This window comes from Stenella coeruleoalba, assembly GCF_951394435.1.
Source record: "Stenella coeruleoalba genome assembly, chromosome: 13".
Lineage (NCBI taxonomy): Eukaryota > Metazoa > Chordata > Mammalia > Artiodactyla > Delphinidae > Stenella > Stenella coeruleoalba.
In genome coordinates this window covers 76,623,777-76,767,955 of record NC_137159.1, presented here as the reverse complement: position 1 = coordinate 76,767,955, position 144,179 = coordinate 76,623,777, and the positions used below count along the sequence as shown (strand labels likewise).

Here is a 144,179-nt window from a genome sequence, read left to right as displayed (position 1 = left end):
GCTAAGTATAGAGAAAAGAAAAGAATGCCTCAAACCCTGTGACCACAGTCTCTAGTGTCTTCCTCCATGTCAATCATGCACTAAGCTTCACAGCTGTGCTATGGGCTATGATCCAATAGATCGACTCTTGGGGCTCAAGAAAAAGGGAACATGGAACAGAGGGAATAAGAAAGGAAGAGCATGAGTAATCGCCTGCAGATGTGCACACAATTCCACATCAAAGAGACTGTTTTGGTAGAGACAGACATGTACAAGTTCAGGTGCAGCAGGGCTCTTGCGGTATTTCTTACTGTGGGTAAGAAATTGGAGAAATTGTCCTTATAATCTCTTGTGTTTGGAGATTCTGCCAGTCTGCGTTTCTCTGAACAGATGCAAACCACTGATCAGCAATGATTCCACCAAGCCCTGTGCAGGAGAGGGGCAGTGCCCCCTCAAATTACACAGACCACCTCTGGGATGGTCATTCAGACAAAAAATATACTGGAATACAACAAAGTTTCAAACCACTTGTTTCACTGGACTTAGCCAGAGAATTGAGGCAAACTGGAAATTAAGACTTTAACACCTTCCTACAGGGAAAGGCCATCAGCATAATGGCGATAGGATTTTGTACGCTGTTTACTTCACAGAGCTGTTGTGAGGATCAATTTTCAAAATATATGTGGGAAGTTCTTGAACGTGGGAAGAAGCTAAGGAAAATTATGTTTATTATTCATTGTGATGGTGTAGATAAAATCTGGCAAGAACTTGTTTGCTAAACCAATATTTCTTTGCTTCCCACAGCTATGTACTTATATTTAAAGAAGGAATCTAACTAAGAAGAGTAAGAACAAGAAAAAAATTAATTTTTAAATAGGCAACATTTACCTTAAAGCTCAGCCCCTACACTGGACAATTTATCAAAAATACCTGCTGTGATTGAAGGTAGAGGAGAAAGTGTTTGTGCTCCATCCTCAAATTTTAAGCTGCATTGACGTCGATGGGTATGAGTGTGTGTGTGTGTGTGTGTGTGTGTGTGTCTGTCTGTCTGTCTGTCTATGTATCTGTGTGTGTGTGTCTGTGTGTGTGTGTGTGTGTGTCTGTCTGTCTATGTATCTGTGTGTGTGTGTGTGTGTGTGTGTGTGTGTGTGTGTGTGTGGAGAGGGTCACGGAGGAGTTGGTTATAATGAAGTTGGATGGCCTCCCATTTTAACTCAACAGGAAGAAATGGGTATGGCTGAGTAGAATTAGGGAAGGAGGACAAGCTGCCATGTTGAGCTCTGGAAGACCCAAACATTTATAAACTCAAGTTCCAGAGGATTAGATCTGAACTTCTGACCTAGGGTGGACAAACCCCTTTTCCTAATGTTAGTGCTGTTTTTGAGATAGAACTGAGTTTGCACATGATTTGAGCTAGGAAACACACACACACACACACACACACACACACACACACACAAAACGTGTCTGTATTATTTTCTTGGATTCTGTTTTGTCCTGGCTTGACCAGATGCTCTGTAATGATTTCAGAAAACAAACTTATCACATTCCAAATGCTACCAAGTACTGTAATACTTCTGCTTGGATGTGTGTTGTGAGTGAGGGCAGCGGCATTGGGGAAATAAAGACAAATTCAGATAGAGCTAGATGATTGTTAGTAACATGCTTTTACCCTTCTAGAGGAAGGGTAAAATTAGGTGAATTAATGGAAAATTGAGACTGATTTCAGCAGCTAACAGACGGTTTCCTGCATGTTGGTTGGACACTTCAAAATATGTATGTCAAACCTTGATATTCTGCCCAATCCCCAATCCCATCCCTGCTCTAGTTAATGCATGGCCCGTTCCAATGAATGGAATGAAGATCCACCACGGTGTTTGTCAGTTCAGGTAATTAAGAGATAACTAATTACAACGGTAGGGTCTGAGGAGCTTGGGGAATGAGCAAGGTCACATAACACCTTATATTATAGGAGAAACCATACATGACCTTGGAACTATTCCTTTTACTCTATCCCTAATGTCAAGACCTCACTTTATCTTGGGTGGGAAAAACAATGATGGTTATACCTTAGACTCTCTTTCTTTATTCTCTTTTCCTACTCAAGATCCTTATATATACTACCAGAATAATCTTCCTGAAGCTTAGCTCTGTTTCACACATCACACTGGTCTAAAAAAATAATCGATTCCTTAGTGTTCAGAAAAAATCCAAACTCTTGTGCCTTGAATTAAAGACCCTTTCTCTCTCTGTCCCCTGTCCCCTACCCCATGTCTGGGTCCAGTCTTTCTTCACCACTTTGCTTCTTCCTATTTTAATCTGTGGCCCTTTCTTTTAAGCAATCTAAGGTGATTGTTCTTCAACTAGCCCTATCGATAGCTTTCTCTCTCTCACAAAGTTCTTTCAGCCTTGAATGCTCTTCTTTTCTCCTTGAGACCACAACCAACCCATCTTTCAAGACCCTGCTCACCTTTGGGTCTTCCAGAGCTTCCATGATTTTCTCAGTTTGTAAGCTGGAAATGATTTTCCCTCACTGAACTGCTACCACACTCTTTCCCTGTAATGTAGCTGTGCATTATTTTCCCTACTAGACTGTAAGCTCCTTGAAGACTAGTACCATGTCCAACTTATCTTTGTATTATCAAATTCTGTTTTCTATATAGTAGGAACTTCATAAATATTTGCTGAGTGAATATAAGAGAGACCATCTTGGTGAAGTCTATGACCATGGATAACTTTAAGGTTAGAGATCGGGTAAGTGCCTGAAAGAACCATTTGTGCTATGGATTAGTCTAAAGTTGCGTTGTCCAGGATGGTACCCACTACCCATATATTGCTACTTAATTTTAAATTAAGATTAAATAAGATTTAAAAAATTAGTTCCTCAGTGTCACTAGCACATTTGAAGTGCTCAGTAACCACATGGGCTACTAGCATATGGACATTTTCATCTCACAGAGAGTTCCGTTAGACAATACTGGTCTACTGCATGGTAATTCCATGTATCCAAATCTTAGTTTTTGAGCTAACAGCCTCGCTTTTATCTGTCTCAATCTCTACGTTTGCTTTTCCTGACCAGACTGGTCTGTGATTCTGGTATGTCATTTGCTCTGTTCAGGTATTTAAACTGCCACTCCTAGATAAGAAAAGTCTCCCACTCATTGTTTGTATCTACTAATTTTGTCAGGTTATTTAGTTAGTTTATTCTTTGTTTATAAGCACTTTTATTGAAGTATAATTTCCATGCCTTTGAACTTATCCAGTTTTAATGTAGAATTCAATGGTTTTTAGTACATTTACAGAGTTGTGCAACATTTACCACAATCTAATTTTAGAACATTCCATCACCCTAGAAAGATCCATTGTGCCCTCATGTAGTCACTCCTCATTCATAAGCCAGTCCCAGAGAACCACTAACCTATTATCTATATTTACAGATTGTCTTGTCTTGTCATTTCATATAAATGATGGTGTGTAATATGTAGTCTCTGGTGTCTGTCTTCTTTAAATCAACATATGGTTTATGAGATTCATCCATGTTTGTATCATGTATTAATACTTCATTTCTCTTTCTTGCTAAATAATATTTCATTGTATGGATATACCACATTTGTCTTTCCATTTATCTCTTGATGCATATTTCGGTTCTTTCCACTTTTGGTCATTGTGAATAACGCTACAATGACTATTTGAATAGCATGTCTAGACATATTTTTAATTTTCTTGGATATATATTTAAGTGGAAATTTTGGGTCATATGGTAAACCTATGATTACCATTTTAAGAAACTGTTTTTCAAAGAGGCTGCACAGTTTTACATTTCCACCAGCAGTATATGGTGTTTTAATTTCCTGACATTCTCCCATTTTATTACCAACACTTATTATTGTCTGTCTTTTTATTATAGTTGCCTAGTAAAATGACATCTTATTATCTAAATTTGTATTTCTCTAATAACTAGTGATGTTGAGAATCTCTTATGTGTTAAGTGACCATTTATATACCTTCTTTGGTAATATGTCTATTCAAATATTTTGCCTTATTAAAACTTAGGTCATTTGTCTTTTTATTTATTTATTTTTTATTGAAGTAGAGTTGATTTACAATGTTGTGCCCATCTCTGCTGTACAACAAAGTGACTCAGTTTTACACATATACATTCTTTGGTCATTTGTCTTTTTAGTATGGAGTTGTGAGAGTTCTTTACATGCAAGTCCCTTATCAGGTATATCATTTGCAAATATTTTCTCCCAGTCTTTGGTCTGTATTTTCACTTTCTTGATGGTATGTTTTGAATTTCAAAAGCTTCGAATTTTTATGTGGTTCAATTTATACCAAATTTATTTTTGCTCTTGGGATAGAAAATTATGTGGGTAGAACGTCAAAATATAAAAATTGACCTCTTTCCCCATTTTAAATGCATTTCACTTATTCAAATTAAATTGTTCAATAAAAGTCAAACTTACTGGCTTTGTTGGACATATCAGTTTCATTAATATTTAAGAAACAACTTGGGTACAGTATGTCTACAGGGTAAGGTTCACCCAACACCCCCCCCCAATACATATATATATATATATCCGTCCTGAAAGTAATTTCCATGTACCCCTCTCTCTGCACACTATCACTTCCTTTATAAATCTCAAGTCAGGCAATATCACCACATGTCCCTCTGTCCTCAGATTTACTCTTTTCTCTGGTTATTCACTCCATGTTTGAAATGGGAAGGAATTTGTCTCATCTTTTTTGTTTCTATCTAAAACACTTTTATATTTTGCATTATTTACAAAGTGGCCTCAACTTCCCTGTGGGTTATAACACCTGTGATTACTCTATACCAACATTTTCTCAGACGTTACAGTGGGTGAAATAGTTTTAGTTTAAAAGATCACTTTGGTCAAAAATTATGAATATGTTATTGTCTAGCTATGAGACATATTTTATTGAATGAAAACTTTCTTCATTCAATTCAGCTAATTGTTAAGTAGATATTCCCCATCTCACAGATAAAGAACTTAAAGCATGTAAATATTAAGTAACTTATTAGCTCTTCAACCATGGCAAGAGGTTGTGGTGACTCCAAAATCTACATTCTTCAGTACCAATTGTTCTTAAATCGATTTGGAGAAAAAAAATGTTTATCTCATAATAGGTTTATTTTTTTAGTTAACATCCCAGTTTTTCCTGAAAATCTGGGAATTCAAATCACGATTCCAAGGGTACTGTGATCTTATCTGAAAAATATGAAAAGTATTTTCCATAGCAATTAAAAGTGATATACAAAGGTGATTATCATTATTTAGCAATTGTACAATTTTATAAAGTAAGTGGCACAATCTTGAAATGCTAGTCTCATTGTGGAATTCTTTATCATTTGTGATTTTGTTGTAATGAGAGTGAAAAAATAGATGCTGACAGTGTTAATAGACTTATTTTTAGAATCCCTAATAGATTAACACTGATGCCCTCATCAATCTGAGTGTCCTGGCATTTATGGTTCTCACTGATAGGTGGTATTTATAACTGTCTTAACAAGAAATTCCAGCCAAGTCGGCTTTCACGTCATAAGTACAGGAAATTATTCATGTTGAATATGATGTAAGTGGAGCATAATTTAAAATATATAAATTGAATATATCTTCATTGCTCATCATTTCATTCTTAATATTAAATAAAACAACTATGACACAGATATTGAACTATGGATAAGGAATATCTGCCCTTAAAACACCATTTATAGGACAAGGTAAGGATTTATCCTTTTAATCCAAAGAACTTTCCCCAAAGAGGGCCCTTCAATTAGTTTCTTTTTACTGAGTATAGTGTGTCTTCCTTTACTATCTCTTTCAGTGGCCATCAGCACTAGTGAGTTATGGGTAAGTACTTTCTCAATTCAAATAACGGTCTAGAACTTTAACAGTGATCTACGGACCCACGCAGGGAAACTTGCCTCTCTCCTTTAACAAGGCAAAGTAGGAGAAATCATGTGTACCAAATCCTCAGGCTACACCTGCTGGAATTTTCCAAGTTCTTGTGGCTCTGATATTGACAAATCAGCTCTAGCTGGAACATAGTGCCTTCTTTTCAATATTTTGATGTTGCCCTTTGAAAGCTGGTTCCAAACACATTTATCTCAAAGTTTTCTTTTAAAATCACAGCTATCAAAAAAATCTACAAATTTCCTCAACAGGGTTGACCATCAAAGTTTTTGGAAACTAGAATAATTAAACAAAAATGAATTTTAAAAAATTTTCTTGGCTTTAGAGTCAACTTCTCTTAATAAGTCTTGTGTATTTACTCGAAGTCCCCAGGCTGATTACATTTTTCGCTGTATAAAGGGTGGTATTTCATATTTGTTCAACTAGTTACCATGAATAGGTAGTTAATTTAATGGAATAAATTTTTTTGGTCTAATGAACATATAACTCTATACTTTAGAATGTGGTGATATTATGACAAATACAATTGTCTTCCTAAGACACAATCTTGATTATAATTCCCCCCATTTCCACATCCATTTAGTCATTAGTGAAATTCCCCAAATATTTTCAGCTCTCCCTTATTCTAGGTAGAGAGGTAGAGTTGTTTTTCTTGGCCCCATGTGGTTGGATAGGGCCCTATAACTATTTCTGGCCAACGAGATGAAAGCAGGAGTAATGTGTGCCCTTTCTGGGCTGAAATTTTACTTGCCAGTGCAAGAACCTCAAGAGCTCCCCATGTCCCCTAGCATGATGACCAGCAATGTTTGAGATGGTGACTGATTCTTAGACCAAGACCTTGGGTGGCTTCAATGAGCAGAAGCTTCCCTGTCAAACCTTGGGGGACATGTAGCGTGAGCATGAAATAAACCTTTGTTGTTATAAGTTACTAAAATTTGGGGCTGCTTTGTTACAGAAGCATAACCAAGCCTATTCTGACTGGTACATTTCTCTACTCCCCACAACTTACTGAAACACATTCACTGGGTACAGGATAAAGAATGCACTCTATGGCATTCAAGACTCTTAAATATGGGTTCATTCTACTTTTTCTTTTCTTAGGAAGATTCATACACTTTGATTTCCAGTAAAACTGGACTCTATGACCTGCCTTTTAATCTCTAAGACTGAGTCTTTTGTGAGGGCCTCATTGCTTTTCTATTGTATGTGAACTTTCTCTTTTTGAATTCCCAGAAGTATATCTTGTTTTCATTGTCTGTGGCACCTCTTTACTCTGTTCTTTATTTTGCTTATTTAAGAGCTTGTCTTTATAGATAATTAAAGAGAATTCTCTTTATAGATAATGAATAATAATGAGTTTAATGTCAGGCCTGTGACTCATATCTATATTTCTTATAGAAATGAGCTCAGTTTTTAGAGTATAGGAGGTAGTCAATGAACATTAATTGTATTGGATTATTTTCTGCTTAAAAGTATAACAATAAAAATAGTTATTTCTATTTTTAATACTTTTTGATTTTGTCTTTCCTCAATCAAAAGTAATTCATAATGAAATGATTATAAACTGATAGAAAGAAGTAGAGAACATCTATGAATTGGTTCTTCACCTAGATTTTTTTTTTCTGATTCATCTTGATCTATCGATCTGTCTATCTATCCATCCATCTTGTTATCTCATTCACCTATCTGCTACTTTAGGAAGGTATTATATTTACAGGGGTAAACATGTATATTGGGACTTATAAGCAATGGTCCCCTGCTGCATCTTGATCCGTCCCCAAATGTACTTCTCAGAAATAAATACTTTAAAGTATTTCTATTTTGAGTTCTCTTGAAGTTTCTGTCATATTTTAAAATAATATGTGTATGTAGTCATTAATTATTATATTAACTTTAGACATTAACTATTAACTGCCTGACTGGGATTTTATTCATTGCAGTCTTCTGAGACCCCTCATTCCTATATATTTATATCAATATTTTTAGTTTTTCTATTGGTTGCTATTATATTTTAATATTTTAAAAATTCTGTTTCTTGTTTCGTCACTTGTTGATGGTATCTCTCGACTGCTTACTTGGTGAAATGAAGATGTTGTCTCTTCACCTTTAAACTATTCAACCTTTAGATTCTTACCTATAATGTTAATTAAGTCTTTTGTGCTTTGTCCAGAGGGTCATTCTAAAAGTTTAAAATCAATAAAGTGCATTTATTTTATTGACAAAGTAAAAGTGTTCACTGCAGAGTCTGAGTAACGTGACTTAACTTCTTTCTTATACAAGAGTTTGTAATCTTCCCCCTGTTGTTTCCAAAGGCCTTTAAAATAAAAGTCTAGTATTGTCTGCCTTTATGACAATGTTATGTTTTCTAACATCTCAATAATACTCTCTAATCTAGGAACTCCCCTCTTTGCAAGAGATTTACTTCTGATATTATTCTATGCTAGACTGTACTGATTCCTTTTTAGATCTGTCTTATCTCTTACTGCTCTCCTAAGTTAGATCCTGAACCTCTTTCTTAAATCTCATTGTTTCTCTTTCTTCGTTTATCTCCTCATTTTACTGGAGCATTATGTTTAAGTGACTTCCTGATAAAGAATTTGTGAGAAGCAAATTTTCTTAATCTTTTCATATCTAAAAATGTCTTTTTTTCTAAGCTTACTATTGATTTATACATTGTCCGGATTCAGTTCTAGGTTGACTCTCAGTTTCCTTTAAGGACTCAAAAGGAATTGCTGTTGCTGGAGATAATTCAGAAGCCAGTACAATGATTCTTTTTCTTATGTAAGCTATTTGTTTTTCTTTCCGTGAACACCCTCCCACACCAAGAACAACACACAAAGTTTCAGAATCTTCTCTTTATTCTTAATGTTCTTAATTCTACAAGCATATCTGAGTATAAATTTTGTTTTTAAAATTTTGCTTAGTACTTGGTGGCCCCCTTTAATTTGTTTCCTTCATTTCTGCATGTTCTAATTTATTAATATTTGTAAATTTCCTCTCATGCATTTTCTCTGTTCTTTATTTCTCGAATACTGGTGTTCTTAATTCAAACTTTGTTGTCTTTGACTTTTTTTTTTTCTAATCATTTGTTCTTCATTTGAGATTTCTTGGCTTTATACGTATATGCTTCTATGGAATATATTTTACTTGGCAAACACTTTATTTTTTAAATTAAAAAATGTTCTTCTTCTTTCATTGATTTTTTTATTACAGCAATTTGTCATTACTTTCTTATTTTATAGATACAGTGGCTTATGAAATTTATGTGCAGTGCTGCTGTACCATGCCACCCAGATCCCTCTCCAATATGGAAGCACTCATCCCTTCCCCCACTCCCTGCACTCAGACTGTTGTTTGCTGAATGTGAGTGGGGGAAGGGTAGGGTAGGGTTGGGGTGTATAAAGAGCTGGCCTCTTGCTTCAAGTCTATAAATATCTAAGCACCCTGGGGATTGCCTGAGTTGTCTGTTGCAACTGAATCATATGTCAACCTCTTCTTCTGCCCAATCCTGTTTTCCACACCCCGTTATTGCTTTCATTTGGGAGCATGAAAATCTCTCTCTGAGTCTGTTTCCCATGGAGCCAGGCCTAAGACGTTGTGTGAGGATACTAATTTGAAGTATTCTTTAAAAAAAAATTCTTCTGTGTTCTGAATTATATTTGTTTCCCTCAGAGTTATTTATCTGTTAATCACATGTATGTGTGTGTGTGGTGTATTTACAGTCTGAAGCACTATTATACATACCATACTTCTCCCTAGATGGTTTTGTTCATTATTTTTACCAAAAAAAAATATCTTCTTTTTTTGCTTTGCGGTGAACATCTGCCTGTTTTTTATTCTCTGCTTAAAGGGTTTGGAAAGGTGGGATCAACTTCTGAGAACTTCAATTCACCACTCTTTTCAGCCCCTTTTCCTCCCTTGCTCTCTGTTTCCATGCCCACACCTCTCACAGTTCTCCCCGCAGGGCATCTGGTCTTTTTTTTTTTTTGAAGAACTCTGTCTTTATTTTACTTTATTTATTTATTTTTTAACATCTTTATTGAAGTATAATTGCGTTACAATGGTGTGTTAGTTTCTGCTTTATAACAAAGTGGGGCAACTGGTCTTTGCTAACGAAGTCTCTGCAGGTCTCCAAGCCATGGCTTGTGTTGCTCCATTTTGACAGTCAGTATGCTTACCATGCTTTCTGTGTTCCAGAAATGTATTAAAATATCTCCTTTGTCAATGCTCCCTCCATTCTTTCAGTTGTAGCGTTGTTATATCTTTTTGCTTCTTTACATCCTGTTAGTGTAACCCTAAGAGGAAGAGTATGCTCTGTGTTCTCTCTTCAACCTAGAGTCTTCTGACTTAGATGTGACTTTTAGTAGAATAATTATGCTGCTGGCTGTCCTTCAGGGAGTTCAATTTCAACATAGTGTTCAGTGATGTTCATTCTCGTCTCCCCATTACCCAAGGTTTCCCCCCAAGACTGAACCTGCATCATTAATGGAGATCTATTTCTCTGGTTTCTTTTCACCCTTACAACCATCCATGATAAATATGACTATACTCATGTTACAGATGAGGCAAAGGAGATTCAGAGATTGATGAGTTTTTCCCTTAATTTATCAGTCCATCAATAGTAGAGGAAGAATTTGACCTTAAATCCTAATTTGGCCTCTCTTAAAAAAATTCTCTCCTCTTTTTCCCCCTTTTTTGCCTAAGGGCCATGCCTGGATGGCTGTTTTTTCCTTGATGTTGTTGTTCTCCCCTTTTTCTTGTTTCTGAGTCTCAGCTATTACAATTCAATGTTGGTTTATTCGTAGGTGGTGACATACAACTCCAATGTCCAGTCCAATTTCCTTCCTGCTACACTGATGATTGATCTAAATTTTTCCTTTGAGTTTTAGCAAAGGAGCCACCATCAGAGTGCTGTTTTACTTTATTCTCACTTTCAAAGATCCCTACGAACTATTAAAACTAAGTTTTACTTCATTTTCACCTTATAAAATTCCAGACATGTAAAATATATGAAGCTAAACAAGGGGAGAGAGTACCAAGAAGGTTTTGTAGATCAGTCACCCTAATAACCCCAAAGTGAAAGAAGTAACAAGATGCATGGGAGCTTAGCACTAGGCCAGAGTGAGTCCCTATTGTACTGAAACTCAATAGAGGCTTTCATTTCAGTATCCTAAGTAAGCAATTACTGAAAGAAGTCATGCATTCATTAGTGATATTCCTTCCTTCCTTCATTCAAGCCTTCTACAAGTATTTATTGAATGACAACCAAGTGCTCAATAGTATTCTGGGCATAGGGGGTGTGGCAGTAAACCCCAAGGACAAGGTACATACCTTTAAAGTAATACATATCTTTAATGTAATTTAGGTAGTGATAAGAGAAATGAAGAAAATAAAACAAGGGAATGGACTGTTAATTACAGGAGGAGGGGAATGTGGTGGGCAGATTCTCTCATGACCCTTCAATGATCTGCCTCAAGACCTTACATTCCAGGTATTCGAAGCTTTTGTAATATTCTCTTCTTGAATGTGGGCTGTTTTAGTAACTTGCTTTGCATCAGAGAAATTAACAAAGGTGATGGGATATCACTTCCACAATTAGGTTAAAAAACTGTGACCTCTGCTTGCTAGCAGTTCCTCTCTGTTGCTTTGAAGAGGTAAGCTGCTACATTAGTGAGGGCCATATGACGAGGAACAAAAGGCAGCCTCTGAACAAATAAGAACTGAGGCCCTCAGTCCAACAACCCTCACAACATGAATTCTGCCAACAACCTGAATGAGATTGGAAGCAGATCCTTTCCTGGAACTTTCGGATGAGACCCTGGCCCTGACCAGCAATCTGATTGCAGAGAAACTCTGAAGCACTGGTTCCAGCTAAACATGCCCAGATTCCTGACCCACAGAAACTGTAAGGTAATAAATGTGTGTTGTTTTAACCACCAAATCTGTGGTAATATTGTAATATAGCAGTGACATTATTGTTATTTATATGCTTAAAACTTATAGCGGTCTCTTTTAAGTTGATTACAAGAGTGTTTGCCTTATTTGGCACTCATTTGTACTGGAATATAATCTGGTTTGCAGCCTCTTTGTGATAATCATTGATTTTTACCTTCTGAATTGGCATTGGATCATTTGGATCCCCTTTTAAAAAATCGTTATCTAATTCATTTGTGCAAAATTATGCCGGTTGCTAAGAGAACCAGCTTTAATGAGGCCTTTTTCAGTTTCCACATATGTTAGCTGTAATACCTTGTCATATACCATCTTTTCTTTATAGCATTTAAGACTTATTGGGGATCTTGCTCTGTAGAAAATTCCATGATTATAGAAATAGTAAAAGTGCTCATGTATCAAAAATCATACAGGGTCTATTCTATTAGAGCCCTATGGGAGCTCATGTGAGGGGCTGTGTGTGCAGCCTGTGGCTGACAGCTACTGGTTGGATTATACTTACTGCCATCTAAACATTTTTGGTACTATTTCCTACAATGAGTTCAACATAACTTGCTGCCTGATAGCTTCCAGGCTCAGCTCCTAGCAGAAAATCTTCAGTGGAAACAGCTGGGCCTGCATCTGCTCTACCACTTAAGCAGAGATCCCTCTGCAGAGCTGGCCTGCAGAAGAATAGGAAAAAGCCTTCCAGGAGGATGAGAAGGGTGGTGAACAAGAGCAATAGAACCATATACACCATGGGAATGAGGAAAGAGAGAGGCCAGCGAAGGGCCAGTTCAGCCAAATGCTCTCCCTTTTATTACTAGCTCAAGTCTTCTCTCCTTGGGGCCCATCAGAAACTTATCTCCTGACATCCCTTGTGCCTCCACTTTGGTCACAGCTGTGTTGCTGACCTGGGTAAAGCATCTGACCCCAGAGAGCAGCTATAGAAGGACATACAAGGCTTGTAGTCTCTTAATGGAATGACATATGATCCATACTGTCCTGGTCCCCAGGTCTCCAACCAGTATTTGCCAAGCTTACATTTTCGGTTAACAAAAACCTATCAATCAAGATGCTGTCTTTATTATCATCCCTCCTCTAGTCACTGGGAAGCAAGGATAGAGTTTCAAAGCAAGTTGCTTCCCAGTCTTCACGCAGCAAGAAAACTCCAGAATTGGCTGCTGCCTTTGGAAACTTTGTTGGTGTCATAGGATGGAACACAGAAGATACCCTCTTACCAGTGCAAAGGGCATGATGTTCTTGCCATATTGGATATTCAGCAAATGGCAAGTATATGTTTGCACGGTGTGTCTGTGGAAGTGTGTGTGTATGAGTGTGATGAGGCTCTGAAATAGTCCTACGGGCTGCCACTCCTAGAGTGTCAAAGACCACCTTATGACAACGTGTGACCTTCATGAGGGTTTAATTTTAAGTAGAGGCAGCTTCAGAAGATAGATCATTTCTCTTCCCTTAGATTCTCCTATGTGAAGTGCACAAGCTCATCTTTGTAGGTAGAAGATTAGATGATAGATAGATAGAGAGATAGATAGATTAGATAGATAGATAGACATATCACAATGTTCCAGCAATAATGTTTTTATCTCTATAGTTTCTGAAAATATATGCTTTCCCCAAATCTTAAAAGCCTCAGTTTTAAAAATAATAGGCATCAGATGAGTGGAACTAGTAATGATTTAGAAGTTAAAATACCCGTGTGTGTGTGTGTGTGTGTGTGTGTGTGTGTGTGTGTGAGACAGACAGATAGACTCTTGACTCCATCGGTGACCAGTGGTGTGACCTTGACCTGGTCACAATTGCTCCAAACTTTAATCTTTTATCTGTTCAATAATAACATTACACCAGCCCTATGATACTATACAAATTTTCCTCATTTGCTTCATCTGTAAAATGAGAACAATAATACCTTCTCAAAGGGATTCGTAAGAATTAGAAGAGATGCTCCATGTGAGATGCTCCATGCGAGGCAATTCATAAGAATTAAAAGAGATGCACACATTAGAACAATGCCTGGCGTGTAAGAAGGACTCAGTAAATACTAGCTATTAGTATAACCTCACAGTATTATAATACTTAAAGTCTTTAATACTTAAAATCATCTTAAGTCATCTTAAAGATGAAGTATCAGTGAGTCATATGCTGTAAGTTGTTATATGATGCAAGCATGGTGGTAATTGTGCATATTTATTGTTTTTGGTGATAAACAATTTAATATCTTCCTGGTTAACTATTTTTGGGGAAAAAAGATTCCTTACTTATATCATGTACAAACATAAATTCATGTTGGATCAAATATTAAAATATAAAAAATGAAAACATGAAAGAACTGGAAGAAAATACAAATATATGTGTTTTATTGGACATTGAGATCATCTTCAGAAACATGACCAAGACAAAAACTATAAAATAAAAATCCATTCAATTATACTACATGAAAATTGAAAACAAACAAAAAATACCCTGTCTATGAGAGAGGATACCATAATAAAGTGCAAGACTACAGTTGACCCTTTAACAACAGGGGTTTGAACTGTGTGGGTCCACTTATACGTGGGTTCTTTCAATAAATATAGTACCTGTATTTTCATTTTACAGATCTTTAAGGGTGGAGAAAATTTGCATGCGATTAGAGATCACAATATGTGTATAAAGGAACTAGAGTTTGAGTCTTGATTCTATTCAGACTGTTTCAGCGTCCTGCCCTTGGGTGAGTCATTTATCAATTCCTTTGTTTTTGAGGCAGAGATAGCAGTACATAGATTGTTGACTACATGGGGGTTTGGTGCCCCTAACCCTCTTGTTGTTCAAGGGCCAACTGTAGTTTCAAACAGGGAAATTTTTCTGAAAGTATAGAATGGATGAAGGGATAATGTCCAGAGTGTATAAAATCTAATTACAGATCAATTAAGGAAAAATGAAAACTCAAATAGAAACTGAGCAAAGGATACAACATATATTTTATATTAGTAGAAATACAAAGGTCAATAATCAGAGTTTTAATCAGAATATGGGAAAACAGGCATTGTGCATACTGACAGTATGAATGTACGTGATTATATCTTTCTAGAGGACAATTTGGCAGTATATATTAGAATTAAACATTTCCATCCTCTTTGATTAAAAAAATCCACTTTTAGGAAATTTTTCTTACCAAATTATTTGTACAAGTTAGCAAAGATATAGTGTAGTCATAATGGTCATTGTAGTATTGGATTTTAGTGACAGAATTACAATCATTCTACACACTTCATAGCTGCACTATAGTATTGGTTACACAGGTCAGCCCTATTCAATGTGTGAGGAGACAAAGGGTATAAAGAGGTCCTTGAAAAGGTTGTTTCCTTCTCTGTTCTAGTTGCAATAATGTGGCCTCTGTTGCCCTAGTCCTGATGGGGATATATGAGCCTTGGTCTTCATTTGGGATGTTGGGACCCTCTGAGCCCAATCTGACTCTCTGAGCAATAGTTCTCAGGGCTGGGCTTCTCATTACAATCATGTGGGTAAATATGCTGATTCCTAGGTTCTACCACTAGGTATTCTTACTTAATTGGTTTGGGCTCAGGCACTGATTATTTTTTAAATGTCTCTAGCTAGTGGAATGATTCATTTCACTACACAGCTTAGGCCAAGCCTTGAGGCAGGAGGCATCTACTGGATGAGAAGTATTATTATTCCTTCCATCCTTATTTCCATGTATAAAGCAGCCATGGTCATCTTCACCCTGCCCAAATCCTTTCACCTCCTCAAGGGGGTGCATATACCTTCCAGTACAAGAAGCTGAAATCATAAGGCTGATCCAGCAGTGAATCCGCATGTGTGTGAACAGAAGTATGTAAACTTCACTTGGACAGAATATTTCAGAAGGAAACCAGGGCATTCATTAAGAGGTTTCTGAGGAGGCAACATCATCACAGAGGAAAGAAGGTGATTTATTTTGTAGAGTTGCTTTGTCATTTTTCTTATCAGCATAAAAAGCAGTTAGAACAAATTGACAAATTGGTAGGGGCAAAAGATAAAGAAAACCAGAACAGAAATACCAGGAGGATTTGGTCCTTGGTAAAAATATACAGTATACAGTACAAACATACATAGTACAGATATATATATATATATACACACACACACAAATACAAAATAACACATCCTCTAGGGAGGAAGTGACAACACTATTTTTTTCTAATCATTTCTCAATGGTTCTGTTGGTGAGAGATCTGGAAAACAGAATTCTAGTCCTTATGCAGCTAACATGCAGTGTGACCATAAGAGTTACTGTTTTTGAACCTTTTTTTTTTTCACGTTTAAATTGGGGATAAAGTGAACAAGTATTTTCCAAAATCTCTTTCTATTTAAAAAAGCAATATTCAGGGCTTCCCTGGTGGCGCAATGGTTGAGAGTCCGCCTGCCGATGCAGGGGACACGGGTTCGTGCCCCGGTCCGGGAAGATCTCACATGCTGCGGAGCGGCCGGGCCCGTGAGCCATGGCTGCTGAGCCTGCGCATCCAGAGCCTGTGCTCCGCAACGGGAGAGGCCCCAACAGTGAGAGGCCCGCGTACCACAAAAAAAAATAATAATAAAAAATAGGGAGTTCACATATTAAATACCTATACATGTAGTTTAAATGGACACCAGGTATAAACATTTTAGTGTGACAGATAAGTTAGTTTCTTGCTTGCTAATTCATCTAAGTAAGGTTGGATTGATACACTTAGGAATGTATCTCTAAATTGTTTCTATGTTTTGTTTAAATATTCGTCATAGTAGACAAACCAGAGCTAGGTTAGTGGGAACAGAAGTGGTTTTTAAAGCAGTTTCAGGGCTTCCCTGGTGGCGCAGTGGTTGAGAGTCCGCCTGCCGATGCAGGGGACACGGGTTCGTGCCCCGGTCCGGGAGGATCCCACTTGCCGCGGAGCGGCTGGGCCCGTGAGCCATGGCCGCTGAGCCTGCGCGTCCGGAGCCTGTGCTCCGCAACGGGAGAGGCCACAACAGTGAGAGGCCCGCGTACCGAAAAAAAAAAAAAAAAAGCAATATTCATACAGCCTGGGATAGCACTGCAAAATTGGAACTTAATTTGCATGTGAATTTAGGGCCCTAAGCGTTGTTGAGGACTATTACCTGCATTCTTTGAAAATGGCACCTTCACACCTTCCAGAGGGGAAAGACAGAGAAGCAGGACATCAAGTGGGACCTGAGGCTGCCACCAGGTGTTCAGGGTGACCTGAGTTCAAACGTATCCACCTAAGTGTGGAGGGTTCCTATGGTCAATCTGTAGGGGACCTGCTTGGGGGAGGGGCTTAGACTTGGGGTCATCCTGGATGAGAATCAATGGGTTCTAAAGACCTAAATGAAGCCTCCATCACATCAACTAGCTGGGAAGCACATGAACACAATGAACATAGACTAGTAGGAGTAGAGGCACTGCCAAACCTGGTCCAATTAGAGTGGCACTAATTCCCCAGAGTCAGAGCTAAAATGATCTTGATCATGACTGGAACACCAGGCAGTGTTATTACGTACTAAACCTCTGATTTCAGATTCATTTAATTTCATAGGCAGCAAAGCAGAAATATAAAATAGCTTCACTCTGGAAAAACTACAGAACACATCTTTTGTTTTCCATAAATCTCTAAAGTATTGTCGTGAAACCTGACCCTTCTTGGCTTCCGGAGGCAGCTTGACTTTATCTTTCAGAAACTGGAAATACTAGGACAAAAGGTCCATTGGATCTAAGAGCTCATTTAGAAAGTCTTACCATACTATCTAAAAATACCTAAAAGTTAGTCATTTCAAAATAACCTGGCTGACAAGTTGGGTATGGAAAAAATGCAAAGGGCTTCAGTGTTCCTCTCCCACTTTCCAGCGTTTCACACTTGCTTCCTGGGTGGCATCGCTAGAATCGTTTACATCAGTATGGCATTGTGGTTGATAAGACAGACTCTGAGAACAGATTGCCTGTTTGAATTCCAATCTGCCATTTTCTAGCTATATAACCAGGGGCAAGTTACGTCACCACTCTGAGCCTCTGTTTTCCCTTACTTAAACCCGGGGGCAGGGGGGGGGGGCGTGTAATTGTACCTATTTCATAGAATGTGTTGAGGATTAAATAAAAGGCCCTTTGAATAGTGCCTAACACATAGCTCTCAGTAAAGGTTAACTCTTGAAAGAGTAAAAACTTGTCTAAGATGAAAAGAGTGAAGATTAACTCAGGCTATTAACGGGGCTGGGAATTCAGACCCAGAAAAAGCCAAAGTTAACAGAAAACTCTGTTTCTCCCCAGGTCCTACGGTAGCTATAAAATCCCACACAACCCGCTCTTTGAGTAGTTATGGCTTTCTTATCTGTGATTCCCCCAGACCTGCTTTGCTATTCCCATATATTACGGGGGATATTCAGTTGTGAAATCACTTTGGTCTCATGAGCGAATTCCTAATTAATCCCTGCTTTTCCTAATGTAGAAAAAGAAAAAGCGGTTGAGCCAGAAATGATCGCTGCTTCTTTTCAATTTTTCTCCAAGTCCTTCATCAGGAACCCAAACATTACAAAAGATGTTTCCCTCCTTCCTCTTTTCAAGTAGCATTGCCTGGTTCCTCTGAGCTGCCCTCCTTCACTGCACTGAATCAGTAAATCTGATCCAGCAGAGACAGATTTGTGCCTAGTGGTCTTTGCTTGATAAGACTTTGGTTCTATTGTTATTGTAGCGGAAATAGTAATAGTAGGTGTAAGATGGTCAGAGGCCCAGAGATGCCATTGTATATATTCCAGAGACATTTTATTGATTTATTGTTTACTTAAGTCTAAGACAGATTTTGTGTGTGTGGTAGGGAGGAGCTGGGATGGAGAATTGGGAATTTTTATTAATGGACATGGCTTACTTGTTACTTTGTAAAACGTATGCACTGACAAAGAAGAAATCAGCCATTTGTGGTTGGATAACAGGTGAAGAAGTTCACTGGAGAGAACAAACTCCCTGCAGGGAGAATGAGAACCACTGAAAAGGTGGATTTTTTTTTTTTTTTTTTTTTTAAGGGAAGGGGCGTAGAGGTGAAAAATGGCTTCATATCAAGCGAAAGGTAGAGTTTCCGCCCTGGGCTCAGTCTTGGGGAATAGAGATGGAGTCAGAGCCATGATCTTTGCCATGAGTGTCTCATGGGGTCCTGGGGAGGGGTCCATGCCACAGAAAGCCTCCATGACTGTGAGAAAATGTCAACCACCTGACCTTTGAATGGAGATGTTGGCAGCTTTCCCCCAAAAGTAATATTGACAGTCTGCCTAGAAAAATCAATGTTCCCATCTTGATGTGGAACATTTCGTTTCAATAGAGAGAGAAAAAAAGGAGGAGTGGGAATGAAGAGGTGGTATACAATTTGTGAGTCCTACCACTTTTGGAAGAAACACACTATACTACATTCTATAGATGTAAATGTCATAGCATTTGGGAAGAGAGAAAGCAATAGGGTAAGAAGCCAGGAAAGGCTTTGGGAAGAGACAAATCCTAAAATGATCCTTGAAAGATGGGTAGATTGGGGAAGGCATTCTAAACTGGGGAAGAGTATAAAGAAGAATGGCATGAGACTGGCTTATAACAGCACCGTTTCTCTAATCAGTGATTAACTCTCTTTGAAAAAGATGGGAAAACAACTTAAGTGAAGTTTTGGCCAATTCTTTAAAAAGTCCAGGTCTACCTTCATTTTTGAATCTAAAACAGATTTCCAGTAGGAATTTTCTGTGATGGAAATATTTTACATCTCTACTGTCCAATATGGTAACTACATGGCTAGTGAACCCTTGACGTATGGTTAGCGTGCTAAGGAACTAAATGGTAAATTTAATTAATTCAAATTTAAGTTTATACAGGTACATATGGCTGGTGGTTACTGTATTGGACAGCACAGAAAGGATTGGTCGACTTCTAAATTCTTTGACAGAATGATGCTTTTGCATACTAACGACGTTCTTCTCACTGAAAGCAGAGTCCAGGAATAGGTCATCTTTGTAAATCATGCTTACCCTTTTCACTAGGAACTAAAGACAACGCAAGCTACCAAGTTCAGAACTTCTTTGGGTTGAACATTTCTAAGGTCTAGCTTCTGCTATACCTGAAGGTAATTCTTGGGTAAAACAGAGAAGTAAACAAAAAACCGAAACCAATCAACCGAACAAAACACACTTAGGCACAGTGATTGAGTTGCTCCCATGGTATCAGTTGATACTGGTAATCATTTGGGCACTTATTTCTGTTTTTGAGTCTGAATTCATTTTAGCAACTGTATGATTTATGACATGCTAGGTTTTCAGGCTATCCAATATTCAGTCATTGAAATGATTATTAAAAGGAGTATTCAAGATATGTTTTTGAAGAATCTTAATCCTCTCATAAGCTTGACTAAGTTCTTATGTTCTGTTTTGTTTTAAACTGGAACACATTTGATTTTTCCACATTTGTTGAGTTGCCTAGTTTTGGGGGTATCAACTGAATCAGATCTTGTGTTTGGGGGGCCATTCGAAGGACCAGCCTGGCATGGTAGTGTAAGAGCCCTTATGATTTGATATTGTAAACAGTCAAGATTGGCCTGATTTGGAAACCCATCCTCCTCTGCCCACTCTTCTCTAAGTTACAGGCTGCAATTATGCAATCTTGTTCCCTCCTCTGTGTTAGACTGTATTTTAATTTCAACCCAGAACACCAAGAAAAGTACGAGCAGAAGGACCCACGTTTTAGCTTTCCACCAGGCCTAGTTTTTCAAGCTAGGTTGCAATAAATATATTGGACTGAAGATAATTCTTCTCCATACCTGGAGAATAACTTGCTTCTGATTTTTTTCTGAAAAGCTCTTATTCTGAATGGTATGTTATGCCAAAATGAGCCATGATTGACTATAATCTGTATTCCCTGGGAATTAAATAAGGCAGAGTCTTAGCTGGCAGAATAAGGCACTTGGCCGAAGATACTCTTAAGGACTCTACAGTATTGATAACTATAGAAAACCAGAAGATTTTTCAGTTGCTAAGTATATTAATAAAAGCCAGGAATTATCTTTGCTGTTAGCAAAAACAGAGTTTTATAAAAATTTCTGTTTTGTGCTCTTAATAAAAGGAGATCATCTACAGCAAAGGTTTTTGTCTGGTTGTTTTATTGTTAAAGCTGTTTAGTCTTATACAGAAAGTAAAGAGATATATTAGAAATGACTTCCCCTTGAGAAATCTTTAATCTGTTTGGGGATGACAGCTTATAGTGATGTTTCCTAGTTCTGCTTTCACATTCCGTTCTGTGACTTTTCATAAAATTTTATTTTAATGAGTGTTCTTTTTCCTTGAGTTAGATTTCCCGGAGCTGTATACCTATTTTTTATTTGTTATTTTTCAAAAAGCAAGTTCTGTTTTTTAAAATAAACTTTAAAAATTTAAAATTTATTAATTTTACCTTATTTTAATTTTTTAAAATTTCTGTTTCCCTTATGACTTCCCTTATTTTTTAAATTTATGGTGGTGGTGGTAGGAATTATGGCTTCTTAAATTTAACATGTAGCCTCTTTCTGCCTTCTTTTCTTTCCTCCTCCTCTTCCTCTCTCCCTCCCTCCCTCCTTTATTCCTCTCATTCTTTCACTCTTTCTAATAATATGTTTACCTGGCGTATAGCTTAAGTTCTAGCCCACAAATTTAGAAGAATAGTATTCTTCTCTTTATTTTTTCTAAATTGTTTACTATTGTATATTGAATGTCCCCTTTGACCTAATAATAATTTATAATAATTTATAGGAATATTTAACTATTTCTCAGCACTTGGATTTTTTATTGAAAATTTGTTTGATGGCATTGTTAAAATGTGGTCTCTACAATGTCTGTCTTTAGGAGTATTGAGGTCTCTTCCTAGTTAGTATTCAATCAATTTTTATAAATATTCCATAGACATTTGAAAAGGTTGTGTATTTTTGTAAAGTACAGCATTCAATAGGTACCTATTGATTAAACCTTATTATGTACTTCAAATTATTGATGACCATGACGCTCACTGTGAGTTGGTAGATAAATTCTTCCTCGATATATGTTTTAGTTAACGTTTTCTTAAAATTCTAGAAAGCTACTTTATATATCTCAATACTATGCTATTTCTCACACAGACATTTATGATTCATATCACTGTTGTAAATGGAGCCAGTAGTTTGTACTAGTTTACTCTCTTTGCTCTATTGCTTTATATCGTAAATTCTATTGAAACTTATTTACCACTACTGTTTTCCTTATCCTTGCTTTTGCACATCTATACTTGAATTTTAGCTTTCTTTCATGAATTTTGTATGGTTTATAAGCAATGTGATTTTAATTAAATGTGACATATTTGATTTTTAAATAGCATTTACACTACTTAAATTAGCATAATTACTGCCATGTTTGGTCTTGTTTCAGTCATTTTGCCCTTGCTTTCTGATTTTGAGGTTTTAAGTCTAGTTCTTATTTTTCTTGATAATTTGATCATTTTGTTTGTTTTTAGTTATTTCAGTAATTTGAATGGTAGAATAATATTTCAAACTCAAAAAGATCCCCCAAAAATCTGGAAATTAATGAAGTTTGTAACCAGGAAAATGAATGTTATTTTTACTTTTAATTCTAATTCCCTTTTCTTTGATTCCAGGATTTTATAATTTTGGATCCAAATTATTGTTCATGAAGTAAAAATACATATGATATAAATATATAAATATACGATAAGCACACACACACAGGCAGTCCTCTCTTTGCATGGTAGTGTGGGACTGTAAAAATGTCTATGTAAGCTGAAACTCTGCAAAATGATCTTAATAATCAATGAGAAAAATTATGATTCTTCCATGACCTTTAAAAATTTTGCCAAACATAAATAACTCTCTTATAGTTGGTTATAAATGTATAGGGAAATGAATAAAAGCTAGATTAATATTTATTTATTACTTGGTAATTTTTTAAAATAACAGTTTTCTTGAGATATAATTCACACACTATAGCATTCACTCCTTTAAAATGTATAATTTAGTACTTTTTAATCTCTTCAGAGAGTTGTGCAATCATCACCACTATTTAATTTCAGGACATTTCATCACTGCAAAAAGAACCCCACACCCACTAGCAGTTGCTCCTTCTTCCTTCCTTCTCTCAACAAATGGCAACCACTGCTGTACTTTCTGTCTGTATAGACTTGCCTACTCTGAACATTTCTTATAAATGGAATCATGCAATATGTGGTCTTTTGTGACTGGCTTCTTTCACATAGCATGTTTTCAAGGGTCATCCATGTTATAGCATGCATCAGTACTTAATTCCTTTTTATTGCTATTGTATAGAGGTACTACATTTATCAGTTGATGGGCATTTGGGTTGGTTCTATTTTTTTGGCTATTAGGAGTAATGCTGCAATAATTAGTGTACAAGTTTTTTTGTGGACCTATGTTTTCAATTCTCTTGGGTATATATATATAGGATTGAAATTGCTGGGTCACATGGTAACTCCATATTTAACATTTTGAGGAACTTTCTTCCAAACTGTGTGCACCGTTGTGCAATCCTACTGGGACTGAATGAGAGTCCCGATTTCTCCACATCCTCACCAACGCTTGTTGTTAAGGACAGCAATTATGTGCTTACTAATTTTCTGCCTGCTGGATCTGTCTTTTCTTGATAGAGGGGTGTTGAAGTCTCCAGCTATAATAGCAGATTCATGTATTTCTCTTTGTAGTCCTACAGTTTTTGCCTCATAACTTTGATGCTCTGTTTTCTGGTGCATATTCATTAAGGATCGTTATGTCTTCTTGGAGAATTGACCCTTTTATCAGTATGTAATGCCTCTCTTTTTCCTTGGTAACTTTCCTTGCCCTAAATTCTTCTCTGTCCAAAATCATATAGCTACTCTAACATTGTTTTGATTAGTGTTAACATGGCATATCTTTCTCCATTCATTTACTTTTAGTCTATATGTTTCTTCATATTTAAAGTAGGTTTCTTGTAGAAAACATAGAGTTGGGTCTTTTTGATCCACTGTCTTTTAATTGGTGCATTTATACTCTTGCTGTTCAAAATGATTATTGATATATAGTTAGATTAATATCGACCACATTTGTTACTGTCTTCTTTTGTTGCCTTTGTTCTGTTTCCCACTCACTTTCTGCCTTTTGTGGTTTCAATGATTCCATTTTCTCTTCTTTCTTAGCATATTCGCTATACTTATTATTTTACTTTTTTTACTGATTACCCTAGAGTTTGAAATATACAAGTAATACAGGTTCACTTTAAAATAACACTGTATTACTTCATGGTAGAGCAAGTATCTTATAGTAAAATAATCTTAATTCCTCCCTCTTGTCCCTTTTATAATTGCTGTCATTCATTTCACTCATACATTATATATGTGTATATATATATATATATATATATATATACACACACGTATATATATATATATATACACACACGTATATATAACTCATAACTGAGTGCATTGTTGCTATTATTTTGAACAAACTATTATTTGTTAGACAAGTCAAGAATACAGAAAGATAGACATTTTAATTTTACTTTCACTTATTCCTTCTCAGGTGCTCTTCCTTGTTAAATGTAGATCTTAGTTTCTGACCTATATATTTTTTCCTTCAATTGAAATAACTTTGAAATAACTTCTTTAAATATTTCTTGCAAGGCAGGTGCCCTGACAACAAATCTCCTCAATTTTTTTTTTTTTTTTGTCTTAGAAAATCTCTATTTTTTCTCTGGCTTTTTTCAGGGTTTTTTTTTTTCTTTGTCATTTAGTTTCTGTAGTTTGAAAATGATATACCTAGGTATAGTTTTTTTTGTGTGTTTGTTTTTGCATTTATCCTGCTTGGTGTTCTCTGAGGTTTGGTATCTGATATTAATTTGGGGGAATTCTCAGTGATCATTGCTTTAAACATTTCTTCTGTTCCTTTCTCTCTTTCTTCTAGTATTCCATTAAGCACATGTCACACCTTTTGTAGTTGTCCCACCATTCTTAGCTATTCTGTCCTGCTTTTTTTCCCCAGTCTTTTTTCTCTTTGTTTTCAGTCTTGGAAGTTTCTTTTGAGAGATCCTCAAGCTCAGAGATTCTTTCTTTAGCCATGTCCAATTTACTATTAAGTCCATTAAAGGCATTCTTCACTTATGTTACAGTATTTTTGATCTCTAGAACTTCTGTTTGGTTCTTTCTGAGAATTTCCATCTCTCTGCTCACATTGCTCATATGTTTTGCAGTTTACTTTATCCATTAGAGCCCTTAGTGTATCAGTCACAGTCTGAGACTGGTTCTGATGCTTACTTCAAGCTATGATTTCTTGCCTTTTTATATATCCTGCAATTTTTTCTTGAGAGACAGACATGATGTATTGGATAAAAGGAATTACTGTAAATAGGCCTTTAGATATGCTAGTAAGATGTTGAGGGAGGGGAAGTATTCTATATTCCTAGATTAGGCTTCAGTTTTTCAGTGAGGTTACTACACCTCTAGACTGTGGACTTTACATGTACTTCTTGGTTCTCCCCCCTCATTCCTCCTTGAGTGGGACGGGATGGCTAGAGTGGGCTGGGGTGGGATATTTCTCTTCTCCAAGTGAATGCCAAAGCTAGCTAGAGTTAACTATTTCCCTTCTCCCAGGGCAATTAAACTCTGATAAAACTCCAGCAGATTTGGCTCTGGTTAATTAGTTTCTCCAGAGGGCACACTTTATTAGGATGAACGGAATGCTGTGGGATATTTCAAAATGGTTCTTTTCCTCTCCTCCTATGGGAAATGTGAGGGGATTTTCCCTGGCAATCACTTTGAGAACCTGCTAGAGCTCTAGAAGATAGAACTCACAAAGTTGTTGGAACTCCCCATTATTGGGTCCCTCTGGAGTTTTTATCTCTCAGGCTTGTCCACACTGAGCCCCCATCAATTCATCGATTATAGTTCAGGTTTCCCTATCCTGTCAGTGGTTTTGTGGAGGTTTTTTCTCGTGGGTTTCTGAGACAGTACGTTGTGATTCTCTGTATTTGCTTGTCTATCTCTCTAAGTTTGGGAGCAGCAGTTTGCTCTATGACCTCACTTCCCTTAGAGATTTAGAAGAGTTGTTGATTTTTGTTTGTTAAGCTTTTACTTGTTAGGATGGAGTGGAAACTTCCAAACTTCTTATGTGCTAGACCAGAAACTGGAAGTCTGCATCATATTTTTGAAATGACATAATTCAAAATATTCTACATTTCACAAAAAAAGAAACTCATCCTTCTCCAGGTTAATTTTGTTCAGATGAAAGGTTATTAATAGAAATATATATTAGATTGCATTTTTTCAGGATAGATTGAAGGACCTGGAGACTCGTCAATGCATACAGTGATCATAACATGTTCTTTCCTACAGGACAAACATTGGTCAGATCCTTATGAAATAGTTACGTATGGTATGCTCTGAAAGAAAATTTTCCTTTCCTTTATTCTGATATCATGGGTTACTGTGACATGAATTATTAACATCAATAAGTCGTTTACTTTCCCCTCATGCCTGCCTGTGGTCTAATTTATAAGCTACAGGATAGAAATTGAATCTTCAATGAAGATGGGCATTTTATGAATCTTGTGGAAAGAACTCTGCTAGGTACTCTTAACTATTTATACTTAGAAGAATAATCTTGGGTAGAAGGTCCTAACTAACATCACTTAGGCAATTGTCACACAGCACCAGGGGACAAATTATATTTTCAGGCCTATTTATAGTGTAGAAGCAGGTGACTTTATGAAAGCAGACTGCTAACTAAAGTTCCAGTCAAACAAGAATTAATTATGCAGAACCAAATGAACTAGTGAAGGCAAATTGTGGTTGTTTGTCCTGGAATATTATCGGTAGGTGTTATTCTTCATGTTCTATGTATTTTTTTATGGGAATCTGAGGAAGTTCTTTATATTTCTTTTTGATTTGTCTTTAGTCATCAAATTAGTAGTCTAAGCTTCTATAACAGAAATAAAAACACCCTTTAAATGATGTTGTGTTCTTCCTGACCAGAAAGAATTCATCAGCAAATATTTTTACTGTGTTTCTTTACTTTCACTGGCGAAATAATTATGGTCAAATATTCAGTGAGAATCTTATTTGGCAATCAGGGCTATAACTGGAGAGTTCTGTCTGAGCATAAATCTAATTCAACCAGGTATGACAAACCCGCTGTCAGGAATAAGTTTGTATTTCATGTTTAAATCCAATGCCCACAAGATCCTTCTAGGAATCTGTGGCCAGCCTTTCTGTGATCAAGAATGACCTTTGAGATTATTTACTAATGACCTTTGAGATTATTTACTATCACTAAGGTTAAAAGAAAATTATTCAGGACTTAGAAGTAAATTAAAAGGATTATTGTATATCCTTTAAAAATGCTGGGCATTGTCTAACAGACCCATTCAAGGATTGTTTAGTTTCCTGGGGGTATATTTTTTGTTTGACTTCCTATATATGATTAATTAGGGCCACAATTTTATGAAGTTGCACATTGACTTGTAGATTCCTATCCTGTAGAGATGCAAATATTTCTGTCTATTAGGAAGATCAGTCCAAACATTGAAGTTTCATTGCTTGGTAGAACATTAATCAGTTATGTTTCTTAGAACTGCAATCACTGTTCAACATTTTTTTCAGACACTATATATATTCAGTTTCTCGAACTCTCCCATGAACCAGATTTATTGTTTTGCTGCAACCATTAAATAGCTGACCTGTGTTTATTCTATAATTTTATAAAAATTTTAACTTTTTAAAAATATATATTTGACACTATTATCTCTATTTAGCTATTACCATGAAAAGTCTCAGGGTCTTTTAATATTTTTCTGTCTAAATGGAAGACCCTGTTCAATAGCATGTAGCCTTTGTTAAGATAAAGGAACATTTTCTTCTACTATATTTTTGTTTTTCTTTTATGCCTTTTCAGTTTCTATTACACTTATTAGTCATAATTTTGATCTCAGCATACTGTACTCTCTATTTATCATCTCTTCTCCCATCATGGTCATTTTTGCTTTTTGATCTGCATTCTTGGAAACCATTTACACTTTTCCATCTATAAAATTTTCAATTTTAAGCAATATGGATTTTACTTTACACAATTCTCAATTCAAATTTCAATTCCATATTTGTGTTTTTAACCTAATTTTTTCTTTCTTTCTCAGTCTCAGCTTTCAGCCCATTCAACCCCTTATGATCTCTAAACCATGTTTCATAGAAGCTATGTTTCTTTTTATTTTATTGAGATGAAGAATATAACTTATGACATGTTCTATTTATTATAGAAAACTTTTTTTTTTCCTGAGGTTGACTTTTCCTCTCAACTTTCAGGGTATTTCTCACCTTTTCTTATGTTACAGAATGTTTTTATATTCTCTGGACTGGCAATATTTCTTTGTTTTCTCATCTATCAATGAGGGGATATCTCTCAAAACCCAATGTTTGCCAGTTTGAAAGAGGCATAGGTTTCCTTTGGCCTTCTGTCTGCACTTGGATGCTTGCAGCTACTAGAATAGCTCTAAGTCCTGTTCTTTAATTAATGTGCAAAGCCCTTAGCGAAATTTTAGTGTCTGACCATTACTCATCTTCTGCAGCTCTGATAGACTGCCTACATGGCTTAATTTTCTTACTCTGGAAAATAATCTTTATCTCCAGGGCAGTAATTTCCAAATCTGACTGCTCATCAGAATCCCTTGAAAAGTTTTAAAAATATGTAGCTACTCAGATCACATGTTATCTTTCCTGGAATTTAATCTCCAGAGATAGGACTTGGAATTCATATTTCTTAAAAGCTTCCCAGGTCATTGTAATGCAGCTGGTGGACAGCCCCCTAGTTAAGAATAGCTAAATGTATCTGAGACAATTTATAGCTCTGCTTTAACCTACAACTCTTGATCTCACATCAAGAGTTCACCTATAGCTCTCTACCATCCATGACCACACAAGATACTTTTTCTTCCACCACAAACCTTGCTGCCCTGTAGAGTTGCAAATCTGCAAGTGAATGTCAAGTTCTAATAGATTGGGAGGAGACGTATATTTTAAATTCTGGTTTTTAAAATAAGGACCTATGCTATAGGGGATGAGCTATCTGACTTTCAGTTTCATAGAAGCTAGGCCAATAAGGGAAGTTTGAATTACCATCATGTCTATTTCCTAGCTGGCCAAACGGGACTGTTTCAGAACATGGGTTTTCCTCAATTATGTTTTGACTTGATATACCAGACCTTCTCCCGAGAAGGTTATAGTTTTTACAAATGAACCTACTTGCCTCTTCCAAAACAGCTCCCAGGCATGTTCAGTCAGAAGATTAAAAACACAGCCTGTAGAATCTGAACTATCCATGTACTACAAGAGCATCTTCTCAGAGATAAAGTGAGTACTGTGTGAGATTGTGGAAACTAGGGGATGGCTTGCATTCACAGTGAAGAGTATGATCAAGTGTGTGTCTTATTAAAATGATTGACAAGGGCTTCCCTGGTGGCGCAGTGGTTGAGAGTCCGCCTGCCGATGCAGGGGACACGGGTTTGTGCCCTGGTCCGGGAAGATCCCACATGCCGCGGAGCGGCTGGGCCCGTGAGCCATGGCCGCTGAGCCTGCGTGTCCGGAGCCTGTGCTCCGCAACGGGAGAGGCCACAGCAGTGAGAGGTCCGCGTACCGCAAAAAAAAAAAAAAAAATGATTGACAAGATCTTTGCTATTGGTACAGCTTTCTGAAAGAAGCTGGCACCAAAGCGGGCAGTGGTTGTCCTCCTGTGAATGGGATCCAGCTTGGACTCTGAGTACACGAGCTCTACCTGCTCTGAGTTTCCCCATTTTATACAAAAGCTTATTAGGCATAAAGCTAGTGATGTCTACTCCATCTCCAACTCCCAGAAGTGCCAAGAATAAAAGCAAATCAGACATTTCAGCGAAAGCATCGACTCTATAGATTTGATGCAGGTTGGAGGTAACAAATTTTCAAATTGTCTTTAGAGACCAATTCAAATAATCATTTTTTTAAAAAGTTTCCTTCCCGTGCTGAGGGAAAAAAATGCAATCCACAGTGGATTGAGGCAGCAGAAATATTATCTGTTAAGTTCTGTTTCCGAGTAGTGCACCCCTAGGGAGAAAGGGAGTCTCTTTCATTCACTCATTCAGTTCACAATTACTAAGGAACGACTAACTATAGAGCCTGGAACTTTTCTAGGGCAGAGACTATAACAAAGAATAAGACAAAACAAGGTCCTTGCCCTCATGAAGGACCTGTCTGGGAGAGACAGACCTGTAAATAGATACCTAGGAGAACTGCACTGTTTTTCTCTGAAGAAAAATGTCAGTTAAGGCCATAGAGCATAATGAGGCTGCTGTTTAGATGGTCCTAAGGGACACCCTCTCTGAAGAGGAGACATTTAAACAGAGACTTGTATCACTGGAGGTGATTCAAGAGCCAGATCCCTGCTTTCCCCTCGTCTTTAAGAAGTTATTTATTAAGACAGTTGATCCACATTCCAGATCTTTCTTTCAGACTATAAAACTCTGGGAGCTACATTTATTTTCCTTAATTTGGGTGTTTTAAATAGTGTGGTCACCTGCTTACTTATTAACAGAGATCAAATAATAATTATTATCAATCCAGTTATTATTTTCCCTTACAAGTACAATTTTCCCCACTAAATCTGTTTAACTGTACATTCTTTTGGCTAGAAAATGGATTTTCATCAATCTTTTCAAGGATTACTGGTAATTATGCTCGGACCTAAGTAGAAAGATGCAGTGTGATATTCAGGAAATTATGTGGTCACTCGGGTCTGTATTTTACTCTTGGTTCTGCCATTTGCTAGCAGGTCTGTATTTTACTCTTGGTCGTGCCATTTGAAGCACAGTTTTTCTCATCTGTAAAACTGGTAGGATAGCTACCTTCCAAACACGTGGTCACTGTATGTTAATACTGTTCCACCTACTGCACAATCTGAAATTGCTGCAGTTATATTTCTCCATTGGCGACCTGAGTCTCTCTTCCATTTCAGAGGACAATTTGGCATGGCTAGTAAAGATCTCAATCATTCCACATCAACAAGACATGGAGGAGACTTCATCTTTGCTGGAATAGTTTTTATGTCTCATGTTGCAATGTAAGCTGTGATTCTCAGACTTCCCAGGTGGATTTCTCCAACAGCCCATATTTAATCAAAACTACAAGATGTGTTACACTGAGAAGCTAAGAGATTGGTCAGGGTCACTCAGCTGGTTTATAGTAGAGATGCAACGAGAATCACCTTTTTCCAACTACATTGAATATTTTTCTTGTATCTTAGGATCTACACTTGATCGAAACTCTCAAGGCCAAAAGTAGCCTTGGAAAGATGGTATAAATTACTAGATGGATAATTTTTGCTTTAACAGATTTGGTCAGTACCAAAACCTAATTTCTTTTGGAGGAAGGACAATTCTTTCACTTCAGAGAAGCATAAAAAACACATACTTGTCAATAACCAATGATGGAGAATTCAGCCTTGCTGAAATTAACTTTCTTTTATGATCCACTTTTGAACATGATGTAACAGGTCCAACCTTGGAATGAAAACATAGGGAGTGAAAACATACTCTTGCCTTTTCAATCTGATTTTAGGCACTGATTTTTCTCTTTAGTCTTCAGAAAACCATAAACAGTCTCATAGAAACCCTGATGTTGGGGATGGGGAAAAAGGGAGAACTACATGATTTCTATATTTTAATATTATTGCTTTGACTCATTTTTGATTGAGGAAACTACCTTTTCTCTTGTCAAACAATACAAATCTCTAGAAATACACCTCCCCTGATACACACAGTGGTTGGAGGCCTCCTGTGGGGAACATCTGTGGCTCTAGTTCTGGGCCACTTCTCAGCTCACTGCCAAACTGCCCATCAGGAAACCTGACACTGCACATTCCAACCTGCCTCACCATCATAAAATCATACTTTTTTTTTTTGCTCTGGGGACCTTTGAAGAAAAGATACCTATTTTTGCTTTGCTTTTCTTATAAAAATATAAATGCTTTGATAAGCATTTTCTCCTGATGTATCAAAAGACACTTCCATCCATTGATTTTCAGAATGTCCTCACTCTTATTTTTTCATGGTCCTGAGAGAACAAGTGACTGGTCCAGTGTTTCACAGTGAGTTAGAGGTGGAGTTAAGATTGAATCTCGAGGCTCCTTGACAATTATTTTCAATTTTCCCCCAGTGTACTTTATTACTTCTTTACACAACCTCTAGGTTCAAAAGCCCTTTCGACAACTTCTAGGTCATCACCTTATTTCGTTAAGAGTGTCAGAAGTTACAGTTTTCTTCTGGAAATGTATGCAGAAATAGCATGAAAAATTCTTATATTTCTCTTGGAATATACCACATTTTTTAATTTTCTTTGGAAAGTCACAAAATGCTCTAAATTTATGAAGTGATCACAGTAATGATTTGTTTTTCTTTTCTTTGTCTCCTTGGGTCATAACAATAACTTTTGTAATTTAAAACTATGAAAAATTCACTTGCATATTGTTGGATGTCTCCGGTGCTGTCATTCCCCTGAGATTATCTGCCATGTGGCTTTCTCATGTTGTCTCCTTGCAGACATGCTGACCACTGGTGCGAGGTGTTTCAAAGGCTGATGTTTACTGCTCTTAGCATGCTGATGTACATTCTTAGGGAAGAGAGGGATGAAAATCTTGAAGTTGTATTGTCAGACTCTGAAGTAATCATTATTCTTGGGCAATTGAGAGAGAAACACTGTCATATCGGTTGTGTTTGGATATCATGTCAACCAAACAACTGCCTCAAGTTTTGCTTTTCAGTACAGTGCTTTAATGTCATCTATGAACAGCCTGGGTATTCAGTCTTTACCTATTAAGGTGACAGATACTACCAGGTGACACAGCAGAGTACAAGTTGTCCAAGTTGTAGTTTGAGCCTTTATCTAGTATATTAATTATAAATATCAAAAGGCATAATCAAATTGATTTTAGAAGGTAATACAGGGCAGAGGTTAGAGCATACATTGGATTAGATCTGTATATTGTATTTTTTTTAAAACCATTTTTATCATCACCCTGCTAAGGACCTCCCCACCTTTTTAAGGACAACTTCATATTTGCTGCTTTTATTTTTTATCTACTCTGCCAGTCTCTGCTTTTTAATTGGTATTATTTATACCATTTATACTTAACTTACTACATCAGAGCTTAAGTCAGCCATTTAAATTTTTGTTTTCTTTTTGTTCCTATGTTTCTTATTCCTCCATTTTTTATTTGTTTGCTTAGTATTTTGTTTTCCTGTGGGTTACTTGAACGTTTTTTAGGATTCTGTTTTGCTTTCTTTGTAGTGCTTTTGAGTACATTGCTTTGTATAGTTTACTTAGTGGTTGATCTTCATATTACAATATACATATTGTTGTATTACAGTCTATTAACATCAGCCTTATAGCATGGAAACCTCATTTCCATCTAGATCCTTTTACCATCACCACTATTGAAATATCATCAACTTGAAATTCAGATGATATTGTGGACTGAATATATGTGAACCCCTCCCCAACCCCAAGTTCACATGTGAAACCCTAACCCCCATGTGGCTGTGTTTCGAGATAGAGCCTATAAGGAAGTAATTAATATTAAATGAAGCCATAAGGTTAGGGCCCTGATCCAATAGGATGAAGAGGCATGAGAGAGCTTTCTCTCTCTTTTTCTCTCCCCTCTCCCACCCCTCCCCAGCAGGCAAACACCAAGGAAAGGCCATGTGAGGACATAAAAAGAAGGTGGCTGTCTATAAGCTAGGAAGAGAGTCCTCATCAGAAGTCCTGCCAGAAACTTGATTTTGGACTTTCCAGCTTCCAGAACTGTGAGAAAATAAACTTCTATTGTTTAAGTCACTCAGTCTATGGTATTTTATATGGCAGCCCAAGCTGACTAATGCAGATGGTGTTATAAATTTTGCTTCAGTCCTCAAATAAGATTCAGAAAACTCATCAGGAGAATAATCTATTATGTTTAGTCATATTTTGGTTATTTTCATTTTTTTCCCTTCTTGATGCTCTAAGATTCCTTCACTTATCATTTCCTTTCTGCTTGAAGAATTTCCTTTAGCCTTTCTTTAAGTGTATATCTGTTAAGTAACAAAGTCTCAGAGTTTTCTTTCACATGAGAACATTTTTATTCCCTTCTCACTACTGAAGAATAGCTTTGCAAGATATGGAGTTTGCAGTTAATAGTTCTTTTCTTTCAGGACTAGAAAAATACTGTGTCACTTCTTTTTGTCCTCCGTTGTTTCAGATGAGAAATCTGTAATTCAAATTGGTATTTCTCTAAAGATAATACCTTGTTTCTACCTGGCTGCTTTCAAGATACTGTCTTTGTTTCCAGTGTTTAGAATTGAATTATGCTGTGTCGTGTTGTGGATTTCTTTAAGTTTACCCTACTTGAAATTCTATTAGCTTTTAAAATCTGTGTATATATCTATATCTATCTATCTACCTATCTATCTATGTCTTTCTCCAAATATGGGAAGTTATCAACCATTATTTCTTCTAATATGGGACTCTAATGATATGAATTTAGATTGTTTGTTATTGACTAGATTAGCTAGAGCTGAGTTAAAATTCTGTTTAAGCCACTTAGTAGCTAAATTATCTAGGTAAAATATTTCAGATTGATTGATTGATTTCTATAAAATAAGACATGAGGCCAGTCTGTATTGGACCTCTGTTGCTTTAATCAGCAAACACTGCCACCACCACCACCACCCCCCGCCCAGTGGGACCTTATGCACATAGACACACATTGTTTTCTTTGGGGAACTTCTCTTTCCTCATTGTATTTGGTGGGGCTGCCAATCATAATCACCACAACCCTTACTACACTCCACAAAGATTGAATTGTGTTCACCCTAGGAAGTAGACTGAATGAGACATCAGCATTACCATGTTCAGCCCAGTAACGGGACCAATGCCTCATCCATAAGACTAATTATTATTTATTGCATGTGCAAATAATGACTCAAATCCCAATAACATTTTTTTCCCAGAGCAGTGAGGTGACAAAATACTTAAAGATTTGTAGTGCGGGTCAGCAACTGGCTCTGGAATTCACTGCATTAGCAATCTAATTGTTCTGTCTCTTTATTGCTTGCTCCACATTTCTCCCTCTCCCTTTGGCTACAACTATCTTATTCTGCATGTCTTTATCTAGACTATCTCGGTATTTTTCTCCTTAAGTCCCTAAGCTTCTTTATTTCTCCATTCTCTCTCTTATGATCTCTGCTCCCCTGACATTTTTTTTTATTATTTTGTACCTATTTTGATTCCTACTTCTGTATTTTATTCCTTCTTACCTTCTCCATTTTATTTATTATTTATTTATTTATTTATTTTGTAACCAGCTTCCATTCACTTTATTTTTCTCATATAAAACTATGTGGTGGTCACAGCTGGAGCTTGGGTCCTCTGCAAGGAAGCTCTGGTGTGGGTCTTTACAAGATGGTCAGTGAATTCCTGCTATGGAGACTTGGTGAACAGCATCTGTTTCCAGAGATCAGGGGTGAGATAGCTGTAGGTCTTGGAAATGGCATCAAAGGTAGCCTTGGCAAAGTTGCCCAGGGTGGCAGTGCAGCCCCTGACAGAGGTGTAGCAGTCGTCAGTACTGGCCATCAGCAGCAGCTTCTTCGGCACAGGGGCTGAGTTGATGCCAGTGCCCCTGGGGCAGGGATGAGACTCACCAGGCCAGAGCCACAGAGAGCCAGTCATTTTGCAATGAACAGCATTGGGCTTGCCGATCTTGTTACCCCAGTAACCTCGCTGCATGGGGACGATGGAGAGCTTGGCCAGAATCATGGCCCCACAGATGGCAGTGGCTACCTCTCTGGAGCACCTGACACCCAAATGATGTCCATTGTAATTCTCAGTGGCGACAAATGCCTAGAACCTGGTCCCGCTGGCCAGCACGGGTCTGCTTTTGCAAAGGCATTATCTTCAAAACCTTGTCCTTGAGGGATGCCCCCAGCAAAAAGTCAATGATCTCAGATTCCTTGATGGGCAGAGAGAAGAGACAGATCTCCTCCAGGGACCTGATCTTCATGTCCTCGACCAAGCGACCCAGCTTGGTGACAGGGAGCCTCTCCTTGTCCTTGGCCCCAGCCCCGGGATGACGTAAACTACCTCAGCCTCCTCTCCCGGGGCCCCCTCGGCCTCCGAGCCCTCCAGCAGCACCTGTATCATCTGCCATTTGGTGTTTTTATGGAGAAGAATCTTACTTCCCCACTTTAATCTTTTTGCTTCTTACCCGTCTTTCCAGATCATTTTCTCTATTCAGTATCAGATCACAATGGGACTCTAAGTTACGTGTATTTATTTAGTATTTACTGTTTATTCAGTATTTATTTGCTATCTCTTGGAATAAAGATTTATCTTCCTTTTTCTAACTGAAAGTCATTTAATGTATTAAAATGAATATATGTAATTTAAAATATTCTATACAATCTAATTAAATATTTAATATATTTAAGTACCAAAGTTAAATATATTTATGTAGGGAAGATAATATAAGTTTTTATTCACCTCCAGCTCATGATTAATTTTGCTTTTCTTGTGGATTAAAGGCTGTTAATAGGAAAAAAAAATCCTCATCCCTCTTGTAAACATGGGTCTCTGATGTCTTTTATTAAGTTAGTGCTAAAGCCACAAACAGCGAATGTGACAAGCAGGTCTGATGACAGCAATGTTAATTAATCTCCCTAAGCTGGACCATCTGGTTTTTGGAAACTGAACAGGAAACACACAGCCCTAGCTCAGCATCTAGAGTATTCATTGGCTGGTGAGTGTTGACTATGCATATTAGTCAGTCAGAAATGTCCAAAAGGAAGAGCACACCATGGCCAGTGATCTGGCTGAGTGGACAGACCTATTCTTTGGTTGGAGAATGATTCTTTATTCAGCTCATTCTCCAGACCTCAATTCTGCCCCAGTCAATTCTGCTCTGCTATAGAGCTGGTCCCAGTAGAAAAGAAAGAGGGAGGTAACAGTCCCTGTGTCTCTGCCTGAGGGATGGCAAGGAAGCATGGCTACACTCATACTTCCTGGCCACTAGCTCTGCAGCTCAAGCTGTTCTCTTTTGCTATATGTCTTCTCTAAGGCTTTCCTCTGCTAACCTATCCCAAGTGGTGCTTAGTGCTCTGTTCTCCATCTCTACATCATAGGCTCAGCAGAAGAATTTATTTTCTTATTGTGAATCAATACATCATAGGCTCAGCAGAAGAATTTATTTTCTTATTGTGAATCAATACAATAATCTCTCCTGGTGGAGGATTTTCAACCTTGAACCATTGGGACTGAACATTGGAAATGAATCTGTTCCCTGGGGTCCTGAAATGCTCAAAGCTCTCAATTTCTGCTCCCACCTCCACTCCCATGTCCTTGATAATATGTGCCAGGACCCAAAAACATTTAATTGGAGAGCTTAGTTGAGTATTTTTCTCCTCCTTAGATTACCCTATAAATATTGAAATTGAACAAGATCTTTCAAAGTACTAAGTGACATTTTGTTGGTGTTCACATGGGATGAATACATTTACATCTATTAGATAATTATTTATCAAGCTAATTGGCCCCAAACCATCAACTTTTTATTTTTTAAGATAAAGCCTAACACTTGCAGGGAAGAGGTATTTTTTTCATACTTGGGTTCTCCTGGGGCATCTTGCAAAACTGGATTCACAGACTGCAAATGTGCTTCGCGTGCTTTCTCAGTGAGGAAGGGAAAACTGAGATCTCGAGCATTAAACAATCATTTTAGTCCACAAAACCTGTGTGTGAATTATTGACATTCCATTCCCATGTTTACTCAATTAATGAAGCCAATTAGTGCACATTGTGCTTTGTAGTAGCATCAGCAGTAACTAAATGAGCCTTTGGGGATGTTTATGGACTTAGTTGATTTCAGGAAAAAGGTTGACTGATAGAAGCAGCTGCTAGTGGGAAACAGTTTGCTCCCAAATAGAAATGAACCATAAGATTGAACAGATGTTGTTCTGTCTTCTTAGTGCCTGGATTATGGTGCAATGTTATCAATTAATTTCCTACCAGGAAAGTCTAAAATATAGTCAAAGGAAACTGTCAGAGGCCTGCCACAGCGCTCTACAGCAGCAGGGCAGTGTTTATTCTCCAGGAAGTTTGTAGTCATTGGCTTCCCAGTTGTCTCACTAATCAGTTAAAAAACAAACAATAAAATGACCAACAATTAAAAAAAACTGACTTAGAAATAATATATAAACTTAGAGAATGAGTTGAAATCCCTTTGAATACATTTTATAATATTCCAGTTAATTATGGTAATGAGATGTGGTAGTTAATTTTATGCATCAACTTGACTGAGCTAAGGGATACCCAGATGGCTGGTAAACAGTTTTTCTGGATGTGTCTTTGGGGGTGTTTCTGGAAGAAATTAGCAGCTGAATCAATAGACTGAGTGAAGCAGATGACCCTTACCAATGCAGGTGGGCATTGTCCAATTTATTGAGGACCTGAATAGAACAGAAAGGTGGAGGAAGGACAAATTTGCTCTTTGCTTGAACTGGGACATCCATCTCTCCTGCTCTCAAACATCAGCACTCTTGGTTCCCAGACCTTTGGACCTGGACGGAATTATACCACAGATTTTCCTGGGTCTCTAGTTTGTGGATGGCATCATGGGACTTCTCAGCCTCCATCATTGTGTGAGTCAGTTCCTATAAATTATCTCCTCTTTATCTATCTATCTATCTATCTATCTATCTATCTATCTATCTATCTACCTATAATCTATCTATCTATCATCTCCTACATGAGGAAAACAAAGAAAAGGGGAAGAGAACAGGACCTCTTATTTCCAGAGGGTAGATTTCCCAGCTGCAGTCTTTCTGGAAGAAATCTATTCTATAGCTCTCTCCACATTATAATGCAGGGGATCTGCAACAGGTGTCAGACAAAAGTAGGTTTCCATCAGGTATGCCCCCACATAGGTTGTATGACCTTGGGTAATTTATCAGTACCTTGTGTGAGTTATCAATACCTTGGGTAAGTTAATAAAGCATGCTATATCTTGGTTTCTCCTCTGTAAAATGAAGATACATATACTTGCTTCACAGGGTTAAATAAAATAACATGTGATAATTTTTGTTGTAATGCACATTTTCTATATTAGGTATCATAGATTATATATACAATCAATTTATTAATTTGCAAGGAGATGAAGGAAGTGAAAAAAGGACTTTAAATGAATAGCTTGGCTGTAAAGATGCTTTCTGATTTTAGAAACATGTTAATGCGAAAAAGAAAAAAACTTGCACCCTAGATTTAAGAAAATGTCATAGTATATGCGAAAGAAATATTTACTTTTCTTCTTCTCATGTATTAAGAAAGCAGATATCAGAGAGCAGCTCACCAAACATTCAGGGAGACTGGAACTTCTTGATATCTCTTTATAATATACTTTATTTCTAGTATGAGTATATAAAATCCAATGTACAAGAATCAAAGAATCCTAGTTTGAGACATGTGAACATCTCATGTGGCCTTTATTTCTTATGTTAGGCTCACAAATAAAACAAGATGGCTTCTGTTTTGTAATCCACACTTAATTAGTCCTTTTTTTGGTGGGACCGATAAAGAGCGGGTGCAAAGATTGTATTTGTTTTACTACTGAAAGAGCATTTCTAGCACAATGAATAAATCACAAACCCAAGACACTTTACTCTGTATAATTATTGTGAAGCCTAGTTTTATTTTCACCGAAGTGAGGCGTGAGGTTATGTATGTGCTTGTTTTGTTTTGTATGTGCTTGTTTTGTTTTTAATTTTGGCAGGAGATGGGGCAGTAGAGAAAGCTGTGAGGGAAAAGTGTTGCTGTCTTGTAAAATTATTTTTACATAGCTGTGCTAATTTATTTCACTCATACCCATTGATTGTAGACAAAGAAATCAGCCAGATCAGAGACCGGACTTGGAAACATTGGAGACAGATAGAAATATTGGATTTTTTGAAGATAGAGAAAGGAGAAATTATATATTTATGTACTAATAAATATTTGATATAATATATATAATATATATCAATATAGTTGTATATTAGTATAATATATATAATAGTATATGTCATGTGTGTATATATTTACACACATACTGAAGGAAAAAAGAGATACAACTGATAGTACAAAAATATTCCCTTTGGGAAGCCTAAAAACTTGACCCTGCAGGGGGTTATTCTTACCCCCTTCTCTTCCTCTACCTATGTGTCTCTATGAATCATGGTTCAGGGGTGCTCGACATGCTGCTTGAATCTGAGCCACGTGGAACCACTTGCCTCATGCATGTCTATCCATAGGGCTGGTGCTGCTTCTGGGTCCCTCTTTTGTAATCCAGGTCTTCTGTCTTCAATTTCAGAGTTCCTGGTCAATTTAAAGTATCTCTTCTTTCCAAATGGTTAGAGAAGCCTCTGCCACAACTTTTGAAAACAAGATTTTAATTCTCTTTATCATCAACGTACAAGTGTAACTGCTAAAACCTGCCATTTTATTGAACACTTGCTAAGTTCTAGGTAGTCACCTTAGTTAATTACCTAATTTAGTTCTCACCCCAGTCTTATGAGACAGATATTGTTATGGCCATTTCAGTTGAGCACACTGAGATTAACTGAGTGATGTAAGAGCCAAGATGGTCAGTCAATGAACATTATTTTTGCTTGGCGAAGCCTGAGGGAGCTGGTGGACAGATCATTAGGGATGGTTTAATTCACTGTTCATTTTACAGAGCAGGAAAAATGAGTCTCAGAGGCAGAAAGTGATTGCCCATATACACTGGGGTGTATATCAGAGCTGAGAACCAAACTCAGGACTTGCGACTTTAGCACCCCATCTTTTCTGTGGAGCCAGGCTGCTTCATGGAACAGAATGACAGCAGGCTGATTGAAGTATGGCCGGTTGTGGGTCCCCAAACTGCTAACGTTGTGCCAGTGTTAACGAGGCTCCCTGGAATCTGGACCAAGAAGAGGAGAACGGATTCGGGGAGACCCTCATCTTCTTTCCGGATTACAGCGCCTTGTCACTCAGGCCCCATCACCCCCTTTGGCCCCTCTGTCCGAGAGATGCCTGACGATACTTCCCAGAGTAAGATGATTAGTTTAGCTAGAGGCTAAGAAATAGGATCGTTGTAAAAGCACATTAAAGGAAGGAGCTAGAAAGAAGAATCACTTGAGGAGAACAGGGACACAGTCTCCTCTTCAGCTCCAGTCACACCTTTTACCTTCCACAGCCCAACAGCCACCCCTTTTGCCTACCTTAACTCTAGACACCAAATGAAGACGCAAAGGCTTTATCTGTACCTCACCATGGTTCCTCTTGGATCTGGGGGGGGGGAAATATGTTATTTATATGTTTTCATAATTGAGAGAGGAAGAGAGAGAGAAGGAGAGAGAGAGAGAGAGAGACCCATCTGCTGCATATACTGACCTCTTCTGTCTTGATCCTTTGCCTTGTTACACTGTGTTCCTGGGACCCTTCCTCACTGTGGCCACTCCACAACTGGCCCATTTCCTCTCAATACACAGCTCGTGCTCAACTTGATTCCCTTTCAACCAACGGACCCTACTGGTGTATTTAATTTTGCAGAAGGACACATATCGAATAACTCTTGTCAGTAGTTGCTGAATGTATATTCAACATTTTCTCCTTTTATAGATTATATTATTTGCGCTCTCTACTCCTTTGTATGGCATGTAAGGAATTGCAGGTGTCATGGGAGAGAAGAAATAGCTCAGGTTCCATATCTTTTTGGATTTTTTTCACTTGAAACTGGTAGATTTATAAGAACAAATATCAATTACCAAATAAATAAAAATATGTAATTATTAGTAAAACAGACAGCAGATGGGCTTTACAATGCATTCACTTTACTTTGCAGTTCTGCAGAACATGTGGTGCTTTCATGGGCACTGATTCTTATCAAGGAGTTAGGATCTGACCACTGTGAAGCAGTACATCATTCTTAGTAGGAGTTGTCACAGCCTTGCCTGTGATGGAAGGTCAGTAATCACCAGTTACAGAAAAGGCACTAATGTGTAAGCACTTATACGAGAGTCAATTATCATAAAGGGAACTAGAGGAATAGGCTGGAGAGATGCAGGAAGATTTTTCAGGTTGGCTCCTGGAGTTCATATTTCTTCCAGTTAACTGTAAATAGTCTCACCACTGAGGATCTCACTTAAGTGATGCTATTTTTTTCCTTTAGGGAAGATGTATTATTATAATTAACATACCCTCATAGAAACCTAGATGAGTACGCTTAAAACGGGTCACTGATTCTGACTTTCTTGATTTAATGTCATTTCTCATTTTAAAAAAAAGAATGTGCACACTAATTTGCTATTTCCCCTCACCATCTGTTACCACAAGCTCATAGACAAATATAGCTATAAATCATAGTTACTAAAATTTTACTCTTCTTGTCTCACGGGACGTATTCATTAATAGGGTGTGTATATGTTTGTGTTTATAAATTCACATTATCTTTACATTCTGTGTGTTTCCTTTAGATAGGAGTAAGCTTTGCAGACATTAATTATAAGATCAAACCTTAGAGGAGAGTGACTTTGCACTTCTAAGATAGTTAACAATCTTTAACCATCACCAGTCATTTTTTAAGCAGCTTCTCTGTGGGTTGGATGAAAGTGGATTCATTTACCTGACTTTGCTTTCCTCTTTTTGGTGGCAGATTAGTCATTACAGGTCGGTCTTTGAATAGAGTCCAAATTGGTACATCTGGATCTGTTTAGTGACTCTACAGAGGAGCTCAGGCATCAGCTGATTTGTCTTGTTAGCACGTAAATGTCTTTGTTATCAGTCTCTCCATAATGCTTCTGACCACGTGTTTGCATTACATGGTACAATGCAAAAACAAAACAAATGAACAAAATAGAAAAAATTGTTTCCAGACCATTCTCTCAAGGAAAATAACTTTTACTCTCTAAGATATCACATAGATGGAGCGTCAAAGAAATAAACTTTGTAAACATATCATAATGACCTGAACCCAAACCAATAACTTAAAAATCAAAGCAGGATAGATAATTCAAATCATTTGTTCCAAAATGATTTATATCGCGCTAATTACCTTTAGTCTCTCTTTCTAGTTTGGCTCTCAGCAACAGTACTGTGTGCTCGATTTGGAGAACCATAAAATTCAGCATGGATAATAACTTTATTTTACTTGCTGAAGAGGAGTGATAAGCCCTGTCCATTTGCCACAGAGTTGTTTGCTCACTTTCTTTCTAAATTCTGCGTGGTCAAAGGAATTTTTTTTTCTCACACCTGTAACATTCCACTATCACCTTGGCCGTGTTATAGTATTAAAAAATTTAAATCCCTCTGGTGAATAGCCAACTGTGCCCTTTCTTTTTATGGAAGATGTATTCTACTTCCAATTTTACATGGGCTGCTGCAGCCTCCAGTGTAAATAAGTACCTGTCTTCTAAAATGTCACTAATAAACTCCCGGTCATTTGGTGTTTGAGAAAGATGTCACACAAGAAATCACCTTCATGTTTCCACAAAAATCATCAAATGAAAACCTAGATCAAATTAACTAATGAATTTTATTACATTCCTATATTAAAGTAAAATGCATATGTGTGTGATGAATTAAACTGTTGAGTCCAGAGCCATTTGGTTTTTTCACTTTGGGAAGATGGCTATGACATTAATCTTTGTTTTTCTGAATACAGACAAGACTAAGGAAGGTAGATATTAGGCCAGAAAATTAGGCCTTATAGTGTCAATAAAGAAGTCCTAAATTGGAGTCCAGAGATCTAGGTTTTAGCCCTATCCCGGCCTCTTGTTACCTGTATGACCTTGAACAAATCACCCTTTCTGAGCCCTTATTTACTTGTCCATAACTTAGAGATATCAATACCTGCTCTATTTCCTTGGTTTTTCATGTGAGGTAATGTTATTAGAATCTGTGAACTACTACACAAATATGAGGTGAAATTATTTTAAAGTTGAACTAGAGTATTTTTGATCAAAGGCTAAGCCAATAATGAAGTCACTGTTTGTGCCAAAATATTCCTTTGTCAATGGGCTCTACCATCTGTTTGTATTTTTATTAACCATGCCACTTTAAGAATAACAACAGAAGATAAGAATTATTTGAGGCACACCTTTTGCTGACTCTGAGGTCGGTTACTGGTAGCAAATAAAAATAAGAGCTCTTAATCACTGTCTCATAAGTGTCAAGCATTGTCCCTGGGGCTTCACACACATTTGTTTTTCACCAAATCTCTGCAAGCAACTCCCACTATGCAGTTAACAGATATGCAGATAAGTCAATGAAGGCTCAGAGATGATGTCTTGCTCAGGTCATAGAGTTGGCTCCAAGCAGAGTCAGAATTCGTACCTGGACAGGACAGCACTCCTGTTAATGTTTCAAGCATTCGACAACATCCGTAACAACAGAATTCTGCTGCTAAACTACCAAAAATTGCTAGATCCTAGGAGAGATCTACCAACAGGCCACCATCTCGAGGGTGAAGAAAGGTGTCTTTTTCTAGGAGAATGGCTGTTGGCAGCTGTGAGAAATGATAGTTTTCCTTCATGTTTTCTTAACTTTTATTTGAGCTTTGTTTCTCAAGAGTCAATATCATCTAGACATTTCCCTTTTGGGCCCATGCCTCCACTTACATTTTAGTTTTAGGGAAATTGATCCCATTATGTATTCAAAGGAGGAGTTCATATTTCTATGATAACTAATTATTTTGCACAAAGTTGTCTATTTAGACTCAGTTCTTAGCAATTCATTGCCACAAGTAATGATAGAAGTAGACCGCACATAAAGGCAAACTTGCTGTCAGCATAATGTATATTGGGTATGATTTCTAACTCACATATTATTACAATTGTAAGGTGACTTGAGCACCATCTAGGCAACTTCCTTTTTGTTTGTTTGTTTGTTTGTTAGTTTGTTTTAGGTTGGGAGAAAGAGACCCAAAGGAAGTGACCTGCCTATGGTCACATCACACAGTCTATTATAAACTTTCCAGAGGTACTAAGATTTTTAAACAAATTATCTTTTGCATGTTCTCATGCTCTTATTTCCTTTGCTTTAACAGAAACTTCCAGCATAGAGCAGTGTTCTACTTACTACATAGTGAATAATAACTTAACTTCAATCCCCATCTGCCATTGCTTATAAACTGGGGGTCCTATACTAACACCTCTCACAACACATAAGCATTTTTAATTCCTAGAGGACCACCAAAGGCTCCTCCATGGACTTCTTGTGCTCATGATAAAGACTTCATATATTAGTTTAAGCTGATTTTCCCCCTCACATCTACCCACTATAGTTTAAGGCTAATTGGTGCTGCTTTTGAAAAGTGTGCTTCTGTGGGACTCATGAAGCCTTGAGATGACGGTGCAAGTCTATAGACAACAGAATTTGATTTACGCAAAACATTTTAGGACCCTCAGATATATTAAACACTGTACTTTCTTCAAAATAGTTTGTCTTCCACATCAATATTAAGTTCAGCTTTTCCTCAGTATTCTATTTTACAAACGATTGTGTGTAGAATGAGAATGACGTTTAAGAACAGAATTTCTGTGTATAATTTAAGAAATTAATTATCAATATATGGAATAAAAAATTAAGAATGCATGCAATTTTTTCCTGTTTTCTTATCTGCCTCATCAGAATGACTGTCCCCTGATGTATACACAGTCTTTTAAAGCTATGGTATTGGAAGTAAGGATAGGTGTCTATGTGACACACATGGAAATTCTGCAGTTAGAAACAATCAACTCATAAATGTAAGCAGAATGCCATGCTAGGAAGAGAAAGAAGAAAACAATTTTTTTTTTCTTTTTTTTGCGGTACGCGGGCCTCTCACTGTTGTGGCCTCTCCCGTTGCGGAGCACAGGCTCCGGACGCGCAGGCTCAGAGGCCATGGCTCACGGGCCCAGCCGCTCCGCGGCATGTGGGATCTTCCCGGACCGGGGCACGAACCCGCGTCCCCTGAATCAGCAGGCGGACTCTCAACCACTGTGCCACCAGGGAAGCCCAGAAGAAAACAATTTTAATATGAGCATCCTGGTCTTTCTAAAATATAATTTATTGCTCAAATGCACCATTTTCAATTAAAAATGGAATTATTATAATTTTCCCTTTGTTTCCATTATTGTTTCTCTTTCCTTGAGTGACTCATTATAATTCTTTATCACTTCTGTTTATCTCTTCATGAATAAAATAGTAAGACATTTGAAATGTATTAATATGTTAGGATATTTTTCATTTCATTCTATTTAGTGTTTGAAGCTTGGACATATATGTATATATACATATGCCTGTATATGTATATCCATACACATATTGGAGATTATCTATCTATCTGTCATCTGTCTATCTATCCATCTATATCTCTATCTACCTGTCTATGCTTCAGTGTGTTAGAAGTAAAAAGCAAACAGAGGCTTCTTGGCAAATACAGAGAGATTTTGTGACAAATATTCAAGGAAGGAAAAAAATATATTCAGCCCAGATATCAGTTAAGAACTAGACACCCATTCAACACTGAAACTGAAAACCTGGAAAGGCATAGAACTCATGGGAAAACTTAAAAACACTTTGAAGCATCTAAAAGAAACAAAATCATGTTGTATGGGCAAATTTAGTCAAATCCAGGGAAGAGAAAAGAAATATGTAGGTCCTGGTCTTTCTGCAATAGAATTTGTTGCTTAATTGTGCATTTTTCCATTTTACAAAGTGAAATCATTATAATATTTCTTTTGTTGTAGCAGTTTCAATGAATGGCATGGCTTAGACCCAAGAAATTTATTGAGGAATTTGGATAGAAACATTTGATGATTATATTTGTGTCCAGTCCTGCACATGTTAGAATCAAAAGGGACAGAGAGGACATGCATCCAATCTCCCTTTTTAGATGTGAATCCTTCTCTGACATTCCTAGCCTGTGGAATATATATGATGACAGACATGCTTCCCCTTGTCTGTACTGAAAATTCTTTCTTTGGAACTCTAATTCATTCATTCAGCCACCACTGAGTCCCTACTATATGCCAGGCATGTTTGTACACTGGAACATATACAACGGAAAAAGTAAGACAACACCTCTGTCCTGGAGATGATCACAGTCTAGTGAAAGAGAGAGAAATATAAATAGCTTATTAGAATATCAGGTAATAAGTACATGGTAGGAAAGTCTTAAAAATTCTGAAGGAATTCAGAAGAGAGAGTGATAGACACTGGACTAAAGAATTAACATATGAAAATTGTTTTGATTCATTACAAATTTCTATTAAGTTCCCTATTCTCTGTCTCTGTCTGTCTCTCTTTCTCTCTCACACATATGGTAAAATTATGTAGCCCTTTTTAAATCTTCACAGTCATAATTTCATGTCTCATTTTTCTGCATCTGCCTTTCTCGTGTTCTTAACAATAAACCTAGAAATGAATTTTACCAAAAACATGTTCAGGTGACCTAATGAAGCATGAATTGAGTTTGTGTGCCTCCAAAGGACATAATAATGACTTCTGGGTAAGATTATAGGGCTCAGTGAAAAGAAATATTTCCTAATAATCAGAGATCTTCATCAATGTAATGGGCTGCTGTGGTGACTAGTAATTTCTCCATTCTCAGAACTTAAGTAATTGTATATTTCTATTGATGCGGAATCTTATTCTATTGACTTTTGAGTTGACAAAGTTACGGAATTGTGAGTTGGGTTCATAAGAAAACTTTTAAATATGTACATTTAATGATCTTAATTTTCTGTTCTCTCTTTAGTTACAATTCTACAATTCCTGTTATTGATGATAATGTTCGAAATTCAGGACCAAGGACAGCAATTTCCATCCAGGATAACAGGGATGATGGTTTGATACTAAATAGCAACAATAACAAAAATCTTACTAGCAAAGATACTATATAATATATCCATTTGATCAATAAATGTAATTTTTGAGTTGAAAAGGAGGAAAATTAACAGTTAGTGAGCAAACCACCATATTACCTCTTTTAATCCTCCCAACAAATGTGTGTGATAAATATTGTTATTCATAGATATTTACGACATGTGTATGTATAAGTATGTATAAACACATATATGTATAATATGTTTACAAGCTGTCAAGATATGTTTATGAATGAGGGAAGTGAAGGCTTAAAACAACTTTCTTGAGGTTACATTATTAGTAAGAGATTCAGTCCCATTTATGATTTCAAATCTCATTGCCTTTCTACCCATAGGAGAGGAAATATGCAAAAAAAGGGAAAAGTTGCATCTGCATAGCCAAAAATAATCATGCAATTTGACCAAATTCAAAGAGAAGGAAAGTGCATTTTTTATAGGGAATGGAGGAGAGACATTACCGAGGAAAGTAGGTTATTACCAGCTATATTTAGGTGTTTAAAACACTTTGCTTTATAACATGTATATTTGCATGTATATTAAACATTTTATTTTCTCAAAATGACCCTGATCCAGTTTAGATACACTTCTTCAGTGTGCTCTTCCCCCCAGATTTCTTTGCCTGTGGAAAACCCCACTCATCCTTCAAAGTCTCAGACACAGCTTTGTTTGTGGTTGGCAATCAAGGATTATTACTGATTTAAATAGAATCATCAAAAATTAAAATTTTATAGAATTCTAGTACTATTGATGAAGACTCAGCTTTTGGATTATCCAATTTTATAAATTACAACAGATCTCTTCAATATTAAAAAGATAGCCATCTTTAAAAAATATACTGAATACTAACTCTGTGTGGTCCTTCTTGTGACTCATCACTGACACTGTGCCACTTGTGGTTAAGTATGTTACCTTTCTGAGTCACACAACAGAAATTTAGTTAATTAGTTACTATACAATACACTTAGCTACTTGTCTTTCCACTAAATTGTTGTCACAGGCATCATTGTGCTTGTTTTACATCCAGCAGTATACCCAGAAGATACTAAGATATCTTATTTTATTTGATTTAAATGAATTTAATTTAATTTTTTTCATGTGTGGAGCATAAATAACAATCCTTCTCTGCATACTGCGCACTTTGTCCTGTGGTGAATCATTGCATGTGAAGGTTTTTTGGGGAAAACTCCCATAAAGCATTATGCAAATAGAGAGGTTTAGGTCAGTTTATCTCCAAAGAAGCAGATCTGACTTACATGGCCTAAATGTGACTTCAAGAAACAGAGGGAAAATAAATCCATTGTAAGTTGAATAGCATAACCAGAATACCTGTTCCAGAATCTGAATGTTGAAAGCTCACATGCAACAAGAATTTCCCTGAAGCAATATTAGAGAAAGAAGTTCCCATCTATTTCTCTATTAATCACCAAGTGACTACAGTTGATTTGTAAATATGGAAAATAGATTCCCTCATTTAGAATCAAGACTGTCATCTTTCTAAGTTATACACTGATGTATCACAGGGCCTCGATACTTTCATCCACGTTGTTGTTTGAGCTTCACAAAAGCTTAGAGATTCAAGCAAGAACACATCCCACTTTGTTGGAAGACTGAGACCCAGTAAGATGAATTGACATGCCAATATCAGAGAGCTTCTTGGTATCAGGCAAGATAAAAAATCAGGTGGCTTAATTCTGAGCCTCCATCATGATTCCTTCCCCCTGTAGTGCCATGGACATGAGAGGATACTGAAAGGTCCGGCTCAAGTCACATAGACCCTCAAGATCAATCAGAGCCCATCTCTGGTATCCACGTTTGACTTCACATCACTGATCTATAGCTAAAGATGTATAATCATGTTCTCTGTCTCCTGAGTTTCTGTTTGGTGCCTTGCTTTACTTCCAGAAAAGCACACAAAATAGATAATCAGCCAATAAGGGAATATGTTCTTCCAACCCCAGGGGCAGCTGTTCAATATGAAGTTAAACTGTCTTTCAGCAAGGTCACTGGCATGTGATTATCACTCTAAAAGCTTTTAAAGATCTTTATTCTCAGGACTCTTCTTAACTGGAATGTTTGGTATTCTGCATCTTTGAGAAATGTATATTTTATGTGGGTTGGGTTGGGATATTTATGAAAGCCATTTTGAAAATATTTTCCTGCGGAGGTCTCTAGCCATTATAGTCTGCCTTCTGGCATTTTTTCGTCTTTCCTTAAAGTCTTAAAGTGATTATGCCAGTATCAGCAATAAAGTTCCTTCCCCATCCCTCCCCACAAAATAGCAGATGGTGAATAAATATTTTAAATACTTTTACATTCTGTGACTCATTTTCAGGCTAAGTATAGCTTTACCCAGATGTTCACAATTCTGATCTAGAATAAAGGGCAAGTGGTATTTATCAAGCCATTCACTGTCTTCTAACCACCAGTTCTTGCATATGACCGTGGCATGAATAAAAACTATTAAATAACATTGTTAAAATATACAAAATAGTTTATTTGCATGCACTCATTGCAGGTATTGTTTGATGTGTGATCTAGATGTAAAAAATGATATCTTGCATACCACTGGTTTATCAGTATTTTAAAAAACAGATATTTTTAATAGACCTATTCAGAAATATACTTATAAAACTCAGAGAATGTATGAAACAAAAGCCATCTGCTTTGTAGCAGTTAAGATTGTATCACTTTTGTGAGAATCAATAAATACACTTTTTGAGGTATGGCTATGATTTTTCTTACTCCTTCTTATTTCTTAGTAGTGTCATATGCACGAAGGAATTCTGATGTTTCATAATGTTTTTTAATACATAAATATGTAATACCAAATATATGTAAAGGGGTATTCTAGGTTCCTCATAAGCAGGTATCAATAGTATAGAATGTATTTAATTTTATAAATAATTCAATATGCAGATGTAATTATGCCCAATGTTTATAATGTGTTATGTGATTCAGTTACTGCCATCTTACTTTAATTACAAAATCGCAACGAATTATGTGTTAGAAGCTGAGTGCTCATTGGTATTCTATGTTCCAGGACCAGCACAAGTAGAATAAGATTCAGTGCTTACTTTCGAGGTACTTCTCATTTCTATGGGGTGATTAGACAAAGAACAGATCAATGCCCTTTGGCATTTCAGGCCTTATACCAAACGGAGCACATGTAAGGGGGCTTTCACCTTCTAAGCCTACAGGACCCTGCTCCTGGCCCAGGGAAGCCTCTTTATCATCAGCCAACATAGAGGGAAGGTTGAGGGAGAGCAGCCTTGCTCCTGAGGTGGGTCAGCTAACAGGAAAACCAACAATCTGTCCTGGACTATTTGGCCACCAGACTTCATTGACCCTCTTGGAAGGCCATGATGACTGACTGGGTACTATTATCCAGTCTGATTATCTAGACTGGATAATAGAAGTCTGAAAGTTGGGGTGAGGGAAGGGGAACATGGTAGTTGTCTTCAAATAATGGCAGAGCCGTCTTGGACAAAAGAGTTGCTCTCAGTGGCACAAAGGGCCTGAACTAGGGCCAGTGATTAAAAAGAGCTGGGAAATCTTGTTTCTGCTTCATGTAACGAAGAACTTTCTGATAATCGGAGTTGCTGACTTTGGAAATGACTCTAGTGTGATGTGGCGAGCTTCATCTCTGGAAGAGGGATGATCACTCACTGGGACAATGTGAAGGCCATATGGGTGTCAGTGGAGCCCCAAGACATTCTTAACCTACATGGGCTGTGTGTTCTGCAACTTTTTGGCTTGTATTTTCAGAACTACAGGGCCTGAGTGGTAAACTACTGAACCTCAAATCTAATTTCTCACCTATTATTCGCATCCAATTTTATTCACCTTCAAGTCTACCTTTTGAAAGCAGCCCTTGCATTAAACAATGTAAAAACATTTCTGGAAATGAGTTTTCTTCTTAAACCTATTTGTCCAGTCTCCCTTTGGTGAACAACCTTGTTTCTTCCGGCTTTTCAATATTCAGCCTTTGTTTTGACTTCGTGCATTTTACAATGCTCTAATCATTATTTCTTTGCTACTTTTAAATTACCCCCAATCCCAAGACTTTGCTAGATAGAAGAGATTGAAAAACATTTTTTTATTGAAAAGTTTTATTCTCTAAACTTCAATGACTTTGTAAAGCAGATTTCATCAGAAGTGGGACTTACGCATTTTTAGTAAATATGAATGCTCACTCTTTCTCGCGGCTGCTTCGAATTTTACTGATTACACTTTGGAAATGCATAATTGTGTAATTAATCTTGAGGATGTCAGAATGCGTACTTTTAAAAGTAATTTTCTTAGGGAAAGAATACATATCTCATTATTTTTTTTACTGTAACTGATATTCATGGTCTCTTCATTTATAGGTATAAACCCTGCCAGAGATGGTCAATATCAGTGCCATATATTATTAAAGTGAATTAATTTTTCAAACACATCTTCCATTCAATTTCTCATTAAATGCGGCATTGTAAATTCTGCTGTCAAGGAATACAAATAACATGATTATACAATACTTGCATTATACGGAGTCCTCTTGGCTAGGATGGTTACCTACCATAAACACTGATTCATTCTTTATGGAAAAGAACTTTAAAACACAGTTGTTAAAACTGACAAAGAGCCAGGTGCAATCCAAACCTTTGATGCTCTTATAGCTTTTACCAGTAAAGAGTTTGTAATCATTGCATACAGGGAGGAACCCGAAGATAGATACATATTTAGTTAACCTATAGCTTTTGAAAAAATGTACCATTTATTCAAGGACCACCAACCTTGGCATTACACAAATGTAAGCAAATAAATGGATGAATTAATGAATCAGAATGAGTAAGAGGGCCTTCCGTGGTGGCGCAGTGGTTAAGAATCTGCCTGCCAATGCAGGGGACACGGGTTCGAGCCCTGGTGCGGGAAGATCCCACATGCAGCGGAGCAACGCGAAGCCCGTGCACCACCACTACTGAGCCTGTGCTCTAGAGCCCGCGTGCCACAACTACTGAAGGCTGTTTGCCTAGAGCCCGTGGTCCGCAACAAGAGAAGCCACCGCAATGGGAAGCCCACGCACTGCAACGAAGAGTAGCCCCCGCTCCACGCAACTAGAAAAAGCCCATGCAAGCCACAAATACACAACGCAGCCAAGAATAAAAACAAATTAAATAAATTAATTAAAAAAAAAAAAGAATGAGTAAGGGAAGAGTGATATATACCAGCACTGACATGGGTAAACTGCAAGAAAAAGATGCATGTAGACATGGGATTGTTATGCTTCTCATGTACTCACACCACATAGACAATGGTCTGCCGTCTATACTTAAGGATACTGCTCTGTATGAAGGCATTCAGATTCTCAATGATAAAAAAGGTTTAATGGAAATCGTGAGGTATTAGCCCTAAATAAATGCCAGGCATTAGTCTATGTAAAGTTGAGTAAGACAGGATCTTGCTGTTAAGGAGCTCAGGATCTTATGATAGGCACATAACTGAGCATAATAATTTCAGTACAATGTTCTTACAAGTGCCAGCAAAGTGCTTTATCCAGCTAAGGAAGACATCACCTCACTCTGCAGAGTATGACAGGTTAGTAGGGGAAGATTCCCAGAGGAAGGGAGATGTGAGCTTTGGCTTGACACATAGAGAGGGCTGTGTCAGTAGGAGGAGGGAAAGGCACTCGGTCAGGACTGAGAGACCCGTAGGTTCAGAGGCATGAGGTTGGAATGGGCCTGGCATTTGCAAGGATTAGTATTAAGCTCCATAAGTCTGGAACAAAGGGTTGGTGGGCGTCCTGGTCCTACCCTGGATGCCGTTCTGTAAGCAGTGGAATATGCCTAGAGATTATGATGTGGGGAGGAGCTTAATGAGACTGCTTTCTGGAAGGCAAACTGGAGGGCAGAATGGAGGATGAAAGCACTAGAGGAAAGAATCCTTTTAGTACATTGCCAGGAAAATGGAAGTAAGGGGGCTGATTTGAAAGAGGTATCCAAAATTGAATTCAATAGAATATTGTGACTAATAGATTTGAGGGATAAAGGAGGAAAAGTGAAAAGCTAATTTTGGACTTTAGATAGATTATTAGGTCATTAATAAAATCCAGAAATGTAGAGGGAGCAAGACTGGTGAGTGGTGGTGTTTTAGATGATACCTTTAGTTTGGGGCATGTTGCAGTTGAATAGCTTATGACATTCAGGCAGAGATATTGAGCTGAAATTACAGAGTTCCTATATATCCCGTCCCCACACGTGCACAGCCTCCCATTATCAACATCACCCACTAGAGTGGTACATTTGTTATGACTGAAGAACCTACATTGGTACATTATCACAAAACACTTTACATAAGGGCTACTCTTGGCGTTTTACAGTCTGTAGATTTTGAAAACCCTGCAAAGACATGTATTCACCATTATAGTCTCACACAGAATAGATTCACTGCCCTGAAAATCCTCTGTGCTCTGCCTATTCATCCCTCCCTTCCCCAACCCTGGCAACCACTGATCTTTATGGTTTTTCCCTTTCTGCAATGCCGTATAGTTGGAATCATATAGTATGCAGCCTTTATAGATTGGTTTCTTTCTCTCAGTAATATGCATTTAAGATTCTTCCTTGTCTTTTCATGTCTTAATAACTCATTTCTTTTTAGCACTGGGTAATATTCCATTGTCTGGATGTACCACAGTTTATCTATCCATTCACCTACTGAGTAATGTGTTGGTCACTACCAACTTTTAGCAATTCTGAATAAAGCTGCTGTAAACATCTGTAGGCAGGTTTTTGTGTAGATGTAAGTTTTCAACTCATTTGGATAAATATAAAGGAGCATGACTTCTGGATCATGAGGTAAGAGTATGTTTTTGTAAGTTTTGTAACTTCAAAATGGCCAGACTGTCTTCCAAAGTGGTTATAACGTTTAGCATTCCCACCAGCAATGGATGAAAGTTCCTTTTGCTCCACATCTTTGTTAGCTTTTGGTGTTGTCAGAGTTTTGGGATTTGGTCCATTCTAATATGTGTGTTGTTGTATCTCATTGTTTTAACTTGCAATTCTCTAATGATATACGACGTTGAGCATCTTCTCATACGCTTATTTGTCGTCTGTGTATCTTTTTTGGTGAGGTTTCTGTTCAGATCTTTCGTCCATTGTTTTAACTGGATTGTTCATTTTCTTACTGTTGAGGTTTATGAGTTCTTTGTATATTTGGGGTACTAGTCCTTTATCAGATATGTCTTTTAAATATTTCCTCTCAGTCTGTGTCTTATCTTCTTATTTTCTTTAACAAGGAGTTTTTGTATATCTGATAAAATGGGTAGAATATTCTTAATGACCTACCACAACATAGTTAAACTTTTAATTTTGAAATGATTTTAGACTTAGAGAAAAGTTAGTGCAGAGAGTAGTTCAGAGATATCATGTGTACCATTTACCTAGCTTCACTTAATGTTACCATCATATATAAGCAAGATGCCTTCATAAAAACTAAGAAATTAATATTGGCACAATGATATTAACTAAACTACAGACTTCATCAGATGCCTTTTCTTCTTCTAGGAACCAGGGATTCCATGTTGCATATGATCACCAGGTCTCCACATTCTCCACCAATTCAACAGTTTCTTAGCCTTATTTTTCATGATCTTGGCACTTTTGAAGAGTACTCATCAGGTATTTTGTAGAATGTCTTTCAATTGTGTTTGTCTGATATTTACTCCTGATTTTACTGGAGTTGTGATTTTAGGGAAGAACACTACAGTGGTGAGGTGCCCTTCTCATCATATTATACCACATCAGGAAGTACATGATATCAACTTATTACTGGTGATGGTAACTGATTACTCGCTTAAGATGGTACATGGCAGGTTTCACAGTAACTGTAACTACAGTAACTGTAAATTTGTTACTTTTCCCTTTTTATACTCTATTCATTAGGCACAAGCCACTACGTCCTGCCCCCAACAAGGGAGAAAAATTAAGCCCCACTCACCATGATTTTTTGAAGCTCTAAATACTAAAGTTTAGTACAGTTGTTAATAATAATACTAACAATAATTACAGTGATTCCACTTATTGTTTTTATTATTACTATTACTTCTTTTCAGTGAAGATCTAGCAGAAGTTATTGGTCATTAAGAAAGCACTATAGAGAAGAAACATCTTAAAGAATTGAGGAACTCAGACCAAGATATACTCTTCTGCCAGTTGCTTGAAGCTTCCTAGAAAGAACCTTTCCTTGGACATTTGTCAGTATTTTGTAGACTACATCAATTATGGGATATTCTACAAAAGATGATTTTGTATTCAGTTATGTGAACTCAATCCAAAGCTAGACATTTTGGCTGTGTCGACGACTTTTTAAAATCGCCAGTCAGAAGTCAAAATGTTTGCTGAAGGGTTACCCTAGATTACATACCTGGAGCAGCACATTAGCTGGGAGATGCCAAAGCCTAGTAATAAATGAATGCAAACAAATAAAACCAACCCTCTGGTGAGCATTGCTTACATTAACTGGATTCTGCTTCGAATGTTTATTCACTTCCACAAGGTTACTATATGTTCATAGAATAAATATTTTATGATCCGTGGCATATGTTCAGACCAAGAATTAGAGTAATAAAAACTTAATTTCAAGCTGGATGTAAATATAACTATGCACAAGTCTCTAAAAAGAATAAACATCCATATGGCTTTTAGGCAGTATATATGATTTATAATGTTAAATATCTGAAATGTCCTGTATTTATAGGTTCTGGCTTTTTTTCCCCTAGTCTCTCCTTCCCTTCCTTCCTTAACAATATTTACCATAGTGTGATATGCTGGAATTCCTTCTAAATAAACCTGAATATGCTGTGTTTGGTGGAAAGGGACAAATTTCAACTATGACTCATGACTCCTCTACTCACAAGGATCAATGGGAGAAGCAGTAGGAAAGATGCTGTGGGAAAGCCTATGGAGCTGGGACAGCACTCAGCTGCTTTTTTTTTTAAAGACTTTTTATTTTTAATTAATTAATTAATTTATTTATTTTTGGCTGTGTTGGGTCTTCATTGCTGTGCTCGGGCTTTCTCTAGTTGTGGTGAGCAGGATTTTGAAATTCAATAACTTTGGCTGAGTAGTGGTTTCTCAATTTGCAAACTGCATGAAGATTAAAAATGAAACAAAATAAGAGGTGGTCCTGGACTTAGAAGGATAAGCTGGGTTATCAGCTGGGGAAGGAATAGAACATGCAAGGGTATGAGGTATGAAAATACTGGCAAGTGCCTGTAGAGGGAAATGGTGAGAGATAAATAAAAAATTAGGTTATTTCCAGGTTTGGAAGAATGCTACATGCCATGTTAGCTGTAGGGCATGGGAGGTCATTAGGGGTTTCTGAGTAGACTAAGGTCTGATCACATTTATGGTTTTGGACAGTCATCTTGGGGAAATGTGAGGCTAGATCGGAAGAGGCAAGACTCAAGGCAAGGAGACCTGTCTGAAGGCTGTTTCAATAGTCCTATGAGGGAGAGTGCACAGAGGAATGGAAAGGACATTTGTGAGGTCAAATCAACAGAGCTTCCCATTACTTCCTGGATGTAGTAGAGTGACAGTAGGTTGCAGAGTTATGGGAAACAAGAGAGACAATGAAGGGGAAGAATAATTAAAACTGATGATGAAGACGATGTGAGCTAGAAGAAGAAGGAAAGTTCTAAGACCTCCTGGTCTCTGACTGGAGCAACAGGAGTGTGAATTTGAGTGGAAAGTGTGAGTGGAAAATAGGAAAATTTGTGAGTTTGGAGAGAAAGATGAAAAACAAAAATCAGTTGCAAATGAAGTGTTTAAATTTTTGCCATTTATAAGAAGTTTGGAAGGGTTTTTGCTCTTTCCTCATTCATCTGTGGGAGGAAGAGGCAGGTCCAGATCGTCTCTTAGGACCTTTCTGGTTTTGCTATTCACATCCCGTGTTTTACAGAGAGGTCCTCTGAACTCACATTGTTCTCTGAGGCACTCAGGGACTACAAGAACTTTCTGTTCCTGTTAGGTGATTTCAACCTCAGTTACAAGCTCTCGCAAGTGTTTGTTGAGGCCAGAGATTTTCGTACATTGGGAAAAAAATGCTATATGAGGGGAAAACAACCTCTCACTTTGGAAAGTGTAATGATAAAAATCGAACATTTCCAGCTAACAGCTTTTTATGGGCTATGAATAAGTAAACACAGGGTGAAATGGGAGAGAAAAAACATACTCTTCACTGGAGAAATATTTGTTTATTGAGCCAGTCGGTACTACCCCAATTTAGCCTTCAGAAGGGCAAAGATGGATGTGTTCACCTCTAGAGTCAAGTCTGACACAGACCTGCTGTGATCCAGATTACATCTCTGGATCTTTCATTCATTTCCGCGTTCACATATGAACATTTATTGAATATCTACATTATGCTGGACTCACTGCTAGGTCCTAAGACACAGATACGCACAGCTTATAACTTTTAAAAATTCCCAGTTTAGTGGGTCAGATAGGCTTATGTGCAATTAATTAAAATGTCATTTTGTATGTCTGATATTGGAGACACCAGTGTTTACTTCATTTCCTCAGCTCTTGCTTCCCGACGTTATCATATATATGAGGAAGCACTTCTGTTTCATGGGGATTTTCCTGGGCTAGAGAACAATACGAAATATCTGAAATATTTTGTACACCCACAATGCGTTTGTCTTTGCGATTCTGCAGCTAATCCTTTTACAGCTGAGTGACTGAGACAGACATAGGCAAGATGACTTTCCTCAGATCACAATGGTAAGTTGAAAAACCTTGGTATGACTTTGGTGTCTGACTCCGAAGGCCAAGTATTTTTCTCCTTTGCTGCATGGCTTGAAGATGTGCTCTGGGAATCTTGCTCTACCCAGCGCAGGGAGCAGGTGTGGGTTCAGGCTCCAACATGGATGAAGAGCTGCACAGACATCTGTTTATCCCTTGGCTTCAACCGTGCTGTTTCTTGTCCACTGGTAAACTAGACATCCATAGTCACGACAGTGCCACTCCACGCAAAGTAATCCTAACTGGGCAGTGTGTGTGTCAGGACTGTGTCGCTGGATGACTTGGCTCCCTGAAGACTTTTCCAGGATCAGGGACCTAAGAAAATTCAACCCAAAGGGATCACCAAGCCAAAGGAGACACTGAGGAGCAGCTTCCCTGCTTTTGCTAACCGTTCCTGTCAATCTGGGTACCTTGTGATAGAGCAGGACATCTCTCTGTGCCCTGACTGGAGATGCTTCATTGGCACAGGCTCCTAAAGGAGCTGCTGGGAATGGGGAGAACCTGGATGTAGAGTACTTCCACAGTAACACTGGGAACTCAATATAATTTTGATTCAGTACCCCAACTCCTGTGTCAGAGTCTTCTCCCTCCACTGCCAGTACCCCACTCCATCTGCCACTGCTTCCTGTGGGTCAGTGGCTTTGTGTTCTCTTTTCCTCTTGTCTCAAAACTCTTCATAGAGGCTTCTGCATAGTATCTTGTGGCATGATTCAATGGAAAGAGCATGGCCTTTGAGGTGGGCAGGCCTGCACTTGTAGTGTGACTTAAGCAGGGAGGTGAATCTCTCTAAGCCTCATTTCCTCGACTGTTAAAATGGGGTCAGGACCTCTATCTTGAGGAATAGGGTGTTATTTAGTAAGATTAGGTTGGTAAGTCACCTGGCACAGTCCTGTGATATTACTGTTTGGTCTATAGACGGCAATTTTTCCAGCAAATATTGCTATTTATTATAAATTTGTAAGCAATTGCACATTATATATTCAAATTTACTTTTCATCTTTGTAAAGAATGTTTTATTCTCAGTAAGGACAATTTTCATCACCATGAAAAGGTCCAAGAACAGTCACTGTGGACCAGGTGTCCCTTCCTCTTGTTCCTGAAATACACAGATACTCAAGGAGGTGCTTGGTTTTTCCCAGACCAGTGTCCTTCCAGTGAAATACCTGCGGCTCATCTCCTGAGTAGCCTAAGAGCAATGCTGGACTCTTAAGCTATTTCTTTTTCTACTCTTCACCTCTGCTTCCCCTCAGTAGCAAGATTATTGCTTGTTGTCTCGTTCTCTCTCTTTTTAAAATTGAAGTAGAGTTGATTTATAATATTATATTAGTTTCAGGTGTACAGCATAGTGATTCAATGTTTTTATAGATTATACTCCGTTTAAAGTTATTATAAATTAATGCTCTTTTCCCCTGTGCTGTACAATATATCCTTGTAGCTTATGTATTTCATACACAATAGTTTGTATATCTTAATTCCATAGCCCTATCTTGACCCTCCTCCCTTCCCTCTCCTCGCTTGTAACAACTATTTTGTTCTCTATACCTGTGAGTCTCTTTCTGTTTTCTTATATACATTTGTTTGCTTTTTTTTTTTTTAGATTCCACATATAAGTGAGGATGCAGAGAAAAGGGGACATTTGTACCCTGTTGGTGAGAATGTAAATTGGTGCAGCCACTATGGAAAACAGTAAGGAAGATTCTCAAAAAACTAAAAATAGAACTACTATATGATCTAGCAATTCCACCCCTGGGCAGACATCCAAAGAAAATAAAAACATTAATTTGAAAATATACGTGCACCCCAATGTTCATAGCAGCATTATTTACAATAGCCAAGATATGGAAGCAACCTAAATGTCCATCAGCAGATGAATAAAAATGCATATAAAGAAGATGTGAGATCTATATGTATATATCTACACATGTGCACGCACACACACACACACACACACACACACACACACAGGAATATTACTCAGCCATAAAAAATGAAATTCTGCCCTTTGCAACAATGTGGATGGACCTACAGAGTATTAAACTTAGTGAAATAAGTCAGAGAAAGACAAATACTCTATGCCTGGTTCTATTCTGATGGGCAGCCCTCTAGTGGTCATAGGTGGAGAGTGGGGACGCTGAGAAAAGTTCCCTTTAAAAACTTCATCACAACCATGTGATATTAAAGATGGTGTGGTTTCTGGAGTATTGAGTGATTTGAAGGGAAACATACAAAAACCATCATCTTCATTCATACAATAAGCACTTCTTGGGAATCTTTTAGTGCCAGGCACTAAGCTAGGGACTGGGATAGAGAAGCAAGTCAAATATGGTCCTGCCCCTGAGAAGCTCATAGTCTTTTGCAGGCGGTAGATAAGTAAAAGGACATTTGCAATACATTGTAGTAAATGTTAGGATAAGTTCATGCAGAGCGTGTCTGAATGTTCAGAAGATGACGTTCTATTCGACTCCCCCCAAAGAGGCAAGACCTATGCCAAGTCAGGTGGGCATTGGCCAGGCTGTCACAAGGGCTTTCCAGGAAGAAGAATAGCACTGAGAAACTTATGAAGCCAAGATGTGTGTCTGGGGCTCAAGGTCCATGTTGATGCATGACAAGAACTGATGTTAAAGGCAAGCAAAGCTAGTTTTCACAGAATCATGTTCGTCATGATGAGGAGTTTGGATTTTATTCTGAATATTATAGGATGCTGTTGAAGGCTCTTAATTCATTTGTTTATTCCCTACTTCATTCCTTCATTTAACAATATTTTTTGAGCACCTACTAGGTAGAATAGACAGAGTAGAAGTTAATAGCAAGAACTCTGGATTCAAACTGCTTGGGTTCAAATCCTGTTCCTGCTAGTTGCATGTGCTCTGGCAACCTCTCATTGCCCACTTTCCTCATTAATAAATTGGGGATAATAACAGCATCCACTTGACAAGATTATTGCAAAGATTAATTTAAGGTAACAAATGTAAAACATTTAGAACAATTTCAGACTCATGGTAAACATTCACTAACTGTTAGGTATAATTACATGTCTGATAGGTTCTAGTGAAAGCACAGAGAAAGACGTCATCCCTGCTCTCCACGAGCCTAGAATCCATGGAAAATGGAGACACAGCTGGGAGAGCAGATCTAACCGATTTACGTGCCATAATTGGAGTGCCATGATAAAGAAGCACACGGGAGAGGGCTTAGACTTGGGGTGACCAGAAGAGGCATTTGAAATAAGTATATTTCAGTTGGACCCAAGAATGAGTAGAATAACTGGACAAGAGGAGCAGAAAAAACTCCCAGAGCAAGTCATGGTCGGATATGTTTTTGGAATGTTTTTTCTGGCAGCATGTGTGAGCTAGACCAGAAGGGGAGGATTCCACACTCAGGGAGGACCCTACAGAAGCTCTCCTTCGGGGGCTGCCTGCAGCTCACGGAGTAGTAAGGCCAGCGGTTGTTATCCCGTTCCACAAATGAAAATGACAAACTCCAGTGGCATTGCGTGGTGCCCAGTAAGCAACTGAACCAGGTTAGATGCTCCCTCTCTTCATTACTTTCCCACTGGTTCTCAAGTCCCCCAAAGAGATTTTACTCCCACATGTCTTACAGTAGAATCCCACAGACTCACACAATCAGGGGGGCATTGATGACTATGCACAGAAAGACCCCGATGCTTGAATTATTCTCCTTCACGTGCCACGTGCATGTGATCATGCTTTACATAACACCTCAAGCAAGCATATTATGTGCATTTAAGTTCTAAAATCTCACAGCCCCAAACAGCAGAATGAACGCCATTGTTGGCCAAAGGACTATAGCATTTTAGAAATAGAGACTGACTCTTGCCCTTAATTATGCCTTTGAAGATTTCTCTTCTCCCTAGACAAAAAGTTTTCTGCGTGGACTTCCATAAAGTCGTGTTTGACATTATGACCTTGATAGTTAGCTAAAGGCTGAGGCTAGCATAAGTGCCCAATAAAAGCCAAGAAGGTCAGTGAGCTACATTGCAAACATGCCCCTGGAGTTAGCAAGTTAATGTCAATCAAAGCCACAATGTCTGCACGTTTATAAAGGTCTCTACAGAAATAGTCTAGACTCAGTCTTAGGACTCCTAGTCTGCTGTCCTTTCTACCATAACATTTTCCTGCCTTAATCTACAAACTATCACACGAGGCTATCTGCACCGTCAGCCCAATGAGGGGTGGACATGCCATTTGTGTCTCTCCTATTGTCAAGCGCAGTTGATATTCAGAACTTTCTTGGTTAATTTGTTTAAAAACATAGAAACTGCCTTTTGGCAACAAAGATGAAGAAAACATATTTGTTTTGAGTCATCAGGAAATGTTAATTTTCTCACATTTACGATGTTTCCCTTAAAGGTATGAGCTACTCAAGAGTTAAAGTGATTAAATTTGAATTTGCATTCCAATGTCTGGAAATATTTCATAGACTCTCCCAGAAACCATAAAATAATTTAATTTTTCTCAATGCTGGCTAGTTTGGTTAGAATTTATAAATTAGTAATGCTCCTAAGAAACCAATAACCTCCCAAAGGAAATAGAAGTTAGACTTTAAAATGTCATCATTAAAAAATAATAATTTTCCTACTGACATCTGGACTATAGCCCAGTGAAGCTGATGAGTTACTTGCCCTGCCAGTTTCACAGTGTGATTACAAGTTGTAGAAGAATAAGGTGAATAAAATCCTCTCAGCACAGCCCAAACTGTTGTGCTTTGTGTCATGGCTCTCACATAAACCAATATGCCATTGGATAGGTCTATTAGCAAAGTGGTCAATAATAATTGCTCACATGCCCAGCTTGTTTTGGTCTGTAAAGTTATCAGCTATATGTGGGGAGGGAAAACGAGTTGGCTAAGAGTACAGACCTTCTGGTTAAACAGCCTAGGATCAAAGTCAACCCAGCCACTCACTTAGCCAGGAAAACATAGGTAAGTAATGTGTTTTCTCTCAGCCTCAGTTTACTTACCTGTAAAATGATGATGATGATGGCTGTTATATAGATTAACTGAGATACATTTAACTATTTAGTTTCTGGAACAGAGGATGCACTCAACAAATGCTAGCTGTTATACAAATACAATCTTAAATTGTGTGAGTATGAGAGCTATTGTAGCTTAGGTCTCCCACTTCACAGATGAGGAAATTGAGGCATAGGAAAGGGAAGCCACTTACTTAATGTAACAGAACAAATTGATGCTCAGTGGCAACTCTGCTGACTGATTCTTATGATAGAACTATTTTTACTTTGTGAGATTTCCCTCCACTTCTTCAGAATAGGAATACAGAGTAAAGAAAAAAACAGTTAATATGAGAGTCTTTGATCTTTAGATTTTGGGAAAATTTTTCGAAAAATGAATCTAATTGTTTTTTAAAATTACCATCTGCTATTCCAGATAGGTGAGTTAAAAAATTAAATGAATTGTCAAGCTTATTGCTTTGGAACTCACCAAAAGTGTATTTCAATTAATCTTGTTCTATTTAAGGCCCTGGAGCAACAAGCTTTTTTGTGCTGTTTCTGTTGAACCGTCTGCCAGCTTGAAAACTGATCCTGTTCCGTGTAGGGACCTTTGCTCCTGCAGGTGGAGCGCCCTCCTGTGGGGTGAAATGTAAACTGTGCCATACTTGGCAGGGGCGGCAGTGCTGCCTGGTGACTGGCTCCAGCTAACAGTTCCTTTGTCAGCAATCCATCAGTGCCAGCCTGTCTCTTTGGCGTCTGAATAGCATCTGTGCTGAGGACCGGCTTCCTCACAGAGCAGAAATCAGCATGTGGCAGCTCTGGCTTAGGGTAAGAAAATTCAGGCTTTTGAAATTTTCTATCTATATTGTATATTCCTCTCTGCATACAAATTCCCTGGTGTTTATCTAGCTTAAGCTTTCAGAAACTTCTCTAGTTTCTGTCTTGTCAAGCTGTTCATCTTTCAGATGGATGTAGGTATTTATCTTAGAAATCGTCCCAAGTTGGTGGAGGTGAAAATACCACATGGTAGAGGAAAAAACACTGGAATTCAAGAGATAAGCCTGAATTTCCATCTTTGATTAATGAGAGAATTTAATAAACATTTATCAAACACCTGAGATGAGTCAGGCAACTCTCTGTAAAGGGAGATACAAAAATGAACGTAAAACAGTCCTTGACCTCAGGAAGTTCACAACTCAGTGACGGCAACAGGAATATAAATAGTGATAAAGACGAAAGCAGTGATGGAGCCCATGGTCCTCTGGGAACCTGAGGTGGAACGTCTGACTCAGAGTGGATGAGAAGCAAAGGGAAGGATTCCTGGGGAAGGTGGTGCCTGAACTGGTTTCTGAACGGTGAGTAGAAGTTTCCTTGACAAACCGAAGATGCGGAGGCGCAGCGTAACAGAGCAAGAGAAAATAGAACAAAAACAGAAATATCGGAAACGCCGTTCAATATTTCTCAAGCCCAGAGTATATGCGGTGTGGGGAAAGAGGAAGTTAGAGCATGAGGCCCTTGTTTGTCACGTCAGGAAGCTTGGGCTTTGTCTAGAAGGTAAATTGAGATCCCCCAATCAATAGTGAACAGAGGAGTGTCATGATCATATTTATATTTTAGAAAGATTCCTAGTATCAGTGTGGGGAATTGATTATAGAGTGAGCATGGTGGTAGGAAGAATATTTAGGATATTATTATCTTCAGGGCCTGAACTTAAGCAGAACAATAGTGATAAAAGTAAGTATAGGAACTTCCCTGGTGGCGCAGTGGTTGAGAACCCGCCTGCGAATGCAGGCGACACAGGTTCGAGCCCTGGTCCGGGAAGATCCCACGTGCCGCGGAGCAACTAAGCCCGTGGGCCACAACTACTGAGCCTGCGCTCAAGAGCCCGTGAGCCACAACTACTGAAGCCCGCACACCTAGAGCCCGTGCTCCACAACAAGAGAAGCCACCAATGAGAAGCCCGCGCACCGCAACGAAGAGTAGACCCCACTCACCGCAACTAGAGAAAGCCCACGTGCAGCAACGAAGACCCAACACAGCCAAAAATAAAATAAATAAATAAAATTTTTTAAAAAGTAAGCGTAATAATTCAAAGGTATTTAGTTGATAGAATCATTGGCATTAGATTACCTATTGCTTAAAGAGAGTGAGAGAGAGGAAAAAGACAGGGAAGCCTTCAGGGGCCGGATATACAACAAGGTGCATGGTGGTTCTGGGTCCTGAATAGGAAACATAGATAAGGAGAAGAAGAAGGAAGCAGGGGAGGGGGAAGACTTGAAGGTGATGAAAGAAGAGGAAGAGGAGGCATGAGTTTGGGGAGAAACAGTGAGCTCAATTTTAGACCTGATGAATTTGATAAGTGTGAGGTGATATCTAGCAGGCATTTGGGGTATGAGAGGCCTGGGGGGGAGAGAACTATTTGAGAGTCATTGACATGGAAGTGACGAATAAGAAGGAAGTCAGAGAGAGTAGAGGGAGAGGGAAGAAAGATGCTGACAAGCCTGGGCTGTTTACAGTTGGGTGTCAAGGATGATGAAGGCCCTGGAAACTATTTAGCACAAAGAAATTTTGAAATAAGTGAGGTTTCCATTTAAGAAAAGAAGAATCAGGATGATTATTAAAACATCCAAATAATTATTTAAAAAAACATCTGGATGCTTTCACAGAATGAGGTAGAGGCTTTTGTCATGGATCCGAAACCAGGCTGCTGAGGAGAAATTGCAAAATTTGGCCCCATATATGGAAACACTTTTTGAACAGTTTTATTGAGACATCATTGATATACAAAGAGCTACACACATTTAGTGTATACACTTTGGTGAGTATGAATGTGTGCAATCACTTGTGATAGTATCACCAAGATTAAGGTAAGAGACAGTTCCAATACCTCCCAAAGTTCCCTTGTGTCTCTTTGCTTTTGTTCGTGTGGTAAGAATACTGAACATGAGATCTATTCTTTTAATAAAGGTTGAGGTGCAGAACACCGTCAAGTTAGCTGTAGGTACTCTGTTGTCCAGCAGCAATCTAAAACTTACTCATCTAACGTAGCTGGAGCCTTATACCCAGCGAACAACAGCTCCCATCTCCTCCACCTCCCAGCCGCTGGCAGCCACTGTGGTTTTCTCTGCCTCTCTCAGTTTGCTGGGACAGATACCTCATATAAGTGGAGTCATGCAGCCCTGTCCTACTGTTACTGGCTTATTTCATACTCTTTGATGAATTCAAAGCGGTCCCACAAAACTACCTTGTGCGGTAATGAACTCTCCACTAATAGAATCATTTGCACAGAGAAGGATGACTGTCTACCATGGAAGAGGGAGAGCAGTGAATCCTTGACTTTCCCACTTCCAAACCATTTCAGGATATTCAATAAAAAGCACAAGTTCCCAAAGCACCACTCTACAGCTACTGGACCAGGAACCTTCATGTATGTACTTTTTGAATCATTTTCCCTGGTGGCATTTATATTCCCAGATTACCACCAATTCATGGAACACTAAATCACTATTGTAAATTACTATTTGAAGACATTCTTGCATTTTGGGTGTGTATTTGTATGTGTGCACATGTGAGTGAGCCATGAAAAACTCAATTCCAAATTGTCTTCTAATGCTTCCAAAGAAAAACAATATTTTACCCTGAATTTTAAACTCGCTTCCTTTGTATTCTCACACAGTGAATATACAATTTTTTTAAGTTAAGCAATGGCATACCCTGACTACACCAAAGTGGGTACACCATGCCTATTTGAGGGTAAGATTCCTAAGATGGATACCCTCACGTCTCTGGAGATGCTGTCCCTCTGCATCCTGTGATTTATAGATAATTAAACACCTGTTTCCATGTTAACTGTCCCTACCCAGGGAGACCACGGGACTCAAATTCCTCTTCTGAAGTCTTCACCTTTCTCCATGTGGCTTCTCTAGCCAAGATCCTCTTACACCACAGCATCTTCTCCAAAAAGATCATTTCATATTGAAGTCCCTTTTCTGGGCTTCTAAAGTTGTGTTTACTATAGCACAGGGCTCATACCTTAACTTGTGTCTTCTCTTGTCATCTAAAGCACAACCTCCTGAAGGAAATAAAGACTCTCAACCATCTTCTTCTGCAGTACTCACAACTTCTGACATGGAACCAAATTCAGAGTAACCCATAGGAATTACTTATTAGCTGATTCCCAAGACTAGTATACCAGCAAATAATATATTGAAGCAGGTTTCCTCTCTTCTAAAATTGACAGAACATACTATTACTCCTTGATCTTGCAAACTTAAGGATGTTTGCCTGAATTTCCAATGGGAGATTGGGCCTGACAAAATAAATTGGAAATCACATATAAAAATGAATCATCTATATTTTTATTGAATACACATTTTCATGTTAAACATCTTTAATACTCTACATGCATCCATGCTAGCTTTAGAAATCAAACATGGTTTATGTATTCAATTTAAAATCTTTCACTGAAATCGATTTTTAATTTTCCTTTTAATCATTTAAATATTTAAAGATGTTGCCTTTGTTCTCCAAACTTCTTTTTATCATATTGGGTACGTCTACATAGGGAGTTTTGAGACAATGGGCATTTTTATTAACAGGCTATTCCAAAACAAATGCACTTTTCAACCAGGCAAATGGATTTTCTAACCTCTAGTTTTGCTTTTGAATTCCATCAAGGGTGTAAGTGAGTCCTGTGTTAATATGTGCATGAGGAATCCTTGCTATTACTACAATAGATAGTGATTCAAAATTGCCTTCTGTAATATGAGTGGGGCTTCTATGTCAGATGCTTGCTTTTGCTCAACCCACCTCCATTGTCTGGCATTCACCACTCTAATAAGTGATTAAATTAATGTGTAAGAATTCACTATATGTATATTGGGCTCTGGAGGTGTATCAATGGAATCTGTCAAGTAGCTTCACTTCTATCCTGTTGAGGAGTCTAAGTTGGCTTGGCATGGACTTCAAACAGACTTGGGTTCTAAATTCATCTCTTTCATTTATTAGTTTTGTGACTTGAGCAGTTTATTTCTTTGAGATTCAATTTCCTCATTTAAAATAATGTTTATTCTGTTGATGTGCAGATCAGGGATAATATGTGTCTGGCTCATAGGGGTCCTTGGTAAATGGTCACTCTTGGGAAAGTCTATTTCCCATGAGAATGAGAACCCTGAAGTAAAGAGATGCTGTGTGGACACCAAGAGGAACCTCAAGTTATCCTTCATCTATCTCCTTTTCTTGTTTTTAAGCATAAGTGCCTATCTTGTACCCAAGGGAACAGCTCTGTAGCCCCCTGTGTGCCTATAGCATATATTGGTGTTCTGAAAGCAAAGGATGCTGATTTACCTGTGAACAATGAGTGAGATAACCACACTGTTTTACTAATGTGGATTCACTTTTGCTTCCAACAAAGAAGATCCTGTGCAAAGACACACCCTGGGCTGTGGATGTCGCTGTGGCCTCCTTCCAGCCCATGGATAGACCAGATACAGCCTGCACTGTTTCTACGGCCTGATCAGCTTTCTGTTTGGGGATGAGGTGGAGATGAGACATACAGGCAGATGGTGATTTCAAGGGTGCTGGGAAGGGTCTTCTGTCACATGTAAAACTACTCTGTATCCTCTTCCATTACTTGAAATAGGGAGACCATGCCTTTCCTTTCCTGGTTAGAGGGATGCAAATGGTTCCATCCAATAGGGAATTTAGCTCTACCACGTCTTGTTCCTGTGATGCTCATTGTTCTTCTAAGGAGCAAAATTGTTATTTAGAAGACATTTCTTCCACCGCCTTCGGCAGCATTCCTTCTGGTGCAAATCATCTTCAATAGTCTCTTATTTTGTAAATTGACCCCATTCATTGAAGGAACATTTATTAAATGTCCACGATATCTGATCTTATTCATTCCCCACCACAATCCTCTTGGATGAGGGTCATGAGCTTTATTTTTACACATGAGAAAATGTTCACTCTAAGGTTCACTATGAGGTGGGTTTTTTTTTGCGGTACGCGGGCCTCTCACTGTTGTGGCCTCTCACGTTGCGGAGCACAGGCTCCGGACGCGCAGGCCCAGCGGCCACGTCTCACGGGCCCAGGCGCTCTGCGGCATGTGGGATCTTCGCGGACCAGGGCACGAACCCGCGTCCCCCGCATCGGCAGGCGGACTCTCAACCACTGCGCCACCAGGGAAGCCCCAAAGTCCATGTTCTTTACGTTACATAATGATGCTATTTGCTTTAAGAGAAAATGAGATTCTCTGCATGTTCACCCCTCTGACCCAACTTTATAATGATTTACACTATTGAAATTTAGCTAAGTGACCAGAATATCTCAAAATACAATCTTTATTTATTGTATACCTTTTAAGCTGAAGCATTGGAATTATTAATTTGACCGTATGCCCAGCTTATATTTTTATTTATCAATAGCCACAGAAAGTTTGGAAATATAGCATTAAGAAAGAGATCTCAGAAACATAGTGCAGTGGAAAGAGTTAAGACTTTGGAATTAAATACGCATCCATTCCAGTCTTTAGCTATTTGACCATAATCAGATTTCTCGATCCATCTAAGGCTCAAGTTCTTCATATACAAAATGGGAACAGTGGTAAATATCTCACATGGTTATTAAAAGAATTAAGCAAGGTATGAAACATAATGTCACAGGATCTGACACATTGAGACGTGCATTAAATGATAAACCTTATAAAGGTCATTGCCATCCTGGTATCAATATAGTAGCTTAAACATGTGTAATGTTTAGAGATAAATAACATTCAAATACTGTCCAAAATTTCCCTAATTCTCACTAGGCTGTGTCTTATCTACCACTATATTCTTAGCCCTTAGCACAGTACCCAGGATATAGTAAATACTGAGAAAATGTCAGTTATATTCAGTTGAGGATAAAGCAGTAATTTAAGAGATCTAAACTTATGACCTAGGATTTTATGAGGCTGTCATCAATTTCAAATGTATGAAAGAAAAATTGGGGACTAGAAAATCTGTAAGGTTCTTACAAATGGTAAAACCAATTCTCCTTCCTTTGATCAATTTACCTAATGGCAAGGGAAACATGATGACTTTTCAAGAGTGAATTTGAGGTCACCAACTCTGTTAATATAAAAAACCTACCATCTGATGGATGTATCGTGAAATATGGATAATGTATGCTGCTGAAGCAGTCATCCAAGATGCTGAAGAGTGTTCTGATTCATTAACCATCTCCAATGACGTGTGGAGAGAATGAGCTCGTTGGTCACACAGTTGAACAGAGTGCAGACCATGCTTGCCAGACAGGTCTGAACTGGGGTTTTGGTGACTCAAGAATGAATAAAGATCTATGGTATTTTCATATTTATTGTCCTCCAGTTATATTTTGTGCTCCAGGATTTTATCCTTGATTATACTTTGTAATGGACCTACGTGTACATACCATCTTTTCCTTAGTATATTGTATGTTTTTTGAGATAAGGAATTTTATATATTCCTCACACTTTTAGTGGAGTTATAATGAGACTGAAAACTTTAAAACAGGTATAATCTTTCCTATCTTATAGAATTTTTCTGAGGTCTGAATAAGCCTGAAATGTAAAACAGCCCAATGCCCGGCGGTTCAGCAAGTCAACAGTGTTGTTATTATTATTATTGCAATTATTAGTGTGTTAGCTAGATACTGAAGGTTTGACCCCTTCACTAAGTCATCCTTCTTAAAGATTTTAACAAAAGAGCAGAAATTAGGGAGGCAGAAAATGAGGGTAATCATAAAGCATTATCTCCGCTAATGACCTTCTCGTATTTTCTGTACTCCCGAGTACTTAAACCCCTGGTTCTGTTTCAGCTTTAAATAAATTTAGAAATTAACAGCCCTCTGTTTGCCTCCTCCCAAAGGAATTTTTTCCTTTCTGATTTGAATCACTGAAATACTTGATAAGGAGGATGTTTTCTAGTAAATGAAGGCTCTGTTAAACAGAAGGGTAATTGCCACTCTCCTATCTTCCTCGAATCCCTCATGTGCATGAAATGTGACTGAAATGACTACCTTCTGATCAGATGTTCCCTGGAATCTAAGCTTCCTGGATTGTCTTACCTGTGCATATTTGAGACTTAGGTATGCACCAAAAGAACTTTGCCATGGAAAGCAATATATTTAGTATCAGCATGCTTGTAACTCACTTTAATTAAAATTTAACTCAACTCTAATAGAGAATGTGGTGAGGGAAATTTGTGGACCTTGTTTTATTTTAGAATCTACATATTTAAGCACTTCAGTGGAATTATCTAAAGGAGATGAACATAAAAAAGAGAGTTATAAAAACAGACCTGCAACAGACCATTTTGTTGAAAAAATACATATGGAGAAATAAAAAAAAATTATGGGAGGAGAATACTTTTTCTTCTGTTACGTTTCCTCAGTTTATAGTAACTTGGTGCTCAAGTTACACAAAGGATTTTGCGAAATTTGCTTGCCGCATAGGTGTTGTAGGTGTTATTTATATCCATCACAAAGCACTCATTCCTTTCTTTCTATAGTGTTTTTGATACCATGGCAACAGGGGGTCATTCTCTAGCCCAGAATATCACGGGAGAATGCATTGCTCTTTTAATATACTGAAGTTCTCTTTAGGGACGGGTCCAGTCTCAAGAAAACCAATCCATGTTTTATCCAGACAATCTCTGTGTTATATCAGAGCACTCAGCTGTAAAACACTCCCCCGCCTCTTTCACTAGCATCTGCCGGGGAAGCAAGGACATTTTCAAGTAACTCTTCCCTGGGGTGAGTATCTGTAAATGGAAAGGAGAAAGAAATAAAAGACTCACTGAACTCTAATGGAAAGGTTTCCTCTTACAGAACCTAGAATAGGGACTGTGGTATAAATGATTCTGCTGAAGTTAATAACCCGAGGCACTGATGTCTTTTGGAGCTGGAGTCCCTCTGGGATAAGTCTGCTCCCACCCCTCCAGAGGGTCACCCTCTGAGTGATTTCAGCTTGTTCTTTGGCACAGTCTCACACTTAATGTACATCCAGTAAAACCCCAGTGAAAAGCAGAATCTAGGAGGCGGGGGTGGGCATTCAGGAAGTTTGGTGTTTTTGATTTACTGATGGAATAATACCCTCCAAGCCTTGTTATTGAAAAAATTTTAGGTTCTGGTATACATTTCCCAAATTAAGATGTAGTAGAACATTGTTATGGACATTAATTCTCATCACCTAGGACCACTGAAGGCAGTATTTGGAAGATTGCTGCAACACACAAATTACAAATTTTAGGTTCATTTTCTACATTATAGAGTCTGGTATACCTTTCCCAAATTAAGATGTAGTAGAACATTGTTATGGACATTAATTCTCATTACATAGGACCACTGAAGGCAATGTTGGGAAGGTTTTTGCAACTCACAAACTACTTGTCTGGCTCTCTTTCCTGGCCGCTTCCAGAGCTAAGACACCCTACTTTGCATCTATATGCTTAGCCCAGAGCAGATTCTGCTATCAATACTATTCTCTGTGATAGGTCCTTAGGGGCAGGGAGACCGGGGCAGGGTGGGGCAAGGCTTTTCCACACAGCCTAAAGGCAAAATCTGTGTTAGTTTCACTATAATTTGTTTTTCCCATGTCCGGTGTTCCATCTTGTAGCTCAGGGCCTTAATCAAGTTTGCTTAGTTGTAAAGAACAATGATCTCATGCAAACACCCCAAATTGTAAAAATAAGAGTGAATTATGTAAAAATAAGAGTGAATTATCCAAAAACAGCATTCATCAGAAACCCCAGCAATTTCAGGGGCCTGTTACCCCCCTCACATCTTCGCCACACAGCTTTCTCTTCCTAATGGCGTCTCTGCTTCTCTTTCTGAATCTATTTAGTTCTCTTCTCTTTACTGACTAGTGTCCTCCACTCATATTTTTTGCTGCTTTATAACTTCTCCCTGAAAATGGCTGGCCTTCTTCTTTACTCTTGGCATCCTTTCTGCTTCTCATTTCACCATGAGCTAAATACTCTTCAACAGTTTCATTGTATAAATTTCTGATAATGATCTCACTTATACTTTTTGTGTCAGGCATCAAATTTCTAAGTAGTTGATGAACGTCCATTCCTGAGTTAGGTGTCTGTCCTTGATTCAATCAGTCATGGTTGGGTGGTAGAACAAAGGTCTGAGGTCCTAGTACTACCCATGGTGATTCAATCCCTTTCTCTCCTTTGTCAGGGATGCCTGTGGCCAGCCCCCTTAGAAGGACCAATACATTGTCAGCAACGTGAAGCACCATGAGCCATTCAACACAGGCTTGACATTCTTATTGCTGTGATTCTGGCCTCTTGAGTGTTAGTTTCCTCATCTGTAGGTAGGGTACTGACAATAGCTCAGGGCTCCTGTAAGGATTACAGATATAAGTGAGTAGGACAAGGTATCCCATTTTTAAATCAAGGTTACAAGTAGTTACAGTAGTAGTATAATTAGTAATAACAGTTGTATAATCTCAGCAGTAATGGCTATAGTGATAACAGTAGCATTTTAGTAGTAATAGTTGTAGTATTAGAAATAAGAAATAATAGGAAGCGTAAGAATAGGTGAAAAGTATTTGTTTAGTTGTGGAGTTCTGTCCAGGAAGAGAAGCTGTGTCTTCTTTAGCCTTTGCTGAGTCCCTGCCTTAAAGACCTGGCCAGAACTTCATTTCTGGAGACCGGGTATGCAAGAAACAAAAATAAAGCTTACCAGAACTAAGAGGGGGCAGAGAATTAATTTATTTGTTTAAATAACTGAAGAGTCAGGGCATGGTCCTGGGTATAAACTTTATACCCATTAAACAGTCACTCCCCATTCCTTCTTCCCCTCAGCTTCAGGCATCTACTAATCTGCCTTCTGTTTCTATGGATTTCCTCATTCTGGCTATTTCATGTGAATGGAATCATACAATATGAGACCTTTTGTGTCTGGCTTCTTTCACTTAGCATGATGTTTCCAAGGTTTGAGCACGTTGTAGCATGTGTCACAGCTTCATTCCTTTTGACGACTGAATTGCATGCATGTACTACATTGTGTTTATTCATTCATTCATTTTGAAGGCTCTCATTTTATTACTCTAATTTGGATTATAGCTAGAATATCCTGCCAGGTCTGCTGCATGGCTCAACCACACGAAACAATATTCACTTTTTATTCTGTATGAATAGCACCCTACCCCCACCCCCAGAGTTACACAACACAGGGAATCTGCTCCTGTGCAGAAGCTTTATCATACCTTATCTCAAATGCGTACTGATCATGCTGGCCACCTACATTCCTAAAGCCCATCTTTGATCATATCATCCCCTATTCAAAACCCTTTGATGATTCTTTTTCACTTACGTGCTAATTAAAATAACAATAGCTATAATGTATTAAATTCTGGATATATGCCAGGCATTTTTCCTATACTGTTTACGTGAATTATCTCATAATTTTCATAACAAATATATAAAGTAAGTATTCTTCTTCCCATTCTATAAGTGAGGAAACTGAGTCACAGCATAATTTAGATCTTTTCCAGGGTCACACAGCAGGAAAGTGTTGGCAGAACTCCAATGGCAGAAAGATCCTAAGGTAATTTCCTATGATCCCAACCTTTTCCTTGAGGGCTGACTGGACCTGTGGCTTATTTTTAACAAATAGAATAAAGCAAAAAGTGAAGGGATGTCATGTCCATGATCACCTCATATTGTGTAAGTCTCTGCTTAGGATACTTGAGCTAGAGACTCTCCTCGATGAAGTAATTGGTCATGTTGGAGAAGCACGTATGGCAAAGAACGCTAGACAGCCTCTAGGACCTAAGGGTGGCCTCTTTCCTCAAGTCAGCAAAAACCTGGGACCCTTAGTTATACAGCCACAAGGAAATGATTCTGCCAACAACTAAATGAATTTTAGAAGTAAATTCTTCCTCAATCAAGCTTTCAGATGAGAACACAGCCTGGAGGACACCTTGATTATAGCTCTGTGAGACCCTGCAGAGGACTCAAGTAAGTCATGCCCAGACTCCAGACCCATGGAGACTTGAGATAACAAATGTGGGCTGTTTCAAGCCACTTGGTTCATGGCAATTTATGACACAGCAATAAAAAATTAACACAGATTTTAGTACCTGCAAGTGGGGTGCTGCTGTAACAAACACCTGAAAATGTGGAAGTGGTTTTGGAACTGGGTAGTGGGTAGAGGCTGGAGGAATGTTAATAAGTATGATAGAAAAAGACTCAAGTAGGGCTTCCCTGGTGGCGCAGTGGTTGAGAGTCCGCCTGCCGATGCAGGAGACAAGGGTTCGTGCCCCAGTCCGGGAAGATCCCACATGCCGCGGAGCAGCTGCGCCCGTGAGCCATGGCCACTGAGCCTGCGCGTCCGGAGTCTGTGCTCCGCAACGGGAGAGGCCACAGCAGTGAGAGGCCCGCGTACCGCAAAACAAAGAAAAAAAAAGACTCGAGTGCTTTGAACGGACTGTTAGTAGAAATGTACACTTGGAGAACACTGCTGGTTAGGACTCAGAAGAAATGAGAAGCATGATTTTGGAAACTGGAGGAAGAAGCATACTTGTTTTGCAGTGGGAGAAAGCATAGCAAAATTGTCTTTTTAATTTATGTATATGCAGAACTTGTAAGCGATGAACCTGGATATACAGCTTAGGAGACTTATGACTCTTGCAAGTTTATCTTGAACTATTGAACTAAATTTTCCACAGTGAGGTTCCTTTCATCTACCAACCCAGTGTGTTCCAGACACATGCAAAACTTTCAGGTTCCTGAATTGCATCTGCACATCCCTGCCTCTGCACCTTGGAATATTTTTATTTATTTTTTCCCCTTAGAATTCTCTTCCCTTTCCCCATAATTCCCCATCCTTCAAAGTACAGTGCAAATGCTCTCTCAATACCAAATCGTCTGGCCAGAATTATTTTTATCTGTTCTGTATAATTTGGTCTCAGTAACTCTGCTGGGGGTCAGAGTTCAATGCTTACATGTTGATTGTGCCTGCTAGATCATAACCTTCTTTTGTGTGTGTGCCTTTCTTTTTAAAAAAATTTAAACTGCTTTATTGAAGTATAATTACATACATATTTTAAAATTAATTTTTATTGGAGTATAGTTTATTACAATATTGTGCTAGTTTCAGGTGTATAGCAAAGTCAATCAGTTATACATATACATACACTCTTTTTCAGATTCTTTTCCAATATAGGTCATTACAGAGTATTGAGTAGAGTTCCCCGTGCTATACAGTAAGTCCTTATTAGTTATCTTTCAATATATAGTAGTGTGTATATGTCAATCCCAATCTCCCAATTTATTCCTCCCCCACTTTCTCCCTGGTAATCATAAGTTTTTTTTCTACATCTGTGACATACATATTTAAAGTATACAATATGACGAGTTTTGACAAATGTATATATATGTGAAATCAACATCATAATGAAGATAATGAACATATCCATCACTCAAAACTTTCCTCATGTCCCTTGGTAAGGGCACCCTCCTCCGACTTCCCATCCTACCTTTCAAGGGAAATCAAAGCATGATTTTTTGCCACTAGATTAGTTTGAATTTTCCAGAATTTTATAAAAATGCAATAATATAGTCTTTACTTTTCCTCCTCAGCATGATTATTTTGAGATTCATCCATGTTGTTGTGTGTACCAATAGCTTATTCTTTTTGTTGCTGTGCAGTGTGATACTGTCTGGTTTTGTCACTGACTGTTTATGTGTTTAACTATTGATTCATATTTGGGTTGTTTCTAGTTTTAGGTTATTACAAATGAAGCTGTTATGAATTTTCATGTACAAGTTTTTGTATGAACATATGTTTTTATTTCTTTTGAGTAATTTCCTAGGAGTGGGATGTTTACATCATATGGTAGGTGTATGTTTAATTTTTTTTTTTTTTTTTTTTTTGCGGTACGCGGGCCTCTCACTGCTGTGGCCTCTCCCGTTGCAGGGCACAGGCTCTGGACGCGCAGGCTCAGTGGCCATGGCTCAAGGGCCTAGCCGCTCCGCGGCATGTGGGATCTTCCTGGACCGGGGCACGAACCTGCATCCCCTGCATCGGCAGGCGGACTCTCAACCACTGCGCCACCAGGGAAGCCGTATGTTTAATTTTTAAGAAAGTATAAGACTATTTTCCAAACTGACTGTTCCCTTTTTACATTCCTGCCATTAGTGCATGAGTACTCCATTTCCTCCATATTCTCGTCAACCCTTAATCTCAGCCATTCTAATAGGTGTGAGGTAGAACCTCATTTTGGTTTTAATTTGCATTTCCCCAATGGCTAATGAAGTTGAGTATCTTTTAATGTGCTATTTTCCCAGTAAAGTGACCATTCAAATCTTTTGCTTACTGTTTTAATTGGGCTGTTTTCTTATTATTAAATTTTGAAAGTTCTTTATATATTCTGGGTACAAGTCTTTTGTCAGATATATGCTTTGCACATATTTTCTCAGTCTGTGGCTTGCCTATTCATCTTCTTAACAGTGTCTTTTCCAAAGCAGGTTGTTTATTTTATTTTTTAAATTTTAAACTGTCCTTCATAGCCTATGGCCACTATCCAAAACTCCATTGCTTCATATATTATTTTGGTCTTTTGCTTGTTTCAGGAAAGAAGGTGAATTCAGTCTGCGTGTTATTGCATCTTGGTCAGAAGTAAAAGTTCTCAATCATAAGCTTGCCGAGCATAGAGAATAGATCTTTGATTATCTGTTTCCTCCTCCATATGTAGTAAATTATCTTGTACATAGTAAAAGTCCAAAATAAATGTTTGTTAAATAGTTGAAATTAGTTTAAAAAGTAAAAGCAAATGTAAATCTCCTGTCTCAGGTTGTTTTTGTATCTATAAGAGCTTTCTCTCAAAAGTAGAGTGCAGTAAAATGAAAATTCAGTTTAGTTCAAAACACAGAGCAGACTTTTATAGTTGCAGAGGATTTTATTTTTTTGCTTGTAATTAATGAATAAATATTATTATTTTACTGCATAAAAATCAATGACAAACTGAACAGCCTTCATGGAACTTTGTATTTCTAGTGATAAACAAATAGCTCTTTAATAAGTCTGAATATTCTTTATAATTTTCTTGTCAGCAGTTTTTTTCTAATTTACTAACTTTTCAGTACGAGAAATACAATAAGAGTTTTAAACTTTTTACTCTTTAAAATTTATAAATATTCAATCATATTGACCTATTCGTTGAATTGAATTGGTTTGTTGTCATATGACACTTTTAAGATCCTGGAGAGCATATTACAAACCAATCTTTTATTATTATTGGAATTAAAGACGGAAGTTTGAACTCTGACTTTTCTTTTTGTAATATTTTTTGGAAGGGATGTAATGAAATATAGGGTAATACTTAAACTGTACATTGCCTTTCAGGTAAGTCTATTCAATAAATGACATGTATTTCAAGTACTCACCATTGATCTAGCACATGGAAGATACACAAAGATGGTAGTGGTATTTATTATTGTTGTTGGCGTTGTTGTTATGCTGACTTGAGCTGCTGTAATTCTATTAAACTTAAGCACACATTTTGCTTTCACTTTGTGCTGTGCCTGGGCTGGCACTGTTGATCTCACACAAGCTGTGTCCTCTTTCTGAAAAATTTGTCCCTTTCTTCTGATTAATTTCAATACTTCCTTCAGCTTTCAGATTAAGTGTTGCTTCTGGAGGATACCTTCTCTAATCACTTAGCCTATGTCAGATTCCTTTATTTAAGCAAATAATCATGTTCTTTAACTTACTTGGTAATAATAGATTTATTAATATGGTCATCCGATTAATAGCTCTCTTGTCCACTAAACTGCAAGCTTCAGGAGAGCACAAGTCTGTTTTTCACATACGACAGTGCTTAGCACATAGTAGATAATCACTAAATATGTTCTGATGTGAAAGTAATGAAAGTAAATAATAAAAGGTTTATGATAAAATTCCACAGCCCCCAAAAGCTGCTCACAGAAAGCAGGCTTATCTTTGTCAGTTATTTTGTGTAGCTTCTGTAAGATGACTTGCTGGGGATGATTAGCTCGACTAGCTTGAAGCCAAGATTGGAGTGCATGGGTGGCTTTGCTTAGATTTGGGGTTCTTTGCAAGATCCTCCTTAACTGGGCCCTTTGATAGCTTTTCTTCATTTCCTACTCCCTTCACTAACACTGTATTTTCCCCTTTTCTCTTTGCAGCTTTCTGGGCTTGGAAATTTGTTTGGATCAATGGATGGCTGAATGTCCAGGAAAACTGGTTGTCTCAAAATATATTACAAAGCAACAGTAATCAAAACATGATGTTACTGGCATAAAAACAGACAGGTAGACAAATGGAACAGGATAGATAACCCAGAAATAAATTGACAGATTTATAGTTAGCTGATCCTTGACAAGAGTGCCCAGAACACAATTGGCAAAGGATAGTCTCTTCAATAAATGATGCTGGGAAAACTGGATAGCCACATGCAGAGGGATAAAATTGGATCTTTATCTCATACTACATTCATAAATCAGTTCAGAATGGATTAAAAGCATAAATGTAAAACTTGAAAATATAAAACTACTAGGGAAAAGTATAGGGAAAAATCTTCTTGACACTGATTGTTTTTTAAAAATGTGATTCCCCAAAGCACAGCAAACAAAAATAAACAGACAAGCGAGATTGCATCAAGCTAAAAAGCTTCTGTGCTGCAAAAGAAATACTCAACAGAGTGGAGACAACTTACAGAATGAGAAAAAAATATTTAAAAACCATACAACTGATAAGGAGTTAATATCTGAAATATATAATGAGCTCAAGTAACTCAACAGCAAAGAATTAAAAATCCAATTTAAAAATTGACAAAGGACCTGTTTAGACATTTCTCAAAAGAAGACATATGAGTGGTCAACAAGTACATGACAAGGTACTCAAAGTCACTAATCATAAGCAAAATGCAAATTAAAACCACTAATCCAAAAAAAATATATGCACCCTGATGTTCATTGCAGCATTAGTTACAATAGTCAAGATATGGAAGCTACCTAAGTGCCCATCGATAGATGAATGGATAAAGAAGATGTGGTATAATATATACAATGGAATATTACTCAGCCATAAAATGAAATCTTGCCATTTGTGACAACATGAATGGATGTAGAGGGTACTGTGCTAAGAGTAATGTCAGACAGAGAAAGGCAAATACTGTATGATTTCAGCTATATGTGAAATTAAAGAAAAAAAATGTACAAATATAACAAAACAGAAAGAGAGTCATAGGTACAGAGGAAAAACTGGAGGTTGCCAGAGGGGAGCATGGTGAGGGGAGGAGAGAAGTAAGGGATGAAGAGTAAGAGGTACAAACTTCTAGTTACAAAATAAATGAGTCATGGTATGAAATGTATAGTGTGGTAATATAGTCAAGAATTATGTAATAACTTTGTATGGTGACAGAGGGTAGCTAGACTTACTTTGGAGATCATTTTCAAATGTATAGAACTATCAGATCACTGTATTATATATGAGAAACTAACATAGTGTTGTAGGTCAATTATACTTCAAAAACAAAACAGACAAAAAAATAAAAATAAAAACTCATAGAAAAAGAGATCAGATTTATGGTTACCAGAGGTGGGGAGTAGGGAGGGGGGAATTGGATGGAGGTAGTCAAAAGTACAAACTTCTGGTTTTAAGAGAAATAAGTACTAGTGATGTAATGCAGAACATGATAAATAGAATTAACAGTGCTCTATGTTATATATGAAAGCTGTTTAGAGAATAAATCCTAAGAGTTCTCATCAGAAAAAAATACTTTGTTTTCTTTTTCTTTCATTTTGTATCTATATGAGATTATGAATGGTCACTAAACTTACTGTGGTCATCATTTCTTGATGTATGTAACTCAAATCTTTATGCTGTACACCTTAAACTTATACAGTGCTGTATGTCAATATATCTCAATAAAACTGGAAGAAAAAAGAAATTAAAATGTATATAAAAATATCATGTGCACTTTAAATATATACAATATTTATTTGTCAGTTATACATCAATAAAGCTGGAAAAAAAAGAAAAACTGAGGCTGGAGAGGTAGACAGTGGATACATGCCATTTAAGACTAGATTGATCATGCTGAAAGCCATTAAGAATAGTTTATGTTATAGGTGGCAGAGAGTCAATTGTAGGATGATTCAAATAATGGTTTTATTAAAAACTAGAATAATAATGATAACTGAGATTTAGTAAGCTTGTACAATGTGCAAAGTTTTATTCTGGAAGATTTACTTGCACATCTTCTGTAATTCATCAACATCCCTATATTCATGTAAAGCTAATTTTCATAATTATACATATTTTACAAATGAAGAAACTGAAGTTTCAAAATACTGTAATTTTCTTAAGTCACATAGCCACTTAATGGCAGAGCCAGGGACATGAATGCAGTGTTACACAGTCCAAAAACCAGTCACTTTAACCCCACACTCGAGGATGCAGTGTGACAAAAAGAGGGAATACATTTCCCTTATGCTCTGATAATCTAAATATTGGCACTTCCAGAGTAGCAGTTACTTTAAATGTCTTGATTTTATTTTTATATTTTTTGGAAGAAAGTACAGATGGAAATTTCCATGGACATGTAATACAAGTCCTCACAAAATCAACAGAGACAATTATGTGATGAACAGTCACATGAAGTTAATAAAAGTTTTTTGATCATTTTGGTGATCACTTAAGATGTCAGAATTGGTTATGAGCAAATAAATGTAGACATTAGACTTTGTGTTCCCTTGCCCACTTGTTCAGCAAAATCAACCATAATTTCTGAAAATTAAAAAATGGGGTCAGCATTATTTATACTAAAACAAAACTGGAAAACATCTTGAGGTCCTTTAAAAGGAATTGATTAAATAAGTTGTAGTATTGCTATGCAATGAAATAATCTACAACCATTAAAAGACTGTTGTAAACCTTTAAATGTTGGCTTTAAAAAAGTTAAAATGATATTAAGGGAAAAAGCAAATCATAACATGGATGCAAACATGTTTATACATTAGTGTTTCATACACGATGTCTGGACAGTGGCTACCTTTAGTGGGATTGAGGTTGGGAACAGGGTGAAAGAACTGTATTAATTTCCTACCATTCTCTGCTACTTGATTTGATTTTTTTTTACAACAAGCACATATTACTTTTGTAATAACAATTTAGAAACTTTATTTTCCTTAGAGAAAAACTATGCAAGTTCTTCTATCATTTTCTGCATCCTAAGACAAAGTATAGAAAGAAGCTTAGATCTCTTTAATACCCTGCCAAAGTATTTACAGATTTTATTAAAGACAGAAGCAATATAAATATTTACAAGCAAAACTCTTATAGCCATGTTATGGAGAAAAGACTATTTTTTGTATGACTCATATCGAATTATCTAAAGCATAAAATAAAAATGCAGGCTTTCTATACAACCCACAAAGTAATGAAAAAGCCACGGGAATGTATCTTTATTGTAATTTTGAAAAAAGTGGTATTATAGTGGAAAACAAGAATACTCTACAGCAGCGGTTTAATTTAGTTTCCTTAAGGTAGTGATAAAGTTCTTTAAGAAACTTTGTAGATGTTTTAAGTTTAAACCTCATGTAGAATTCTACTGATGTATTGATGTAGACATAAGGCTCTTTCAAAATGAGAAAAAAGCTTTTCCTATGTTTTTATGGTAATTCATTCTGGTTACAATTACTGAAACAGTGTTTGTGAATAACCATTTTCTTCAATTAAAAAGAATTGTTCAAAAAAAAGAATTGTTCTAAATTTGAGTGTGGCTAATTAACTAAAACTTTGGAATCTGTTTTGGAGGAAAATTTGACTCAATGCTCTTAATGTTTTTTTGGCCAAGCCATGCAGCTCGTGGGACCTTAGTTCCCTGACCAAGGATCGAACCTGGGCCCTTGGCAGTGGAAGCTCAGAGTCCTAACTACTGGACTGCCAGGGACTTCCCAATGCTGTTAATGTCTACATAGCACCTTCCATTATCCTTGGTTTACCACAATGTTGAAGGGATTCCGTTTTCTCAGATTTCATTGGAACATATGATTCTTCCTTTCAAGGATCAAATAAAAAGTTCTTAATCAATGATGACTCTAGAAAATTATGGTTAAGCTTGCTTTTTTGAATAACTCAATTTATTTTAATAATACAAATAAATGAATCACGTGGCTTATTGCCTGCAATTATTTAGCTTCTCTCTTAAGATTCATCTAGGTTTCAGATGTAAAGAAAGCATTCTCTCTAGGTAAACCCTAGCCCTGGGTACACAGCCTGGCAAGCAGAGCAGAGACTGGTTTTCTGCCTTCATTCTCTTTTTCATCTTAGCACATTAGGGCAGTGCACAGCCTGCACAATCTTACTCAGTGGCCCTGGGTTAAATAACAAGTGAAAGAGATTGCCTAAAAAGAGTAGTTAGAATGAGAAGGGTTGTCTGCTGAATGAGGGCTAAGGAAAACCAAAGTTTAAGTGGTGGGAAAAAGGAGGTGTTGCCCACAAAAAGATTTAGAAAGACCAGTCAGGGAGATTAGGGGGAAAGTGTTACGGAACTCGAGAAACACCAATATTCAAGGAAGAGTTTCAGATAGTGTCAAAAGCTGCAGAGGAGGCAAGTAAAATGAGATGGAAAAGTTCCCATTGAATTTATCAACATTATACTAACAAAAACTAATTAATTACATTAGCATTAAAACCCTTTTATCACCATTTACTACTTGTAGATTAAGAATGCTGTTAGGGTCTTAGAAGGCTAGTGTCTGAGTCATCAGTATGAATACCACTGCTTTTCTTGGACACTGGCTGTGTTGAAATGTATAGTCTAATAAAGACTTATAAACATAGACTACACAAATATTGGATGATGAAGTCTGAAAAATGGCTACCTCTTATCTGGCTTCCTCTGTATGCTAGATACTCTACGTGCTACCATATTTCAACCTCACAACAACCTTATGAGGTAGATATCATTGTATAAATTTCACAGATAAGGAAATGGAGATTCAGAGTTGAGTTACTTGTTCAAGAATGAATAGAGGTAAGTGAGTGAATTAAGATTTTGTCCCAGGTCTGATGATTCCACAGTCCACACCTTTTCCTCTGTCACTGTGCCTGCAGAATTCTAAGCTTCTGTTTCAACACTCCTTGCCTCTGGTATTCACTCCTGCCTATCAAGCAGCTACCAGCTAACTGCAGGGTTTCATTGTTGGATGTGCACCCAGGGACCCCATGTGAACCTCAGCATGTCCCCTCCCTGAGAAGGTCATTTCGACGGCACTTTCTGAGATACCCAGCCATGGTTTGCACATTTCTGCTTTTTCCCCCACAGCCCTGTTCAATACTCCACTGCTTTGGGCACTTCTGGCCTGCTTCGTGGTTATAGCATTCTTCTGGCTCCCTTAAAGATGTGGCTTACAGCTTTCTTTCCATTCCCCTTGTCAGTTTTACATGATTTATAAGAGGTGAGGGGAAAGGCTGCTTTCACAGTAACATTTTTAAAACCTACCCTCTTCTTGAAACTTTCTTCACTCTCCTCCGTGGCCACCTCTGTCACTTGTTGCTTCTTCTTGGTCGCCTTTGCTCGATTTTCTTCCTTTTTTTTCAATCTATAACTGTTGGGATGGTACAGGATTCAATCTTTAGAACTTCTCTTCTCCTTCTGTGCTCACCTCCAGTCCTAAGACTTGATCTTGCTGATGATTCCCAAATTTGATTTGTCTTCCTGACCTCTCCAAAGGAGCCTCAAATTCACATGCCCATCTGCCTACTTATCACTGTCATTTAGGTATCTACTAGGCATCTCAAATTTATCATGTCCAAAACTCAGCTCCTTTTTAAATTTCCCTGTCAGTCTTAGAGCATCACCGTTTTTACCCAGTTGTTTCCCATCACATTAAAGAAATAAATCCAAGCCACTGGTCAATAAGGTCCTTCATGATCTGGCTCTTACCTCATTGACTCATCTGCTACCCTCTGCATGACGCCTTCTGTTCCAGCAATGCTGGCCTCCTTGCTGATCCCTGAGAAACATCATGAGCTCCTGCTTCAGCCCCTTTACACCTGCTGTTTCGCCATCTCGGAACACTCTTCTCCCAACATTTGCCTGGCTGTCTCTCTACCTTCAGTTAAGATCACATTTTTTTCTTACAGGGGACTTCCCTCTCCATCCTATAAAAATTTGCCACTCTGATCAAACTCTATCCTCTTAATTTACTTGATCATTTTTACAGCATGTATACTTAGAACCCAAACAGAAAAAAGGAGAAACGGGAGGAAAAGGAGAGAACAAAACCCCAGACACAGTAAAGAAAGGTAAGAGAAGAAAGGAGGGGAGAACAGAAAGTAAAATGATACATTGAGGAACGATCTAGAATAAAGAAAAAGAAAAGAGAGGAAAAACTATAGACATAGCTGATGTGGTCTCAGAGGCTGTCCCTGGCTTTTACACAGTTTGAGAAATGACTGATCTCTGAGCGAAAACCCTCCTCTGTGCTGCCACGCTGCCTTACTGTAGCACTTGCAATGTCTTCCTAGACTGTGAGCAATTTGGGGACAGTGGCTTCTTCCCTGACAGCTCTGTCTTAGCAGTGCCTGGCACACCCTCAGCTCTATACATGTGTCTTGACTGAACGGATAAACAGAGTGCCACCAGAGGGATCAGAGAAAGGAAAGTATCAACTCTGTTTAGAAAGAGGCAGGGGACGGTTGTGAAAGGCTTCTTAGAGGACACAACTTTTCAGCTGAAATTTGAAGATGAGTAAGAATTTGCTAAGTGTGCATTGGATACTTTGGAATGGAGGTGGGTTTATAATGATAACAAACACTCATATTTTTGAGCACTACCACCATGCAGGTGCTCTTCAAAGGACTGTAGGTAAATATGCTCATGACGTCCTTACAACATACAAGGGAGGTGTATTTAAGGGTGGTTGTCATTGTATAGATTAGGGAACAGTAGCAAGGTGAGGTTCCCTCGTGTGCCCAAGGTCACACAGCTGGAAAGTGGGGGAAGGAGGCTTTGAATCCCGACTGTGAGCAATGTGAGTGATATTATTTACTCTAACTAGATTAAAGCATGCCCTAGGAAAAGCAATCCACAAAGACAACAAGAGCATTTATATAAAGCTATGTTGAGCCTTGCAGATAGTAAAATGGATGTCATAAATTATTTCTGCCTCCGTGAAGAGGCAAGTCTCTTATCAATTTAGTGAGCTTCGGAAACAATGGAATCACGTGTCTTCTTATCTGATTACATGTACCTGGTTCCAGCTTTTAATGTCCCTCCCAACCCCATCCCTAAGTGCTTTTCTTCCAGGGGTCACTGAACCAAGCATAAATGGAAGATCTTTGGGGAAATATATGGAAAATAGAAGCTAAGCTACCCTTTCTAATGCTGCCAGAAACTCTTATGGAAAGAACCATTATAGAAATTTGACACTAATCACCAAGTTTCTCCCTAGGGTCACAATTGTCAAATTCTTGCAACAGCTCTCCCAGTAACTCTCACCCTAGTGGTCCAACCCACTTCCATTTCCTTCGCCCACTGCCAAACCACCATAGCCAAACCCAAGCCCTCTTGTCCACTAAAGCATAATTGCATATATGTATATTTCCATTGACCTTAGAATAGTATCTTCCCTCTCCCTCCCAAGTTAGACGTCACTGCTTTTCATGATACAGCACTAAACTCTCCAATCATTCACTGGGGTGAGGACAAGGGCATGGTCTGTGGTGACAAATAGACCTGGGTTCCAAGTTCAAATTTCCCCTAACTATGTTACCTTGGACAAGTCAACTCACTCCTCTGAGCCTCAATTTTCTCACCTGCCAAAAGGAGATTATCATAAGGGTTAGATAAGACTTCTCATCTATGGGCCAACATACGGTAGAAATGCAATCAATATTAATTATCTTCATTCCTTTAAGATATGTGTGTGCAGTTTTCAGCTAACAAATCCTGTATTTAATGTTGTTTTACTGAGGAACGTGATATGAAAGGGATGGTAAAGTTTAGTGCAAACCTGAGTCATGATGCTATACATCTGGGTTTTATTTTTTTAAGTTTTATTCAAAGTATCCAAAAGGAAGAAAATTCATCAGGAGGAACTTTATTACCCATTAGTAAGGCAAAAGGGGATTATCCAACTTGCCAATGACTCTAACAATTATGCCCCACATCATTAACTTATATTGCTGAAAGTCACAGTGAAAAGATCCTTAGCTCTGAAACATAGAACACTACAAAATTCTCACAGAAAATTAAAGGGACCTATTCCCTCCTGAAAGGGCATGCATGACTACCACATGCCTGCAAATGTGCTTTTCTGGAAGCTGCAGCTGTGCTTACTGTGGGAAGGAGACATGTCTGAATTAGAACCACTAAGAGCAGTCCTGGGGGTGGGAATAAGTGGCCCCTTCGCCACCCAGACAGAACCCTAAAATGTGATGCTCCCGTTCGTGGTTTCAACAACATACACGGTTAGGTCCTCAGCACCTCGTATTCGGTAGTCCAGAGATGACCTGGCTTGGGGAGGCTGACTCACTGTAACAGAGCTTATGAGACTGACGCATAAAACCAAAAGGACCGCTTTGTGGCATCCTGAGAAATGTGACTGTCGGTTGTAGAAGACATTTTTTTAGTCCTGGCCAGGTTAAAATTTCCCAGTAATCAAGTGAGGTAGGGAATCAGATAAAAATCAGATGGTTGCTTAGCATGTAGGAAACGAATTCTCTTAGTCAGCAAATATTTATTGAGAGACTCCTATTTGACATACAGTATATTATATTCTAAAGTTACAACAGGGAAGAGTGTAATAATAATAGCTGTAGTAATAATTGCAATCACAATATATAAGTATTTACGCATACAGTGCTTACTCTGCATTAGAAACTTATAAGTGCCTTACATATATTAGCTCTTTTGATCCTCATAATGGCCTAATACGTCATGGCTATAATCATCTCCAGTTTTCAGACGAAGAACCTGGAACACAGGAGGTGAAGCTATGATTCCTGCATGTAAAGAGATTACAGTCTAGTTGACAACGTATAAAGTAAGCAGGCGATTCAATCTAATATAATAACTGCAGAGGTGAGGTAGGTGCTGGTGCTCTGGGGAGACATTTAGGGGCATCCAGGCCAGGGCTGAGGGATCAGGGAAAGTGGTACCCACGTGGAGATTGAGGAACACATGAGAGGCTGTCAGGGAAGAGGGGGAAGAAGGGGCACCGTAGAGGAAACAGGCGTTTGTGCCGTGTGGCAGGAGATTATCTCAGGAGGGGAGAGCAGATCTGAAATGACACTGCAGGACTTCGCAGGAACCAGCTTATGAGGCCTTTTGAGCCATGTCAAGGCATTTGAATTTTATACTGAATGTAATGAGAAATCATTGAAGGGTTATAAGCAGGAAAGTCACATAAAATTTATGATTTAGAAAGATCTTTCTGGCCGTAGTATATAGAACGATTGGAAGGGAGACTGGGGTGGAGTGGGCCTGGGGGCAGGGAGATGTTGGCAAGCTGCTGCATGAGAGATACTGGGGCTTGCACTGTGGCCATGGCCAAGGGGAGGGTGGAAGTGGTCGCATTTGTGTCATTCGTATGGCGGAACTGATGGAAGATCAGATCAGTGAACTCAAAATGTGGAAACTTTGGCAAGTTATCAGGAAATGCCGGAGCATCAAGCTCTGAAGTGTCTGTGCCTGCGTTGGGGGTTTATCTTCCTGATAGAGTAGAGATACGCACGTCCCCATCAGCCACAGGGACCCCTCTCCTAGAGGCAGCGCCTCAGTGACTTCGCTTTTGTTGTGTTTTGGAGGCTACCGTGCCTTTCTGATGAGAGGTGGATACCTTCAGTTAGCCAGGTCCTTCACCTGGGAAGCATTCCACTTCCTCAAGGTGGTGCTGCATGACTCGGCCAATTCCCATTTTGTGTTGGTTTCACAGTGTAAGTCCCAGAAGACAAGCCTATTCTCCTTTCCAAGTTACTAGGCGTCTCCTGCACACCCACTCTCATTATCTTGGTTTCACAAAGTAACCTCCAGAACCTTCACAGTATGATCTCTGCAATGAGATGGTGAGTGGGGAAGTTGGATGGGGCAGGGGTAATCTGAAAAGTGAAATAATTTCACAAGTGCTACGAATGGTTAGTGGCAGGGCCAATGCTCAAATTCCAAAGCCTTTGCTCATTTTACCACTCTGTAGTATTACGTTGCTTGAGTGAAGCCTTTAGAATCATCTCCCAACACGTCCGTTGAATGAGAGCTATGCACTTAGCAAGATCCCATTTCTTTATGTAATAAGGGTTTATTATGTGTGTAAATGTATATATGTATACACACACACACACACACACACACACCCCAAGTAAACTCTATGACGGTGGAGACCATATTTGCATATATGTCTCATTCGTTGTTGCTCATGTCACTCTTTTCATGAACGATAGTCCCTATTCTAAAGGAGGTCACATGGTAATCAAGCGCCATGGCTGAGGTCTGTACCGATGCTGTGGTCCCTTTGCTTGGACAGTGAACTCTTCAAGGAGAGGTGTGTGCCTTCCCATCTCATTCTCTCTGCGGTGCCAGGTTAAGGTAGGCCTCAGATCGGTGCCCCATGAGTCCACCTGACTTAATTCATCTTCCTCTCCAAGTCCATGGACTCCAAGTCCTGACCTCCCTGCTCTGAATACAGATAATCTGATATGCTCCAGGCATGTATTTTTCTTTTCTGTCTCCCTATTTGATAGGAAAAGGTTACAGGCCCTCAGCTGTCATTCATCCTATGACAACTCCCTGGCAGTCTCCTACCTGTCTGTCACCTCCCACAGCCAGTGATATTTATCAGATTGGATTCCTAAAAGGTTACAGAGACAAGTCATAGGAAATGTCTGTTTGCTTCAGCCATAGTGAGACTGTGGCTGCTGCAGTTAAAATTGGGGGACGTGCCACAATCCAGCCCACAGAGATCCTGAGTCATCTCAAAAAGCACTTCAAGCTAGAACTAAATGAAAGGGAGCCATCTATAAGGGGCAGGGGTCTTCTTGGAAGGCTCCCTGGATAAGGTTCATAGACCCCAGTTCATGGTCATGTGGTCTCTCAAATGTCAGGGAGAGTAGGTACAGCATCTACCTAGAGGTCAGCATGATTGGTTCATGTCTGATACCTTCACGAGTGTTCAGCAAGGCCCTTACTCCTCTCCGCCTCTGATTCCCTTTATATTGGGTTGGCCAAGAAGTTTGTTTGGGTTTTCCCATAAGATTTTATGGAAAAACCCAAACTTTTTGGCCAACCCAATGAAATGGGGGTGTTGTACTAGAACTCTAAAGCCTCGTCCAAGTCTGACATCTTATTTTTGCTTCCAAAGGAACTACACGTGTGATAAGAAGGAAAACAGCCCCCCTGTGGATCATTAGACCGCAATTGTGGTGAATGTAGGGAGGCTGAGAAGACAGGTTTAGGCTGAGATCCGGGGCTTGATTTAGCTGCAAGTTCTGAGAGAGCCCATCACATGGAGTGCTACGCACTAGAATATCTGGATGGAAGACTGGTTCCCCATGGCCCAAGTCCTGCAGCAGAGGATCACATGAAAGCCACATGTGACGTCTGTCTCCCAGGATGTGGGGCAGCCATTGGGTTTGGTGAGAGCTGCCAGCACAGGATGATAGATTGCTGCTCTCCTGTCCAAGGGTCTGGGGACAGTCAATCACTCCTGTTCCGGAGTAAAGGCCAGAGCAGGGGAGGATGTGTAAAGCATTCATGAGCAGATCCTTTGGACACAGAAACCCGCCAGGCTGTGACATTTGGGATTCCAGTGTGTGTGGGGTTGGGGGGTGGTAATCAGGCCTTAACCAATCAGCTCCAAAAATGTCCTGCCGGTGGTCTTAGCCCTCTCTGGTCCCACCCCTGTGGCCCTGCTCAAAACCTCATGGTACCACAGTTAGAGACTCTTTCCTGGAACTTCATCCAAAAACGTTATTAAAATTATTATTTTTTTCAGTTTAGGGATATTAGGAACTTCATATTCCCAGAACGTAGGTTCAATTCTGTATCCCAAGTAAGATGTATTAGGGGGTCTCATAATCTCTGTCAACTCAACACCTAGATTATATTTTGGTCCAAGTGTCCCAGAAATAGGGTTGACATTTTCTTAGACCCTTATTACTACTTCCAAGCTTTTACTCCTGCACTTTGTCCAAGCCCCCTGCTTTCTGAGGTTGTTGCCCACCAGCTACATCACCCTCATCACTAACATCTACCACACAGTCATTTTCATCCTTCCTTGAGAATGTAGTCACTGGGAATTTGCTATTTGTCCCATCTGTTCTTTGTTTCATTGTTCCTCTTTTTCTGCCTATTTTAGGTTTAGTATGTTTTATGATTTTATTTTCTTTGTTGGATATTAGCTATAACTCTTTGTTGTGTTATTTGAAAGGTTGTTTTAGGGTATAGAATACAAATCTTTAACTTATAACCACATTCAAATGATATTATATCACTTATAGTATAAGAACTTTACAACAGTGTACTTTGTTTTCTCCCCTTCCGGTCTGAAGAGAAGGGCCCTGAGAGAAGGAGCTGAAAGGCTGCAGAATGGCTGACCAGTCACACCAGACACCTCTGTCTTTGTTCAATGTTTGCTTAACTTTGAACTAAAGTCAAGCACATCTCTTTCTCAATTATCTTTTTTTAAGTGTAGATATAAAATCCTGATGGAAGAACTCACAGCATGTTCTGGATCTTAGGTGTTAATCCTGGTAATTACAGGTAGAAGGATAATAGTCAACATCCTATTCATGCTGTCTAACAGGAAGGGAAGGAATTTTCAGATCCACTCAGAGAAATTTCTCACTCAGTTTGGATTTCCCATAATGAAGCAATTGTAAGAATGCATTTGTAATTGACCACACGAAACCAGGGTGCTCTGATTTCATTTTACCTTCCCCACCTAATCAGGTGTATTTTCTATCCTGGCGAAAATCACATTTCTCTGGAATGTGCTCTTAATTGCACTGTGCTGTGGGCCCTGTTAAATATTGCATGAGACAGTGTGCTGTCTTATGATGAACATCACAAACATTTGCATTTTTATGTGCACAATGAATCTCAATTACGTGTCTCCAGTCTGTTTAAGGACTATTTCTCCCCACGTTACAGTCTATTTGGAAGTACCAACGTTACAACAATCATAACCTTGAAAGGACTGCTGGCGAATAATCATGTGGACTTAATTACAGAAAAAGACAAGTTACACCAGAGGAACCCAGGACCAAAGACTTAGGAGGGAAAAGAAGTGTTCTGTGTCCCACCTTGCTGCAGTGATGGAAGAGGGAATGGAAGAATTTGCTCTTTTTTTTTTTTGAGAATTTTGGAAGGCTTTGCTTTTGTCCAGCAAATGTGGTAAAGTAACTGTACACTTACCTGAAGCTCTGCCATCCATCACACTGAAATGATACAGAAAATTTCAGCTATGCTACATCTAAGAAAGGTCCCTAACTTCATACTACAATCTGAAAAATATCTGTCAGATACATTTTTATTTTTATCAAATTGAGATGGATCTGAAGTTGACAAAGAATAATGCTTCTTAAGATCAAAGTTCAGTGGAAAAAAGAATAAGAATTTCTGAAGGCCCCAACGAGTATCTCTGTGCTTGGTTAATAAGACTGGAGCATTAATAGGACACATATAAAGCAGGGAAGACAAATTCATAGTTTATTCCAGTTCTATAGATTAGCAGAGATAGTAGGGCAAGAAGAGAAGCTGCATGACCATAGTTTAATATTGTCTTTTCTGGTCCAGCTTCCAAACAGGAGAGGTGCTATATGGACATGAACCAACTTGTCAGCAATAGGCCCAATTCAGTAGAAATTATACATCTACCCACCAAACAGTATCAGGAGATGGTTCACTGCTACACAACTTCTCACCAAAGTGGGTAACTGACTCATGGCTGTATGATGAAACCCAAAACCTAGGTGCTAGCCATCCTTGAAAGATTAAAACATATACTAAAATCAGTGAAGATACTCCTACATTTACAGAGAAACTCGGAAACAGAATTCCAGGGTTGGATATTCCCCAAGTTCTGGTAATCTCCCCTCAGATACACTTTTCACCCAACAGCAACGTTCCGCCCAGTATCTAGAGAAAGAGGTTCTAGCGACTTTTTGAACGAATATGGAAGAGAGTCAAGAATATCCATCCTGTTCTATTTTGGGGAAATAGCAGGCTGAGATGAAACAGCCTCATCAAAGATAATTAAGGAGAAATATAACAGCCTGTGGTCTGTGCACGATTCTAAAACAAATATACACATATATATTGAAAGGGACCAGAATACAATGCAATAATGCTATGAGTGGAAACAGATTTACCTTCCTGCCGTAAACAACAAGGTATTTGAAAATACCATTACTTTTAGATATGGGGAACAGGCAGTGCAGGAATGTAATCTTTAGGGAGGATTATACTTTCTGGATGATAGTCTAGGGAGGAGATCACAAGTGGAATATGCGTTCTCTCTGAGTGAATGAGACAAAAAAAAAAAAAAAAAGAAGTATTGGAGAAAGTACTGGAGAAGAGGAACATATGTAGATAAAGAATTCCAGAAGTTTACAAAGGGGTTCCCTGGAGTCTTTAGCTGAATAATAACCATTGCTTGTGTAAGCTGAAACTCCAAGTGGGATATAAAAGGTTGATTCAAAATAGAAAATCTATTAATGTGATTTGCCATATGCATTAGTTTTCTATTCCTGATGTAATATATCACCACAAAGTTAATGGATTAAATAATGGGAGTTTACCATTCAGAAGGTCAGCAGCCTGATGCAGATCTCACTGGGCTAAAAAGAAGGTACTGGTGAGGCTGTATCACTTTCTGGAGGCTGCAGGGGGGAACCACTTTCCTTGCTCATTTGGGTTTTTAGCAGAGCCCAGTGCCCTGTGATTGCAGAACTGAGGTCTCTGTTTTCTCGCTGGCTCTAAACCGAGTGCTGACGCAGCTTCTAGAGGCCATTGCATTCTTTGGCTCATGGCTGCCTTTCTCCATCTTCAAAGCCAGCAACAGTGGGTCGAGCCCTTCTAATACCATATCTCTCTGACCCACTGTCTTTCATTTTTAAGAATCATGTAATTAAACTGGACCCACCCATATAATCCAGGATCGTCTCCCCATCTCAAGATCTTTAGGCTTAACCCCCCTCTGCAGAATGCTTTTTACCATGGAGGCTACCAGCCACAGGTTCCAGGGATTCGGATGTAAACAGCTTTGTGCCTGCCACATGATGTGAAGAGACTGATGGAGAAAAACTATGGAATCATTTCAATAAATATTAAAAGAATATTTGATGATATTAAACATTTGACCATTACTAACATCTCTTAACAAACTAGAAATAGAAGAGATATTTTTTTTAACCTGACAAATGTAGCATCATGGGAGAAATATCCACAATATATAATGGACTACTACAAATCAATAAGACTAAAAGCAGAACAATGGGGAAAGGACAATAAGTGTTGACAGAGAAAGAAACATTTTTAGTACTTAAACTATATGCTCAGTCTCTTTAGTAATCAGGGAAATCCAATTAAAACCATGATGAAACACCAACCAGATTGACAAAATTATGAAGTTACACAATTCCAAGAATTACAAAGTTGCTAAGGATACGGAACAATGGGAATATTAGCCCACCGCTTGTTGGAATGTAAATTATGTCCACCACTTTGGGAAAACAGTATGGCATTATCTAGAAAACTTGCAAACTTGTGTACTCTACAGTCCAGCTATCCTCTTTTAGATAATTGCCCTAGAGAAACTTTTCCATGTGAGGGCCAGAAAATATGCATAAGGACACACATAACACATTGCTTATAACAGTAAAACCCTGAAAACAAACCGAGTGTGTTAATAAATTATTATCTATGTGAACAAGAGAATACACTTTAGCAATGCAAATAAATTAACTATGTATCTGAATAAATCCTGCACCTGCTGGTTCCTTGTTCTCTTTGTCAATGATTCACCCTTTGATTCTCTGAGTCTTGTTTCCTTATTTGCAAAATTAGAAAGTTTGGATGAGATGATCTCAAGGAGCCTTCTAACTGTAAATGTTCAAGATTCTCTTTATTTGCTTTTTTTCCTTAGAACATTAGAAAGAGTTTTATATGCATTACTCCTAGATTGTGTCCACTCTCCTAGCTCGTATTCTGAGAACATACTTTTCTTTTATGCGATTAATCTGCTTGGCTCTTTGCCAAATGGATACAGACATACTTGATCACCACTGAGCAATAAGACAAGATATATGCTTCTGATTTCTCTTCTAAGATTATTACACATTCTGTGGTACCTAAGTCGATGAGCCTTAGACTGTGGACACCAACTGTCAATGGAGGGAAAAACCGATTATCCTTTCCTTTCCATCTGGAGGCCATCTGGAGTCACGACTCTGATTGGTCCTATTTGCTTCCTAGTGACCTTTGGCCAATAAGTGGAAGAGGAGCAAAGCTGAGCTGAACGGGAGGGTGACTGGAGGAGCTGACGGACGCATTTAACTCATTGGCTCAGAGATTTCAGAAAATGAGGCCCTGAGGTGAGATCCTCCTCTTGTGCTTTGGGTTTATTCCAGGAGTCCGTTTTCTCAATATTTGTGGATTTTGCTTTCGTTAGTTTTTTATACTCTTCACTCCAGACTGATAGTTTAATTGATTTTAGTCTTCAGCACCGAAGTTCTCTGATATTAAGCGCCCTAAGGCTGTGGAATTCTCTGTGTCTCTGGGATCAGAATATGGGCTTGGGTGCCCTCTGCTGTTGGATGGGGGCAACGCTTTACCTGAGAAGATGGCAAAGAGCAGCCAGGCCCTTCAGAGCCGGGAAAAGGCCAGGACGGGAGAGTCAGGAGGAAGAGATGGCTGCAGTTCTGGACACTGCCGTTAAGTGATGGAGTCTTGCATATTCCTATTATGGCATAAGGAGGCATTTCTGAAAGCTTACAGGGACATCATGGATGTTAGCTAAGGAGTTGTACTTGATATAAAGGCATATTCCCTATTAGAAAATGCAACACAATTTTTAAAATGTTATACCGATATGCTCAGTAACAGTTTTTTATAACAAAAACTGTCAGTGTCCCGCCCATCTGTCCTTGGACCACTTCTTAGATCCACTTCTGACACAAACTGCTCTTGATTAAATACCCAGAAACCACTCTGAGACAAAACGTTGCGGGCAGGTTTATTCGTGGTTATCAGGAGATACACCTATAAAGAAGTGAAATAGGCGGAATTGGGCAGAAAAAGAAGGTGAACAAAAGGCAGATTATTACAACTGAGGCCTCAGCCAATCCTATGAGGAGCTCTGGAGCTGAGATAGCCTTTTAGAATGTTCCAAATGGAGACAAGAGGGGCTGAGTCTTATGTATGTGCTTATGTGTAGTAAGACATTTATTGCTCGTCTCTAACACTAAGGTTATCACCTTTGGGGTTTCTGTGGGTCTTTCTGTGGGTCTCTGATTTAATTTTCATTGAAACTATAGGAGGAAGACAGTATTATTATTCCCCATTTGCATAGGTAAGTAAAATGAGTCTCTCAGAAATTCAGTAACACACCGAATGCCACACAGCTCGCCAGCCATAGAACCGGGACGAGAACAATCTCCAGGAGTAATTTTATATGTATTCGATTTGGCTTACTCTGAACGACCTCACAGCTTGCTGCTCCCCTTTACAGTAGTTGTCTGCATATCCAGAATCCTGCCCTGGCAGAGATTGCTCTGAATGTTCTGCCTCTGCCCCTCATGTCACTACCCCTTCTTCTTGTTTCTCTTCCTCGCCAGTATCCCCTTGTGCAAAGATGTCCATTTCTCCAGGCTCAGCTCAGACAACACCAAACCTACGCAAGCGAAATTCAAACCTCACCTTGGAAGGAGGGCATCCTCCAACTAGAGATTACATAATTCTAAGATTCTATAATCCCCCCACCAGGAAATCCTCAGTGAGTGGATATTGTGTTATGCCACCCAGATGCCCTCCCAAGAGCCCAGGTACCTTGGTCTCAGCTTCTGGAATTATCAGCTGCTGATCATTTATAATTATGACTCTCACAGGGAATGGCCCTTTGCTTGGGAACTGCCTTATCCAAGGTCGTGCTCCTCGTAAGCGGCGGTCCGTGGCCAATGACTGGCTGATACAGGGACGTAAGACCCAGCCCCTCTGGTCTCCATTTGGAACTTTCTAAAAGGCTATCTCAGCTCCAGAGCTCCTCATAGGATTGGCTGAGGGCTCAGTTGTAATAATCCGCACTTTTGCTCACCTTCTCTTTCTGCCCTGTTCTGCCCACTTCACTTCTTTATAGGTGCCTCTCCTGAAAGTAACTCAAACAGCACAAAACAAAATGGTAGATAAAGCTCATTATAATATTAATTACCACAAATGTAAATAGACCTTACTCGTTTGAGTTAAAAGAAAATGACTTTCAGCCTATGTTTTTAAAATTCCAACTATGCGCTGTTAAAAAAAAAAAAGCTGAAAATTTAAGGACAGAGTAAAACTTAAACTAAAAAGTCAGAAAAAGATAGTCCAGATACCTAATAACCTAAGGAAATCTAGTATAGTTGTATTAATGTCAGGCAACTGGGGACTTCAACTCTGGAGCGTGATGGTGTAACGGATTCCAGACTTGCAATCAGACAACTGAACTAAACATGTGAAACAACTATTTTCACATATTAGACAAGGGGCAGCGCAGGACCGGGGTCACTGAGAGAAGGAAAATAAATAAGGTAAAGCCTGCTGGACGCTGCCTTTCTGCATGCAGCCACTTTCTGGCAGTCACACCAGGAGGGGGAGCCCAAGCAAAGCGCCACTGTGTCACTGAGATGAAGAGACAGTTCTTTGAGGTCTGGGAGACTGAGCTGGTGGGAGTGTACAAGGCAAAGCACAGAAAGGAAAGAACCAGAGAAAGAGATCCAGAAATCTGCATAAGGTATCCCTTGTTTTTGTTTTGTTTTGTTTTTTGCTAAATATCAAGCCATGAACACATAGGGTCACATCCCATGAAGCAGGACAAAGAAGGGAGACACCAGGTTACTGTAAAGCTGAACAAACAACCTCACACGGCTCAGAGATGTTTGAGGTTCCACCCCTTGGTGGAACAAGTAGACAGAAGGTTCTCTCAGGAAGGTTCTAGAAGACCTGAAAAACACTATCAAACGCCGTGTTTTTATTGATATTTATAGGATAATACACCAACAATAGTGAAATATGCATTCTTTCTAAGAGCATATGAAACATTAACCAAGGAAGATCATATTCAAGGATCAATACATTTTAAAGGGTTAAAATCACAGGAAGTATTTCTCTGCCTTCAGTGGCTGCGTGGGGAGTTACCAGGGGTGGGAGGGTGAGGGAAAATTATGTCCTAAACTGCAGCCTCAGAGTTTTCCAGGGGTGAGTCCTGAGAGGTAGTACATGCGGTGACTAACAAGTGCCACCAGGGGGAAGTATTTGCTTATGAAACCAACAAACTGAACAATCAGTAACAGACTCAGATCCCAGATAGACTTCTGGATTATCTGGAGAAATGGAAATTGAAATATTCCAAAGAAGTATAAAGGGAAAGACGCTGTTGCTGAATCTCTCCATGGCACGGTTCCAGCTCAGCCACAGCAGGACCACAACAGTCCACCCTCCCCTGCGGTTTACCCAGGAGCTGTGACATTTCCTGGTGACTTGATCACAGATCTCCAGCAAGGGCTCAGAGGTCTAAATCATCTTCTTCATTAACATCCTAAACCTCCTTCCATCCCATCTTGTGGGCAACACCATCCAGCTGGGGTTTGAGAAATGTCAAAGGAGACAGACATAGGGTCCAACTGCTTGTTTTTGGACAGTTTTAAAAAGGAATCTGCATGACAAACTTCAGACTTTTTGGATTTAGCCTTATCTCAACTCTTAGAAAGCAGGGCAGACTGAAGTTCAAATTTCAGCTCTTCTATTTACTAACTGCATGAACTTGGATAAATGTCTTAACTCTCAGATGTCTGGTTTACTCATTTAAATATGGAGCTGCTGTGAAGATTAAATCAGAACATATATGCAAAGCACCCAGCACATAGTAAGGGCCCCAGAAATGAGTTCCCTTTGTCCTTTTAGCTATTTTCTTAACCTACCAGCCTTATTTTACTGTGCCGAGCCTACTGTTAATGCTTCTGGGCATAGGAAGGATTTTAAGCTGTTTGTTCATTCCTGAAGCCACCCACGTGGCAAAGGACACTGTAATTTGCATTCTCAAATGCATTCTCAAATTTGCTTCTCAAACAGCAGATATTTCAAGACCAAGGGTCTGGAGTGTTTCCTCTCCCATAGTAGTTCTCAACTGGGGCTGCTGACTTTGCCCCCCAGAGGACACTGGGCAATGTCTAAAGACATGTTGATTGTCATAACTGGAAAGTTGTTGTTCATCTAAGGGGTAGAGACCAGAGATGCTGCTAAACAACCTGCAGTGCAGAGGATGCCCAAAATAATGTGCAGGCGTTGCTAAGGTTGGTAATGTGCAGCTATTGCCAAGCTTGAGAAACTCAAGTCTGCTCTACCAGAATACAGAAGTATGGTGAAGAAACTTTCAAGCCATTACAACACCACAGCACCCTTATTACGTTCAAGGTTCAATTTCAATTCATCCACAGAGGCCCTTGGAGCGTCCTAAGTGAGGACCCTGTCCAAAATCTGTGGAGTGAGAGAGTGCCAATGAATGAGTAGTGAGTGTATCCTAATAAATAAATATTCCTTTTTAAGTGTTCTTTCTTGAGGCCTGTAGCCAGTGGCAGGAATCTAGTGAGGAACAGGCAGGGTTAAGGGTGAGAGTGGTAGTGGAGGTGAGGAAAGAAGGAAATTTGGTTAGAAATAATATTTCCTTTTATTTATTTATTTGTTTATTTATTTGTTCGATATTATATAATCCCGAAGCGATGTTGGAACACCAGATGAATCTTAGCAGGTGTTTTTTTTAAAAATCCTTTTTCTTCCATCAACCTCCTGTCTTCCCAGCTGTCACCTTCCTCTGCACCTTGCTTGCCCTCACCTGAAAGCCACGCCCTGCCCACCCTCCCCCCTGCTCCCCGATGGAAGGTTGGGTATAAGCCCTTAGCAAATCTTATTCCCACTATTAATTCATTAAGATCTTTACTGCCCCATAGCTTTTACGCAGATGAGACAGGATTTGTAAAATTCCTTCCATGTTTTTCCAAGCCTCACACTTCCACAAATTTTCTAATCACCCTGCAGAATATTCAAAGTGGGTGATGTCATTCTGATGTTTGATTATCGCATTTTTTGAAGGTGAAGGGCTGGAGGTCCATAATGGTCTGATTGATCCCGTAACTGAAAGTTAGTAAGCCACCTTCCATCAGGACACTAGTTTGGCTTTATGTCCATTTTTACTCAGTGGAGAGTTGAGTTGAAAGAAGTACATTTTTTTTAATTTAAAATTTTACTCTGAAATAATTGTAAGTTCACATGCAGTTGTAAGAGGTAGTAGAGAGTGGTCCCATATATGTTTCATGCAGCTGGTGCATTTGTTTTAACATTTTGAAAACCATTGCCTGTTACCCCAGGGCAATTGGAGAACAGACCTCTTTCATTAATTGGATATTGAGAGCTGCCTGCTTTTAGACCACAGATCTCAAAGACCCGAATAGAAGAACACACTAAATTATATATACATTGAGACTAGTATGCAAGGCCTTTATTTTTTTTTAAAAAAAGTTGTCTTTTTGGATGATTCAGAACATTGGATTTTCATCAAGGCATAGAAAAGTATAGAACTTTAGGATAAGAGTATGCTTAACCTGTGATGTGACACATTGTGAAACATCTTTGGAAATATTTTTGAAAATGAATGAATGAGGAAACAAATCTATGATCACGAGGGAAGGACCAGAGGACTCCAATGCCCAACTGCAAATAACCTGAACTGGGGAGCAGCCTGGGTGCTCCTCTCTGGAGAACCCAACTCATGTCAGTCAGACTCATAGAGAGGAAACTTTATTTCATGTAGTATATAGGAAATATTTGGTTTTCAATCTATCTTAATTTCATCCAAAAGGGCCTTCTAGGAAAAACCCATAATTCAATTGTGCTAAAACCAACTAACAGTTGACTCTGAGTGGGAAACGTAACCCATATAGAACGTGTTACCCTAAATCCAAATTCATGCTTCTGAAGCCTACAGATTATAAATCAAGAATTAAACTCGGGTCAGTAAATCCAAGCAAGTGCACACCAACCTGAGAGTTAGAACAAGTAAAACAGAAGCTTGCAAGGTAAACCTTCGTAAGTCAAATCTCAAAATCAAAGGGGGAAGCAATGATTTTTCTTGTCCTACAGAGCAAGAGAAATGAACTCTCTAAATCCCTCTATGCAGATAAAAGTTCTGGTTTTTATGTAGCTTGATGTATTTATGTATGGAGGAAGCACTGCCTGAAATTAAGCAAGAAGGATGAAATATTGTAACGACCATGCCAGAGAAGCAGCCCAGCCAGCACTTTCACCATGGGGTCATTGGCAAGAATGTTTGAGAAAAGACCCCTTTAGCATTCAGCTGCTCTTTTTTAAAAAAAAAAAAATTATTTATTTATTTGGTTGTTTGGGGTCTTAGCTGCGGCAGGTGGGCTCCTTAGTTGTAGCTCCAGGGCTCCTTAGTTGCTGCATGCGAACTCTTAGTTGCGGCACACATGTGAGATCTAGTTCCCGGACCAGGGATGGAACCCGGGCCCCCTGCATTGGAAGCATGGAGTCTTATCCACTGCGCCACCAGGGAGGTTCCCATTCAGCTGCTCTTTGCCAAGAGATGGCAGGGGGGTGAAATGAGTTCAGAATCTGTCAGAGGTGTTAGTCAGAGCAGCTGCCCAGTGGTCGAGAAAAGTCTCCTGCAGCTTTGGAATGAAGCCACTATTCCTGACACATTTTACCTTCCACATCCCAAGAGTGATCTGAGTATTTGTCATGCTTTGCATAGATCCGTCCCCACATGGCTTAGGGACCCTAGAGTCCCCAGGTTTTAGTCCTTTGGAATGTTAATGTCACCTTTATAATGTAATTTTCCCTCATTTTAGAAAATTTCTTAAATCTAATTTACTGCTCTGTGTTTACACATCCCCTTATTAAGACAACCAGACCCTCAAATCATTCTGGTTTATTGATTAAATGTTAAAAACCACATGCATAGCGAGCTCTATTTTGTTTTGGTCAAAGGGCACTGGTGTAGCCAACAATATGGCTTAACTTATTTGCTTTAATTGGAATGGCATTAAAGAAAAGGCTTTGGTATTTTCATGTAATGCACAGTAGGAAGCTGGGTGCCTCGCAATGCTTCCCAGGTTGCATTAACTTTCTGATTCAGAACGGATCTGTGCACAGAAGGGTTTCTAATTTAAAATAGAAAGCCTTGTGTAACAGCATTCGGGTGGACCCGTGTACCACACAGACCATGCCAGTGGAGGTAGGGCTCTTTGCTCAACTATCCCAAGGATATAGCTTGCACATAACAGGTAGGAATCCTTTGCAGCGTCTGAAAACCAATTGCAACTTGTTAATGATTCTTCTTTAATAAGTGGCTTGTTTTGAGGCAAAGTATTCAACTACTGTAGGAACTTTGCCCAACTGTCTGCACTTACACCCATTCTAGAGACCTCTAAATTACCCAGAGTATATGAAGGAAATGTTTATTTGTTAAATTCATTCATTCATTCTACAAATATTTAGTGGATGCCTTCTAGTGTGTTCCAGAAGCTGGAGATATAGAAATGAATAAAACAGACAAAAAGTTGAACCCCAAATTAATTTTATCTCCTCATTGAATTACTTTGGGCTGAATGTCACCTTAATAACCCTCTATTCTTGTACAAGGGTTAAATAGTTCTTACAATGGTTCTTAGGGTACCTTCTCATCCCAAACTCCAACAGGTCGTTTTATTTAGTGAAGTTTTATCTTAGAGTTATATTAACCTATAAGTTCACATCATGGGCTGGGGATAGACACTTTATAATTCAGAAAACAGAATTTAAATGGACAAATTCCACATACACTACGATAATAGCTATATAAAAAGATGGCATTGGGCTTCCCTGGTGGCGCAGTGGTTGAGAGTCCGCCTGCCGATGCAGGGGACACGGGTTCGTGCCCCGGTCCGGGAAGATCCCACATGCTGCGGAGCGGCTGGGCCCCTGAGCCATGGCCACCGAGCCTGCGCGTCCGGAGCCTGTGCTCTGCAACGGGAGAGGCCACAACAGTGAGAGGCCCGCAAACCTCCCCCCGACAAAAAAAAAGGTGGCATTATGTAGACAAAGTCTTGGGAAGAATGAACAAAAAGATGAAAGTGTTAGGATGTAGCTGTGGTCTCGCAGTGTGATCAGAAGCGTCTGTATCACCTGGAGATGCATTAGAAATAAATTCTCCAGCCCCACTTCAGACCTACTGTGTCAGAAACTCTGGGGGTGAAGCCCAAGCCCTGGGCTTGAACAAGTCAGCCAGGTGATTCGGATTCACCCTAGAGTTTGAGAACCACTGGTGTAAAGAGACATTCAAGTTTCTTTTACTTACAATCCTCTTAATGGTGTAGTTCTAAGTACAATTATTTTACAAACTTGCAAGGTTCCAGAGATGAGAGAGACCCATCTATTATTTAGGGCAGATGTGCACAAGCAAAATTGAATTGGTGACTAAGCCAGCCATTTGAATATATTTTTGGTTCAGAAATTTGTTCTCCCTGAATCAGAAATGCCTGACTCATGGAGTCACTGGTCAACATTGGCCCAGGAGTCCAGACACAACTGTTCCTGTGCCTGTTGTTGGGCTAGTAAAACCCAGCCTCATCTTAGGCTGATCAAGCCGTAAGCTATGAAAAGCTTGGTCCCCTGCCCGCTTGTTGATGGAATTAGAGCACATTAGAGAGGACCACTGAAAGAATCAATCAGCTAACTAGATTTTGTACAACAATTTCCATGCACTGGGCACTCGGCCTGGTGTGGTTAGAGAAGAGGGGAGGACAAAGTGCCTCTGACCCAGAAATCACAGGGAATTTCAGACTTTTATTTGTGGACAAAAGCACTCAGCACCTCAGGCTTTGTGCAGCTGGTGTTGAATGACCAGTCAAAGGACAGGAGATTGCAGTGGGCTGGGGCCATCAGGGACAGCTTTGCAGAGCCCACACGGTTGGGGCAAGGCCGTGGTAGGAACAGACCGTGTGAATATGGTGTGGATGTAGGAAAATCCACGGCATGTTTGAGTGAGGTTCTGCATAGTTTAGTTGTGTGAGAGAAGGTTGGGATTGTTGTCTGAGCCAGATGGAAATAGATCTTGGATAATATCCCATGGATCAGACAGAACCGTTACAGGTTTTTCAGCAGGGGCGTGCTCAGATGAAGATGGAGGTTTAAGATGTCAAATTAAGAATAATGGTCCTTATTTTCCTCCTTTGCCACATTGAGCTAATCTAGCCTTCCTAAAGCGGTCATGAGTCACTCAGGCTGTGAAATGGGTTCATTTGTCAGGAAAGGGGAAAAGGTGACAACAGCTAAGCAAACAGAGAACAGCAGGCACCCCAGTCAGAACCTGGCCCCAGAGCGAGAATGCACACGTGTACCGCTTGGAGATGAAAAATGCTTTCCTTGGGCCGTCCATCATCATCACCCTCCACAGAGACAGCTCCCCCATCTAGGACACATTTCTCCAGCAGGGAGAGGCTGGGCCCTGGGGATGCAGTGTTGCCCAGGCTTCTTTGGACAGCCTCTTGTGATTGATGGCCTCGGGCTCCGTGCCTCTCCAGGAAGATCGTGCAGCGTGGCTGGGAGGCGTGGAGGCAGGGAGCCCTCGATTCTCAGCGAGCAGCAGAGGAGTGCACGTGAAGACTCCAGGTCACAGTGAAAATGCTGCTGATCTCCCTCATTTCCCTGTGAGCTCCTTGAAGGTAGAATCAGCTTCCCAACCTTGTTATCTTTAGGGTCAGCCTCAAGCCCACCGCACATTTGGCTCTCAGTTAATGTTGAACAAGTGCATGTGTCTAAGAGTTGGCACGGAGAATTTTTTCCCCTTCTCTCTGTGCTTAAATCAGAACCTTTAAGAAGCAGAAGTGTCCTCATACACTGTCCAGTCCAAACACTTGATGTGAAAGTGGGGAAACTGAGGACCAGAGAGGGTTAATGGCCTGCATAAAGTCTTCAATAATTAGTAGAGGTTATAAATTAGTATTACACTAATTTTATCTTGTCTGCTCTAACACATGGACTTCAGAAGGACTTTTTCAAATGGAAGATCCAGTAAGAATTGCCTATTTCAAGCTATAGGTAAGTTCTAAGATCATCTTATTTAAATTAATACTCTCTCTCCCACTCCCCAAATCCCACCTCACAACCTGACATTCCTTACCTCCTTCCCCCCTACCTGCTCTACTCCATTTTTTTCTCTATAGTACTTATTACTATCCGATATTCCAGACATTGTATGTGTTTATATTTCTCTTGTCTGCCCCAGTCCCCAAGAATGGGATCTCCATGAGGGTGGAGGCTTTGGCCATTTTAATCAGTTTTGTCTCTACGACATATAACATGCCTGGTACAGAGCAGACATTCAATACACGTTTGCTGAATGAATGAAGAAATTAAATTTTCTAGAATGCAAACCCTTCCTTGAGAATCTTGGTCAATTAGGATTTGTTTCTTTACATGATGTAGTGATTATACATGACATTGATTCCTAGAGAGGCAGGAGGTTCTAACCAAGAGCCCTCCAACTGCAGGTACCCAGGACGGCACCAGAACCCATGTCCGACCAGGCTCTATGCAGTGGAGCTGAACAAGTCCAAGCATGACACCGCACTCTAATTCTGTTTGTATGTCTGTCTCTCCTATTTGGCTGAGAGACCCATGAGGACAGAGCTGTGCTGTTTTCCTTGCTAGTCCCCTAGCACATAGTACAAGTCCTGGTAAATAGTGGGCCAGCAGAGCTTCTGCAGTGATAGAAATGCTAATATGGGTGCTGACTGAAATGGTAGCCACTGGCCACATGTGGTTAATAAGCACTTGAAGTGTGACCAATGCAACTTGTGAGCTGGATTCTGAATTTTTTTAATTTCCAGTAGTTTTAAGCGTGAATTGTCAGAGGTGACTAAAGGCTACTGTTGTATTGAATGGAGTGGTTTTAGATTTTCAGTACATTTACTGAATGAATAACTGCAACTGATTTAGTTGAAGAAGTCCATTGTCTATAAGGTAAAAGGCTCAGTAATCTGGACTATATGAGTGAAAGACAGAAATTAGTCAAAAGTGGAAATTGTTGATTATTTAAAATAATTGCTTTTTGCCAATTCCAAGAATATATATTTGATGCCTTTCCTTCTGGCATAGTCAATGCACAGGGATCAAAATGATTTTTGTATTGTTCAATGCTATACAGTAAGGTGTTTCCCATGGCCTTATATATTCTTCCGGACTATGATTAGGAATATTGCATTTTTAGAATGTACCACCACTTATTTAGTCACTCAGTTGTATATTATTAGATGTATATGTTGATTTCAGTGTTTTTGCTAATACAAGTAAGAGTGTAATATGTACTCTTCTACATAAATCTTGGTGTACACCAAGATTTTATTTTTGTTTATTTTTGCTAAAATAATACAAGTGGAGCAAAGCTGTCGAAAATTTAGAAACATAGTTTTGATAATATCCTCTATAACCTCCTTTGATGGAATTATGAAATGGACCAGTCATGCAGAATCCTTAATTGATGGCTCCTGTGTGCACTGGCACTTGGAAGCCATTGCAGGCACCCTTCTTACCACTGTCCGTTCAGGATTTGTGCATCCTTTCCTCCATGCCTGGCATTGAATTCATGCTATACTGTTAGAAGGAAATCTAAAACTTCACTGGCTTAAATAAGATAGAGGCATATTTCCTTCTCATATAAAACTCTGAAAATAGATGGGGAGTTGTCATCCTGTAAATGTGGCTTCTAAGGTTGCCTTAATCATAGACAGCTACCAAAATCAGACACAGCAGAAAGGGAGAGAAAACCCAGGGTAAGAATTCCTAGGAGATGGCCTGAAAGTTGCTCCCATCACTTCTGCTTTCTTTTCACTGGCCTGGCATCAGTCTGTGACCACACCTGACAACAGGGAAGATAGTTACCAAGTCTCGTGGATCATACGACCTTAATATGATTATACCTGTTCGCTAAACCTCAAATCTGTCCACTTACCTGCATCCTTATGGCCATTGCCTTCTTTCCAGCCCCCAACATGTCTTATTTACATTAGTATAACATCTTCTACTTGGTCCTTATTCTCAATCTTTTCTTCTTCTGATCTGCGTATGTAGCCAAAGTCATCCTTTTGAAATACATATCTAATCACATCACTCTCTGCTTAAAATTTTAAAGGTGAAACAGTGACTTGGGAGAAAAGAACTTTCAAAAGCCAAACGCCTTCTAATGACATCCAAGACCTTTCTTTTTGGCGCTACCCAATTCTCCAGCCTCGTAATGCTCAAATGTCTGGGGTGTAGCCACGTTGGCACGTATTTGGTCTTTTAAGGGTGGAAGAAATGGGAGCTAAAAGCTGAGCCTTTGAAAGCTAACTTCTCTGGGATATGAAGTGAGAAAACACATGTGTTTTCTATCACTCCAGCGAAGTTCAGCATTTGTCCTCTCTTCAAACAAATGTGGAAACTACCTGTTTGAGGCCTATGGTTTCCCCAGGCTTCCAGAAACTCAGCTCTTTACTCTGCAGGACTTCTTGGGATCTTGGAGATTATCTGTTGGGGGACATATGTCCCATCAGAGTTCCCTCCTGAAACCAGCCCGCAGAGCTGACCTGTCCTGTGACGTGTTCTCACAGAAAGTAGAGTAGGGTTTTAGGTATACTGAATTTTTTACATGCAGGCCTCTGGTATTCAAACAAAAGAAGCTTCTAAGGGGCCAATGCTGAAGATATTTCTTACTACCAACTTCAATGATTCTGGGTGAATAACTATTCCTCTCTGGGCCTCAGTTTTCCCATTGGTAAAATGAGGGTTTTCAACCAGGATGATCGTAAAGGTCTATTTCAATAATATGATGAGATTAATTCATTCATTCAATACGAGTTTTTGAGCCTCCTCTATGTGCTCAGAACTATTCTATGTGATGAGGATATTGGGTTGAAAAACATGGACAAAAAAATCTTCTCTAGTGAAGATTATATCCTAGTTTGGAGTGGAGTGGTCAGAGAGACACACATAAAGACAAACGGTACGGAATTAATTAGACAGCAATGGCTGCTGTGTAGAGAATTATTACAGGATGGTGTGATAAACATGAAAGGCTGTCTCTGAGTGACATTTAGACTAAGGGGCAGCCATGACAAGATCAGGCAGAAAGTGTTCCATGCAGAGAAACCATCAAGAACACTGAGCTTGATGTGTTTAACGAAATTAAAGAGACCTAGAGGGAGAAATAAGGTTGAAAGTGGTCCTAGAGGAGGTGAAGAAGTTGGTCTGGTGCCAGCTTATGTAGGATATTTACATCAGGGTAACAGATTTATCCTAACTGCTGTTGAAAGTCCCTGGAGAACTTTAAGCTTGGGATAGAAAAATCTTTAAGTATTGAAAATATCACTCCTGGAATTATATGGAGAATGGGTTATGAGGGATTGTAAGTAGAAGGTAAGGCTACATAGGAGGTTATTATAGTACTCCAGGAGAGAGATGGTAGGGGCATCTCTACCCCTACCATTAGAATTGTAGTAGTGGATGGAGAAAAATGAAAAAATATGAAACATGCTCATGGAGTGTTTGCAGAGAATGAGAAAAGTAAAGGTCAAGGACATCAACTAGATATGGTAGCGTCATTTTCTATGACGGTAAAGACTGGGTTTAAGAGAATGAAAGAAGTTTTGTTTTTGTTTTTGGAACATGTAAACTTTGAGGTACCCATTACACCTGTAGTATAGATGTCATGTAGGCAATTAAGAAAGGTCATTGCGGGAGATGTATCTTTGGAAGCCATTAGCAAACGTGTAGTTTTCCAAGCTGTGGACTGGATGAGATTATCTAGGGAGAGAGTTTAGACAGAGAAGAGAACAGGTCCCTTAACCTCACAGTGCTCCTTCATTTAAAGATCTAGCGGAGGAGAATAATCCAACAACAGACACTGACAAAGAGCAAAGAATGAGGTAAGAGAAAAATTAGGAAAGTGGTTTCACTACGCAAGAGAGAGTTCAAATCTGAGTTCATTCATTCCGAATGCTTGTGAGAGGTCAACTAAGACAAAAACTGTAAAGGAACTATTGGATTTGACAACATGGACGTCATTGGTAACTTTGTCAAAAGTGACCTCAGTGGTAGGGTGGGGCAGGATCCCAATCAGAAGAGATTAGGGATACAAAAGGAGGTGAAGGAGAAAGTGGAGGAAGCAGTGAAGCAAAATTATTGTTTGAGTTGGAGCAGAAATATGAATATATGGGGATGAAAGCAGCTTGGACTTTTTGAAGATCGGAGAAATTACAGCATGATTATAATATGATGGAAGTGATGCTGTAGAGAAAGAGAAATTGATGGTGCAAGAGAGAGAATAATTACAGAAGAAAAATCTCAGTTAGCCATGTGCAGATGAGATGAGATCCATATACAGGTCAGGGTGTTGCCCTTGGATGGGATCAGGCACATTTCTTCCAAGGTGACAGGAGGGAGACAGAGAGTAAGGGCAGTAATACAGGAGGATGGAAAGTTGTGGGAAGATAAATGAGTTCCTCTCTAATAACTTCCATTTTTCAGTGAGTCATGGGGCAGGTCATCGACCCCATGGTGTGACTCAGTGAATCACGGAGGAAAAGTAGGTGGAGAAACAGGGATACTAGAGATAGAGAGTTGAGGAGAGTCTGAGAAACAGGGGGATGAAAGGGAATGGTCACATTTCTCATAATTTATTTATAAATTCAACCAACAATGTATTCAGGATCTAAAAACCTGCCAGTTTGTTTTCATATATTATATCTAATTATCCCGATCACAATCCCAAAAGGCAGATGTTACCTCTGCTTTGCAGGCTCCGCATGGTTAAATAACTAGAAGATCTTTGAAGAGAGACTCTCTTCAAAATCCTTGCTTTTTTGAAGCCTCACTACCAAATGAGGAAGCTGGCAAGGTAAGGGCTTTCAATTCATGTATCAACTCACTTCAGCAGACATTTCTGACCCCCTATTATGTGTTAGGTTTCTGACTTCCACAGTACAATTTATGTCTATACCTCCTCTGATACCTACCCTCCATCCATCTCTAATCACTCTCCTTGAAGAATCTAGACTCTGGAAGCATAGCAGTGACTAAGGTACAGTCCCTCTTTTCAGAGAGCACAACTAAAGTAGGCAGAAACATGTGCTTTTATTGTCTTGAGCCCAGGGAGTGGTGGACGCAGCCCTGTGGAGGTCAGCAAGGGCTCCCAGAGGAGAGACATCTAAGCTCCAGGTCCTGTGAATGCTTTTGCCTCACTAACTTCCCCCTCTTCTATGCAGCCTCTATATAGAGGCTGAGCAGCAACCTTCATTGGTCTTCCCTACCAGCATCCCTACCCCACCCACGAAGGACTAACCTCCCTGGAATGCTAACCCAATCACATCCTCCAATGGAACTCCAAACCCAAATTCTTTAACTTAGCATGACATTCAAGGCCCTCCACGCTTTCACCCCTTCTCACCTCTCACATCAATTTCCTTCATCTCCACACCTCCCCTCCTGCCCACTGCTACCCTACTATCCCCTCCTACATAATCCCAACTCCAGTCAGGACTTCTTGTAATTTTTGCATCCCACCAAATTTTCTCTAGCTTTCAGCCATCTCCTTATATTACTTCTCAACCTGGAAGACCCTTTCATCACAATTCCCGTATTGCTACCTTCTCTTGGTTCTCTGCCTAAACCTTAACGCACTGTATTACAATCATTTGCCTGTCCATCTTCCTGACTGTACTGCCAATCGTTTAATACGACAGATGTGTCTTATTATTAACTACCCATAACGGTACCCAGCCTATAGTATGAGCTGCATGTATACTTACAAAACAACGAATAAATGAACAAATAAATAAACAAATAAACAAATGCTTATAGCTCTTCCAAACGTGCATTGTGTTCTTAGCTTCCATGTCTTTGAATATGCTATTCCAACTATTAAAGTACTCTTTTCCCTTCTCCATCTTTTGCCAAGTCCACTTGGCAAACTCCCATTCTTCCTGAGACCCAGAGAATTTGTGATGTACAAAGACTTCTCAGCAAAACAGGTTTCTTAGAGCAAGCATCACTTTATTATAAACTAATTATCCCAGGATCATTTGATTTGGGATCCTTGGAGAAAGTAGACTTTATTAAAGTGGTTTTGAAAACTGAGTTTCAGTCCTTTCGGGCTACTGTTGCAGAAGTTTAGATGTGCATTCCAGAAGGTCAGGGATCTTTTAAGTGTCGGTACATACTTCCCTTCCCCCACCAATCACTCCCTTGAGAATATTCTATTTTAAAAAGCATTTTTTTTTAAACAAACGTACACTTCTGGACCAATTCATCTGCAATTTGCTATACTTCATAGGGCTTAAAGCCCCCGCGTGCCTAAACTACTAGGAAAGATTTCTGGACACGTCAATAAAAGTATCTTAATGAACAACAGCTGCAAAGAACATGTCTTTAAATAAATTGATTCCAAATTTCCCTGCATGTTTCTGTGATTTTGCTTTTTAAATGGGCACCACTGACTTTAAACTTGGCTATCTAAAAAAAGCTGAAGGAAAAATGTCATATATGGTTTCAAAAATATTTCATTGTCTTGCTTTTCTTCACCATTCTTTGTTTGAGGACGCTAATGTGCGTTCACACTGATTACCTCACTCCCGCTTGTAATAGCTTTTTGGAGCAAAAGAAGGCAAGTTAGATATCCTCCCCATTTTGAATGTGATACAGAACGTTTACAGAGTTGTCCAGATTGAGAACTGGGATTAGAACCCACATTCTGAGTTTCTGGATTATGATTTTGAGGATTATGTTCAGACCCTGGGCTCCATTGTCTATTAAAACAAAACCAAAAACAGCCTTCTTGTCAGCAGAGAACACGTATGATAAGAATGTCTGTACTGTATTCTGTTGAGGCTCCATGAGCTTTGTATCTAACATAGGTATTTGGTTCAAAGTTTGTGTTCAGTTATAAAATGAAATGAGATCTAGCATTTTTCCTCCAAGGAGTAAAACTTACCAATTTATTTTATACTCAGAAAACCTTTTCTAGGGACTTCCCTGGCGGTCCAGTGGTTAAGACTCCGAGAGCTTCCACTGCAGGGGGCGCAGGTTTGATCCCTGGTCAGGGAACTAAGATCCTGCATGCCGCACAGCCAAAACAAACAAACAGAAAACTTTCCTATCAATTACTTACCACCTGAAATCATATTTAAACTATCAATTATATTTAAACTTTATAAAGAATGAACTTGTTTTACTAATCATCAGTAAATAAAGAAGTGGCACTTAGAAGAAGACTGTGATAGATGCTTCCATTTGGGGTTTTAATAGCAGAGCAGATGGTCTTTTTCTTTTTTTTTTTTTTTTCCTTACACAGCCTCTACAGCCACATGATTTCCCTTCTCTGATCTACTGCTCTGGACATCTGGGTTTCCTGTAGATTGTGTTCAATCAGCAGTGTTGAGGTAGTATATATTTCACCACCCAGCTCCCCTCTTTTATTCTTACTGAATATAAGGAGAGAGCACGGTAGATTCCTACCTTGGAAGTCCTCCTCTGTCACCTTGCACACATTGTCATTGAAAAAGCAGCTTGTGACATTGTTTAGCTAGAGCAAAGACAATTGCACAGTAGTGGGAGGTAGGATGGAGGGAGGGAAGGGTTGAATTAGGACCCAGAAATTGTTGAATAGAATAAAATGAAAAGCTGTTCCCAATTTGAAAAGTGAGTTGACGTCTGTTACTCTGGTATGCGGTAAAACATGTTTTTCATCTAAGACATAATAAAAGCTACAAGCATTTTACACTGTGCATTAAGAGCTGCATCTTTAAAGGAACATCTTTTCATAGAGAGCACATACGGGGTTCTCTATTTGATGATACTTTTGAACATTTTATTATTACAGTAGATGAAATATCCTCCAGTCATGGCAAATCCTAAATGAATTCAAAAGACACCTTTGTAGAAATGACTGTTAGGGGTATATTGACATTGCATTTTTTCATCTGTTTCTATAAATATAAAATTTATGTTCAGACTGACTGAGCCTAGACTACATCATTGGGATGGCATCAATAGAGAAGATAGCTTCCATGACATGCAAATAACCCAAAGGAACCCTAGGGTCAAGGTGGGTGAGGATTTTGAGGAGACAGTAAGAGAAGGTAGGAGCAAGGAGCTCATTTTTCATATTTTTTGTGGATTAAAAAAATGTTTATGTGCTGAGCCTGAGGTCAGCTGGAAAAGGGACTTGGGGAGCCACACCATCGCAGGGCTGCACAGCTCCTGAAAAGTCCATTGACATTGTATGTTACATAAACAAACATACATTGTATGTTACATAAATGTATGTTACACAGCTCCTGAAAAGTCCATTGAAATTGTATGTTACATAAATGGTATCCCCTAGAGTTGTACAAATGTAGTGTCCCTGTCAAGAAGAATGACAACAATTTTAAACATCTGTCATGTGGAATAAGAAAGATAAGTGACTAGGAATCTTTCTTTCGTCTCTGCTGTTACTTCTTCCTTAAATTCCTTCTCCATTTCTTTCTCTGACAATTCTTTCTTCACCTGTCCCTTTTCACTCCAGTTTTATTGAGGTATAATTGGTACCTGTTCCTTAAATATTGGTGTTCTCTTGGATCCCTTAATAGACTCACTTCTTTTGTTTCCTGCATACACTTTCTGCATAACCTCATTTACATGCAGAGTTTTAACTACTACCTATATAATGATAGCTTCAGATCTTTATCTCCAGACTTGCCTCTCCAAAGAGCTTCAGTTCTGTTTAGCCACCTGCCCCCTGGATATGGAGCTCTATCTGGATATCTCCTTGGTCTTCTCTTCAATATTCCCTAAATGAAACTAATGGTCAATCTATTAACTCTGATCTTTCACCTGCACCTCCCAGTAAATTGTCCTGTCATTAGATGAGCATAGTCTAGAGCCCCAGACTAAAACTTTGAAGTCATCCTAAACTGTTTTACTGCTCTGTACTTTGAATATCTGATCACTCATCAGGCCTAGGAAATTCCTCGTGCCCAGGTCCTCTTCTCCACACCCTTGGTTGCTGCCTTACTTCAGGGCTGCATTATATCTTGCACAGTCTAACTACCTGGAGGTCTCCAATTTACTGATGGTTTATACATCGAAGCACCTTACGCTTAACGGCGGGCACATCAGGGCATTCAGTCACTGCTGTTTGAGCCAATGACTAAGTTGATGATGTCTGCACTGAGTGCTGTGCTTTGATGTTTTCACAATCAAGAATATTTACCAATAATTAGATAGTATTAGTTCAACAACTGTTTATCGAGCACCTGAGTAAATATACTCCCTCTTGGCCCTCAGTGTTATATGCCTCAATGTAGAGGATGCCAAATAAATAAAAATATATATTTCATGTTGATATAGAAGTCATGTGAAAAATACAAAATGAAAAGTTGTAATAATGACTAATCAAAAATAATTTGAATGAAAAATTAAAGTGTTGGTACTAATAGGACCAAACCAATCCAGAGATAAGAGATCCTTGAGGTTTAAAGTAGCCAAAGGCAGGTTCCTGGGAGGAGGCGGGACTTAAAGAAAAGACGGGATTTTTAGAAGAGTGATAACAGGAACACAAGGGTACTTTGCAAGACGTTAGCTTGAGCAGGAACATGAAGATAAACAGGATTTATTGTTGACATCATAAGGAAAATAGGGCAGTGGAAACATGTGTGTTGAGATTATAAGACTAATGGCTTGTTCATGCTTGGGGAGAGGCAGTATGGTACACTCAAAGGGCTCTGGTGTTGGACAGATTTGGCTTCAAATCCAAGCCCGGTACTTGTTAACTGGGTGACTGAAAAACCTTTCTAAACTCTCTGAGCTTTCGTTTTCTTATCTGTAAAACGAGGGTGATCATATATATGCCATGGTATTTTGTGGGGATTAAATGTGAGGATGTAGACATCATAAGATACTTGTCGTCTAAGTCCTCTGAGCTCCAGCAAAGGCCCAGCCCAACAGGAACATTCTAGCTCCTGGGTATGGATGCTTCAAGGCCAACGGACCGGAAGCAAACGTTATTTGAAGATCAACTCTCGTTACAATAAGGTACTGACAGCTCTCATGGATTTTGAATAGAGATTACATGCTCCAGCTTCATCTTTCTCAAAACATAGAATCCTAGAATGTCAGTGGTCACCAAGTCTAGCCCTCAGGGTCTCCTTTTTCTCCTTCCAGCCATTGTAGCTTTGCGGATCGCTGCTCCACATAGTGGGTGTACAAAGTGTTCCACAGCTCCCACAAGTGTGAAAACCACTGATCTGATCAAACTCCACCATTGTATCGATAGGTAAATCAAGATCCATGTCAAATTTATTATGTTATTGCAATTGATTGTAACTGACATTTATAAATTACCTATTAGTCTGTACTCTTCAAATTAATAAAATGATTTCATGCACGTCGGTACATACATATAATGGTGTTCTGAACGGTTCAAATTATTCGTGAAAAACTCTGTTCTAATCAAAGTTGTGTTGGCAATAGTATTTTTAATGCTCTATAAGATTTGGTTACTTAAAGAAAACCTACAGTGAATATTCTATGAAGTAAAGAATTATTTTAAGTTGACTAATTTACTGATCAGAATTTTGACTTTTTTTTTTTTAATTTAGATGTTTTTCTTTTTTTCCTAAAGAACCTCTTAGGAAAGAACCTTTCTGTATTTGCGTACACTTCCATCTCTATGGCAATGTGTAATTACTCAGCCAAAAGGAAAAATTTCAACCCTTTTCTTTGGAATTAAATAAACGTAAAATTTGAGATTCTTTAGCCTAAGAGGAAGAATGGTATGGTACAGAGAGAACAGGCCTGGAGTTCTAACAAGACTGCATTGAAATCCATGTTCAGTGCTTTCAAGTTTTGTGACCCTGGATGAATTGTTTTTTGTATCTCAGTCTCTTCAATTTATAAGACAGCAATAATATTGTCATTCTCATGTTATTAATAGCATGAGGAATAAATGAGGCAACACATGGAACAGTGCTTTGCACAGTGCCTGGCCCTCAGCAGGCCCTCCTGCAGTGTTCCTTGTCTTGCCTTCTGAACACATGGGCCCTGCCCAAGCCCAGACTCCTGGAAGATCGTCAGTCTAGCTTACCCCAAAGCAAGCCAGATGTTCACTTACCATTGAGAACCCCCTCTGGGGAACTCACTGACAGCCTGCAGAAATGATCTGATGTTGGTGGCAAAGAGAATGGATCTCTTTAATATGCTACCTTTGTAAGTTTGCTTCTTCTTCTTAAATACGAGGGAGATCAGAAACCTGCAGATGCCAAGTGACTTTCATTGAACAGTTGTAAAACAAAGGTTAAATAGCTTTTTCTCTAGAGTCATCTTTGGCTAACAAAAAATAAAAAATCTACGAATGCAGATCTTTTCCAACATAAAAGTGGAAAAACGATGACAGTGTTTTATGTAATTGAACATTAAAAATTATGAACATTATGAAAACCATATTTTATAAGGGAAATAATAAATTGATTCCAACAGACAATTTTCTATGTTAAACCCATGAAAAGGTAAATTTCTGAAGAGTTACGGTGTCTGACCAGGGCCTGTTACTAGTAGAAAGGATGTAATGGGCTCATGCATGAAGGTTGTGTGTTTACCTTCAACAATTTTTTTTTTTTTTTGCGGTACGCAGGCCCCTCACTGTTGTGGCCTCTCCCGTTGCAGAGCACAGGCTCCACCTTCAGCAAATTTTTAATTCCAGAAGGAAGAACAAACCAAGAAACTCTATGGGCTAATTGGAAGGGCAGCAAAGTGTAGGCTGGCAGAGGATTGTTTCCTTTGCTATTTTAAGACTTCAGAGTCTTCATTTATTTGCATTTTTCTTTTTAGGTTATTCTTGGCATATTTCCAGGAGAAATGTACATGGAAAATATACATGAGAAAACCACATTCCCTGGGTTCCGAGGAGTCAGAGACAAAGTTTGAATTCTCTCTTTCACTGTTTTCTTTCCTAATGTTAGTACTTATAATGAAAAAACAAACGGACAAATCAACGTAAGACAACAGCAACAAACCAAAATAGGAATTCAGGTTTAAAAGACAATGTCTTTCCTTTTTGCCAACAAGCACAAAAAATCTATATTCCATCACTTATCACTGATTCATTTTAATATTTAATCTATATAATAACTATAACAACAATAATCACTAAGATTAATTCTGTACTCTATTAGTCAGGGAATGAGTACTGCTGCATGGTGTTCTGGAATTGATTCTCACCAGCTCATGAGAACTGATAGTGTATATATTTTTACAACTGGGCACTCAGTAATGTCACATTGGTAACTTGAAACTGACCGTGGTGGGAGTACCACGGGAGTACTCACACCATGAAAACTGGCAAACACTACATATCAAGGCTTGCTTTTCAGAATGCTGGTTGATAAACATTTACCACTACTGAAAACTCAAGAGATAACAAGGTAACTATAGAAACTGATTCTTGGAAAATGGGCAAATGTTAGCAGAGATGCATAAGGAAAGAGTCATACACTTCCGAGCCTACAGATCCAGGTCATAGTATTATTCTGTCCTGTTCCACCACCACTACTACTACTAATTGCTTGTGTTTACTGAGTGCGTTTAATATGCCAAGCATGATTTTAAGTATTTTGTACCATGTATTATCTAATTTAATCCTCACAACAATTTTATGAGGTCAATTCTGTACTAAAGAGGAAACTGAGGTATCCAAAGATTATGTAACTTTCCAAAAGTTACACAGTTTATAAATGGAAGATTAATTCATATACAATACTAAACATATGGTCAGTAACTGAGTAATCTTGACTAAGCTAGTTAGCTTCTATTACATTGGGATAGAATACCTATATTCTCTAAAGTTAGAATAAAATGAGACATGAGAAGTACCTACAACAGTGCCTGATACATCATAGGAGGATGATAGATGTATATTGTCTTCTCCCTGTGTTAGAATAAATCCAGTCAGAATGAGATTCTTTCAGCAGCAGTCATTGAACATGTTACTCCTGATAAAGGTCCTGTCATTTACGTGAAAAGGACATAGAAGCAGCAGAGGGAAATCATAATAATAACTCAATAGTACAGGGAGAAGAAGAGAGTCTCAAAGCATCAACTACTGAAGCTCCCTCCAAGCTGTACACACACTGCCTCCTTCAAGCCAGCATCTCCCTACCCATGGCAGCATCAGAAGGTGCTTCCTCTCTGAGTTCTTGTCAATTTATTGCCTATCAGCTCCAGATTTACCTTCCATTGTCTCCTTGTGAAAATATGGAGAAACAAAGTTTCTCTTGCTAGCTACCCTAATGTTAGGCTTGTCAGATTGCAGGATGAAGGAGTTTCCCTTCTCCGCCCACAGACTCCCACATCATGCCCAGCTCCTGCAGTCCACACATTTCCCCCATGCTGGATCCTCCAGTACTAGGGGCCCAGAGCACGCACAGCTTCTCCAGTACCCGACTCCTGAGCCAGTGGCCAGCAGCTATCCGCTGCCAATCACCTTCCCACGCAATCCCTTCAAGTGATTTTGTAGCCCAGTACCTCCAGCAAGTCACATTCTCTGGCATTCTAGAAAGCAGACTGGCATGCTCCACAGAAACTTCTCTGCCACCCTGAAAGCCGTGACCATGCCCTCCAACAAGGACTGGCTCTCAGCCCTGGGGAATGTGGGTGGGAGGTTCTTTCTTCCCCCATTTCAGTCCTGAGGATAATGGTTGTTCCTTGTATCTACAGTTCCTGTATCCTTTAAAGTTCTCTTTATCTGCTGTTAGCCAATCCTTCATTACTTCAATCCTCTGTTTTAGCTACTAATCCTTATATTAAATTTTCCCTGTTCATATAACTGTGTGGCTTCTTTCTCATGACTGGACCCTGACTGATAAAGGCTCTCACTATTGGCCTTGCACAGACGGTGTTTACAGAGGGCTTAGGACCAAATCCTAGGCCAGTAGCAAAGACTAGGCTCAAAGCAAAGCCACAAAGCAAGTTAATTGAAGACATTACTAGAAGTTTCTATGACTCCCTAGATCCTCTGATATTTCATGTTCTTAAAGAGTGAATTGAGTTCTGTTTCTCTGGATAATTAGAATATCCTTCCCCCCGTTTATGTTTCAACACTAACTTAGCTTGAGCTTCTTCCTTGTTAGAAGGGAGGAAGTTAGTTTTACAGACCAGGAAACTTTCTAAATCAAAAACTCAGTGACCTAAGTGTATTAGGCTGTCCTGTCTGGGTTATATAACTCCAGCTGGCCATGTCTTTTGGCCATTGAGAAAATCTGGCTTTGCATTTCAGTAAAATGTTGAAATTAAATTACTTTTAGCTAAGCTTGAAGTTGGAAAATTTTATCACACAGAGTAAGTAAATCATTGTAAAATGCTCTAAGTACCTCCTAGTTTTCATTTCTATGTCACAAAAATAATCTATAGGTTTCCCTGGCTCCAGCAGAAGTATACCAATGTACTGTGATTAAATCATTGGAAAATATAGGAAAAATTCCTCTTTCTGAAAACAATTTTATTGGGTCAGAGTCTCGTCATAAGAAAGCTATAGGGATTTTATATTTAGAAAAGCAAAACAAAAAAATTGAGAAATTGTTTTATTCTCTTTTTAATGTATAAATATATCATCCTGTGTAGTCTCAAGGAACGATTACCCAGAAAATACAGAAAAATTATTTTTCAGATAAAAACTTCATAGGGCTAGATAGGAAAAGGACTTAGCGTATTATTTCTAAATATGCATATCAACGTAAAGTATTGAGCCACTTTTGGAGGAGTATTATGGTAAATCAATTAGGGCAATTACCATTTGATGGTCATCTTTTCAAATTGCAAGATTGGAGTGTAATTTAAACTTTAGAAAGTTTAAATTCCAGCTTTTCTGTCATTATATAATTTGTTTCCCTCAAAAATATTTTTAATTAGAAAAATTCCAAAATTCACTATTTAACACCCAGGTTTTTTCCTGTGTCTTCTTTACTCTTTCAATGCAAGATTTTCTGCTTTAGAAATTAAAAAAGGACTCTTCCAGGTCACGTTACCACTAATAAGAACATTTTAAAGCAAACACAGCCTAAATTTCAGTGTGTTATTTAGTACAAGAGCATAGCCTTGCAAACCTCAAAAAGGCTCACAAAGTAACAGAATCTAATAATTCTAAGTTATAAAGAAACTGTTAGATCATACGATCTTCTGCTTGAGAAAAACAAAAGGGTGTAAAGCATTTCTGGAAAGATGTAAATTTTAAATAATAATTATTTTTTAAAGTTTGAATGCTAAAAGGTAAACCCTCAGCTATTCAACACAACTCATTCCCTAATGGGTTTCTGTTACTTGAGATTTTTATAATTAGTTTAAAATATGCCATTGTACTCCATTCACAGGGTTAGTATATCAAAATAGCTTCTGTTTATTGAATATTTACAGTAATGTCTTTTAGAGACATTCAAGATGGTGGAGTAAGACACGGAGATCACCTTCCTCCCCACAAATACATCAGAAATACATCTACACGTGGAACAACTCCTACAGAACACCTACTGAACACTGGCACAACACCTCAGACCTCCCAAAAGGCAAGAAACCCCCACGTACGTGGGTAGGGCAAAAGAAAAAACAGAGACAAAAGAATAGGGACTGTACCTGCACCAGTGGGAGGGAGCCGTGAAGGAGGAAACGTTTCCACACACTAGGAAGCCCCTTCGCGGGCGGAGACTGCGGGTGGCGGAGGCGGGAAGCTTCAGAGCCGCGGAGGAGAGCGCAGCAACAGGGGTGCGGAGGGCAAAGCGGACAAATTCCCGCACAGAGGACCGGGGCCGACCGGCACTCACCAGCCCGAGAGCCTTCTCTGCTCCCACGCCGGGGTGGGCGGGGCTGGGAGCTGAGGCTCGGGCTTCCGGCGGAGCGCAGGGAGAGGACTGGCGGCGGGAACACAGCCTGCAGGGGGCTAGTGCGCCACGGCTGGCCGGGAGGGAGTCTGAGAAAAAGGGTGGAGCCGCCAAAGAGGCAAGAGACCATTGTTTCGGGCTGCACGAGGAGAGGGGATACAGAGCACCGCCTAAAAGAGCTCCAGAAACGGGCGCAAGCCACGGCTATCAGCGCGGACCTCAGAGATGGGCATGAAATGCTAAGGCTGCTGCTGCGGCCACCAAGAAGCCTGTGTGCAAGCACGGGTCACTCTCCACACCTCCCCTCCCGGGAGCCTGTGCAGCCCGCCACTGCCAGGGTCCCGGGATCCAGGGACAACTTCCCCGGGAGAACGCACGGCACGCCTCAGGCTGTTGCAACGTCACGCCGGCCTCTGCCGCCGCAGGCTCGCCCGGCATCCGCACCCCTCCCTCCCCCCGGCCTGAGTGAGCCAGAGCCCCCCCAATCCGCTGCTCCTTTAACCCCGTCATGTCTGAGCAAAGAACAAACGCCCTAAGGTGACCTACACGCAGAGGTGGGTCCAAATCCAAAGCTGAACCCCGAGAGCTGTGCGAACAAAGAAGAGAAAGGGAAATCTCTCCCAGTAGCCTCAGGAGCAGCAGATTAAATCTCCACAGTCAACTTGATGTACCTGCATCTGTGGAATACATGAATAGACAACGAATCATCCCAAATTGAGGAGGTGGACTTTGGGAGCAACTGTAGACTTGGGGTTTGCTTTCTGCATCTAATTTGTTTCTGGTTTTATGTTTATCTTAGTTTCATATTTAGAATTTATTATCAGTGGTAGATTTGTTTATTGATTTGGTTGCTCTCTTCCATTTTTCTTTTATATATAGATATATATATATTTTTTTCCTTTTTCTCTTTTTGTGAGTGTGTATATGTATGCTTCTTTGTGTGATTTTGTCTGTATAGCTTTGCTTTTACCATATGTCCTCGGGTTCTGTCTGTCCGTTTTTTTGGATTTTTTTTAGTATACTTTTTAGCACTTGTTATCGTTGGTGGATTTGTTTTTTGGTTTGATTGCTCTCTTCTTTCTTTTTTTAATTACTTTTCAATTTTTAAAATTTTATTTGTAATATATATTTTTATTTTAATAGCTTTATTTTATTTTATTTTTCTTTCTTTCTTTTTTTCTCACTTTTCTTCTGAGCCATGTGGCTGACAGGGTCTCGGTGCTCAGGCCGGGTGTCAGGCCTATATTTCTGAGGTGGGAGAGCCAATGTCAGGACATTGGTCCACCAGAAACCTCCTGGCTCCACATAATATCAAACAGTGAAAGATACCCCAGAGATCTCCATTTTAACGTTGAGATCCAGCTCCACTCAACGACCAGCAAGCTGCAGTGCTGGACACCCTATGGCAAATAACTAGCTAGACAGGAACACAACCCCACCCATTAGCAGAGAGGCTGCCTAAAATCATAGTAAGTTCACAGACACCCTAAAATTCACCACTAGACGCGGTCCTGCTCACCAGAAAGACAAGATGCAGCCTCATCCACCAGAACACAGGCACCAGTCCCCTCCACCACGAAGCCTACACAACCCATTGAACCAAATTTAGCCACTGGGGGCAGACACCAAAAACAATGGGAACTATAAACCTGCAGCCTGTGAAAAACAGACCCCAAACACAGTAAGTTAAGCAAAATGAGAAGACAGAGAAACATGCAACAGATGAAGGAGCAAGGTAAAAACCCACCAGACCAAATAAATGAAGAGGAAATAGGCAGTCTACCTGAAAAAGAATTCAGAGTAATGAGAGTAAAGATGTTCCAAAATTTTGGAAATAGAATGAAGAAACGTTTAACAAGGACCTAGAAGAGCTAAAGAGCAAATAAACAGTGATGAACAACACAATAAATGAAACTAAAAATTCTCTAGAAGGAATCAATAGCAGAATAACTGAGGCAGAAGAATGGATAAGTGACCTGGAAGATAAAATAGTGGAAATAAATACCACAGAGCAGAATAAAGAAAAAAAAAAATGAAAAGAATTGAAGACAATCTCAGAGACCTCTGGGACAATATTAAACACACCAACATTCGAATTATAGGGGTCCCAGAAACAAGAGAAAAAGAAAGGGACTGAGAAAATACTTGAAGAGATTATAGTTGAAAAATTCCCTAATATGGGAAAGGAAGTTGTTAATCAAGTCCAGGAAGCGCAGAGAGTCCCATACAGGATAAATCCAAGGAGAAACATGCCAAGACACATATTAATCAAACTATCAAAAATTAAGTACAAAAAAATAATTAAAAGCAGCAAGGGAAAAATAAATAATATACAAGGGAATCCCCATAAGATTAACAGCTGATGTTTCAGCAGAAACTCTGCAAGCCAGAAGGGAGTGGCAGGACATATTTAAAGTGATGAAAGGGAAAAACCTACAACCAAGATTACTCTACCCAGCAAAGATCTCATTCAGATTCAATGGAGAAATTAAAAGCTTTACAGACAAGCAAAAACTAAGAGAATACAGCACCACCAAACCAGTTTTACAACAAATGCTAAAGGAACTTCTCTAGGCAGGAAACACAAGAGAAGGAAAAGACATACAATAACAAACCCAAAACAATTAAGAAAATTGTAATAAGAACATACATATGGATAACTACCTTAACTGTAAATGGATTAAGTGCTCCAACCAAAAGACATAGAGTGGCTGAGGGATACAAAAACAAGACCTGTATATATGCTGTCTACAAGAGACCCACTTCAGACCTAGGGACACATACAGACTGAAAGTGAGGGGATGGAAAATGATATTCCATGCAAATGGAAATCAAAAGAAAGCTGGAGTAACAATTCTCATATCAGACAAAATAGACTTTAAAATAAAGACTATTACAAGAGACAAAGAAGGACACTACATAATGATATAGATATCCATCAAAGAAGAAGATATAACAGTTGAAAATATTTATGCCCAAAACATAGGAGCACCTCAATACATAAGACAAATGCTAACAGCCATAAAAGAGGAAATCGAGAGTAACACAATAAAAGTAAGGGACTTTAACACCCCACTTTCACCAATGGACAGATCATCCAAAATGAAAATAAATAAGGAAACACAAGCTTTAAATGATACATTAAACAAGAGGGACTTAATTGATATTTATAGGACATTCCCTCCAAAAACAACAGAATACACTTTCTTCTCAAGTGCTCATGGAACATTCTCCAGGATAGATCATATCTTGGTAACAAATCAAGCCTTGGTAAATTTAAGAAAATTGAAATTGTATCAAGTATCTTTTCCAACCACAACGCTATGGGACTAGATATCAATTACTGGAAAAAATCTGTAAAAAATACAAACACATGGAGGCTATACAATACACTAACAAATAACCAAGAGATCACTGAAGAAATGAAAGAGGAAATCAAAAAATACCTAGAAACAAATGACAATGAAAACATGATGACCCAAAACCTATGGGATGCAGTAAAAGCAGCTCTGAGAGGGAAGTTTAGAGCAATACAATCCTATCTCAAGTAACAAGAAACATCTCAAATAAACGAAACTTACACCTAAAGCAATTAGAGAAAGAAGAACAAAAAAAACCCAAAGTTGGCAGAAGGAAAGAAATCATGAAGATCAGATCAGAAATAAATGAAAAAGAAATGAAGGAAGCAATAGCAAAGATCAATAAAACTAAAAGCTGGTTCTTTGACAAGATAAACAAAATTGATAAACCATTAGCCAGATTCATCAAGGAAAAAAGGGAGAAGACTCAAATCAATAGAATTAGAAATGAAAAAGGAGAAGTAACAACTGACACTGCAGAAATACAAAGGATCATGAGATTACTACAAGCAACTATATGCCAATAAAATGGACAACCTGGAAGAAATGGACACGTTCTTAGAAAAGCACAACCTTCTGATACTGAACCAGGAAGAAATAGAAAATATAAACAGACCAATCAGAAGCACTGAAATTGAGACTGTGATTAAAAATCTTCCAACAGGGGCTTCCCTGGTGGCGCAGTGGTTGAGAGTCTGCCTGCCAATGCAGGGGACACGGGTTCGTGCCCCAGTCCGGGAAGATCCCACATGCCACGGAGCGGCTGGGCCCATGAACCATGGCCACTGAGCCTGCATGTCCGGAGCCTTTGCTCTGTGATGGGGGAGGCCACAACAGTGAGAGGCCCGCGTACTGCAAAAAAAAAAAAAAATCTTCCAACAAACAAGCCCAGGACCAGATGGCTTCACAGGCGAATTCTATCAAACATTTAGAGAAGAGTTAACACCTATCCTTCTCAAGCCCTTCCAAAATGTAGCAGAAGGAGGAACTCTCCCAAACTCATTCTATGAGGCCACCATCACCCTGATACCAAAACCACACAAAGATGTCACAAAGAAAGAAAACTACAGACCAGTATCACTGATGAACATAGATGCAAAAATCCTCAACAAAATACCAGCAAACAGAATCCAACAGCACATTAAAAGGATCATATATACCATGATCAAGTGGGGTTTATCCCAGGAATGCAAGGATTCTTCAATATATGCAAATCAATCAATGTGATACACCATATTAACAAATTGAAGGAGAAAAACCATATGATCATCTCAACAGATGCAGAAAAAGCTTTTGACAAAATTCCACACCCATTTATGATAAAAACCCTCCAGAAAGTAGGCATAGAGGGAACTTACTTCAACATAGTAAAGGCCATACATGACAAACCCGCAGCCAACATCATTCTCAATGGTGAAAAACAAACCATTTTCTCTAAGATCAGGAAGAAGACAAGGCTGTCCACTCTCACGACTATTTTTCAACATAGTTTTGGAAGTTTTAGCCACAGCAATCAGAGAATAAATAGAAATAAGAGGAATCCAAATTGAAAAAGAAGAAGTAAAGCTGTCACTGCAGATGACATGATAATATACATAGAGAATCCTAAAGATGCTACCAGAAAACTACTAGAGCTTATCAATGAATTTGGTAAAGTAGAAGGATACAAAATTAATGCACAGAAATCTCTTGCATTACTATACACTAATGATGAAAAATCTGAAAGAGAAATTAAGGAAGCACTCCCATTTACCACTGCAACAAAAGGAATAAAATACCTAGGAATAAACCTACCTTAGGGGACAAAAGACCTGTATGCAGAAAACTATAAGAAATTGATGAAAGAAATTAAAGATGATACCAACAGATTGAGAGATGTATCATGTTCTTGGATTGGAAGGATCAACATTGTGAGAATGACTATACTACCCAAAGCAATCTACAGATTCAATGCAATCCCTATCAAGCTACCAATGGCATTTTTCACAGAACTAGAACAAAAAATTCACAATTTGTATGGAAACACAAAAGACCCTGAATAGCCAAGGCAATCTTGACGAAGAAAAATGGAGCTGGAGGAATCAGGCTCCTGGACTTCAGACTATACTACAAAACTACAGTAATCAAGGCAGTATGGTACTGGCACAAAAACAGAAAGATAGATCAATGGAACAGGATAGAAAGCCCAGAGATAAACCCATGCACATATGGTCACCTTATTTTTGATAAAGGAGGCAGGAATATACAATAGAGAAAAGACAGACTCTACAATAAGTGGTGCTGGGAAAACTGGACAGCTACATGTAAAAGAAGGAAATTAGAACACTCCTTAACACCATACACAAAAATAAAGTCCAAATGGGTTAAAGATCTAAATGTAAGGCCAGACACTATAAAACTCTTAGAGGAAAACATAGGCAGAACACACTATGACATAAATCACAGCAAGATACTTTTTGACCCACTTCCTAGAGAAATGGAAATAAAAACAAAAATAAATAAATGGGACCTAATGAAACTTAAAAGCTTTTGCACAGCAAAGGAAACCATAAACAAGACGAAAAGGCAATCCTCAGAATGGGAGATAATATTTGCAAATGGAGCAACTGACAGAGGATTAATCTCCAAAATTTACAAACTGCTCATGCAGCTCAGTATCAAAAAAACAAACAACCCAACCCAAAAATGGGCAGAAGATCTAAAGAGACATTTCTCCAAAGAAGATATACAGATTGCCAGCAAACACATGAAAGAATGCTCAGCATCACTAATCATTAGAGAAATGCAAATCAAAACTACAATGAGGTATCATCTCACACCAGTCAGAATTGCCATCATCAAAAAATCTACAAACAATAAATGCTGGTGAGGGTGTGGAGGAAAGGGAACACTCTTGGGAATATAAATTGATACAGCCCCTATGGAGGTTATTTATAAAACTAAAAATAGACCACCATACGACCCAGCAACCCCACTACTGGACATATACCCTGAGAAAACCATAATTCAGAAAGAGTCATGTACCACAATGTTCATTGCAGCACTATTTACAATAGCCAGGACATGGAAGCAACCTGTGTCCATTGACAGATGAATGGATAAAGATGTGGCACATATATACAATGGAATATTACTCGCCCATAGAAAGAAATGAAAGTGAGTTATTTGTAGTGAGGTGGATGGATCTAGAGTCTGTCATACAGAGTGAAGTAAGTCAAAAAGGGAAAAACAAATACCGTATGCTAACACATATATATGGAATTAAAAAAAAAAAAAAAAGGTTCTGAAGAACCTAGGAGCAGGACAGGAAAAAAGACGGAGACCTAGAGAATGGACTTGAGGATACGGGGAGGTGGAAGGGTAAGCTGGGACGAAGTGAGAGAGTAGCATGGACATATATACACTACCAAATGTAAAATAGGTAGCTAGTGGGAAGCAGCCGCATAACACAGGGAGATCAGCTCGGTGCTTTGTGACCACCTAGAGGGGTGGGATAGGGAGGGTGGGAGGTAGGGAGACGCAAGAGGGAAGAGATATGGCGATATATGTATATGTATAGCTGATTCACTTTGTTATAAAGCAGAAACTAACACACCATTGTAAAGCAATTATACTCCAATAAAGATGTTAAAAAAAAAAAGTCTTTTACGCCTATTATCACACTAAATGCAATTTCTATTTTACTGGCTTAGAAGCTGATATCCCAGATAGGTTAAGAAATTTCCCCAAAATCATGTCATTTGTAAGTGGTAAAAATCGAATTTGACCCAGAAATTCCTAAAAAATATTATGCACGTTTCCATTATTCCACATTGCTTTTCCTTGGTTTCAAGGTTAATACGGATCTTTTAGGAACATAGTGAGTGACTTGGAACTATGGAGGATTTTGCTTGTTTTTAAAAATGGTATTTAAATTCCAATGCAATGAAATTAGAAAAGAAAGAGTTTTAATTACTCCCACCCCCCTCTTTTTTAGCTGCTTCTTCAGTTAGCTTGCCCAGTTTGGTAATCATACAAATATCTCATCCATACGAGGAAAATTTAGCAAATTCTCTCTCTCTCTTTTTTTTAAAGAGCATTTCCAGTTCATCATTTAAAAAACTTAATATGTGTTTTCTTTTCAAGTCAAAAAATATCCCTATTTCAAGATGTATTAACTTTTCTAATGTAGCTTTGAGCCCTTCTTGAAACAGTCACTTCCTGGAAGCCTGAAGAAATGTTAATGCAACTTCCAAATGGATCTCACCCTAAGAGGGAGGGAGGGAGTAACTTTGGCACTGGGAGAATTTGGCTCAGCAGATTTCAGCAGAGTCCCAGTTCAGGAAGTCAATTCCTTGGAAAGATGAAACATCCGAACATGTAAATTACTAGTTCAGTTACAACTCTATGTGTTACATGTGTAGAAATGCAAAAACCCATTTGTTCAACGGATTTATCATGAGCTGCCACATTGGACAGTATGAAAGCTTAGATATCCTTACATAAATATGAGTCACCTTTTATAAAATACAATTTTCCATATAAGCAGCTATTGATGAATGTGGAGTCGAAGACGTTTTCTCTTTGGCTGTCGTAAAATTTTCTACAAATGATAAGAAAGAACATATTTAAATGCAATAAGTTCAAGAGGATAGCTTGTCACTGTTGGGGGTGGTGGTTGGGGGGAGGGAAGCCAAAGGGTCCCAACATCTCTGACTCCCAGATCCTAATGAGAGCACGTTAGCCAAAAACCTTTCACCCTCTGAAGTGAGTCATGGGTCTCGAGAGCGGCCTCCTGTTTAGGAAAAGAGAGGCACCGCTTCCTCCTAATGTCTTCTGAGGTTGGCGCTGCTTAAGTGTCTTTTATCTTAGATTTTGGAGGGTTTTGGGGGGGTTGGGGGTTTTTTTCTGTTTTTTTTTTCTTTTTTCGATAATGAGAATACAAAGTGGCTGCTTTTGGGGGGATGTCAACTTGGTGGAGATTATTCCAGGTGACTCATGTTTCTGTCTCTCTCAAAACACATGATTCGCTGTGTTAGTGAAATTAAGAAAGATGAGAAAAGTCTTACTCTTTTCCAAAATTTTTATTACATAGTCCATTATGCGACCAAAGACATCCAGCAAATACCACCCCAGTTGCAACTTTAACCAAAAGAACCCCAGCCCCACCCTAATGTCTGTCCCCATCCCCCTAATTGCTCTTTGCCTCCCCCAAGTTTTACCCACCTTCTTCTTTGTTGCCTCTCTATTTAGGCTGTATTTGCATTTGAACATACTAGCTTGCAATTATTTGTCCATTTGTCTGCCCTCCTCTTTCACTGGACTATGAGAACTCCAAAGACATGGACTTTGTCTTAATGCGTTTTTATAAATCCAGTCCCTAGTACTGGGACTGCCACAGAGATGGTGCTTAGAATTAATTAACTAATTACGCATTTATCAATAAAGACAGGATAATTTATGATACTAATTTGATGATTCTAGACTTCCAGTTGCTAATTCTGGATTTTGTTTGGGTAGCATATTTATAATAAAGATTATCTTTAGGCTAAATGTGATTACCTTTTTAAATATTATCATTTTCCTATTCTAATAAAATTTGACTCATTATAAACATTATGGCAACATATAATAAGATTTTTAAAATAGAGAAAAAAAATCATGTAATTCAACACCCTAAAAGCATTTCTGCCAGTATCCTTGTGGAATACATCCCTGCATTGTGTCCTACGACTATTTCTATTGAATTATTACAGATACAAACAATTATAACCATGATTGAATTAATGATGGGAAAAATGCTGAACAGTAACTGATAACATTGCCAAAAATGCCCTTTACTGTATGGAAAATAACAGTTAAATGTAGACCTTAACTGATGTGTGTACTTGATGTATATAGAAACATCTCAGTTTTTTTCAAGTGTTGTATTTTTCTCATTATAAAAGAAATTCATCATTGGAGAATATGAAAAATTAGTATAAAAGAATATACTAAAAAAAGACACATAGACTTGAGTAACCAGGTAAACAGAGACAATTACTATTATTATTGGATATATTTTCTTCCATACATTACATATTTTAAACAAAAATTAGAATTATATTGCCTATAAAACAATTTTTTTGTCAATTAGCATTAAATACTGAAGTTTTTAATCATGAACTGAAGAGCTTTAAGAAAAATTATAGTTTCATACTCTTCATTTATTTATAGATATCACTGGTAATTTAACCACCTTCCTAGTTTAGAATTTTTGGTCAGATCTGATTTTTATTGTATGTAACTAGTTTTGCAGTACATTTATTATTCTATATAAATTCTTGAATGGATTTGTGATTATTTCCATTAATTGGATACTTGAGAAGACTTTCAGTGTCTATCACTAAATTGAATTTCAAGAAAATGGAGAAAGGCCTACATTCTCACCAGCAGTGAAAGCATTTCTTTCTCTTGTCCCTTTACTGATATTAAACATTATGATATATAGTTTGTTTAAAGATTTTTCAGGTTTACAGGTATAAAAATACACAAAATATTTTCTTCCAAAATCTTTCATAACTACGGTTGCGAATAGACTCTTGGTTCCCATATTGTTTATTTGTATCTTTTCTATTTTTTTCCCTAAAAATTAGTTTACTAAAAATGCATAACACTACAACAAAAAAACATGTATGCACACTAGAAAATGCATTCATAAAAAGAAAACATCTTCCTTTTTTATCAGCCACCACTGTTTCCTCTTCCCAAAAGTAATCACTATTAACAATTTCTCAAATATCCTTCCAGAAAAAGAAAAAGAATATACCTGTATATATAAGGAGATCGCTTCTTAAAAAGTACATAAATATGTCCTTATGATACAAACTGTTCTACATTTTGTATACAAACAAAATGTATACATTTTGTATACAAACATTTTGTATACAAACAAAATGTATACATTTTGTTTGATTCATATAATGTCTTGGGCATCTTTTCACATCAACACATACATAAATATGTCCCACCATTTTTAATAGCTACCAGGAATATCATAAATTTAAAAAACTTATTAACTTAATGGATAAGAGTGGTATCTTACTGCTTTAAAATTTATATTACTTTGATTGTGATTAAATATTATTTTTCAGATACTTATTTCCCATTTGTATTTCATTGCTTCATGACCTTTATCCATTATCTATCTGGTGCAAGTGACTTTAAAATCCATTGTGGACAAATTGTCTCACAGAGATTCTGGGAGGATACCTTGCCGGCCTTCTAATCCCAACTCCAGCCTGATTTCTTCTACTATCCTGAACAGCTCTCAGAGGGGCAGCCAGGCAAGACCCTGGAGGCTGTGAGTCAGAAGACTGCAGTGGTTCTCTTTACTCTCTGAATCTGGGGACTGCACGCAAAATCTCAGCCATGGGGTCTGAAAGAGGTAGCTCTTTGGAGATAAATATGCCTAATCTCTCTATGAGCCCCAGGATGCTAAGGAAATTCTGAGCAGTTGCACAGGATCCTCTCTACTTCCAAGGCAAGAAGAGCTTAAAGATACCAAGGTACAAAAAGTCTTCCCTTGGGTATCTCCACAGAGAGCAGGCAATCTGCCTGATTCTCCACAACTAGTCCAAAGTTTCAGAGACAGATGTTTTTAATGTTTTTTGATACCAGATTCTCTTCCCTGTCTGGGCACATGGAGGTCTGGATTTCTCTGCCCCCTTACAGTTGCATGGAGCCATGTGACCATTTCTAACCAATTAAATGTATGCTTAATGTTTGAATTACCTTTGCATAATTCTCTATTTCCCTTTCACTCTACAGTGGCAAATCTTGTAGCCTTGTCTTAAAGGAGGGACCCTTAAAGAGAATGGAGCCTCTGTTATTCTTGTTTTTTCTTTCTAGAGTATCTCAACTTTATTTTTTCCTGTTTTATTGAGAAAAAATTGACGTACATCACTGCATGAGTTGAAGGCATACATCATGATGGTTTGATTTACCTATATTGTGAAATGATTACCACAATAGATTCAGCTAACTTCCATCTTCTCATATAGGTTCAGTAAAAAGAAAAGAAGAAAAGAAAAAAGGAAAATTTCTCCTTGTGATGAAAGGAGAAATCTCTTAGGATTTTCTCTGTTAATAATTTTTCCTGTATATAGTACAGTAGGTTTAGCTGTAGCCATCATGTTGTACATTACATTCCTGGTACTCATTTATCTTATAACTGGAAGTTTGTACCCTTTGACCACCTTCCTCCAATTCTTCCTCTCCCCTACCTTTCACCTCTGGTAACCACAAGTCTTATCTCTTTTTTCATGAATTTGTTTTTTCTTTTTTTGGTTTTTATAGAGTTCATATATAAGTGAGATCATACTGTATTTGTCTTTCTCTGTTTGACTATTTCACTTAGCATAATGCCCTCAAGGTCCATCCATGTTGTTGAAAATTACAGGATTTCCTTTTTTTTATGGCCAAATAATATTCCATTGTATATATATACTACAACTTTTTTATCCATTCATCCATCAATGGACACTTGGGTTGTTTCCATCTTGGCTATTGTAAATAATGCTGCTATGAACATGAGGGTGCACATACCTTTCTGAATTAATGTTTTTGTTTCCTTTGAATATATTCCCAGAAGTGGAAATTCTGGATCACATGATTGTCCTATTTTTAATTTTTTAGTATTCTCCACACTGTTTTTCCATAGTGGCTGTACCAGTTTGCAATCCCACCAATAGCGCACAAGTGTTCCCTTTTCCTCACATCTACACTAGCATTTGTTATTTCTTATTTTTTTTGATGATGACCATTCTAACAGGTATGAGAGTATATCTCATTGTAGTTTTAATTTGCATTTCCCTAATGACTAGTAAGGTTGAACATCTTTTCATGTACCTGTAAGCATTTTATATATCTTCTTTGGAAGGTATATTCAGGTCCTGTACCCATTTTTTAATTGGGTTATTTGGGTTTTTGAGGGGGTTGCTTGTTTTTTTGCTTTTGAGTTGTATAATTTTTTTTATACGTTGTGGATATTAACATTTTATCAGATATATGGTATGCAAATATTTTTCCCAATCTGTCAGTTTTCTTTTCATTTTGTTTATGGTTTCACCTCTGTTATACTTGTTCCTGAACCAGTGTAAGAAGCAGAGCCCTTCACTAAATCGTATTAGACATATGATATCAAAGAAAAATATACTGGCATTTTTGCTGTAGCATAATTTAGTCTATACTGATTAATAGAATACCCTAGTTAGAAGCCAAAAGGAAGCTTAACAACCAAAAAGAGTAACAATAGCTCATAAAGATATGTTGGATAAAATAAATAATAATTTGAAAAATGGTAAAGAACCTAAGGTGATTAAAATTTTTTAAAATGTTGTAGAATGTCTTGAAAGCATAAACATAGTGATTGTTGAAGACTGATTTTATGAAGTGGAGAAATATCTCAAATAGAAAGCAAAAATACAGAGAGAATGAAAATCATGAAGAAAAAGATATGAATTTTGAAAACTAAATTCAAGAGAACTAATGTGTGATTATTAGAAATCCCAGAAGGTAATAAAAGATGGATAGAAGAAAATAATAATTAAACAAAAAACGGAAAATTTTTAAAGTAAAAAAAGAAACAAAACAAACAAAAACAGGTAAGTTACAGACTAAAAAGATGGAGGGAAAAACATACACCTTCACAAATAACAAGGTATATTTTGGCAAAACTGCTGAATTCCAAAACAATGATAGTTCCTCAAAAAAATAAAAATAACATTACTGTATGATCCAGCAATTCTACTTCTGGGTATATACTCAAAGAATTGAAAGCAGCATCTCAAAGAGATATTTGTACACCCATGTTCATAGCAGCATTATTCACAAGCACCAAAATGTGGAAGCAACCCAAGTTTCCAACTATGAATGAATGGAAAAGCAAACATGGTATATGCATGCAGTGGAATATTATTCACCCTTAAAAAGGAAGGAGATTTTGACACATGTTACGACATTAATGAACCTTGAGAACTATGCTAAATGAAATAAGCCAGTCACAAAAAGACAAATACTAATGCTTTCACTTATATGAGGTATTTAGAATAATCAAAACCACAGAGACAAGAAGTAACATGGTGATTTCCAGGGACTAGCAGGAGGGGGAAAAGGGGAATTAGTGTTTGATGGGTATAGGCTTTTGATTTTATAATATGAAAACAGCTTGCAGATGGATGATGGCTACGGTTATACAACACTGTAACCATACACTTAATGCCACTAAACTGTACACTTAGAAATAGTGATAGTAAATTGTATGTTTTACATGTACATATTTTATCACAATAAATAGAATGAAATGAAAAAAAAAACTCAGCCCGTATTTAGTACTATTTATGTAAAATTCATGTATATGTACAACATTTTAGAAAACAATAGAAGTTCCATATTACCTGTAGGAGTGATTTGTAGGAATATCTATAATTTATTGACAAGAAGACAAAGTAATTTGCTGACTAATATGTATGGTATAATTATATTTTAATAAAAAGCAACCAGGAACACTTTAATATATCTGTAAATATGAGGGTGGTAGAGGAATGATTTCTGTTGTCTTTGTATACATACAGTATCATTTGTTTCAACACCACAAATTACTCTTATAATATGAAAAACTAAATATAGAAAATGTAAAAAGTATAATTTTAGTAAAGCCACATTATATGGTAAGGGCTGTAAACCACTGTCTTTCACATTTGGTGAATGCATTTTCCCAGTTTGAATTATGCCTTTTAATTGTGTGTTAGTATAGAAGTAATTTAAGATAATAACATATAACATATTATATGTTACTACATTATTATTATATATTATTATATTGATATTAAGATTATTATAATCTTTATTTATATATTGTTGATACTTACATTGTATATACTTATTATATATATTATTTTAAAGTATATATACATATTTAATTTTAAAATATTTTGAATATATATATCTCCTTGGTATTCTGTGTCATTTATGGATTTATCCCCATTTATGGAAGGCTTGCTGTAGTAGAGGCAGAATACAAATATGGTAGACAAATGCTACACAATAAAGATCAGTAGTTGTTTCATCAAAAAAATGTATAATTTAGGGAGGGCTCACACACACATGTATGGTTTTTTTTGCATGAACTATTCCCATATTGTCTGTGATATTGGTTTTGTTTTTGTTTTTCTGTTTTTTTGGGGGTTTTTTGGTTTCTTTAAAATGGAACAAGTAATTAAAGACACACGTACAGTGACTTAAGTGAAGAACCCCTGTAATTATCCCTTTCATGGTCGACTGATTGCAGTTATAACCCAGATTTGTTCTCCTTTTTTTTCAATATTTATGCCTTTGGGTAGTGCTCTCATACTGACAACAGGCCTGGACCATATGATTTGTTTGGTTAATGGTACAATAAGTAGCAAACTTGCAAACAGTCTTGAAAGGCACTTGTGCATGAGGGCTTATTGCCTTGCTGTTTTTGGAAACTTGCAACCTCAAGTAAAAGCTTGGGCTAGACTGTGAAGGATAAGAGACCATGTGGAGAGAAGCCCCCATTACCTAAACTGTCCACAGGCAACCCACTAGCTGATTGTAGACACATAAACAAGCCCACCCAAGATCAGCCAAACCTGACCCAGCCAGGGGAATTTCTACTTAGTCCAACCCAAATTTTTGACTTGCAGAATAATTAAGTAAATAAATGGTTGTTGTTTTAAGGCATAAAAACTGTTGTTGGTTTGTGCCACGGGGAACATACACCCAACACATACACCTACACACAATCTTTTTGTGTGTGTGTGTGTGTGTTACACGGGCCTCTCACTGTTGTGGCCTCTCCCGTTGCAGAGCACAGGCTCCGGACGCGCAGGCTCAGCAGCCATGGCTCACGGGCCCAACCGCTCCATGGCATGTGGGATCTTCCCGGACTGGGGCACGAACCCATGTCCCCTGCATCGGCAGGTGGACTCTCAACCACTGCGCCACCAGGGAAGCCCCACACAATCTTTTATATTTGCCTTGACCATACCCAATCAACTGTTTTTTTATAGTATAGCTCCTTTATCTAGTTTTCATAAAAACAATAACTTTCTTTCTTCATTCATATTTTATCACATTATATAACATTTAATTATATTTTATAAATATAATGGCAAGTATGACTACTATATGCAGGTTTGAGAAGAAAAACAGCTGACTTCTGGTAATTGTAGAACTCAACGTATTGATAGAACAGAAGTGTATGGGTAAAACTACAGAGTGACCTACAGTCATGCCCATTCATCATGTTGTTGGCATTAAGTAAGTGAATTTATCCTGGGCTCTGACAACACTGTAGGAGGCCTATTAGGCTGGGACAGCATCTCCTGTCTGCCTTCACTGTACTGTTAACTTTTTAAAATCTTAACATCACTGTCACTCCTGCTTCCGCCAGGAAATGAGTTTTCTTAATGACTTTAAGATGATCAGCATTCCCACTCATCATTTATGTAAAATTACATATGCATTTATAAATGCAAATATGTTTAAAATATTAAAATTTTGAGAGATACATAATTATATTCTAAAACATTTATCACCATGGTTCATTATGTTGTTATTACTCATGATAGGAATATACTTGCATTCAATCTTGCCATTTATTCTTAATACATACTGAAATAAAACCATTCATAATCCAAACAGTACACAGAGTCAACCCAAGAAGTGCTGTTCAAGTAACTTTATTAATAAGAACAAGTGTCTCAAAGGTGCTATAACAAACAATACCCCAAGTCTCAGTGGCTTAAGATAGTAGAAGTGTCTTCCTTGCTGATGTATGGCTTGTTGGCCATAGTTTCTCTTCCATGAAGTCATTTTGGGATCCAAGTATCTCTCATCTTATGGAACTGCTATCATCCATACCTGGCTTCTAAAATCCTCATGGAAAAAAGACAAATGAGAAATAAGATATTGTAAAACTCTTAACTTCCTCAGTCTAGAGGTGACACATGCCACTTCTACTCATATTCCATGATCAAAAGCGAATAATATGCCCTCATCCTTTCTTCATTTAAGCTGAGAAATATGATTTAGCTGTGTTACCAAGAAGAGGAACAGGACTGGTGACCATATATCCAGTCTTTGCCATAGTCATTAAGCCTACTTAATCATTCCAGAAACCTGAGTGTCTTAAATTCATGTTTAAATATAATAGAGAATTGAAACAAAGGATTGAGGTCAGTAGCAAAGAAATGGTTCTATGGAAGTTAAAGTGGCCTGGGCATTTAGATACAGCCAAAGAGTCAGCACATGTTCTTACCTTCAGTCAGGGACTGTAAGAAACTTGAACATATCAGTGGCCTTCTCTAGCCTTCAGATTCCTTTTTTATACTGGAAATAAGGAATTAATTAATTTCCAGTTTTAAAGAGTGATCAGCAAACTGTTCTAGGAATGTTCTGTGATGATGTTGGTGACTGGGAAAGAGCTGAGACAGGACCTCAGTTTGGCTCCATAACCTTCCAGATCACTGTCTCACATATCTACTGACACATTGGTGAAAATTCAATATTCTGGTTTATTAAGAACAGATTTTTTTCCTTTCTGTACATAATTATTCCTAAATTCAAAGCCATAAAAGAAAAGACTTTAAGCATGCCGTATCTATTTATTCATTCAGCATTCACACAGTGTTTTTTAGTGATTCAGTTTAATTTATATGGCTTTAATTGAGAATTTAGCTTGTGACAGGCTCTATACGGGAAATGGGAGTACAGATAAATAAGCTGTAAATATGTCTTTGAAGAACTTTGGGTCTAATAAAAATATAATAATCTATTCATTCATTCAACAAAGATTTAATGAACTTGTACTTATGAATCTGGCGCTGCTCTTGTGAAACTGCTTAGAGGAGCCAGTTAAACAAATAAATTCATCAATCACATTGGAGGATGAAAAGTGCTATGAAGGAAACCAAACATAAAATGGTGATGGAAGGCTAATTGATTACGATTAGGTGGGATGTCTCATTGGTACTTGAATTAAAAGAGGGAGATGCAGATGCCAAGTTCTGTACCCAGAGGGGCCATTCAGTAAAAAGATAGTCAGGAACGGTCTGGGTAAGTTCAAGAAAAGTGAAGAGGCTAAGGAGGCTGGCCATTCATGGTGGAGGGAAGCTGGGATGGAAGATGGATGTGTTAGCACCTAAGCATTGCACCCCATCCTCTCAGCCTAGGTCCCCAGGGAGACCTGAACACCACTGGCTAAAGCTAGGAAAGCATTTTTCAGACTGTATTAGTTTGCAAGGGCTGTGTGATGGTTAATTTCATAGGTCAACTTGACTGGGCTAAGGGATGCCCAGATAGCTGATCAAACAATTATTTCTGAGTGTGTCTGTAAAAGTATCTCAGGAAGAGATTAACATTTGAATCAGTAGACTGAGTAACTAAACTCTTTCCTCACCAATGCGGGCGGGAATCATCCAATCCATTGAGAGACTGAATACAACAAAAAGGTGGGAGAAGAGTGAATTCACTCTCTCAGTTTGAGCAGAAACATCCATTTTCTCCTGCCCTCAGACATCTCTGCTCCTGGCTCTCAGGCTTTCAGACTCAGACAGGAACTTATATCAGCAGCCACTCCCCTTATCCCCCCATTCTCATACCTTCAGACTTGGACTGAATTATACCACTGGCTTTCCTGGGTCTCCAGCTCGCTGATGGCAGATTGGGGGACTTCTCAGCCTCCAAAACCACATGAGCCAATTTCTATAATAAATCTCCTCTTATGTCTATCTGTCTATCTATCTATCTATCTATCTATCTATCTATCTATCTATCTATCTCCTATTGGATCTGTTTCTTTGGAGAACCTTGACTAACATAGGTTGCCATTACCAAGTACCACAGATTGGGGGCAGTAGAGAGAGGGGCTTAAACAACAGAAATTTATCTTCTCACAGTTCTGGAGGCTGCAAGTCCAAGATCGAGGTGTTGGCAGACTTGGTTATCTCACTGTCTGTGTTCTCTGTGTCCTGATCCCCTCCTCATATAATGACACCAGACATATCGGATTATGGAACACCAGCACGGCCTCATTTTACCTTAACTATCCAGTTAAAGGCTCTATCTCCAAATATAGTCACGTTCTGAGGTCCAGGATGATAGGACTTCCACATAAGAATTTGCGGCACAGGGCACAATTTAGCCCATAAAACACACCTTAAATAAAATGTGCACACTGAGAGTGGGAGGATTATTTTCTATTTCAGTGTGTAACAGTTAGGCAAGGGTGGATCACCAGAATATAGTAGGCTACAAGACAAACTGTGGATTTTAAGAGAAATGAGAAACCATTGGAAGTTTGTCATGGCAAGACTTTTTAAAAAGATCATTCTGGTTTCTTTAAGAGAATGAATTCTCTGACTGTATCAAGAAATATGGGTGAATTGCACTAGGACCATAACAGAGAAGATGGTATGACATCCTCAGATTTGGGACCTATTTTGAGGCTGAACCAGCAGAATTTTCTAATGGATTAGAAATAGAAATTAGTAGGGAAAAAAGGACACAGATGGCTTGAACCACTGTGTGGAGTTGATGGATGGATCCCAGAACAAACTCTTTCTTTCTTTCTTTTTTTTTTTGATTTCCCGCCTTTTATTTTTATTATTTTTTTAACATTTTATTGGAGTATAATTGCTTTACAATGGTGTGTTAGTTTCTGCTTTATAACAAAGTGAATCAGCTATACATATACTTATATCCCCATATCTCTTCCCTCTTGTGTCTCCCTGTCTCCCTCCCTCCCACCCTCCCTATCCCACCCCTCTAGGTGGTCACAAAGCACCGAGCTGATCTCCCTGTGCTATGTGGCTGCTTCCCACTAGCTATTGGTTTCACATTTGGTAGTGTATATATGTCCATGCCACTCTCTCACTTTGTCCCAGCTTACCCTTCCCCCTCCCCATATCCTCAAGTCCATTCTCTAGTAGGTCTGTGTCTTTATTCCCATCCTTCCCCTAGGTTCTTCATAACATTTTTTTTAGATTCCATATATCTGTGTTAGCATATGGTATTTGTTTTTCTCTTTCTGACTTACTTCACTCTGTATGACAGACTCTAGATCCATCCACCTCACTACAAATAACTCAGTTTCTTTTCTTTTTATGGCCAAGTAATATTCCATTCTATATATGTGCCACATCTTCTTTATCCATTCCCCTGTCGATGGACACTTAGGTTGCTTCCACGTTGGCTAAGCAACATTAGCCACGTTGCTTCCACTGGCTAATGTAAATAGAGCTGCAATGAACATTGTGGTACATGACTCTTTTTGAATTATGGTTTTCTCAGGGTATATGCCCAGTAGTGGGATTGCTGGGTCATATGGTAGTTCTATTTTTAGTTTTTTAAGGAACCTCCATACTGTTCTCCATAGTGGCTGTATCAACTTACATTCCCACCTACAGGGCAGGAGGGTTCCCTTTTCTCCACACCTCTCCAGCATTTATTGTTTGTAGATATTTTAATGATGGCCATTCTGACTGGTGTGAAGTGATATCTCATGGTAGTTTTGATTTGCATTTCTCTAATGATTAATGAAGTTGAGCATTCTTTCATGTGTTTGTTGGCAGTTGTATATCTTCTTTGGAGAAATGTTTATTTCTATAGAAAGATCATTCAAACTTAGATCATTAAGTTTGAAAATTTCAATATTAATTCAAAGGTTAGTAAAATAGGGGCTTCCCTGGTGGCGCAGTGGTTGGGAGTCCACCTGCCAATGCAGGGGACGTGGGTTCGTGTCCCGGTACGGGAGGATCCCCCATGCCACGGGACGGCTGGGCCCGTGGGCCATGGCCGCTGAGCCTGCGCGTCCGGAGCCTGTGCTCCGCAACGGGAGAGGCCACAACGGTGAGAGGTCCGCGTACAGCAAAAAAAAAAAAAAGTTAGTAAAATAAAGTGGCAAATTGGTATTTCTAAAGTAAATCATACTTTTAAAAATGTCATCCATTTCTTATAGCATCACTAATAATTCATTTCAAATTTTGAAACTATTTTAAAAGATCCAGAAAAAGATGACCATATTAACTCCCGACAAATGTCACATCGTTGTGTCTGATGGGCTTTACCTATAATTTTAACTGTTGAATAAATTACCTAGCCTCCTGGAAGCCATGACTGGAAATGGTATAATATTAATCACAAATATTTAAGGAAAGATAATAATGAAGTAATTAAATAAGTACCCGCAATTGTGAAAGAATTAAACTTTACCTACTACACACACCAGCCAGCCGACTACTTTGTTACTCTGTTTCTTCAAAAAATGATTTGATTTTAGCATCTCTAGACAACTCTCAAACTTGAGAATCTGTGAGTGTTAGTCTACTGTCTCCAAATGCTAACCTGGACCAGGTCTCCTTTCCCTCACCTGCCCTTGGCTTGGTGATAGTATCAGCCTCTGAAGGCAGCTCTATGGCTTCTAAATGCAAAGTCCGCAGCAGGGGTCCCCCTTCATTCAGTTTCCCTGGTCCTGGGCCAAGTGCGAGCTGGAGCTTCTGGGCACCTGGGTGAGGCAGAAACACGCACGTAACATGAGCCAGACTGGAGGTCAAGTCTTACTTTCCTCTGACTACACGCTTGCTGCTCCTCTGGAAACTTCTGTAGGGAGGACTCTCTCCCTCACCTAATCATTGCCCCCACCCCTCTTAGCCCAGGTCCCTGTGGAGACCTGAAAGCTCCTGCCTGAAGCTAGGAAAGCATTTTTCACACCTTAAAGTAAAATGTTCAGATTGAGGGTGGAAGGATTATTTTCCACTACAATATGAAACATTCTGGCCCTTTTCCCAGAGTTTATAATAGTCCTTGGAAAAGGCCGTCTCCTCTGAAGTATAGTCCTAGAAACTAGCTAGAAATGAGCTGGGAAGTCTGGAACAGACTTGCTAGGGAGGGAGGGCCATTGCTGATGGGAATGTTAACTCTAGGATACTGGGGATCTCAAAGACTGCTAAACATAACACTGAGAAAGGTCTCCATCCATCGAGCCAATCCTCTTAATTATCTTTGATACCATTTAAAATTAAAGTCCCCTATAGACTAACTGCAGTAATAAAAACCCAAATCCCAGTGGATTAACACTATAAATATTTATTTCTTCCTCAACCCATGGTAAGATTCGTTGTGTGATGGGCATCCTTTCACAGCATGGTTTAGGGACCCAGGATCTTTCCATCATCCAGGGTCTTGGAATTTTCCACCACATCCTCTCATTCTGCCTAGACATTCTGTCTGAAGGACCTGGTAGGGGACTTTAGGAGCCAAGCATGGAAGTGGTACAGCTTACCAGACCAGCACCATTGGCCAGCACTCAGTCTTATGGCCCATCCAGCTTTGGGGCAAAATTGACTATACCACCCGCCAAAGAAGGAGAAGAAACACATAGATATTGATGGGCACATTCTCTGCTATTTCTCACTAAAAATAAAATTGTTAGTTTGGGTTGTCATCTGTCCTCACACATCAGTGGGAATGAAAGATCTAAGAGAACGTTGAGCTATGAAGAGAGGAGTCTTTGGGGCCTGGGGTCACTGTTGGAAGACTTCCTTACATTATCTTTCCTATTCACTGACATAAACTTTTCTTTACAAAAGGCTAGAGAATGTATTACCCTGCTTTGGAATTGTATTATATTTACCTATCTCTCCTAACCCTCAACTTGAGGGTAGAGATAGTTTCCTACTAAACCTTGAATGTCTAGCACCTACCACAGGACCTGAGTTACAACAGATGCAGTATTAATTTTCTATACTGAGTAACAAATTATCACAAACTTAGTGGCTTAGAGCAATGCCCATTTATTATTTCACCACTTTTGTAGGTCAAGTTAAGATATGGCTTAACTGCATTCTCTGCTTCAGGGTCTCACCAGGCTTCAATTAATATGTAAGTCAGGCTGTATTCTCATCTGAAGGATCAACTGGAGAAGAATCTGGTTCCAAACTCACTCATGTTGTTGGCAGAATTCATCTTCTATGATTATAGGACTGTGATTCTATGATTGCTTCCTGCTGGCTATTGGCC

General features: G+C 38.6%; 1 pseudogene across 1 annotated transcript; it reads right to left on the bottom strand.

Moving 5' to 3' along the window:
• Positions 1-35,136: 35,136 nt before the first annotated feature.
• LOC307196250 (small ribosomal subunit protein uS5-like) lies at positions 35,137-36,100 on the bottom strand (annotated as a pseudogene). Its single transcript has one exon. The product of its transcript is annotated as a small ribosomal subunit protein uS5-like (transcript).
• Between the last annotated feature and the right edge of the window lie 108,079 nt (positions 36,101-144,179).